The sequence below is a fragment of the Cnephaeus nilssonii genome, assembly GCF_951640355.1.
Source record: "Cnephaeus nilssonii genome assembly, chromosome: 11".
NCBI classification, from domain to species: domain Eukaryota; kingdom Metazoa; phylum Chordata; class Mammalia; order Chiroptera; family Vespertilionidae; genus Cnephaeus; species Cnephaeus nilssonii.
In genome coordinates this window covers 3761430-3887164 of record NC_137082.1, presented here as the reverse complement: position 1 = coordinate 3887164, position 125735 = coordinate 3761430, and the positions used below count along the sequence as shown (strand labels likewise).

The 125735-nt window shown below is 51.3% G+C and overlaps 3 protein-coding genes across 5 annotated transcripts; 2 read left to right on the top strand and 1 right to left on the bottom strand.

Moving 5' to 3' along the window:
• Positions 1 to 4251: 4251 nt before the first annotated feature.
• On the bottom strand, positions 4252 to 8293 carry PPP1R3D (protein phosphatase 1 regulatory subunit 3D). The gene has a single exon (XM_079783800.1). The coding sequence runs from the start codon at positions 7934 to 7936 to the stop codon at positions 7052 to 7054; it is 885 nt and encodes a 294-aa protein (XP_079639926.1). The 5' UTR covers positions 7937 to 8293; the 3' UTR covers positions 4252 to 7051.
• Positions 8294 to 8389: 96 nt separating this feature from the next.
• On the top strand, positions 8390 to 18887 carry FAM217B (family with sequence similarity 217 member B). Of its 3 annotated transcripts, XM_079784115.1 has the most exons (4): positions 8390 to 8536; positions 10454 to 10562; positions 10660 to 10745; positions 13352 to 18887. In XM_079784115.1, the coding sequence occupies exon 4, from the start codon at positions 13356 to 13358 to the stop codon at positions 14502 to 14504; it is 1149 nt and encodes a 382-aa protein (XP_079640241.1). In that variant the 5' UTR covers positions 8390 to 8536; positions 10454 to 10562; positions 10660 to 10745; positions 13352 to 13355; the 3' UTR covers positions 14505 to 18887. The 3 variants fall into 3 exon arrangements, with proteins under 3 accessions (XP_079640241.1, XP_079640239.1, XP_079640240.1); XM_079784113.1 differs by lacking the exon at positions 8390 to 8536 and having other exon boundaries at positions 10519 to 10562; XM_079784114.1 differs by lacking the exon at positions 8390 to 8536 and having other exon boundaries at positions 10534 to 10562; positions 13355 to 18887.
• Positions 18888 to 32285: 13398 nt separating this feature from the next.
• CDH26 (cadherin 26) lies at positions 32286 to 70562 on the top strand. The gene is made up of 16 exons (XM_079784632.1): positions 32286 to 32450; positions 38427 to 38483; positions 39750 to 39845; positions 41423 to 41584; positions 47459 to 47606; positions 51223 to 51389; positions 51574 to 51702; positions 53326 to 53511; positions 54565 to 54836; positions 57501 to 57643; positions 58354 to 58593; positions 59611 to 59835; positions 60362 to 60492; positions 63396 to 63473; positions 67029 to 67103; positions 70320 to 70562. Exons 1-16 carry the CDS (start codon positions 32385 to 32387, stop codon positions 70536 to 70538), a joined length of 2394 nt encoding a protein of 797 aa, XP_079640758.1. The 5' UTR covers positions 32286 to 32384; the 3' UTR covers positions 70539 to 70562.
• Positions 70563 to 125735: the final 55173 nt, after the last annotated feature.

Here is a 125735-nt window from a genome sequence, read left to right as displayed (position 1 = left end):
AATTAACTGCCTAATGTAAAATGTAAAGGTTTAAAAACTAACAGAAGGAAATACAGTATGATATCTCTCAGGCTTTATAATATGGGAATATTTAAGACATAAAAGGCACAAATAATGAAAATAGATATGAAATGTTTGTATATCAATGTCTCCCTCTTACACACACACACGCGCACACACACACACACACACACACACAGTTATTAAGGAGCACACAGGATTCTCTCCTCACTCAGAATAGAATCCAGTACTTAGTACTGGCTCAGCAAGTCCTATAACCATAAACACCTCCAACTGTCAACTTACACTCATCACATCCCAAAGAAACACTTCCCTTGGCCATGCCTCTGAAAGAGGGGGACTGCAGTAAATTGCACTATTCTGTTTATTTGGTATATGATAGAAATCTTCCATAATAAAAACAAGTTTAAAGAATGGGGTGGAGAGGGCCTAAAACAATGCAGAGAAGGATATAGATTGTGCTGATACTGATATTTTAGTCTATACTTCAGAATGATGCTATAACTTGAGCAATCTAAGTGCTCTCAGATAAGAGAAAATATAGTAATTAAACCCAATCCTTCCTCTGGCAGAGCTTACAGTTGATTCTTGCATATGGAAGAACTGATTCTTAATAATGTTGAATGTCCATTTTCTTGCTTCTCTTTGTATTCCAACTTGTGGCTTTAGAAGCACCTAGCAATTTTGTGCACAATATTTGCAACAGTTACACATAGTGACTGAGGAACACTTGTAGTTCTAAGCAATTCAAATTATTCTTTAATTTGTATCTATGTAAATCTAGACATAACTGCATGAACATGATACAAACTCTTTAAAATGGCAGTTAGATGGCAAGCAAACACTAGAACGGTGACTAAGTTTATATAAAAATAATAAAATTTACATATTAAAAATAATTTGTTATTCAAATAATTTTATTAATATTCATTGTATTGTACCTTAATTTTAAAAGAATTTTAGTATTTCAGAGAATTTTAAACAATACTTTTAATACTTATTTTATGTTTTTGATAAAAATATACTCAAATTAGTATATTTTGAATAAATACATAGTTTTAATCCTTAAATCATACTGTCACTAGGACAACAAATAAGTAAAAGTCTTGCTTAGACCATATTCACTGATTTTGATAAAAAATATGGTATACTAATTTATTAATTATATGTTGATATAATTAATATGTAAGTAATAAAATAATAGATGAATTAACTGCCTAATGTAAAATGTAAAAATATCAAATAGCCACTTGTGTGAGAGACAATGATATACAAAACTTCATATCTATTACTTTTCATGATTGTGCTTTTTATGTCTTAAATATTCCCATATTATAAAGCCTGAGAGATATCCTACGTATTTCCTTCTGTAGTTTTTAAACCTTTACATTTTACACTAGGCAGTTAATTCATCATTATTTTATTACTTATCCAAAATTCAACAGTCCATCATCAAATAGCCATAATAAATACATTCAGTTATCTTTGATATTTTTCCAAGTCAGTCATAAAAGTAGCTTTACATATATTTTTCTATTTTGTTGCAAAGGTGGTATATTTGTGAGGTGGAAGACTAGAACATTTTATTTCACAATTTAAAAACTTCATTAAAAAGTTTAAATACTTAAAATGTACAATCGGGGCCCCTCCATTTGTACTCTGCTTAGGTCCAATAACTGTTGGGACAGGCCCTCACCGCGGAAACAATCTGAAGTTAAGAGTAATTTACAAAGTACTCTGAGACAAGGGTATAGCACAGAATTACTTAAGGCCAAGAGGCATGTAAAGCTAACAAGTTGATTGAGTTTCTAATTCTACTTTTGTGCAAGACGTCAGCCGAAGAAAAGGAAAATTAATTAGCATCCACACAGGCAGATTTTTAAAAGTAAGGAAACTGAACAATCCAGGCACTCTTCCCTCCCTCCCTCCTCGGAAGACTGGATTCAATGGAGCCAAAAATGTAGTACTATCCATTCAGCAAGGCAAACAGTCGCAACTGAAAGGGAAGGCGAACTCGAGGAGGAAACAAGTGACGCACTTCCCTTTCCTCCATCATGAGTACACAATTTAAAATATCCTTACCAAATACCACGTCACGTCACGTCACGTCACGGAACCAGGGGCCGCCGCCGGAAGCCCAGATAAAATAACCGCAAGAAGCGCCTGGGGCTTTGCGTCAACCAAGCAGGCTGCGAAGCCCGGTCGGCTACCGGCAAAGACAGCGAGAACAGGGACGCGTGCAAGCAGGCAGAAAATGGGTCAAGCTTTACAAAGACGGCAGGCGCGTGTTGTTCCCCCAAAGCTGGGTGAACGCAAGCAGCAACAGTTTAATACACTGTCCTCTCTACAGGTAACATTTTCCAAATGTGAGACCCTAACCAAGAGGGAGGGGCAACACCATCTTCTATAATGACTGAAATGTGAACACAACTACTCAATAAAACACGTGTAATGCCGCCCCCCGAAATTCAGCACACAGATCCATTCTACTCTGATCATTATCCGGATACAGGAGACCTCAGAACAGAGCCTAAAAGAGGGATCCCGGAGAACCGGAGCAGACGAGAGCAGGCCGTGAAGGCCTGCGGGGCGGGGCGGGGCGGGGCCTGGGGCGGGCACTCAACCCTTCCGAGTGGGCCTCGTGCTAAGTCCCGCCCGCCTCCCGCACCTCGCACCCGCTCCGCCACCCCTTGGAACCACGGTGGCCTCCACCCTGAAACCTAAGATCACACCTGCCCGGCCGGCCCAGACACCCTACGGCACGGAGAGGGCTCCCGTCCGCATCCCCCCCTAACCTCCTGTCTCCTGACCGTTGCCCGCTCAGAGGACAGGCTGAGCCAACAGTGCGTGCACCGCCCCCTCCGACCCCAGGGCGCCTCCCTCCCCCTCCCCCTCCCTCCCCATCGCGGGCTACGCAAGGCCCTCTGGACTCCCTCAGACCTGGCATGGCGTCTGCCTGGCCTTTTCCACAATGGCTCTTCCTTCACCCTTCACCGTCCGGCAGGCCCCCCCGCCCGCCCGTGGGCCCAGCTCAACCTGCCGCTCTTGGAGGCGTCTGTGTGGAGTCTGGACCCAACGGCCGCCGAGCGTCGAGTCTCAGCGCCTGAGGCGGCCAGCGGAAGGCGGGAAGCGCCTGTCCAATCAGCGCTATGTGTGGTCCACACCGTGTCCAATCAGCGCTACCGCCCAGCAAGGTCCCGCCCCTCGTAACCGTTGCGCGTGCTGGCCGCAGGAGGCCGCGGTGGGCGTGGCTCTGGGCCTCAAGTAAGTGGACTGCAGCGTCCCGACCCTGACCCCAACCCCGACCCTTGACCCCTCCCGAGTGCTGTCCTTGCCGGAAGGCTGCCCCTCAGGGGTGCGCAGCTAGAAGAGGCATCAGCTTCTCTTCCGCTTCTCTTCCTTCCTCCCGCGGTGCGGACGCCTCTGAGGGCCCCTGCCATCCCCACAACCACCCGGGAGGGCTATACAGGGCCGAGGAGACTAGGGGCACCAGCCAAACCTGCGAGGATGCGTGGGTTACACGCCCTCTGTAGAGTCCCACGCTGCGGGCCGGCAGAGGGCAGCAGAGCCACACGGGCCAAGTCCCCGCGGACCTCAAGGCCTCACTGCCGCGCCCTAGCCCAGGCTTCCGGCCAACTCGGTCTCCTTCAGTCTGGCTCCCTCTCCGCTGACCACGCCCCCTCCTCCCGGCAGCCCCGCCCCGGCTGGCCCCGCCCCGCCAGGCTGCCAAGCCCCGGTTCTGTGCTGCGGGGAGGGTTTCCTGCCCGGGTTTCCTAGAAGCAGGAGTGGCGGCCTCCTTCATTAGGCAGAACCCAAGTCCCTACGGGAAATCAGGCTTAGCCCCTCTGTGCGCGATACTGAGCAGGAGCATCAGTATATTCCAGGCTTTTTACAATGTTTCCATTTAAAGTATCAGTTTAAAAGATAAAAGCAATCATGCTTGTGTAAAATATACAAGCCATGCAGAAACGGATATAACAGACACTTCAAAAATTATAAGTAGTGATTTCTCAATTTGCCACTTTGTAGCAGCGGAGAAAAGTTAGAGTCCTTTTATTGTTTCATTTGTACAAAAAGCATAGGAATTGTTTAGTAAACAGTATACTACCACAAGGAAGAAAAAAGTCAATCACTCTTTTTAATCTTATTCGAATTGTTGTTAAATAGGTTTTTAGATCATAGTGTTAGATGAAAAACCTTTTCTATCAATCATATCAAAATTGGGTTCTGGGGTAGGTTTGAATACTGACTTTGCTATTTACCAGCTGTGGGACTTTAGGTGCGCTCCACTCTCTTCAACTAAAAAAATGGGGATATCTACCAGATAGTGTAATTTTCAGAATTAAATGAAATCAAATACAGCACCTAGCACTGTGGGCCGGCAAATAAGAGAGGACACAGTGAATGTTAGCTTCCATCCCCTGTGTGCAAGGCACAATCAAAGGGGAATCAGACACACAAACTGTCTCATCCCCTGCAATCCCCTAGCAGTGGTCTGCAAACTGCGGCTCGAGAGAGCCGCGGTTTGCCGCTCTGTTGACCGAGTTTGCTGACCACTGCCCTAGAGCTTTCTTCGTATGTGACCTGGCACAAAATACTGCCTTTCAGTTTCTCAAAGACATGCACAACTGTGCTACGAAAACTGAGGTACTAGCATACAATAAAAAAAACCCCAAAAAACAAAACAACTTTTTTTTTTTTTTGGCAAGGCACTAAGTTTGACTATTTAGGTAAGAATAAGACTTAACCATGAAATTATTTAAACAATAAAGAAGTTTCTAACATGTTTCTGTAATGAGACTACAAGAAAAACACATTCCAGCTAACAATTTGTGCACATACAATTTAATTTTAGGTCTGGGTGAAATAGCTTCAAAGTATAAACATTGAAATATATTTGGGGAGACAACCCAACAATTGCACAACCCACTACAAAATGTTAACATTTAAGCAATATAACTGTTGTAGGGTCTGAAAGTCCTTGTTAAGCTGAACTTTATCAACTAGACAAGTATATTTAATTTTTTTAAAGGCACACCGAGGTTCTTTTAATACTGAAGATATAATATTTATTTTATACTCCATGACTAGAACCTTTTGCCAAGTAATTTTTACATGGATTATAAGATTCTCTACATGCCTTTATACAATATATTTGGCAGCCCTAACCTTCGTAACATGAATACTCTGGATAATTTCTTGCAGTCTGGGTTGGGGCCAAGGACATAGCAGCCAGGGCCCTCACAGGCGTACTGACCTAATTGGACAGTCTGTTAAACAACAGGAAATGCAACCAGGCTTCTCTCTCTCTTGCAAGTCAATGGAGTGAACAATGCTAATAGCCAAAGCTTGTTCAATTTAATCATGATATTTTAAATCAAAATTCAGTGTTCTTAAATCAGAAAGTACTCCCTCTAGATCAGAAAGTGTTTTTCCTCTTGGAATTTTAAAAACACAAAAGTTGTCACTGTAAAAACCAAACTGGTTAAAAGGCAAAACTCACCCTTTACATACTGATTTAACAAATGTTAACAAGCATTTCCAAATTCAGTTAATTAATTGGTGACAGCTGTCACAATTTACCTCAGAGATTTCAACTGTGTCATAATTAAACTCCACAAGTCGGAGGCCTTGTCCATCCTGGCTGGGTTTTCACACTTGAGAGCTAGCACCTGTTATCAGAAAAACCATCACTCAGCACCAAAAGAAATCACCAGCCCCTTGCTGGGAGTTTTAAGTCATTGTGGCACTCTGCAGGGGACAATGGCCTTGACTTCTTGGTTGGAGATATTTTTTAAAAAAGAAAGATATTTTTAAAAAAAGAAAGAAAGCACTTAACATTTTAAAACTGGGAAACAAGTCCCCACAATGTTAGAAACTCTCTGATCTGAAGGCACAAAGAATTAAGTTGGCAGGTAGCTGATAAAACCAGGTACATATAAATACAATTTAAAATAAAACCTGGGCATATATAAGTACAATTTAAAACATTTAAAAAGTATAAATATCTGTGAATTATTTTTCCTCTAGTGCTCTGGCTATTGCTGAACAAACTTGCTAATTCCACTTGGCATCCTGACTTCTGAAAGATGACTGCTGGAATCCTCTGATGCTTAAGAAGACAAAGAGTCATCTTGATCATCAAAAAGGTATTTGAAAGGGCATGTGTCTGAAATTTTTAATAACTTAAGGCAGAGTTTCTTATCCTGTTTAGGTAGTTTCAACCCTAAACAGAATTGCCTGATAACATGCGGATACATAATTATCAAGTAGGTGCGAGAGAAGTGTGAGAGGTGAGAAGAGACACTGGGGTTGTTCTGCTAACATTCTAAGCTTTTTCTCTTTCTCAGCTGTGATGTAGGAGACACAGCTTCCCCAGGGCAGCCTGAGTTCCCAGGAATGGTGGTGATGACTGATGAGGCATACATTGCTTGCCTATTAATAGTTTTCCACGGTGAGAAGTCCACAAACATTGGCAAGCTCAGGTTTTCCTTGTCCCAGGGCAGGAATGCCTCAAGGAACCATGAGGGGGGTCACACTGGGGCACAAATACACAAACTGGTTTCCCTTTTAGCTTATTAAATCCAGAATGCTCCCGGGAAGGCATCCACTAGGGATCAAGCTCCCAGCATCACAATAATAAGTAACACCTACGTTTACAGAGACCCCATCAGGACACATGCAAAAGCAGTCAGGCCTTCCTAGCGGGAGGATGCAGGTCTTTTCCAGAAACCCAGTCAGAACCCTTTCGGAGAGCCCAACACCCCTGCACCTACCCACCCGCACTGTCCCCAGCCTGTCACACACTAGGCCTCTGGCCACCGGAGGCTACATTTTACAACTGACACAGACGTTTCAAGTAGGTGGCAGGATGGCCACTGCCAGGGGTCCCTGCAGCAGGACGTGAGGTCAGATTTAGGTGTGGGGACGGAGTGCAGGGAAGAGCAGCTGCCTCTGCGGTGAGCGCCCAGCTGCGAAGTGACCGCAGGTGTGGCTTGGGAGCAGCAGCGCCAGGTCCCTGGCCCGGGGCTCAGATGAAGTGGATCCAGCTCTCCTCACACTCCCCTCGGGGCATGTGCAGCTCGTGGTTGCGGCACGTGAGGCTGTAGTCGCGACCATCGTTGTTATCCCAGTACTCAGCGCCGGCCACACGGTAGCGCACTGCGAATTGCACGTGGGAGCCTCGCGCCAGCAGGAAGGGTGGCACTGGGAAGCCAAAGGCGAAGACATCCTCAGTGCCCTCGGAACCCGCGGGTCCCCGCCACCTGGCCACAGCCTCGTGTGTGCTGCGCCAGTCGGAAAAGGTGTAGCGCACCGCCACCTGCTTCTCGAAGGCCACGTTGCGCACGCGCACCGTGCCGCTGATGCCCAGGTCCGAGCAGGTGACCCGCTCCAGGCACACGAGCTGCCGCCCCAGGCGCTCACCGAAGTCGGCCTCCTCGATGGGCGGCAGGAAGTCCGGCACCAGACACTGCAGGGTGAACTCCAGGTCCTGGCGGCTGCAGCATAGGTCAGAGTTGATGGCGAGCCGCGACAGCACGTGCAGTGGCACCGAGGGATCGTCGCCCGCGTTGAACACCTTGACCTGCGTCAGCTCGAGGCCCAGGGCGTCAGCAAAGCGCACACGGTGCTGCCGGCACGCAGAGCCAGGGGCGCCTGCTGCCTTCTGGCGGCGCTCAGGAGAGCTGGGCAGCGAGTGCGCCCGCCTCACGATGATGGGTCGCAGGCTGGGGTCGCAGCCTGATGGTGCGGATGGCGGCGGCCGCGCGCGACCCGAGCTCCAGTGGGGCCGGCAAGGCCGCTGCTCCGGGGTCGCGCTGCCGTCCAGGTCAGAGAGGCAGCTAAGGCTCCGCGGGGCGGACTTCCGGGACCCCAAGGCGCGGGGCAGGACCGCGGGGTCCGAGCTTCTGGACATGGCCCAGCAGGCCCCCCGGTGATGGGGGTACGAATCAGAGGGGCAGCCTCCCGACCCCGCCTCCAATACCTCGGCGGCGTCCCCAGCCGTGCTCAGAAGGCCCCAGGGTCCGCTGTAACTGCAACCCGAGGGAACCCTGGCCCCGCTGCGCCTCCCCTCCTCTGCCGCCTCGCCCCTCGAGTCCTCTCCCAGGTCTTCCGTTAGTTGCAGCGAAAACAGCTTTTTTCCCAAGAGACGAATGTTGTCTCCAGAGCAAGCTTTTCGGGGCCACCCGGGGAGCGTACGGCAGGTTCTTAGAGGAAGGCTGCAGTGGTGGAGCGGCCCCTCCCACCTTCCCGGTCCGCGACTTTACTTACATGGCTGCAACTGTCTGGGTGCAACTTCCCCGGGAGCCTCCGCCCCGCCCCGGCCCTCGTGACGCCGCCCTCGCGCGCGCTCCCGCGGTCCAGAGCGCAGCCCGGGAACCGGGCCGAGCTGCGCGCCGCCGCGCCGTCCCGGGCCGCGCCCCCGCGGCCGTGCACAGCTGAACGGCTTCCCCGCTAGGGCGCTGGGAAGGAAGACTGGCGGCCTCGTCACGTGTCCTCGGCGATCGAGAAACAGGTCTGATCAATTTCTGTCTGCGTCTGCCCGGCCCGCGCGTGTATAGATCATAGATCCGTGTCTGCACAAACGGAAGACAAGGAAAATGCATGCTGTGGGTCCCTGCGTTTATGGGTTACTGGTGGCAGGGAGGGAGGGGTTGCAAAAACTGGCCTTTCCAGGAGCTGGCCCCCACGCTCATTTTAAGCCTCTAGGCTGGCCAGCTCTTTGTACATATGCACTGCTGCCTGGACCCCCGGCTGGACCAAGGGAGCCTCGCTGTATAGATAAGAGTCTCATCCACACATCACCCACAATGCTTTGCCGCCCAGGACCGCCAGCCAATTTCTGGGGGGCGGGGCGGTCCTGCTGCTGTTCCTCTCTAGGCGCCAAGCCCCTAGCCTAGAGGAAGACGTGGGAACAAGAGTTAATACCCTGTGATGAATTATGCAGCTATCCTTATTCGGAAGCATTTTTGCAGCCAAAATCTTGGACTTTTAGCTTTGTTCCAAGGCAAGCCTGAACCAACCCCGAGCTTGTTTTCTGCATCCTCAGGGCCCTGTGGGTATGTGTCTCCTTAACTTTGTGCAAAAAACGCAGAAGCCTGGAGCAGTTTGGGGCCAGGAAATCTAGAGGGTTCCTTTTTACTGTCCAGAGCAGAAAGAACACCAAGCTAATGCAAGAGGGTTGGTAAAGAACATCCTGTATATCTAAAATCAATCAAGCCTGTTGATTTTGGCATAACTCATTAATTGTGAGAGCCCAGATGGGATTTTTATTACCATCACATGTAAACTGACCATAAAGGCATACATACTTATTGTGAAAAGTAACACAGCAAAGTTCCAGGAAGAAAATAAAGACCTTCTATATCCCACCTCCTTCCAGGCAGGTGGCTGTTATTAGAGTATTCACTTTCAAATCAGGGCACTTTTGGCCACTCAAAATAAGAGGCAATAGCAGCACTGTGTGATCTGAGTCGACAGAATTTCACAAAGAGATAAGATGATGTGATATTGTATTAATAGATTGATAAACTTTTAATGGGTTGATGTGTTAGTGGGAATTGAAAGGGAGCTTCCCCAATAGAGCTTAAGCTCCATGCGAGTTGGGACATTGCCACAATCCTGTCATTTTCTAGGCACTTCTATAATTATTTGTGAATGAATGAATGATTGGATATGGGAGCTTTGGAGTGACACCTGACCTTAGCCTCACAGATTTCCTCAATATGTTATTTCCAAAGAGACTGTGTGTGTGTGTGTGTGTGTGTGTGTGTGTGTGTGTGAATCCATTTGCAGCATTTATAGCAGTATGCTCTCGTATCCAATATCCACTGTGAAAATAAAATAGAAAAAATTAAACTTTAAACATAAGGCAATCTCTCCCACCAATATTTTAATGCTATACAAAGTTTTAAAAACAAGCTAGTGAAAACCAACCCAACTCTGGATACAGGACCATGTGCAATAAATACTGACTGTGCTGGCTTTGGCAGCATACATGCCCAAGCGGACTGATGCAGAGAGGCTTAGCATAGACCCTGGGCAAGGATCATATGCAAATTTTGAAATTTATGTAGCGTTCCATATTTTTAGAAACAAATTTGTAGATACAGAGAACAAATTGATAGTTGCCAGATGGGAAGGGAGTGAGGGGATGGGTGAAAAGGGGAAGAAATTAAGAAGTACAAACTGCAAGTTATAAAATTGGTTCCAGAGATATAAAGTACAGCATAGGGAATATAGTCAACAATATCCTAATCATGTCTGGTGTCAGATGGGTACTGGACTTACTGGGCTGATCACTTGATTGATAAGTTATATAAATGTCTAAATCACTATGTCATATGCCTGAAATTAATACAATATTGTATGTCCACTATAATTGAAAAATGAATTTAAAAAGTACTTATTGACTGATTTCTGTTGCTTATAGTTCCAGTGGTAAGGAGTCTTTTCAAAATATAAGAGGAATAAAGAAGTCACCTCCCCACCTTTCATCATCTAACAGATTGAGCAAGAATATTTCAAGCACAACAGAGAAGGTGATGTAACCGGTGGAGGATCTTACTTAGACTTATTCTGGTTTTTGCTTGTTTCTTGTGTGTTTGTGGTATTTATTACTGCTTGTCTGGTTTTTAGACAGCGCGTCCAACCCTAGATGATGACCAGCCCTGTGATTTTTTCAAGAAAGGGAGTAGGGTGAGTGAATCTCACCAGAAGAGCAGGTAAACAGTTTTCATATAACTGCTGTATTTTGTAAAATTGTGCTATGTTGGTCCTCCAGACTGACTGTGTGTGGTTGGGGAAGGAAATAGTATGTCTGTGGATAAGAAACATGCACCTATATTTTTATCTAGCAGAAATGAGTGGGCAAGTGGCGTTAAACATGACTAGGTGCATGTCCACCACCCATTTTTTTTTTTTTGCCCCATCTGATGTTGGTGCTGAGAAGTATTATTCTTAGTGAAATGCTATGTCCTTGGTAAGTAAGTTGAAAAGAAAATATTGTCAATGCGAATATGGGATCCTTTTTCAGAATGAATTACCCTGGGAAGAATCAGGTGCTCTTCTAGCCAAGCACTCTGTGTTCAGAAGTTCCCTCTACCCACCACGACCAGACAGTGCTAACCGTTTTTTCATTCTTATTGTATCTTAAGACACCATGCAACTCCATCCTTTTAAATACAGAGTTCCTCTTTCCTGTTCAAAATGCTAATGAGCTTTTGGTTAAAGGTACAGGTTTTATATGCTACACTTCTTCATATTAAGACTAGGGGCCCAGTACACAACTTCGTGCACCTTGAAAGGAACTGTGGGCCTGAGGTTGTGGTAGGCACAAGGGCAGGTCTTGGCCCATCCTCCGTGCCCCCGCCCGGCCCCTCCTGCCATGGCCCCTGGTCCCCTGTCTGCCAACAGCCCCGCTGCCGCTCCCACGCACTGATGGTGCCTGCCCTGCTCGCACCCGCTGAAGGTGCAAAGTGATTGGAGCCGGTGCCAGCAGCGGGTGTGAGCAGGGCCAGAGCCATCAATGGGTGCGAGTGGCAGCTGCTGTCCCGATCGCCCCTCAGGAGCAGAGGGAGGTGGAGAAGGCCTCAGGGCCAACAGCTGCCTCTCGCACCTGCTGACGGCACCAAGCAATCGGGACTGGCGCTGGGCACTGGCAGCAGGTTCAAGTGGTGGCTCTGGCATTGGCAGTGGGTGTGAGCGGGGCCATCACCAGCGGCAGGTGTGAGATGTGGCTGCCAGCCCCGATCTTCCCTCAGGAGCAAGAGGAGGTGGACAAGCCCTGAGGGGTGATTGGGGCCAGCAGCTGCTGCTCGCACCTGCTGATGGCGCCGAGCAATCCGGGCTGGCGCTGGGCGCCGGCAGTGGGTGTGAGTGGTAGCTCCGGCGCCGGCAGTGGGTGCAAGCGGGGCTGGTGCCAGCAGCAGGTGCAAGTGCCAGGCAGGACTGCAGTGTGTGGGAGCAAAGAATTTTCAGTAACCACCAGAGGCTCGCCCCAATGACAGCGACCGGTGCCCCGCCTTGGTTTGGTGCCCCTGCTCACCTGCTCCACCATCCTGCCACAGCCGATGCCTGCCATGTTCTGCACACACCAGCTGGTGGTCAGTGCACACCATAGTGACTGGTTGTTTGGTTGTTCGGTTGTTCCGCTGTTCAGTCTATTTGCATGTTAGCCTTTTATTATATAGGACTAGAGGCCCAGTACACGAAATTCTTGCACTCGGGGGGGGGGGGTCCCTCAGCCCGACCTGCACCCTCTCATAATCTGGGACCCCTCGGGGGATGTCTGACTGCCAGTCGGACAGCCCTCTCACAATACGGGACCACTGGTTCCTAACCGCTGGCCTGCCTGCCTGATCACCCCTAACCACTCACTTGCCTGCCTGATCGCCCCTAACTGCTTGCCTGCCTGATCACCCCTAACCATTCACCTGCCTGCCTCATCCCCCCTAACCACTCTGCCTGCCTGCCTGATCGCCCCTAACCCCTCTGTCTGCCTGCCTGATCACCCCTAACCTCTGCCTGCCTGCCTCATCCCCCCTAACCACTTGCTTGCCTGCCTGATCGCCCCTAACCACTCTGTCTGCCTGCCTGATCACCCCTAACCCCTCTGTCTGCATGCCTGATTGCCCCTAACCACTCATCTGCCTGCCTGATTGCCCCTAACTGCTCACCTGCCTGCCTCATTGCCCCTAACCACTCACATGCCTGCCTGGTCGCCCCTAACTGCCTCTGCTTTGGCCCCTGCTGCTGCGGCTTCGTCTGGAAGGACATCTGGAATGATGCCCGGAAGGTCATTCGGCTGTCTGGTTTAATTAGCATATTATGCTTTTATTATTATAGATTTTAGTTGGCTCAGAATCCCCACCAGCTAGTAAATTCTACAAAACATGCCTTTTACATCTTGTTTACACTTCATTTAAAACAGGCATATAAGAGGAAGCCATGGATTTTCCTCATGAATGTTATTAAACATCACTCATCACTAACAGAACAGGTTGAGAGTTCTCCAACAGATTCTTTCCAAACCAGTGGTTTTCAAAGTACACACAGTGGCCTAGGATAATAACCTGAGCCCTTAAGAAATTCTGGTAAATGATATAAAATAGAATCTGTGCAGGCATGTCTGGCACCTGTGCTGGTTGTATGGTGTTTCCAGAACTGCATGTAGATTGACTAGGCCTGCTTTCGGGGGAGCTGCGAGGCCTGCCTTTGGGCCCTGGCCCTGGTTGGAGGCCGCCGGCCAGGTGGTTCTGTGGGGAGGGGCAGGGGGACAGTGTCTGTCCCGGGTACTGGGTACTGAGAATCGCAGTTTTGTGTCTCACAGCAGCATGGATGCCGGCCGGTCTTGGAATAAAGTGCCACGTTGGAAGAACGCTTCAGGGAAAAGGCAGAGCGAGTCCGGAGGCCTCCCTGCTCCTTCCAGGCCAAAGGGCAGCCTCCCCCGCGTCTCCCCTCTGGCTGGGGAGGAGCTTGGAGGAAGCCTTTCCCCAGAAGGTAAAGCCGAAAGGAGTCCCCCGGGGCCCGGGTGTCGGGGGCCCGCGGGGAACAAGCTGCTGCTGGACTTCCAGTCGCTGAGACTCATGAAAGAGGACTCGGAGGAGGACAGCGCCAGCGACCTCTCGGACTCGGAGCGCGTCCCGGTCCCCCCTTCCCCGCGCTCGCCTCCAGACCTGCACCTGCGAGCGGAGGAAATCGACCCGGTCTGCTTCGACCTTGATCTTCAACCAGGTCAGGGCCACGCCAGACCGGAATACTGCTACCCCGACTTCCTCCCGCCGCCTTGTAACTCCTGGGACTTGCGGGACATGGCTGTGCTGGCGAACACGGAGCCCAGGCCGGCCCCCGGGCCGCGAGCAGGAGGGCTTCTGGGGAAGTACGTGGACCGGCTGGTGCAGCTCGAGTGGCTGCAGATCCTGACTGTCCAGGGCGAGAGAGCAAAGGCGGCCAAAGCCCGGCTGCCGCCCGCGCCCGGGACCGCGCCCGGGCCCACGGGGCCTCTGAAGAGCCCGGGGAGAAGCAAGCCCCCGGGCAGTGCTGGGTCCAGGCCCCACCAGGACGGCGCCCCCAGGCCGGGCTCTTCGCGGAAGAAAGGCGCTCCCCGCGAAGGCCACCCGCCCTCCTGCTGGTCGGAGACACCCGCTAAGCCCCTGGAGGTGCTGGGCACCGGCAGGTTGTGCTCTCAGAAGCACGCCCCGGGCGCGCGGGCCGAGGAGAAGAGGAGCGGCAGGAGCCCGAGGCCGCGCTGGGACCCGGCCGGCAGCGGCAGCAGCCGCAGGATGGAGAGCAGCAGTAACCTCCGCGGCCCGGCGCCCCCCGGGAGCCTGGACGCAGCAGACCCCCCCAAGGCCTCCAGAACGCAAGCACACGCAAATCCGAGGAAAAAGGGAAACGCAGATAACTGTAGTCAGGCCTCCCTGGCCAGTGAGAAAAAACTCAAAACGAATGGAGGAAAGCAGAACCCACGTAAATTCAAATAACATCCGAAATGGTGAACTGCGAAGACCTGCAGAACCCTAAATATGGAGGCCCCCGGAGAGTGACAAGATGTGAATGTCAAGAAACATTATGACTGCCACTTGGGGCCGCCTGGTTCTTCAGTACCCCCACCGGGGTGCTTCCACCAAAGGGATCTTGGGAAGCCCTTCTTCATGTTGAGAGTCTTAAGCAAATGGTAGCCATTGGATAAAATCACCAAGGTCTGTGCCGGGTAAAGGAGCAAAGTGACAGCTCCCCGGGGGAGGGGTAACCGAGCCGGTGGGCGGCCGTGGAGAGCAGAACTAGGATGGTGAGCTGCACTTTCCCTTCATGAGAACAGTGCCCGCAGTTTAACACTGCCCGGCATCAGCGTCCTAGATGGTCAGTGCCAGACGCCTGTGTCCGAGATGGTCAGGGCTCTCTCTTTTGTCCCCATCATGAGCCCTCCAAGCAGAAGCTCTGTCCAATTCAGCCCTAGAAATTCTGGCTCCTCATCAAATTGGGGAGCATGGATTTTGAGCAAAATCATTTATCACAAAGCCACCTGCTATACAGAGACCACAGAATCTAGTGTTTTCATACATTTCCCTGGATGTTGGTTTAAAAAAAGCAACATCTTAAATTTGTGTTCTCTAAGCTGAGGGTGGGAAGTCAGTGGGTGAGCGTGACGTGCTGTCTGGAGGGCCAGCATGGAATACGTGGCACCCCAACCCTGAAGAGGCGCCACGGGGTAGAGTTTGTGGACAAAGGGCCTATGAGCTAGAAACACATGGAACCACTTGGAATGTAACAACTATTACATTACTGATTTGGGGCTCAGATCCTGCTGTCTGAAGTCAGAATAATGATCTTTTTAGTTCGGAAGAGCAGGATTTCAGAATCTTGCTCAGGTGGGGGCAGAGTGGGCAGTGGATGGGGATGAAGGTCCTGCATGTCTTCCTGGCAGCCTTGCTGGCCCCGTGGCTGCTGACTCCTGAGGCTTCTTGCTTCACTGCAGTTCCATCGCATCTACGTGTCCCTGGGGCTGTGCCGTGAGGTTCTGCTGATGTTCATGGGAAAAGCTCTCAAACCTTTGTTTGACTACTTTTTGCTGTACAGTATGTTTTTAAATTTATCTTTATTTTTATTGTTGACACTATTACAGATGTCCCCATTCCCCTCATCCTTTGCCCACTTCCGCCCTGCCCCCTCCCCCTTCCCTCTGGCCAACCACGCTGTTGTCTGTGTCTATGAGTTATGCGTATGTGTTCTTTGGCTAAGCCCTTCACCTTCTTTCATCCAGTCCGCCTTCCTCCTCCCCTCCGACTGCTGTCAGTCTGTTCCATGTATCCATGCCTCTGTTGCTATTTTGTTTGCCAGTTCATCTTGCTCATTAGATTCCATGTATGAGTGAGATCATATGGTATTTGTCTTTCTCTGACTGGCTTATTTCACTTAGTCTAATTCTGTGCAGGTATGTTTAATGACGGTAGCTGATTTTAACCCTTTAAAAGAGTATTCTGTTTGCATGTTTCTATGTTTTCACCTTTGGGGCAGATGAAAAACGTGGCTCTCTCATTTAAAAATATCTAATAGTTTGCAGACGTTTCCCTCAGCAGTCAATGTCATCCAAGGTGTTTTCTAAGTTAACAGCATAAGGACAAGATACACATAATTAAAATAAGAGGCAAATGGTAAATATTAAGATCCTGTTTCAAATCTGATTTCAGTCATACTAAATAACAGATAAAATTTTTATGGTAGTCTTTTTCTTCCCAGACTTTATTTTCACATATTTCCAGATCCTCTCTTACATTCTTTACCTCCCATCCCTCCCATCCCTCCCATCCCCTACCCCCCAGAGAAAGCAAGCTCTTACCCTGAGATCTTACACCTTTTTACACAGACAGGAGCTGGACATCTCGTACGCATTACTTCCCCGGTCGTCACTAGAGTACCCTTCTGTTCCAGTCCAAGTGCTGTGTTTTGAAAACATAGAGACTCTTCTTTTCTTTCTGGGCTTCCTGAGTGCACCCCATGCCTCACTGGCTGCCCTGCTCCTTGTGAGCACCATAGGTGGGTCCTTTAAACACGCTGGCAGGCGCTCATGCTTCCTTCTCTGCCAGGTTTTTACACAGCTCTTTAGGAGTTTCCGGCCAATAAATCTTTGTAAGCCCATTACACACACACACGTGTGCTCCTGATGCTAACACGGAAAGGTTCACGCAGAGTTGCTGCCTAGCCTGGCATGGTGTCCATCCATGTGGGTGCTCTCGGGGCACCTGCAGGGGGAGGCCAACCTGCTTCACTTTGCTGGCCTCCTGTGGTCTGAGCTGAGGTCCATCACACTTAAGAAATTTAGAGGTAACACCGCGGATGTTACATTTGTGCTTTGAATTGAAGGTGGTTACTTAATTTGGGGAGCAGTCATAACGTCACATGACAGGACAGTTTTTAAAGACTGAAAAAGTGGTTTAGCTTGCTTCCCCTTTTGCCTCAGGTTGATGGTTTATTTTAATCATTATTGTTGTGATGGGGTCAGAGCTCCTAATGAATAGTGCAGGTGATTAGCGAACATGAGCACACTTCTGGTTTTATGATTTCTTTTTTTAAAAAAAATATGTATTTATTGATTTTTAGAGAGAGAGGAAGGGAGAAGGATAGAGAGATAGAAATATCGATGAGAGAGAAGCATTGGCCGGCTGCTTTCTGCGTGCCACTCACTGGGGATGGAGCCCACAACCTGGGCATGTTCCCGGACTGGGAATCGAACCAGCACCCTCCTGGCCCATGGGTCAGTGCTCAACCACTGAGCCACACCAGCTGGTTTTATGATTTCTGATCACAGATCTAACACGTCTGAATGCACCAAATGCCACAGATGAATGCCCTGCCGTGGTCTTCAAGCGGGTGACGTGGGAAAGTGGAGGTGTGAGCTCATTCAGTTCAAGTCTAAGCCACTGAGTTTCCTGCTCGTCTAGTGAATAGTCATGTGTTTCTAAGAAGTGCCTCTCATATCTGGGGAGTTGTTTACATACAAGTTGCATTTAAACAAATTAAAACAACCCAAAGGGAAACAAAGTAACCAAAAAGTTGAGAGAGTGTAAGAAGAATGACTTAGGCTTAGAATCAGTCAGTGGGCAAAGTTTTAAAAACATAAAAATGAACTACAAAAATATACCAGTATTATCTACAATTGTTTACATTTAGATGGTTTCTCAAAATTTTACTGACTAAATTGGCTGAAGGTTTAGTCAGTAAAGTTTGGGTGACATTGGGGGCTGAAGACAAAAAGATGGGGGAGAGGCTATTGTGGGCCTTATGATAGCTAACAGCTACAGGAAGATGTTCGGAGTGGTCCCCAGGCCTCTTAGTTTCCAAAAACACGTAAGACTTTCTACCTTCCACGATATAAACATTGCCCATTTATGCTTTCCTTTATGCTCACTTACTTGATCAGCTACATAAAAATATAAACCTCTTGGTGGTACTGTATTTCATGTAACAGAGAAGCAGCATTATTTATTCATGACATGGGCAGAGCACCATTCCAAACAGCCTGAAAACATTCAGCATGTTTGTTATTTGCTGTTAGGATCATTATTGTGTGCTTGCTTTTGTACACAATAAAACAGATACTCTGTGTCTCTGTGAATCTGCATTTTTCCTTCCCCCGAAATCAGTGGACAGTAGAAATATCCTGTCTGGACTTTTCTGAGATGGTTTGCTTTGCTCTCAATGCAGTTTTCCTGCAGGGTCTGCCTCCTCTCTCCTGGGCTACATCAAAGAGGAGCTGAGGAGGAAATGCTGGCCCAGCTCCTTTCTAACACGAAAGAGCATCCACAACAGCAGGGCGGGCTGTGCATTTCAATGATGAGGTAGAAACATCGGTCAGCTGCCTCCTGCACGCCCCATCCTGGGGATCGAGCCCGCAGCCCCGGGCATGTGTCCTGACCAGGAATGAGCCGTGACCTCCTGGTTCGTGGATTGACACTCAAACAGGAAGCCAGGCGGCCGGCAGTTTTGAGCAGCTACCACACCAGTCCTCGTGAGGGGCCCTGTGCTCCTCCTCTCAGCTCGCCTCTGACAAAGAGATGTTTGCTTCTGAGTCTACCAGATAGTGGCTGCTCATAGCTTTGGGGCATTAAACAAAATTCAACTGAGTAATTTTTAAAGACCTTATTGGCTTTATTCAATGATTCATGAATTGGGTAGCATCCCTTCTCGAAGACGGAAGGGAGCTCCGAGGAGCTGTGTGGAAGGAAAGACTTGTAGGCAGGAAGGGCGGGAACAAGGGAGTTACACTGCTCAGCTCCGTGGTTGGTGGTTGCCAGCTCACCCACAGGGGTCTATCAGGCAGATGACATGTCAGTGCTGATCAGGCGACTCCTGACTGGCTGGTTGAAGATGCCATTTCTGGGGGAACTGTAATTAAGTGTCAATTTAATGAAGTCGGGGCTTAGCAAGAGCAACTCCATTTTAGACCTGTTGTTTTTAACCATGCTTTTAAAAAAACCTGTTTTTGGTGGTTTGAAAACTTACCATATTAAAGGTTTTAAATCATTAGTGTGTATAGAAAATGGTAGATTATTATTGGATGTTGCTATTTTATTCTCCACGAGGTGGCGATTAAACCTGTTCAATAGCACTGAATTTGTTCTGTTAATACCTTCTAGTCAAAGGAAAAGTTTTTGATTGTAACCAAAATGCAACGCACGAGAAAAGGACTGTGTGACTTCAGCCCCAAAGCGTGTTCTTCATTTAGTGTCACTCTAAGAATTAAATGGTTGTTCAGTGCCAGCAGGTGCTGAACACCTCATACCACTGTTAAAAGTTAAACTGAGGGATATTAAAAAGTTTGAGTTTACTTGAGCAAAAATTGGTTCAAATCGGGCAGCACCAAACCCAAGTGGTTCGGAGGCCTCCTCAGATAGGAGCTGGGGCTAGGATTTCATAGAGACGGGGCAAGTCCTCGGCTGGGGGCAGCTTCCGTGGCTGCCTTGTTGGGAAAGCCTGTTGGCTGCCTGTGACTGGCTGCCCGCTGCTCCTGCACGCGTCGGTGGGACTTGCCTGGACTGCGTTCGGGGTGCTTACTAGGCTGGCCAGGTATCGGAACCCCGTCAGTCAGCGCTGCCTCCTCTGATTGCTTTAGCATCACAAAACTCTCTATGTGGCACAGAGCAATGCTCAGTGAAGTAACACACAACCTAAATCACCAGCTGCTAAAACTCCCCATAGAGCCCGTGCTTAAGAAATTAACTGTGATCACACTGGGAAGTACACGTGGAATGTTAAAGGTGGGACAGTCATGAACATAACTCTTCCCATTTGAGTGATACCCCAGAGGAAACGGAGGCTGCACAGGTACCTTCAGCCTCTCTTCAGCTCACAGTCCCCTGCTGCGCTGCTCGGACCGTGAGCCCGGCTGCGGCGCGGCTCCGCCAGGGGAGGCAGCTCAGAACATGTGGGCCATGTTCCCCCGCCACGCGGGCCCAGTGGCTGTTTTCAGGGAAAGGCACCTGAAAAGCAGTAAATGCAAGAAACCCCCTACCTTTCTCCTTTTCTGAGGAGCGGATGAAAACTCTATATGAAAGGCTTCCCCTGTACCAGAAAGAAAGTAGCATCCTTATCATCAGGGCTGAGGAGCTGGGACAGGAGACTTCCACACAGATTTTATTTTAAAAGAATTCTTATCTTTCTCTCGCCTCACCACACGGCTTGTTTTTCCACAGCTGCCTCTGTTCCAACGTCATAAAAGCAACAAGTCTCCCCATTTCTCCAGGTGGAGCTTGGGCCACTTCCGGCTCCTCAGTGTTCCGGGTCTCTCCCAGGCGCACAGGATGCACACACGTGATTAATCCTGTTTGCTCTTCTCCTGCTCACCTGCCCTTTATGACAGGGGTGCGGTTCTCAGCCAAGAACCCAGAGGCAGAGGGAAAATCACCTCCTCCCCACAAGGAAAGGGGTTTTCCATCCCTGCAGAATCTAAGTGCAATTTCACAGGGGCCTGGGGCTGAATGTCCAGAAACCTGCTTCTCTGGCACTTCAGCGTCTGCAAGTTTGGGCCCACTGCTTTGACAGCGTGTCACCCTCACCTGGCCCCGAACAGCCCCGCTTATCTGTGCTATTTTCTCCCGCCTGAGGCATCCACTGGCTCGGGCTCCAGAACAGGGCGCTCTGATAAACTGCTGCAGTGAGTGCTATTGAGTGGAGGGCTCTCATGTCCACCATTTTCCTTAACATTCACACTTTTATTTTTAAAGACCAGGTGTGCACTGGCCTGGATGGTGGGTGTCAGGGGCCAGGATGGTGGGTGTCAGGGGTTTGGATGGTGGGTGTCAGGGGCCTGGATGGTGGGTGTCAGGGGCCTGGATGGTAGGTGTCAGGGGCCTGGATGGTAGGTGTCAGGGGCCTGGATGGTGGGTGTCAGGGGCCAGGATGGTGGGTGTCAGGGGCCAGGATGGTGGGTGTCAGGGGTTTGGATGATGGGTGTCAGGGGCCCGGATGGTGGGTGTCAGGGGTTTGGATGGTAGGTGTCAGGGGCCTGGATGGTGGGTGTCAGGGGTTTGGATGGTGGGTGTCAGGAGTTTGGATGGTGGGTGTCAGGGGCCCGGATGGTGGGTGTCAGGGGCCCGGATGGTAGGTGTCAGGGGCCTGGATGGTGAGTGTCAGGGGCCAGGATGGTAGGTGTCAGGGGCCTGGATGGTGGTATCAGGGGCCTGGATGGTGGTGTCAGGGTCCCGGATGGTGGGTGTCAGGGGCACGGATGGTGGGTGCCAGGGGTTTGGATGGTGGTATCAGGGGCCTGGATGGTGGGTGTCAGGGGCCAGGATGGTGGGTGCCAGGGGTTTGGATGGTGGGTGTCAGGGGTTTGGATGGTGGGTGCCAGGGGTTTGGATGGTGGGTGTCAGGGGCCCGGATGGTGGGTGTCATGGGCCCGGATGGTAGGTGTCAGGGGCCCGGATGGTGGGTGTCAGGGGCCCGGATGATGGGTGCCAGGGGTTTAGATGGTGGGTGTCAGGGGTTTAGATGGTGGGTGTCAGGGGCCCGGATGGTGGGTGTCAGGGGCCTAAATGATGGGTGCCAGGGGTTTGGATGGTGGGTGTCAGGGGCCAGGATGGTAGGTGTCAGGGGCCTGGATGTTGGTGTCAGGGGCCCGGATGGTGGTGTCAGGGGGTCTGAACTCATGAGCGTTCTTCTCTGAGTCCTTCCGAGGGTTATCCAAGGGGATTCCTATAGCTCCAGGCATCGCTGCGGCCCTGGAAACTTCAGAGGTGCGCGTCCCTCGGCTAGTTCAGGAAAATGAAGTCTGTTCCTCATGCCTCAGCCATTTGGGCTGAACCAGGCTGCCGGCTCCACCACACGGGCTCTGCCTGCAGCCAGCCTTGCGGCACCGACGCCACCTGCTTTCCCTCTCGCCTCGCCGTCTCACACACAGTGGATAAGTGGTCCCCCCGCTGACCGAGGGGCTTAACCACAGGAGGCGGATGTTCTACCACCACAGGATGGCCTAGGTGTGGGAGGAGACACCGGAACAGCCTCAGATCTCTCTCTTTTTCTCCGTATCTTCCCTCTCCTTCCCTAAATGAGCAGAAAACCATTCAGATACATGAAAGACTGAAGAATGAGGTTGGTAATTCTATTATCAATATTATTAGCCTTACACCACACCTGCAAAAAGTGAACAGCACGCCAATCTGTCATATTTGGCAGCATTTCCCCCCTAATTGCTCACTTATAACAATTAGTTGAATTACTAGGGGCAAGAGATTAAAGTCTTGCCCCGGCTGGTGTGGCTCAATTGGTTGGGTGTTGCCCTTGCACTGAAGGGTTGCCAGTTCTATTCTCAGTCAGCGCTTGCCTGGGATGCGGCTCAGTCCCTGGTGGGGAGCATGCAGAAGGCAGCCGAGCGATGTGAATGTTCTGCTTTCACATCGATGTTTTGATGTTTCTTTCTCTCTCTCCCTCTCCTTTCTTGCTCTAAAAATCAATTAAAAATCTTTAAAAAAACATTAAAATCTCTTATAGAACAACTAGAAGCCCGGTGCACGAAATTCGTGCACGGCGGGGGGTTGTCCCTCAACCCAGCCTGTACCCTCTCCAATCTGGGACTCCTGGAGGGATGTCCGACTGCCCGTTTAGGCCCAACTAAACGGGCAGTCGGACATCCCTCTCACAATCCAGGACTGCTGGCTCCCAACTGCTTGCCTGCCTGCCTTCCTGATTGCCCCTAACCGCTTCTGCCTGCCAGCCTGATCACCCCCTAACCACTCCGCTGCCAGCCTGGTTGATGCTTAACTGCTCCCCTGCCAGCCTGTTTGCCCCCAACTTCCCTCCTCTGCCAGCCTGGTCACCCCTAACTGCCCTCTCCTGCTGGGTTGATCACCTCCAACTGCCCTCCCTTGCAGGCCTGGTCCCTCTCAACTGCCCTCCCTTGCAGGCCGGGTGCCTCCCAACTGCCCTCCCCTGCTGGCCATCTTGTAGTGGCCATCTTGTGTCCACATGGGGGCAGGATCTTTGACCACATGGGGGCAGCTATATTGTGTGTTGCAGTGATGATCAATCTGTATATTACTCTTTTATTAGATAAGATAGAGGCCTGGTGCACGGGTGGGGGCCAGCTGGTTTGCCCTGAAGGGTGTCCCAGATCAGGGCGAGGTTCCCTTGGGGCGTGGGGTGGCCTGAGCGAGAGGCCTGTGGTGGTTTGCAGGCGGGCCACGCCCCCTGGCAACCTAAGTGGAGGCCCTGGTATCTGGGATTTATTTTCCTTCTACAATTGAAACTTTGTAGCCTGGAGCAGAGCCAAGCCTGCTGTTCCCTCCGGGGCGGCAGCCATCTCTGTGGCAGTTAATTCACCTTCTACAGTTGAAACTTTGTTGCCTTAAGCGGGTGGGCCCAGCCAGGGTGTGCTTTAAAGCTTTGCTTCCCCTGTTGCCGCTGGCAACCCTGGCCTGCTCTCTCAAGCTCCATTCTGCCGCCATTTGTTTGAATTTGTTTACCTTCTATAATTGAAACTTTGTAGCTTGAGTGGAGGCTTAGGCCTGCAACGGCTATGGAAAGCTTGGCTTGCTCTGTTACCTGGCAAACCTTGCTCTCTGTGGCTGTAGCCATCTTGGTTTGGGTTAATTTGCATACTCGCCCTGATTGGCGGGAGGGCGTGGCTTGGCTAGTGGGCGTGGCTTATGTAGCGGAGTGATGGTTAATTTGCATATTACCATTTTATTAGAGAAGATTTCTGGCCAACTCTTTTTTTTTTCTTTCCAATTTTTTTTATTAAGGTATTATATGTGTACATATCTTACCATTGCCCCCCCCACCCCACTCCCATATATGCCCTCACCCCCCAGAGTTTTGCGTCCATTGGTTATGCTTATATGCATACATACAAGTCCTTTGATTGATCTCTTATCTCCCCCACCTCTCCCTAACCTTCCCCCTGTAATTTGACAGTCTGTTTGATGCTTTACTGTCTCTGTATCTATCTTTTTGTTCAATTTTATAATGTTCTTTATTATCCATAAATGAGTGAGATCATGTGGTATTTTTCTTTCATTGACTGACTTATTTCACTTAGCATAATGTTCTCCAATTCCATCCAGGTTGCTGCAAATGATGAGAATTCCTTCTTTTTTTATGGCAGCATAGTATTCCATTGTGTTGCTGACTCAAAATACTAAGTCATAAGGAACCACACTATCTGATCAAACAGTGGGCCACTGAAAACATCAGATGAGGCAGAATGTCTGAGTCACTGAAAACTGGCCTGGAGATAAGAGGAATCGTTTTCTTGTCATGTGAGTCAATAGCCTTCAGCTTTGACACGTCAGAGAGCGGGCACCACGGTCAGCAGTGACTTGCATTCTTGCCGCTGGAGTCAGGTCCACTTTTCTCGTTTCCCCAACATTCTATCTAATAAAAAAGAAACATGCAAATTGACCGTATCTCCACTACGCACACAAGCCATGACCACCAGCCAATCAGGAGCGAGTATGCAAGTTAACTCAACCAAGATGGCGGCGGCCACAGAGCTGGAGTGAGCAGGAGGCTCGGGTTGCCCCCAGTGATGGAGGAAGCCAAGCTTCCCGCCCGCCCTGGCTGGCCCTGGCCTCCACTCAAGGCTACAAAGTTTCAATTATAGAAGATAAACAAATCCCAGATACCTCTTCCAGCCAGCCCTGGCCTCTGATCAAGGAGGTGCTGAAAAAAAACAAAGAAAAAAAGGAGGGGCTGGGAGCTTGGGTCGCCAAGGGGCAGTGGCCTGCGTGTAAACCACCACAGGCCCCTTGCCCAGGCTGCCCCACACCCCAAGGAAACCCCCACCCTGATCCGGGACACCCTTCAGGGCAAAGCAGCCAGCCCCCACCCGTGCACCAGGCCTCTATCTATACTAATAAAAGGGGAATATGCTAATTAGACTGGGAGACCTTCTAGGAGACCTTCCGGATGTTCTTCTGGACAAAGCCATGGTGGCGGGGCCGAGGTAGAGGCGGTTAGAGGCCAAGAGAGGAAGGCAGTTGTGGGTGATCAGGTTGGTGGGGGGCGGGGCCATTGGGGGTAAGCAGACCAGCAGGGGGGCCAGTTGGGGGCAAGCAGGCCGTCATTGGGGGTCAGTTGGAGGTGATCAGGACAGCGGGGGGGCAGTTTGGAGTGAGGAGGCCAGCAGGGGGGCAGTTGGGGGCAAGCAGGCCAGTGGGGAGGGAAGGTGGGGGCAAGCAGGCCAGCAGGGGGAGCAGTTGGGGGTGAGCAAGCTGGCAGGGGAGGCAGTTGGGGGCGAGCACACTGAAAGGGGGGGCAGTTGGGGGTGATAAGGCTGGTGGGGGGGGGCATTTGGAGGCAAGCAGGCTAGTGACAGGGGCCAGTTGGGGGTGAGCAGGCTGGCAGGCAGAGTGGTTAGGGGCAATCATGTAGGCAGGCAGGCAGGTGAGCAGTTAGGAGCCAGCAGTCCCAGGTTGCGAGAGGGATGTCCAACTGCTGGTTTAGGTCCGATCCCTGTAAACTGGCAGTAGGACATCCTTTGAGGGGCCCCAGATTGGAGAGGGTGCAGGCCGGGCTGAGGAACATCCCTCCCATGTGCATGAATTTCATGCACTGGGCCACTAGTTTGTTATAAAACATTTCAAACATGCAGAGGAGTTGAAAGAATTGCATGGTGAGTATCCACATGCTGGCTATCTCGGCCTGTCTGTCCGTCTGTCCACCCACCCACCTCTGGTCCCTCAGGGCCTCCCCTGGCGTGGCAGGGCCGCTTGTGGCCCCACCTCCCTCCTCCAGCTGGCACAGCCCCCACCCCCCGTTTCTCTTCCTTTGCTCATTTCTCACAATGACCCCTCACTCTTGTGGCTATGAAGACTGGGGACCTGACTTCAGGGTTACAGACAGTCCTCGGGTTATGTCGGACTTGATGTATGTCGTTTCGTGGTTACGTCGCCATCTCCCATTTAAAGTATTTATTAAAAAAAATTCTGTCATTTTGACATTTGTACATATGTGCTTTATGTTTTTTATTATTTATTTACCACAAGTAAAGGTCAGGCATTGTTATCTTTCTTTTAATTTTTTTTTACTGTCTCACTTCATTACTGCTGTGTGTGTGCTCCATGTGAGTGACGTAGGTGCTTATGTAGGTGGGTTCCGACTTACGGCGAAAATCACGTTAGTCATGCTGTAGGAACGGATCTCCGAGGTGACCCGAGGGCCTGCTGTATTTGGGAGATGAGCTTTCAGTAGCCATACATGAGAGTCTCCACCCAGGGGAGGTCTGACCATGAGCCATTTAATTTTCCTAACTTGGGTTTCCACCAGGCACTCCCACCCTCTGCCCCAAAGGCGGTTCCCAGGCCTTTCCTTCTGCCAGGGAAACCATCCCGTTAAACTGTCCTGTCAGCCCAATTTAAATCACTTCCGCCTTCCTCCCAGGCCGCTGTCCCTGGTCCTAGGTCAGGGTGAGAGGGCTCAGCCGCCCCTGCTGTGCCCTGCACCCCCACAGGGAGGGCGTGGCTGTGCCACCAGGACACCCCTGCTCCCTCCCTGGCTCCCTACCTTGAGGGGCCGCGAGGAAGGAAGGAAAGAAGGAAGGAAGGAAGGAAGGAAGGAAGGAAGGAAGGAAGGAAGGAAGGAAGGAAGGAAGAGAGGGAGGGAGGGAGGGAGGGAGGGAGGGAGGGAGGGAGGGAAGGAAGGAAGGAAGGAAAGAAGGAAAGGAAGAGGGAGGGAAGGAAAGAAGGAAGGAAGGAAGGAAGGAAGGAAGGAAGGAAGGAAGGAAGGAAGGGAGGGAGGGAGGGAGGGAGGGAAGGAGGGAGGGAGGGAGGGAGGGAGGGAGGGAAGGAAGGAAGGAAGGAAAGAAGGAAAGGAAGAGGGAGGGAAGGAAAGAAGGAAGGAAGGAAGGAAGGAAGGAAGGAAGGAAGGAAGGAAGGGAGGGAGGGAGGGAGGGAGGGAAGGAGGGAGGGAGGGAGGGAGGGAGGGAGGGAAGGAAGGAAGGAAGGAAAGAAGGAAAGGAAGAGGGAGGGAAGGAAAGAAGGAAGGAAGGAAGGAAGGAAGGAAGGAAGGAAGGAAGGAAGGAAGGAAGGGAGGGAGGGAGGGAGGGAGGGAAGGAGGGAGGGAGGGAGGGAAGGAGGGAAGGAAGGAAAGAAGGAAAGGAAGAGGGAGGGAAGGAAAGAAGGAAGGAAGGAAGGAAGGAAGGAAGGAAGGAAGGAAGGAAGGAGGGAAGGAAGAGAGGAGGGAAGGAAGGAAGGAAGGAAGGAAGGAAGGAAGGAAGGAAGGAAGGAAGGAAGGAAGGAAGAAGAAAGAAAAGAGAGGGAAGTCCTTGCCCTTGTAACAGGCCACTCTGAGGAGGCCACTGTGGCAATCACATAGGACACAGGCGCCCAAATTTGGTCCTGGACTTTCCGACCCCGCAGGCCCCCCTCAGTCCCGCCCCTCCCAGCACCCGTGCCCTCTGCCATCCCCCGCAGCGCCCCCCGCAGCGCCCCCCGCAGCGCCCTGCGCCCTCCCAGGCAGAGAAGGCGCAAGCCACAACGTTCTTCTGCGATGTTCTTCTTTGACGTGTAGTTCAGACCCCTGAGAATGGTGTCTCCTCGCCAGGCCAGGAGGGCGCGCCGGCCTCCTCCCTGTCATCCTGCCTGGGGTCCCGCCGCCCCCCGCCACCCCCGCCTTCAGCTGGGCGGGGCCCAGGCAGCCAGGCGGCAGGTCCGCAGCCTCGCTGCGCCCCGTTCTTACCAGGGCTTCCCTCGAGGTTCCCGTCCAGGCTCTCCCCCGTGGAAAGGAAGCTGCCACGTGTCCCCGGTGCGGGGGTGGGTGGGGGGGACCAGCCCTTGCTGCCAGGAGGCAGCGCCCCCTGCCCTCCAGGCCCTGCCCCAGGTGGCGGTGGGAGCAGGGCGGCTGGACTCCGGGCTCCATGCAGGTTTGGGGCACAGGATCCTGCTGCCATATTTTGGGGAGTCCTGAGGAGTCTGGTGTGTTTCTTTTTAGGATGTCGTGACTTTAATGCTTCTTCATTCTAAGGCCCCTACCTTCCAGGAAACATGTTCCCTCTGAAAAGATGGCAAATGAACCTGTTCCCGTTGTGTTGACTAACAACCGTGAAAAGTAGTCAGCGAGTCCCTGCTGTTTGGGAGAACCTTGGTTAATTCAGGACAAAACTCACCCTTTCTCAGCCCGACACGTTTACCATCATAAAACACACACAGAGAACTTGCGGTCGGCTGGGCACCCCTCGCCACCCAAGCCGGAATGCGAGTCTGGACGTCTTCCTACCAGCAGCCCGTCTCCACCATCAGCTCACCGAGCCGGGCGCCGCCACCTGGTGGCCGCAGTGCACTACTGCACCTCTGCGGACCGAACAGGAGGCAGCTTCATTGGAATCCCAGGTGCTCAGGATAGAAAGGGAACCTTGACCTCCTCCAGTTCACTCTCACCTGAGACGGGGCGCGGGGGAAGCCCAGAGTCACCAGCGGAGGGGGTCACAGCCTAACCGAGAAGGGATGCTTTTGGGAAACTGCTTCCTGCTCAGTTATTTTTAGCTGTTTGAGGATGTTGAAAATTTGGTGGGGCTTTTGTTTGTTATTTTTGTTGTTAATCCTCACCCGAGGATCTTTTCCATTGATCTTTAGAGAGAGTGGAAGAGAGAGGGAGAGACACAGAGAGAGAAACATCAATGTGAGAGGGACACATTGATTGGCTGCCTCCCGAACACGCCCGACCTGGGCTGAGGATCGAGCCTGCAACCAAGGTAATTGCCCTTGACCAGAATCAAACCCAGGACCCTTCAGTCTGTGGGCCGACGCACTAACCTCTGAGAAAAACAGGTCAGGGCGATTTGGTGTTTTTCTTTTAATTATTTTTAAAATTTTTATTGATTTCAGAGAGGAAGGGAGAGAGAAAGAGAGATAGTAACATCAATGATATGAGAGAATCATTGATTGGCTGCCTCCTGCATGCCCCACACTGGGGATTGAACCTGCAACCCGGGCATGTGCCCTGACTGGGAATTGAACCCTGACCTCCTGGTTCATAGGTCGATTCTCAAGCACTGAGCCACACCGGCCGGTCTTGGTTGTTTTTAATATACCAATTTCCTTCCACTTCTAGCAAATGTAAAGTTGAATCCTTCCCTAGCATTCCCCAGTGCCCCCATCTCTGGAGTTAACACACAGTCTTGCTCAATATTATCATCCTCATCATCGTTCCAATCCGTGTCCGTATCCCCCCCACCCCCCACCGCCCCGCACACATTCAACATGGCTTAGCTTGCCTGATCTATACATTCTGAATCGGTGATTCTCAATTAAATTTTCTAATAAACTACCATGGAATAAAAATATCCACTTTAAAAATAAGCAGAAGGTCATAAATTCAGTAATTATTCATCTGTTTCTCTTTATGCATAGGGAATATTCACAGGCCTTAAAATAGCATTGGTCACTCTTTTCAGTAATAAGCTATTAATTAAGCATAGTGGCTTGGGTCGATTTCTGGGTTCTCTGTTCTGTTCTATTGATCTATATGTCTGTTCTTGTGCCAGTACCAGGCAGTTTTGAGAACAGTGGCTTTGTAATACAGCTTGATATCTGGTATTGTGATCCCTCCAACTTTGTTCTTCTTTCTCAGGATTGCTGCAGCTATTCGGGGTCCTTTTTTATTCCAGATGAATTTTTGGAAAGTTCATTCTAGGTCTGTGAAATATGCTGTTGGTATTTTAATGGGGAGTACATAGAATCTATAGATTGCTTTGGGTAGTATGGACATTTTGATGATGTTGATCCTACCAATCCATGAACACGGTATGTTCTTCCATCTGTTTATGTATTCCTCTATCTCTTTTTTTCAGTGTCCTGTAGTTTTCCGCATATAGGTCTTTTACCTCCTTAGTTAAGTTTATTCCTAGATATCTTAATTTTTTTTTGGTGCGATGGTAAATGGGATTGCTTTTTTAGTCTCTCTTTCTGTAAGTTCATTATTCAATTAATATTCGACAAAGGAGGCATGAACATACAATGGAGTCAAGACAGTCTCTTCAATAAATGGAGTTGGGAAAATTGGACAAATACATGCAAAAAAAATGAAACTAGACCGCCAACTTACACCATACACAAAAATAAACTCAAAATGGATAAAGGACTTAAACATAAGACGGGAAACTATAAAAATACTAGAGGAATCCACAGGCAGCAAAATCTCAGACATATGCTGAAGCAATTTCTTCACCAATACTGCTCCTAGGGCAATGGAAACTAAAGAGAAAATAAACAAATGGCACTACATCAAAATAAAAAGCTTTTTCACAGCAAAAGAAACCATCAACAAAACAACAAGAAAGCCCACTGCCTGGGAGAACATATTTGCCAATGTTATCACCAATAAGGGTTTAATCTCCAACATTTACAGGGAACTTATACAACTTAACAAAAGGAAGATAAACAACCCAATCAAAAAATGGGCAACGGACCTAAATAGATACTTTTTGAAAGAAGACAGAAGGAAGGCCAAGAGACATATGAAAACATGCTCAAAGTTACTAATCATCCTGGAGATGCAAATCAAAATGACAATTCGATACCATCTCACACCTGTCAGAATGGCTATCATCAAAAAATCAACAAACGACAAGTGCTGGAGAGGATGCGGAGAAAAAGGAACCCTGGTGCACTGCTGGTGGGAATGCAGACTGGTGCAGCCACTATGGAGAACAGTATGGAGTTTCCTCAAAAAACTAAAAATGGAACTCCCATTTGACCCAGTGACCCCACTTCTAGGAATATATCCCAAGAAACTAGAAACACCAATTAGAAAGGATATATGCACCCCTATGTTCATAGCAGCACAATTCACCATAGCTAAGATTTGGAAACAGCCTAAGTGCCCATCAACAGATGAGTGGATTAAAAAACTGTGGTACATCTACACAATGGAATACTACGCTGCTATAAAAAAGAAGGAGTTCTTACCATTTGCAACAGCATGGATGGACCTGGAGAGCATTGTGCTAAGTGAAATAAGCCAGTCAGAGGAAGATAAATATCACATGATCTCACTCATTTATGGAATATAATGAACAACATAAATTGATGAAGAAAAACAGATCCAGAGACAGAGAAGCATAGGTCAGACCGTCAAACCTCAGAGGAAAGGTAGGGGAGGATGGGGGTAAGGGGGAGAGATCAACTAAAGGACTTGTATGCATGCATATAAGCCTAACCAATGGACACAGACCCCAGGGGGGTGAGGGCATGAGTGGGGGGGGGTGTAGAAGGGTAATTGGGGGGGGGGGGGAATAAGGACACATATGTAATACCTTAATCAACAAAGAAGTTTAAAAACATAATAAGCTATTGATTTGGACTAAGATAATAACCTATTAAAATTGCAGTGTTTGGTAGCACCTCAGAGGCAAGGATGTATAAGTAGGAGAATTTACCTCCTGCTTCACCTGCTAAAGAACTGTTTGCTATTTTAAATGAGGCAATGTGATAACAGGGTAATATGCTAAGATAATCAGGGTGAATGGATCTCAGATTTTGTTTCAAGCTTGGCCACTGCAAACTTAAATAACAATGCAGTAGAATCCCCAACTCTCCTGTTTCCCAGAATTCCAATGCAAGACGCAAGAGCTCCGGCTGGTACAGAGGCCCTCCCACAGGGAGTCTCTTTCCCATCTCTCCTCCCTCACTCTTTCATCCCAAACTCCGAAAGGCAGATCCCTCTAAGCTTAAAAAAGATTTCGGTAGAAAATGCATGTAAACCCCAGAGCCCTGAGACATGGTTAGGATGAAGCTGCTTAGTGCTTCAGGAAAGAAAAATACTTTCTCTCTCTCTCTCTCTCTCTCTCTCTCTCTCTCTCTCTCTCTCTCTCCTTCTCTTGTCCTTTCTGTTTTTTCTTCTCCTCTGAATAAAGTTATTCTTTCTTGAAGCTCTTTTCTAGTTCTTTTGTTACAAAGGAGATGGGCCATAGGAATTAGTCTTTAAAATATCCTGCTACAGGAAAGAGGTCAATTGTGGGGCATTGGACTTGGAAACTTAACACTAACTAAGAAACAAAGCCCTGCATTCCCCGAGATGCTGGTTTCAGTTTCTCTGACCAAGTCCTCATTCCTGGGCAGGTCCCATCTGTGTTGGCTTGTGGCCTGTGACTATGGCAATTTCATCTCTTCCACACCCTTCCTAAGAAGTCTGCTCGTTGCTTATGAGGTCAAGGCTCAGCCAGCCCCACCCTGATACAACAAGAGTGGCCAGGGACCGGGAGGGCAGGGCTGAGATGACTGAGATGAGAGAGTGGCTGGGACCAAGTGACCCAGTGACTGGGGAGAAGGCTCTGCTGGGAGGACCGGACCTGGCTGGGTGAGACCACAGCCCAGGAGGACTTGCTACCGCCAGCAGGCTCAGGATCAGGCGTCTCGGCATCTCCTGCTGCCATGAGCTCCAGGTCCCCCGCCTCCCTGCTGCTCCTCAAGCTGCTGCTATCGCTGCTGCTGCTACAGGTGAGCTGGCTGGGGCCCCAGGCACCTGCGATGATCTCCGTGCTGGGTCAGGGACCAGCCTGGGTGTGCGCTGGCGAGGCGGGCAGGAGCGGGCTGCAGAGATCTAGCCAGGCTCAGGTCACGATCTGTTTGAAGGATGGTGGGCCAGGCTAAGGGGACTCCATTCAAAACTGGGTTGTACTGTACACACCACTTCATTTACATTTATATCAACACAAACGTTTCCAACAATGCTTCTGTTCACGCTTTACTGGAGACGGAGACAATCTCAACTGTGTAGGTTGTTAAAGAACAAAAGTCAAATGGGCACATTTTGAAGATCTTACTGGCTTCATGGAGCTATTGCTGGACCAGGCAGCACCCATCTTGTAGACAGGAGCTCCAGGGAGCTGAGCGTAAGGAAGGACTGTTACAGGCAGAGGAGCAGCAGGGGACTTACGCTGGCAAAGGGCTGACTGAGGCAAGGCACCTTCCTCTAGGGGCCAGGGTTCCGTCAGGCAGCTGGCCTCAGGGTGCTGACCAGCGTGTAGGGTCCACTCCTGGGAGAGGATTGTCAGTCAGTATTACAGGTATTACGGTATTGAGCCTTCATTTGGTGATGTAGGACTGAGCATAAGTGACTCCATTTTGGGCCTGTTGTCTCTTGTTTGAGTGTAACAATTTGAGAAAACCAAGGGGAGTGGAGGTCAATTCCCCGCCCCCGCCCCCTCCCGCCATTACTACTGCTCAAATGAACATAAATACAAATGGTGGAATACAAATGGTGGAATGAACTAGGCGAGCATGGCTGTTCTGTTTGTACCTAGTGGGTGGGTTAGCACTGCACAGGCCTGCCGAGGGTGACTTGCTCACTCTGCTTTCTGTAGAGGGAGGAAGAGTGACGAGGCTACTGCTGCTGAGTTCTCCCTTAAAACACCGACGGAGGGCGGGCAGCCACGCAGTCACCAGGGGCAAAGATTGTGGGGCTGGACTGGGTTGCTCCCTGTCCTTACCTGGCTTATCCAGGTCTGGCTGCAGAACTGGATTAATTACTTGACCTTGGTCCTCACCTTGGCCTAGATTGGACTCTTCCAGGGAGCTGTAAAACTCCTAATGCCAGCCCCATTATGAGCTGATATGGGGTCTGGCCCAGGCATCAGGGAGGGTTTGAATGTAACCCTGTTCAGCCTCATCTTCTTCCCCTTGAAAAGGAAGATGTTATCAGAATTTGCCTGACCTGAGGTTGTGGGAGGGAACGAGGAAATGCACAGAAGGGCCAGCCCAGTGCTGGCTCGGCCGCCGAGCCTGTATGTCTCCATCTCTGTTTTCCTAGCCACCGGGCACGGCTGGCGACATTGATTCCGTATCCACACTGCAACTGCTTATTGGATACTCGCTTATGGGATGTAACCGTAAACAAAACGGGAAAACCCCCTCTCTGGCACTCACCCTCCAGGGGAACGGGACTTGAAAGGGCTCCCTTGTTTGGCACAAGCTGCGTGGCGTTGGGAGAGTTCTCTTGGTCGCTTTTTGCCACAGCGAGTTGTGAGTGCTCTTGCCGAAACAGCGCTCGGTCACCATTGCTTTCCACTGCCCCCTCTGATCTCCAAATCTGGAACTGGGACCCACTCTGCAGAGAGCTGCCGTGTTCCCTGGAAGCCCCATGTTCCCAGGAAGCCCCACAGCCTGGTCCTGTGGCTCCGGCAGGAAGCGAGGGCCGCAGCGGTGGCTCTCGGTCAGGTCTGCGTCGCACTCAGGACGCTCCTGAGAACAAAACCGAGGGCTTCTGCCTGTGCGGCCACTCACCGGAGAATTGTAAACACACCTCTCAGTTTATTAAAAAAAAAAAAAAAAAAGGTAAACTGATTACAAGTCAATATAAATCACATATTTTATGAAAAATAACCCCATTTTTTAAAATTCCATTTGGTTTGAGGAGTGGCACTGTTTCATATTTTTGCAAAGCTCTTGAATGTCTGGCTTAGGAGCAGATGACGGGGCTCTCCTGATTTTGCGTTTGGCCGCGGGAAATGTGGCCTGGGGAGAGCACGTGAAGAAATCCTGGCTCACTCAGATATGTACCTACAAAGGGAAGAATGTTTAATAGCCTTGAACTTGACAAGTTTTGTGGTTTTTTTCTTTTTTAGTTTTTCTTTTTAATTGATCTTTAGAGAGAGAAAAACAGAGAAAGAGAGAGGGAGAGAAACATTGATGAGAAAGAAACATCAATCAGCTGCCGCCTGCACACCCCTACCTGGAGATCGAGCCCGCAACCCAACCCCGGGCACGTGCCCTGACCGTGATTCAAACTGTGACCTCTAGGTGCACAGGATGATGCCCAACCCACTGAGCCGCACGGGCCGGCGGCAGTGGTTCCTTTACCCTTGCTTGCGATGTGGACATGAACGCACTGACTGTGACAGGGACATCAGTGGCCTCTTCGCTCTGGATGACTGCCCTGGCCGGGTTTTGGAACATGATGTGTCAATCGCTAGGAAACTCTTGGCTACCGAATCAGGCAGATCTTCCAAAGGGGGACATATTACATTCCACAAGGTTAAAAAATCACTCGTTGCCCTGGCCAGGTAGCTCAGTTGCTTAGAGTGTCATCCTGATATGCCAGGTGATGGGTTCAGTCCCTGGTCAGGGCACATACAAGATGCAACCAGTGAATGCATAAATAAGTGGAACAACAAAGCGATGTTTCTCTCTCTCTCCCTGCCTCTCTCTGCCTCAAATCAATTAAAAATCACATTTATTAATGTCTTAATGGATATATCAGAAAAACTGCTAAGTATCGGGCAAGCTGTTAAGTTCATAGTAGCAGACACATGTTTTCCAAAATCCTATTTTTTTCCTTGGAAGCTTACTTTTTATTATTAGCAACATGACACTGCCCGTTGTTATTCTTTCGTGACGGGCTCAGTGTGCTCCCCGCCTACCAGACACCCACCTGAACAGCCACAACCCCTCATTCTGTCAAGTAAGCTGCTGTTCCACAGACACAGTGGCCTCGTCAGCCACACTAACCATCACCCTGCTTCCCCCCAACACAGCCCACGCTCACGGGCAGAGTCCTGCTTTGTGCAAACTTCTCATCTGCCATGGGGTGCTTATAAGACGTCCACTCCAGAGCTGCAATGCAATAAGTTATAATGTCCCAGCTCAATTGTTTCTCTAGGGATTTCAATAATTCTGTGAACGCACCAATGGCTTTATTCTTCGACACTGGAATTCTTTTCTATCGGTCTGTCTCTTTCCTGCCCGGCACGGGGTGAAGAGTTCACGACAGCTAGCAGAGTCTGGGCCTTTGCCTTCCCTGGGGCTGCGGCTCCGCGGTTTCCACAGATGCGCCCTGGTGCCCTCAGTGCCAACATCACGCGGTACAGTACGCAAGTACCCAGTAGCGTCTGAGTGGTTGGCCTGAGGACTCTGAGGAGAGCCCGTGGGTGATCCTTTGGAAACGGCTGCTCCAGAGGATGTGGATGTTTGTTGCCACGGCTGTGTTTTGGTAATAACAACAACTGGAAATAACCTAAATGTCCAGGAGAACAGATAAATGACTCTCCCATGTTCATTAGGGAACTGCTATACAGCAGTGAAAATGGGTGATCTGGAACTATAGGTGTCAGCACACACATGCACAGACATACACATACACACAGGCACACACAGGCACACGCATACAGGCACACACATGATTATACACGCACACACACAATGCACACACCCTCACACATGCACACCTCCCACATGCATACACACACACACACACACACATACATTTAGTGTTGGTTTTGACAGACACAGCAGAGATGTCTTTCATTTTCAATAGTTTTACTGTATACATGTGTTTTTCTTGAGGGGATGGATAATACATAATCCTCAATGTAAATCATTATCCTATCTAATAAATCCTATCTAATAAAGAGGGAATATGCTAATTGACTACCCCACCCTCAAAGATAGCAGGCACCCACAGCCAATAAGGAGGGAATATGCTAATTGACTGCCCTGCCCTCAAAGATGGTGGTGTCCACAGCCACAAGATGGCAGTGCCCAGTCCCCTCAGCCCTGCTGGGGTGGCAGGCACATGGCAAGGCCTGACCCCAGGTGGGCCCGGTGGCTCTGCACACCTGCCTCTGAAGTCCCCCAGTCCCTTCAGTCCCCCAGCCACCCAGGGCCGGCCTGAGGTGCAGGCAAGCCTTGGATGGTGGCTGCCTAGCCGCCCAGGGCTGCCCGAGGCTCAGGTAACCAGGGCCGGCTGAGGTTTGCACTGCCGGCAGTGGCAGCAGCAGAGGTGTGATGGAGCATTGCCTTCCCCTGATTGTCTGGTTGCCTTCCACCCCTGAGGGCTCCTAGACTGTGAGAGGGGGCAGGCCAGGCAGAGGGAAGCCCCCTCCAGTGCATGAATTTTCATGCACTGGGCCTCTAGTGTAAACACAAAGTACCAAGTTCTATTATTTTATTGATTACTAGAGGCCCGATGCATGAAATTCATGCAAGAGCAGGCCTTCTTTCCCCCAAGCTGCCGGCACCAGCTTTCCTCTGGCACCCAGGACCTGGGTTTCCCTTGCAGCCCCGGTTTCATCCTGAAGGTCATCCAGAAGGACGCCCAGTCTAATTAGCATATTACGCTTTTATTATTATAGACTGGAGGCCCGGTGAACAAAATTTGTGCACTTGGGGGAGGTCCCCCAGCCTGGCCTGCACCCTCTCACAGTCCAAGAGCCCTTGGGGGGATGTCCAACTGATGGCTTAGGCCCACTCTTCCTGGGGAGCAGGCCTAAGTCGACAGTTGGACATCCTTAGCACTGTCACAGAGGCGGGAGAGGCTCCCACCACTGCTGCTGCACTGGCCAGCCATGACTCCGGCTTCTGGATGAGCGGTGCTCCCCTGTGGAAGCACACTGACCACCAGGGGACCTCCCCCAAGTGCACAAATTGAGCTCCTGCATTGAGCATCTGCCCCCTGGGGGTTAGTGCGTGTCATATTGACTGGTCATTCCGCTGTTCAGTCGATTTGCATATTAGCCTTTTATAATATAGGACTTGAGGCCCAGTGCACAAAATTCATCCACGGGGGGGGGGGGGGGGGTGTGTCCCTCAGCCCTGCCTGCACCCTCTCCAATCCATCCCTCTTGCAATCCGGGGCCTCTGGCTCCTAACTGCTCTGTTTGCCTGCCTGATCGCCCCTAACCACCTCTGCCTGCCATCCTGATCGCCCCCTAACTGCTTCTCTGCCGGCCTAATCACCCCTAACTGCCCCCCCCCCCCTTGCTGGCCTGATTGTCCCCTAACTGCCCTTCCCATTGGCCTGATTGCCCCCTAATTGCCTCTCCCACTGACCTGATTGCCCCCTAACTGCTCCCCCCTGCTGGCCTGATCTCCCCTAACTGCCCTCCCCCGCCGGCCTGATTGCCCCCTAACTGCTCCCTCGGCAGCCTGATCGCCCCCTAACTGCCCTCCCCTGCAGGCCTGATCATCCCTAACCACCTCTGCCTCAGCCTCTGCCACTGTGGCTTTGTCCAGAAGATGTCTGGTCTAATTAGCATATTACCCTTTTATTAGTATAGATTGTAAGATAAAGTCCAAAAATAAGGGGGAAAAAAGAGAGAAAAACAAACAAACAAACAAAAAAACCAGAAAGAAGCCCCTGGGAATCCCACCACCCATTAACACTTGGTGTATCACATACATGCGCACGCCAGTGCATCTGTGCTTGGCCTCAGCAGACAGTGTGACCCCTTTGTTCATTTCATGGCTTACATGTCCCCAGCATTGGTGACACGAGGGCAGAAGTCTTTGGTCAGTTCTCCTGTAATTACATGAGGAAAGTGGTAATTATAAATTGAGATGTCATGAACAAGAAATTATATTTATCAACTAAAATCAGTTCTCTCCCCCCCCCCCCCAATTCTTCATGATTTGCCTTTCTACCTGACCTGATTCTAGTAAGCATGTCCCCTGCTAATCAATGTCATTTTCATTTCTAAGGTCAGCCTCATCAACAGCCTCCGACAAGAAACGGTGGACCTGGCTAAACAAACGCAGGTGGGCCTGGAAGTCAGCGGCGTTACCGACCCCACCCGGCTCCCCTGGCCTGGGAGGCAGCGTGGTTTGCGCTGCTCATACCCAAGTGCTGTTTGGTTGGCATAAATGAGTTCGTAACTCAGTGTGGGCTTCCAGAATCAGAGGGTCTGCCAAAGGGTCGCAGATGGGGCCTTGATGTCTAATTAGAATACGAGCAAGCGGTGAACATCAGAGGTCAGCACAGGCGATCCACGCCATCTTCTCTGTGGCATTTACACAGAAGGGACTGATATTCCCAGCATGGTGTGGCACACAGGGCTGCAGACGGGCACTCACCCCGGTGCTCAGGCCACCTCAGGGTCATGTCCTTCCTCTTGTTCTTGTGATCACTCACTTTCTAATGAGGTCTTTTCTTTCTTTCTTTCTTTCTTTCTTTCTTTCTTTCTTTCTTTCTTTCTTTCTTTCTTTCTTTTTAAGTACATTTTTCTGGCCCTGGACAATTTTGCACAGTGGTTAGAGTGTTTTGGCCCAGGTTCGATTTCTGGTCAAGGGCATGTACGTACCTCGGTTGCAAGCTGGATCCCTGGCCGGGTAGGGGCACATTGGGAGGCCACCAGTCGATGTGTCTCTCCCACATCAATGTTTCTCTCTCCCCTTCTCACTCCCCCTCCCCTTCCACTCTAAAAGCAATGGAAAAATATCCTTGAGTGAGGATTTTAAAAAAGTACATTTTTCTGCATAAAGATTAACGTGGCGATAAACTAGGTTCACTTGTCAAAAGTAGGCAGTAACTGTAAAATATATAGGTAATACAAACAAGACCGCGATGTTAAATTCTACTTGTATTCTCTTGCCTGACAAGTCTCTGACCCTAATGCTGTGCCTACGTCTTGCTCTCTCTGTCTGGGTTACCAGGGGGATCAGTAGAGAGAGAGGTGGTCAAGACCCATCAGCCCTGGATGCAGGCTTCCGCCTCAGTGATTTCAGACAGAGCGGAGCACCATTCTCGTTCATTCTGTTTGGTCTGCCTCAGGCCAGGGCTAGGCACACGACAGGCAGTGGTCTCCCAGGCTCTGTCTCCGTGGCCCCTAAAATGACCGCATGGACCTTGGGGGCACGGGTGGCCGTGCCTCGCAGTTTAGGAAGGGCCCTGAGGTTGGTAAGAGAAATGGCGCGTTTCATTTCTAAGCCTCAGAGGCTGTTGTGAGGATGAGAAAGGATGCGTGGAGGGACTGCCACCTGCCCGCATCACTGCCTTGCTCCTAAGCACTGTCACTGCGTCTCCAGGGGGAGAGCCACCGGCGAAGCAAGAGGAGATGGGTTGTCACCACCTTGGAGCTGCAGGAGGAAGATCCTGGACCCTTTCCCAAATTAGTTGGAGAGGTAAGGCAGCTGCTCCTCCTTGGGAAAGGCCCCGGGGGCCTGGATGAGGCGGGTCCGGGCGGGCGGATGAAGCTGTGGCAGCCAGGTGGCCATGAGGCCGGGGTGGTGCTCGGAGAGACCTGGGCTGTGCTCCCCATGCCTGCCTCTGCCTGAGTGGTGACTTCTCCACGGAAGGTCGCCAAGAAAGTGGGGGTCACATATGTCAATGGGCTGGTTAATTCCAGCCTGAAGACCTGATTTATTTAACCCATGTGGAGTCTTTTTTTAAAATTCATTATTTAAAAATAAGGAGATTGTGGTTACCAGAAGCTGGGGTGTGGGGGTAAAGGTGAGATTAAAATAAAAAAGGAAAGTAGAACCATGGGTGCCAGGGGTGTGGGAGGGAATCTCGGGAGAGTGTTTAATCAGGACAGTGTCACTTTTGCAAGATGAAAATGTTCTGGAGATGATGGTGCTGACGGCGGCACAGTGACATGAATGCGCTTAACAGCACTGAACTGCGCACTGAAAAACAATTACAATAGTAAGTTTTATGTTGTTATTTTAGCACAATGAAAACAATAGAAAACATAGGGAGACTGTATTAGAAGTTCTGTCTTCCAGAGGCTTTTTAAAGACTGTAAAACCTGACCACGTGGAGCCATTTTCACATAGCAACAATGAGATGGGGCTTGAGGTATCCAGAATGCCACAGTCCCCACCACTCCCTACTGTCTCCCTCACTCTGAAGTTGAGGATCAACTGAGGCACCAAAGAAGACATACAGTGCTGTCAGAATGCCAGAATTCTTACACATGGCCCGGGCGTGTATTCCACCGCCTCCTGGCCATGATGGGCTTCTGAGTTACTCAGAGTGCTTGAGTCCCCTCTGCCTGATTCCTAGAAAAAAATTAAGAGTAACTCATTTTCACAATGTTTATAAAAACAGCATCTGCCTACTATAATAAACCTATAGGAAGTTTTCAAGGCCTACAGGGAGTTTTCAAGGCCCAGTGGTTAAAAGTGTAAACTCCCAGGGGCCGGAGCGCATGTCCCAGACGTACCGCGTGCTCCCTCTATTAGAAACCCTCGTTGTTTCCTCAGCGGTACAACAGGGTCAATGACTTGCCTCCGTTAAGGGCTGTTCTGAGATGAAGCAGGTCAGGACGGGTGAGGCATGCAGTGAGCGGGCTCACTCTGCTCTCTTCTAAATGTCAGCTGTGTGGCTATTACTTGTCTTTCCCTGGTCGGACAGCTGGCATCCACGAACGGGTATGCATGTTTTCAGACACTTCTCTACAGTTTCACCACGGGAATCTGTGTTAGCAGAATGGTCACACTCTGCACGCAGCTTCTGCTTCACCATGGGCCACGCCCATATCTGGGGAGGAGCATGGGCATCCAGGTCACATGATTCTTTCCATGTGGTTGCACATTGATGCTGCTTGTGACTTCTCACTATTAACAGTCACCTTGTTCCTTGTTCTTGCACCTTTGCTGAGTGTGGCTCTTCGCCGATGCCTCTGAGTCTCGGCCTTGGTAAATGACATGCAAAGTGGTTTATGCTCATTGTTTTTCTTAATTTTTCCTCCTTCCAGCTGTTAAATAATATGTCAGACAACATGGCACTGATGTATTTAATTAGTGGACCTGGTGTGGATAAATATCCGGAGATTGGTTTGTTTTCTATAGAAGATCATGCGAATGGAAAAATCTATGTTCACCGCCCTGTTGACCGAGAGACGACACCATCTTTTACGGTACCTAAAATTTGATTCTGTAAATCTCCGGCTGGAATCATGTATGTGTAGCATTATCTGAGCTGTGTGTCAGGTTCCGGGAGTTGGATGTGTTATTATACACCTCGGAGAGCTTTAGAAGTGTGCACGGACCCAGAGGTGAATGTTGTACTCTTTAGTCTGGACGTTGGCTTTGTAACGATTTCTGTGTCTATGTGAACTGCTACCCTCATGCCTTCTACTGACCAGTATCCCAACAGATCAGGATTTCACAGCATTAAATGAGCGAATTTATCCTCTGAGGAGTCACAGTTGAAATCTATGGAGAGAGGCACAGACAGACCCCTGGGTTGCCTAATAACTGATGAGTGAGCAACTGCACACCTGATGACAGTTTCTTAGCGTGAATCCAGGTGTTCTTTATGCTCTCACCACCCCAATGCCACGGTCCACTGTGACCTTGAAATTCAGGTTCTAAACCAGGAAAGGCAATGGGAAAGGGAAATGCCTGAATCACATGGGGGTGGATCACGTTGCTGCTTAACCTTCTAGGAGAATCACAGCAAGATGGCTTTTTTCTGTTTTGCCTTCCGCTAGAAACCGGGCTCGGTCCTCCACCTGCCTGGCTATATATTAACTCCTTCGGGGTGGGAAGGTGTTAACATCAGAGAGAAGCGATATAAGTAGCTTTTCTTCAGTGACCTCAACATATTTATATACATAAGAAAATATATTCCCTTAATTCACTGGCAGGTTCTGCATCTCTAACTTATAAACAGGCAGAAAGTATCCCCAAATTCTGAAAGACATGCAAAGACAACTCCACACAAACCCTGTCCCATCCACAGAACCTGCAGAGTCTGGTAAGAGAAGGAAAACAGGTCACGGTGGACCCTGGGACAGCGAGTCCTCGTGTTTAATGAGTGCAGATCACCCAGCAGGCTGGTTAAATGCAGACGCTGGGCCAGTAGGTGGGGCAGGGCCTGAGACTACATCTCTGACAGGCTCCCTCCAACAGAGGACCTAGAATGTTAAAATCATAGTGACCTGTGCAAGGGCAGAGCACACATTTAGTGCCTGTGGTTTTTCTTTTCTGGGTATTGTTTGCTTTTAACAGCTTTAGTGAAGTCTTAAGGGTTGTTTTCTGAAACTTGAGGTCCAGATGGAAAAGCTTGGCATGTCGCAGATGGGTCCCAGGCACCATTTAGATCAGAAAGGGAAAATGTGGGGACACGAAAGACATCCCCATGGTTCTTCCCATGGAGATTTCCAGGCCCAGTGCTTGCACCTCCCTGGCTTCATCAAACCCATTTACCCACCTGCTCACAGGTGTCCTTTCACAGGGATTTCTGCAACAGTTGGCTAGTCGGTCCTCTTATTTGACTGAAAACCTGCAGGAAGGAAGATACAGTTAGGAACTCTAAGGCGTGCCCCGCTCCCCCTCAGCCCCCATGGCTCTCTGTCCCATTACTCTGGTTTTTCTCTCCAATTCTCTGCATTCCATGAAATGTGTACTTCTGTGTTTGAGTGCCTTTTGAAGGTCAATCTCCATTAGAATGTAGGTCCTAAGAGCGGTGAGACCCTGTCTTATTCATTGCCATGACCCCAGCATCAAGAAGAGAGCCCTACCAAAAGGTTGCAGGTTCGATTCCCAGATGGGGCACATGATCAAGTTGCAGGATCAGTGCCTGGCGGGGGGGTGAGGGCAGGCAGAGCATGCAGGAGGCAGCCGGTTGATGTTTTGCTTTCACTTCAATGTTTCTCTCTCTCTCTCCCTCTCCCTTTCGCTCTCTCTAAAAATCAATTTAAAAATCTTTAAAAAATTAAAAATGAAGAAAAATCAAGGTTTGGAGAACCTTCTGTTTCAACAACAACAACAACAACAACAACAAAAAAAAAAAAAAAGAAAGAAGAGAGCCCTGTACATAGTAGGTCCTCAGTTAATCATGTTGGATGAGTAAATGCACACAGAAAAATGTAGGCTCTGCCTTCCAGGGTGTTGTGGGTTGAACTGTATCTTCCAAAAAGATGGGTTCAGGTCCTGACCCCTGGTACTGTAAATGTGAGCTTACTTGGATATAGAGTCTTCATAGATGTAAACAAATTAAGACAAGGTCATTCTGGGTTACTGTTGTGTGTGGGTCCTAACCCAGTGACTGGCATCCTTATGAGAGGAGGGAGATTTGGACACAGAGAAAGACACGGGGAAAGACCATGTAAAGCTCGGCACAGAGACTGCAGTGGGGCATTTGTAGACCGGGGAATACCAAGGACTGTTGGCAACCACCACAAACCGGAGGCAGATTCTCCCTCAAGGCCTCCAGCAGGAACCAGCCCTGCCCACACCTCAATTTTGGTTCTGTGAAAGATTGAGTTTTTGTTGTAAGCCACACAGTTTGTAGTCCATTGCTCCAGCGGTCATAGGAAATGAACACACAGGGGTTAGAAGATGTGGCGTGGCTGACAAGGAAGATGCCAACCTTCAGAAGTGGGACAGCTGAGAGACTTCCGGTCAAGATGGCAGTGTACATAAACGCAGTACTCACATATTCCCACAACCACATCAAAATTACAACTAAAGCACAGAACAACCATCATTCAGAACCACCTGAAATTTGGCTGAACAGCAATCCTACAACTAGAGAATTAATGCATAATGAGACTGGTAGGAGGGACAGAGGCGTGGAACAGGCTGGTCCAACACCCACCTATGGTGTTTTCTTAATTGGGAGGGATATCTTGTCTGCAAAGGTTTACATGAGGAGCAAGGAGTCCCAGCTCCATACCAGGCCCCTCAGCCCAGGGATCAAGTGCTGGGAAGAGAAGTTCCTGTAAATTCAGGTGGGAATTGTGGCTGAGCGACACAGAGACTACTGGAGTCCCAGTTGTTCCTCTTAAAAGGCCAGCACACAGACTTACTCAGACTCACTCCCTCTGAGCTCTAGCAGCTTGAAAAGAACCAGGGACATATGGGGAGGAACTAAATTGTCTGGCATAAGAGCAAAGAACTAAGAGGAAGCTTTCTCCCAGACAAAAGTGCTGGCAGAGGTCACTGTTTCTATGCTGAGACCTCCCACACCACAGTGCTGACTGGCGGCACCATGTCTGAGTTTCCATCAACCTGGCCCACACTGTGCGCCCCATCCTGGTAACTCCCTGAGGCCCTGCCCCACCCAATTTGAAGTCCCACTCAAGCTGTTTGCAGTGGTCTTTCCATGTGAATAGCCTGTCCTGGATCAGGCTTCAGACTTTTCTAAAATCTCTCAAATAAGCAGCAGCTGGCCTCAGAATGCCCCATACCTCTCAAGAGAAGGCCCCAGGCCCAGCACTAGCAGCAGCCTGCGTTGGTTCACAGCTTGGCCTCTCCTGGGCACTGCCAAGCCCAACGCAAATAGCAGCCATCTGCAGATTACTCTGTAGCTTGTGCTGGGTGGCCCCAGGCAGGGCTCAGGAATTAGCTGACTTTGCAACTTCTAGGAGACCTCAGAGCCAGGGGACCTAGTGATCAGCTTCAGACCATGCCAGATTACAACCCTACCACATCTAGGAGTGACACACTCAAGGGGCAGACTCGGTGAGTACCAAAGCCCCACTGAAGCAAGTCCTGCTCCACAGGGGCATCTCCTGCACAGGTTGTCCACACAGCTGATTGACCTGGGAGTCAATCCTTCCCAGTGATGCAAACAGCAAGTAAGGCTCAACTATAACAGGCCACAAAGGGGAGCACTTAGAGTACCCAGCTCAGGTGACTGGGGAGGCTGAGCCACTGAGCCCTACAGGACACCTACTACATAAAGCCACTCTACCAATTCGAGGAGACATAGCAGCTCTACCTAATACATAAAAACAAACACAGTGAAATGGCCAAAATGCAGAGACAAATAAACTTAACAAATGAAAGAACAGAAGAAATCTGCAGAAAAAAACTAAATGAAATGAAAGCAAGCAAACTACCAATACTGAGTTCAAAACAATGGTTATAAGGATGATCAAGGAACTTAGTGACAACTGCAAGGAACTTAGAGAAATATCAACGACATAAAGAAGAACCAGTCAGAAATGAAGCATACACTAACTGAAATGAAGAATAATTTACAGGGAATCAAGAGTAGAGTAGAGGATGCCGAGAATCATATCAGTGATTTGGAATATGAGGAAGCAAAAAACACTGAATCAGAACAGTAAAAATAAAGAAGAATAAAAAAAAGAAATGAAGACAGTGGGGGACTTCAAGCGTACCAACATCCCCATCACAGAGGTGCTGGAAGGAGAAGAGAGGGAGCAAGAAGCTGAAAACCTATTTGAAAAAATAATGACAGAAAGCTTCCCTTACCTGGTGAAAGAAATAGACATACAAGTTCAGGAAGCTCAGAGAGTCCCAGAGAAGAAGAACCAAAAGAAGTCCATACCAAGACACATCATAATTAAAATGACAAAGGTTAAGACAAATGGAGAATCTTAAAAGCAGCAAGAGAAAAGCAGGTTACCTATAAGGGAGCACCCATATGACTGTCAGTTGATTTCTCAACAGAAACTTTGCAGGTCAGAAGGGAGTGGCAAGAAATATTCAAAGTGATGAGAAAATCAAGGACCTACAACCAAGATTACTCTACCCAGCAAAGCTATCATTTAGAATTGAAGGTCAGATAAAGAGCTTCACAGACAAGAAAAAGCTAACGGAGTTCATCACCACCAACCAGTATTATAAGAAATGTTAAAGGACATTCTTTAAGCAGAAGAAGAAAAAAAGAAAAAGAAAATGGCAATAAATATGTATCAACAATTGAATCTAAACATTAAAATAATGAACAAGGAATCTAATGAACAAAATAAACTGATGAATAAAATAGAACCAGAAGTATGGAAACATGGAACAGACTGAAGAATCTCAGAGGGAAGTGGGGAGAGGCAGTGGGAAAAGATCTACCAAATAACTCATATGCATATAAGTATAACCTATGGACATAGATAATAGGGAGGTGAAAGCCTTGGGTGGGACAGGATCCAGGTGATGGGGGCAATGAGGGGAAGAAAGGGGGGAGGGACATCTATAATACTCTCAACAATAAAGATGTAAAAAAAAAAAAAAAGTGGGACAGCCAAGTGTCACGGGAGCACTATACAAATTGAGCGTTTGGGCTCAACCACCTGCCTCGGTGGAAGAATGCTGATCATTGTCTGTCCACAAAGACAGGTGCTATTAAACATTAAGTAAGCTCAATGCAGCGGCAAAAAGACCTTTCTCGTGGCACTGGACAGTGAAGGAGTCACCAGAACCAGCCTCAACACTTCCAAGTCGTGTTTGGGAGGTGGCAGGATCTGGGTGTGGGATGGGGGGTGCTAACTTCTTGTTAATTCTATGAACCTACGAGAAGCAGTGACACCAGGTTAGAACTGCTGTAAGATTGAAAATAAAGTTGAAAAGGGAAAAGGTCTTTTTTTTTTTTTCTGTGCAGGAATCCTATCTATTCATATCAAAACATGCTCAATTTCATAGGATGCAAAAAACTAAAAAAAAAAATCCATCCTTTTATGTTCCTCAAAATAACTTTTTGTTGATCTTCATCCCAACAGTTATCTTGACCTACTTATAATCTGTGCATCGAAGTGATATTGTATGTGTTTGGCACATAAGATGTTTCTTTTTGCTCATTTGAGTCTAAGAGCATAGACCTTGCATGTGTAATTTTAAATAGCCAGATGCCAATCACCATGTCAATGCACCATGTTTCTCTGAGGATGGCAATCTTCCAGCTACAACACAAGGCTAAAGCCCTTTCCATATGCAGGAATTATCCCTGATGTCTCCTTTCTCCATTGTGATTCTGGTGGTTATTTGATTAGCGTCACCAAGCCAGGGGCTCTTCCACATTAACACAGTTCTCTGCTTCCCAGATTTACTTCGATGTTGTGAGTCGTTTGACAGGAAAGCACGTGGACAACTCCTTGATCTTCATCATCAAGATCAGTGATGTGAACGACCATGCGCCCCAGTTCCCCGAGAATGAATTCAATGTCAGTGTGAGCGAGAGCCACGCAGCAGGTGTGTGTGCTGGGCTGTGGGCTGCCCTTCCTGTCCCCTGAAGGTTCTCCTGCCAATACTTGGGGCACTTGCTCCCAGTTGTCTGCAGGGAGGCAGTTCACTGGCCACATCCGGAGGGCCCAGGCTCTGGATCAGCGTGAATGCTTGAGGTCTGCAGCCTTGTTTTTGTTGGTGATACAATGCTGAGTTCTCTGGAAGAGTCAATATGTAAATACAAATATCCTATACACTGAGTGGCCAGATTATTATGATCTCTGAATGCATAATAATCTGGCCACTCATTGTATATCCTATATCATAAAAGGCTAATATGCAAATTGTCCCCTCGACCAGGAGTTTGACCAGCAGGCAGGCCGGCCAACCACCCATGTCCCCTCCCCCTGGCCAGGCTGGCCGGACCCCACCCATGCATGAATTCATGCACAGGGACTCTAATATGTGTGTCTGTCTATCTATCTATCTATCTATCTATCTATCTATCTATCTATCTATCTATCATCTATCTATCTATCATGTATATATGTATATGTATGTATGTATGTATGTATGTATGTATCTATCTATCTATCTATCTATCCACACTGAGTGGCCAGATTATTATGTGTTCAGAGATCATAATAATCTGGCCACTCAGTGTATAATAAAGATGTAATATGCAAATGGTCGTTACACCTTGAAGCGTAACGACTGACAACATAACAACCGATCACGGATCAGCAGGAGGGTGTGGCAGCGAGCTACAAGTGGGCGGTGGAGAGCTACAGGAGGGAGGCAGGGCAGCAAGCTATGAGGGGGGTGACGGGGGGAGCTACAGGAGGGTGGGGCAGCGGGCGGAGAGCTACTGGAGGGTGGCAGCAAGCTACTGGCACATGGATTGGTGCGCAGGGCTACTAGTCCTATATAATAATCCTATATAATAAAAGCCTAATATGCAAATTGTCCCCTCGGGCGGTCATTCGACCCGGAGACTAGGAGTTTGACTGTTTGCTATGATAAGCATTGACCACCAAGGGGTGGCGCAGAACATGGCAGGTGTTGGCAATGCGGCGCTGGCAGTGGGCAGTAGTGGAGGCACTGCCGGCACTGATTGGCCCCAATGAGAACCAGACCATGGTGGGATGGTGGAGCAGGTGAGCAGACAGTGCCAGCAAAGTGGGTGTGAGCCCAGGAACACAACTTGCTTTATAGCCAGGTTCAAACATTTTACACTGTAATCAAATGTCTGTGAAGTGTTTTCCCATGCCTCAACTCATTTGATCCTCACAAAAGTCCTGGAGTAGGTAGATAGGAGACTTGGTGGAATCCTATTTTCTTTTCATTAGCCAGAAAATGGAGATTTAGAAAGTTTAGAAACTTGACCAGACTGAAAATAAGTAAGAAATGGTGGACCTTAAAAATGACTTCAGATTTTCTCACTGCACAGAATATAGTCAAACACTGCTACAGTTGAATATTTTACCCGTTGTTCTCCCTGGGTGATATCTATATATATAAAAGCCTAGGCAACTGTTATGACCAGACGACTGGCCGGTAGCTATGATGTACACTGACCACCAGGGGGCAGATGGTCAACGAAGGAGCTGCTCCCTGCTGTTCAGTGTGCTCCCACAGCCAACCTCCTGGGGCCGGACAACCTCCTGTGGTCCCTCCCCCCCGGCCAGCTGGCCCCAATCAGGATTGGTCAAGATGGCACCGATCGGACCCAAATGCCAGCCAGGCCAAGGGACCCCACCCATGCACAAATTCATGCACCGGGCCTCTAGTATAATAATAATCTGCTTCGTGTTGATATTTACTGCTGTGTTGCTGACAATTACCTGAAAGAGAAGTTGAGGTGCTTCACTGGGCTGGAAAAAGTTTAGCTAAATCAGAAAGCAGGTCTAATTAAGCAAGTTTATTCTATATCTATAAAAGGCTAAATTGACTCACACATGTGTGATACATATAAAACTCTCATTGGTGCCAATTGTACACGTGTGTTTTGATCTGTCATTGTCGATCGTGAATTTGGTTGACACTTCTATTATAGAGAAAGGGCGAATAGCAATGTTAACATATTTCTTCTAATTAACTTCCTTTCAATGTTCACGAATCTGTGCACCAGGGCACTAGTCTAAAATAAAGCCAAATGAGGGAGAAAGACAGAGCTGGGCAGTGAGTTCCTGCACATCACTGTGATTTCTCACGTGGTGGGAAGTGCACCCACAGTTTGTGTTCCAATTTACTTCTCCACCAGCATCTATGGGGGTGGATGGTTCACCTTAGATGATTAGGTGCTGCATGCTTTGTAAGTTTCTTGGCTGTTTCCATTTCTTCTTCCCCTTGCTTGTTCCTTTCTTTGTCCATTTCCATTAGTATGTTTCTCATTTTTCTTCTAGATTTTAACCTCCTCATTCTGTTTTAAGAATGTCTATGTCACCCAGCTTGCATGGTTCAGTGGTTGAGAATCGATCTATGAACCAGGAGATCAGGGTTCGATTCTTGGTCAGGGCACTTGCCCAGGTTATGGGCTCGGTCCCTAGTGTGGGGCATACAGGAGGCAGCTGATCAATGATTTTCTCTCATCTTTGATGTTTCTTTTTCTCTCTTCCTCTCTGGAATCAATAAAAAATATTTTTTAAAAAGAATGTGTATATCTGCCATGAATATTTTAAATATGTCCTTCTGGTTTATCATTTCCTTTTTAATTTTGTCTGTAGTTTTTGTTAGCCATGCAGTTAAAAGCCTATCTATCAATTCTGTCCTTTAAGTCTTCTGCATTTGCAATCATGGTCATATGATGATGATGTGAATATCCCTTTTTGTTTTGTCTGCTCCACCTACAGTTTGATTTTATATACAAACTAGAGGCCCAGTGCACGAAACTCATGCACGGGGGGGGGGGGGGTTGTCCCTCAGCCCAGCCTGCACCCTCTCCAATCTGGGACCCCTCGAGGTATGTCCGACTGCCCATTTAGGCCCAATCCCACCGGGCAGTCGGACATCCCTCTCACAATCCAGGACTGCTGGCTCCCAACTGCTCGCCTGCCTGCCTGCCTGACTGCCCCTAACTGCTTCAACCTGCCAGCCTGATCACCCCCTAACCACTCCCCGGCCAGCTGATTGATGCCTGCTCCCCTGCTGGCCCAAATGCCCCTAACTGCCCTCCCCTGCTGGGATGGTCACCCCTAACTGCCCTCCCCTGCAGGCCTGGTTGCCCCCAACTGCCCTCCCCTGCATGCCTGGTCCTCCCCCCTAAGTGCCCTGCCCTGCAGGCCTGGGTTCCCCCCGCAACTGCCCTCCCCTGCAGGCCTGGTCACCCTTAACTGCCCTCCCCTGCAGGCCTGATCGCCCCCAACTACCCTTCCTTGCAGGCCTGGTCCCTCTCAATTGCCCTCCCCTGCCGGCCATCTTGTGTCGGCCATCTTGTGTCCACATGGGGGCAGCCACCTTTGACCACATGGGGGCGGCCATCTTGTGTATTGAAGTGATGGTCAATTTGCATATTACCTCTTTATTAGATAGGATATTTCAGCTACTCTGGTGTATGCCCCAATGCTGGTCTGCAAAGTGTCACCTTCCTATGGGTCCGATAGGCTGCCTTTGGCCAATAGTAACAATTTAAAAATTCTTCCAGGTCAGCCTATTCTTCAGATGTTAACGGTTGATTTGGATGAAGAAAACACTCCAAATTCTCAAGTCCTTTACTTCCTCATTTCACAAACACCGTTACTGAAGGAAAGTGGCTTCGAGATCGACCGTGAGAGTGGAGAAATCCGACTCTTGGGATGCTTAGATTATGAGGTTATGTGGATTTTATTTCAAAACAACAAAATGGTTATGTCTCTGACCCTGGGCACAGGATTGATGTGGCGCTGGGAAACCCTCTGGCTGGCTTGCTACTGAAATTCTAAAATGGCATGTTCCTTTATTGACGTCTGTCCCCTTTCCCGCATCAGAGCTTGACTTCCCTTTCCTCCCCATATAGACTGCTCCTCGGTTTACACTACTAATCAGAGCGAGGGACTGCGGGGAACCGCCGCTGTCGGCCACTGCCACGGTTCATGTCAGCGTGCAGGACGGCAACAACCACAGGCCCACGTTCACCCAGGAGAACGTAAGACCCGGCTGCCCCCGGCCCCAGTCCCATCATGACGGCCCAAGTCCTAGGCTCAGTCCCTGAGGGAGTCCCTGTATCGCCCTGCATCCTGTAGTTCTCCAAAGTAACGGAAACTAGAGTCAAGAAGTGACCACGTGGTTAGAGACTCATTTGATTTAGTCAAACGAGCTGGCATGCTTTCCTACTTTGTGCCAGAAACTGTGCTCAGGACTTTTTTGTGCATAATTTCATTCTTAATTGCGGAACTACCTGTGATTTCTGTTCCTCACATGCAGACACCGAGGCCTCCAGGGAGGTCAGAGACGCCACACTCACTGTACCCCAGGGGTTCTCAAGGTCACACTATTGACATTTGGGGGTGGGAAGTTTTCATTGGGGGGAATAGGCTGCCCATAGTATTGTAGGATGTTTAGCAGAAACCCTGCCCTCTACCCACTAGATGCCAGCAGGCGCCCCTCCCACCCCCGCCCACGTCATGGAAACCAAAAGTGTCTGCAGATATTGTCACACGTCCCCTGGAGGGGAGAGCTGCCCCGGTGAGAAGTCTAAACCTGGGCTTTCCCCGTGTTCAGGGCTGGAGGGGAAGACGAGTAGGTGTGCCAAGCCCGGCCTCCGTCACCTGGTTTATCATTGGTGCTCAGGTAGAATGTGACATGCTACACAGTCCCCAGGCTGGACGTGTGGACGCTGCCCCCGGCCCCGGTGGAAATGCCACACCACTGCGGGCACTGCGGGGAGGGAAGTGAGAACTGCCCAGCATTGTTTTCCTTTCGTCCCCATTTTTTACTTTTCCATATGAATTTATAAAGGGAAATACCCACTGTATCTCTATTTTCTTCTGGTCTCTCCCCCAGCCCCCACCTGCACCCCTCAAGAACCCCCCCATCCCCCCGCCAATCATCCATTCCCTGGGGATGGGGTTTTTGTTCATCTTGCTCATGGCACCTAAAACAGAATCTGGTACAGAAAAAAAGCTACAAATAACTTTTTAAAACACGCCACTTAAAACATTTAAAAATTGTATGAAGTAGAACTGACATGTTTTTAATGAAAGCACCTCACCAAATAGTACAGAAAAACTGAAGAGTCATATTGGTCACATGTGAGCCTTGTTTCCAGGCTCTTCTCTGGTTTGGTGCAAGCTGTGCTTTCAAAAGCAAGGCTGCAGAACCCAGCCCTGCCTTGGGATGGGCTCGCCTGCGCAGTGTCTTGCCCCCGGAAGTGTTAAATAGTGACCTACAAACACCAGAGGTCTGCGTTAGAAAGGACTTACGCAACCAAGGAGCTGTTTTAGGAGAGCTAGGATTTGGGGGCAGCATAAACTGGGATGTATTGTCATTTTAAAAATTCTTGGACAAGCGGTGCATGCATTGGGCTGAAGAGCGTGCACTTGCAAAGCCCTCCGCTGCATGGGAAGGAGGACCAGGCACAGGGAGGAGGGCGAGCTGCTTGTCATCCATGCTCTTTGCTGCGTCAGGCAGTTTCAAATCCCTTGAGGTTAAATTCACCAGCAAGAGAAACATCCAGATTGCAGTGTGGGGGCTGACATGTCCTTTCCTCTCTCCTTTTCCATTGCGTTTTTTCACCGCCATGACATGGAAATGGTGACTCCTCTCTCAGTACAAGATTCAGGTTCCCGAAGGCCGAGTCAGCCCGGGCGTGCTGCGTCTCCCGGTCCAAGACCATGACTCGCCATTCACGTCAGCTTGGAGAGCAAAGTTTAACATATCCAATGGCAACGAAGAGGGACATTTTGACATTTCGACTGACCCTGAGACCAACGAAGGGATACTACATGTTATCAAGGTAAAGCAGCACAGAGCACACACAGGCCGGTGGCCGAGCATGCTGAGGCAGGAGCCAGTCTCGGGACCTCGCAGTGTCTGGAGCACTCGAGGCCCCAGCGAGGGGCCCGGCTGGCCCAGGACTTCTGAAGTGGGCCCTTGGCCCTTTGCCTTCCTGGCTCCTCCCACCAAATTAATATCAATATCAAAAATAACAGTTATTTTTTATAAGACTTTAAGTACTTTGACATTTAATATTTTTAAACAAAATTTAATAGACTTACATAGGCCTTAAATGTTTTCTTTCTGATAAAAATATCTGAAACATTTTCTCTCACCCTGAGTTCATCCGTTTCCTTCGAGTCTAAACAAATAAGAACATTTCCACAAGCCCCCAAGAGCATCGAAGGCGCTGCCACTCAGCCTGCTGTGCCTCACAGAGCTGGCCCTGCAGTGACGTGTCATTGTCTCTACTGACAAGGACACCAGAGAGGTTGGGCCATTCTTGGGAAGTCACACAGCGGGAGGAGGGTTCTGCCTGGGGCAGTCTGACTCGCAGGCCTTTAGTCTGAATTGCTCTCAGCTGGACCCCAGCATGACCAGCGCCTCTGGTGCAGGGCAGGTGAGCCCACTGGGGGTCAGGCTGGGTGGGATTGGGGCTGTCAGTGTGACAGGCTCTCAGGTGAGACACCACAGGCCGGCTGAACTGCCTACTGACCCCAGCCTCTCAGTCCTTTAGGTCACTGGCCACCGTGCGCCCTGAATAACTATGGTCGTTAATATGCGTATTTCCTCCAGGCCCTCTGACTGGTTTCGCGCCAGGGCTGTCACATTAATGTTTCATTAGGCTACAGCTTTTGTTGCATTTTTCATTACCCCCTGACGGATGGTGGCTCTTTCCAGCCAGCATGGGGGAGGGGGGGAACTGCATAAGTGATTTGACAGTGGGCTGAGGACTGTCTGTCTTGATCATTATCAAAGACAAGGTAAATAGTAAGTGGAGTGCAGAGCCAGAGGGGCCTCTGGCTGAGCGAGGAGCAGCAGGTGCTAATGAGACCCTCTCTGCGGGCTGCAGGCTTTGGATTATGAAACTCATCCCGCGTGCAGCCTGGTCATTGCCGTGGAAAACGAGGAGCTGCTCATCCCCTGCGAGGGTGGCGAGCTGGGGAAGCCCAGGAGGAGGACTGCAGCCAGCGCCACGGTGCTCGTGCAGGTGACAGATGCCAATGACCCGCCCGTCTTCCACCCCAGGAGCTTGGTTGTCAGTGAGGTCGAAGGCGCCAGGCCCGGGACTCGCTTGGGAAGGTTTAATGCTACAGACCCAGAGGGAAGCGGCAGCCAGATAAGGTGAGAAGAGGCAGGAGAAAGGTGGCTGTTGAAGCAGAACAGCCACGCAGCTGGGAACAGTCCTGTCAGAAAACCAGTTTCTCTGGTGCAGTGCTGGGGTGACTCTGTCTGTAATGAAAATTCCAGAAGCCCCCAGAAGGTCCCTGGCCCAGGTTCCATGCCTACTTCCTTCCACGGCATTCTCTGACCCACCAGGGGACTCACTTGCTCATTCCCTTTGCACCTAGAATATACTCTTTGTTGTTGTTGTTGTTGGTCCTCACCTGAGCATGTTTTTCCATTGATTTAGAGAGTGGGCAGGGGGAAACAGGGGGCAGTGGGAAGGAGGGAGGGAGGAAAACATTGATGTGAGACACAACTGACTGGTTGCCTCCTGCACTTGCCCTGACGGGGGCCTGGGACGAACCTGCAACCCAGGTACGTGCCCTTGGCCAGGACTCGAAACCAGTGCGCAGGCAGACGCTCTACCACTGAGCCATGCTGGCCAGGGCTGGAATAGACTCTTGAAAAGTCCTTTTCTTGTCTTAGAATACTTGCTCCTGTGTTTCCCAATTCCAGTGGGCGTGAATTGGCCAGCCTCTGGCTTCTGGACAACAGAGTGTTGTTTTTTTAAAAACTGTGGTAAAATGTATACGACATAAGGTTTACCATTTCAACTGCTTACCAGCGTGCAGTTCAGTGGCATTGAGCACATTCACAGTGTTGTATGACCATCACCACATCCATCCCAGAATTTCTCTCATCTTGTAAAACTGGAATGCTGCCCCCATCCTATCTAATAAAAGAGTAATATGCAAATTAACCATCACTCCGCTACATCCACAAGCCACACCCACCAGCCAATCAGGAGTGAGTGTGCAAATTAACCCCAACCAAGATGGCTGCGGCCACGGAGAGAGCAGAAGGCTTGGGTTTTCCCGGCAATGGAGGAAGCCAAGGTTTCCGCACACCCTGGCTGGCCCAGGCCTCCACTCAAGGCTACAAAGTTTCAATTATAGAAGATAAATAAATCCCAACAAAAATGGCTGCAGCCATGGAGCTGGAGAGAGCAGGAGGCTTGAGTTGCCCCCAGCGATGGAGGAAGCCAAGCTTTCCACCTGCCTTGGCCTGCCTTGGCCTCTGCTTAAGTCTACGAAGTTTCAATTATAGAAGATAAATACATCCCAGATATCAGGGCCTCCACTTGGGTCACCTGGGGACATGGCCGGCCTGCAAACCACCACAGGCCCCTCACCCAGGCTGCCCCATGCCCCAAGGGAACCCACACCCTGATCCGGGACACCCTTCAGGGCAAACCAGCTGGCCCCTACCCGGGCACCAGGCCTCTATCCTATCTATTAAAAGAGTAATATGCAAATTGACTGTCACTCCAACACACAAGATGGCTTCCCCCATGTGGTCAAAGATGACTGACCCCATGTGGACACAAAATGGCCACCACAAGATGGCCAGCAGGGGAGGGCATTTGGGAGGGACCAGGCCTGCAAGGGAGGGCAGTTGGGAGCAATCAAGCCTGCAGGGGAGGGCAGTTAGGGGTGACCAGGCCAGCAGAGGAGGGAAGTTGGGGTGACTGGGCCTGCAGGGAAAGGCAGTTGGGGGGGACCCAGTCTTGCAGGGAAAGGCAGTTGGGGGGGACCCAGTCTTGCAGGGCAGAGCAGTTGGGGGGGGACCAGGCCTGCAGGGGAGGGCAGTTAGGGGCAAACAGGCTGGCAGGGGAGCAGTTAGGCATCAATCAGGCTGGCAGGGGAGTGGGTAGGGGGTGATCAGGCTGGCAGGCAGAGTGGTTAGGGGCAAGCCCAAATGGGCAGTTGGACATCCCTCGAGGGGTCCCAGATTGGAGAGGGTGCAGGCTGGGCTGAGGGACACATCCCCCCATGCACGAATTTCGTGCACCGGGCCTCTAGTTAAAAATAACCCCCATTCTTCCCCCTCCCCAGCCCCTGGCCCAACCACTCCACTCCGCTTCCATGAATCTGAGGACTCTAGGTGCCCACCGAGCTTGCCCTTTTGGGATTGGCTTATGTGATGGCGCCTGATGCCCTCGAGGTCCACCCATGATGCATCAACCTCCCTTTCTTTTGAAGGTTGAACAAGACAGAGTGGGCAAAAGCAGGCTTACAGTTGTGAGTACACGAAACAGAGTTTATTCTTGCATGATTATTACTTATTAATTATTGTTTCACCTTCCTTACGAGCAACGGTAGACCTGCTTTGCCTCACCCTGTCCTCCACTGCACGGAGAGACGTTTCACTTACCCACTCACCTGGTGGCGATGGACACTTAGGCTGCTTCCACATTTTGTGAATAATTGATAACGACATAAGTGACATAAGCCAGTCACAAAAAGACAAGTACTGTGTGATTCCTCACCACAGTCCATGTCAGAGACAGAAAATCGTAAAGAGAGAGAGCAGATGGCGGCTGCAGGGCTGGGGTGGGAGGAGCGGGGTCCTGCTCAGAGGCAGAGAGTTCTCCCTGAGGTGGACAAGCCACGCTCAGCCCACCGAGGATCCCACACTCAATCCGCAGTGTCAACCCAGCCCCAACGTCGCGGGCCTCCGCATCCCCACGTGGCTTGTGATAGGACTGGTGTCCGCGAGAGGTAAGGGAGTTGACTTCCAACGTAGCTGCAACTTTAAAGACTGCGTGTCTCCTTCTTTGAGGTACGAGCTGGTTCACGATCCTGCAAACTGGGTCACGGTGGACGAGCACTCGGGAGCGGTCGTCGCCAGACAGCGGCTGGACCGGGAGTCCCCTCACGTGAACAATGGCGTATATGTCATCATCGTACACGCTGTTGATGAGGGTAAGTGCTCACCCAAATCGGGGGAAAGTGTGTCCTTGCTCCTGCAGGAAAACAACACGGTCAGGGGCTCTCAGCCCACATGGGAAAGGCAAACCTTTCAGCGCTGTGCACGCACCCAGTCATTACAGAGTTCTTGCACACTGGGGACCGCAGCGGGACGGGGGAGAGCGCTCAGAGGGGAGGTTAAGCCCACGAGGAAGCGAGGGCAGCCCAGCGCCCGCCATCTGCTCCTGAGACCCGGGCCCCCAGACGGGCACTGTGACATGCAGCACAGGCCCCTGCGCCTGGCGTGGCTGTAAGAGCAGCGCTCAGGACAGAGCTGTCAGGAACCAGGGTTGGTTTTGGGAGCGTGTTTCAGCACTTCTCTCCGGGGCCCCCCGGGGCTGAAGTTTTAAACTGCCAGGACAGGAAGCTGAATAAAAAGCAGCTTCCAAGTAACTTCAGGAATTGTATTCAGGGCACCTGTGAGTTCAAACCCCAGTTGCGAGGATGTGCAGCTGTGTATCCTGTTTGGAAACTGGCCAGCAGGTGCTGGCTGGAAAATAGTAAATCTGCTTCCCACCAGTCTTAGCGAGGAGAGGACACGGCTTCGGCAGCCCCGTGGGCGGCTCTTTCCCTCGGAGGCTGAGCTCTCCTTCGCCAGGGGCTGTGGGCACGCAGCCAGCTCTTTAATTGATAAGCAACCCTTCTGGACACCCCCCCCCCCCAAGGCCACCCGCCGCAGACGGGGACCGGGACGCTGACGCTCCTCCTGGCCGACATCAATGACAACGCCCCGCGTCTGCACCCGCGCTCACGGTACCTGGTGGTCTGCGAGTCCTCAGAGCCCGAGCCCCTCCTCATTGAGGCAGAGGACGGCGGCGGGGAGCCCTCCTCGGACCCGTTTACTTTTGAACTGGACACCACGCAGGGACATGCAGGAGACACGTGGAAACTGGGGGAAAATCGGGGTGAGTGCACGGGCCGGGGGTAAAGGGCTGCAGTGACAGAAACCGGACTCAGAATTGGGCCCAAAGGGATTGGGGGGCAGGCCTCCCAATGTAACTGAGGGGCAGGCCTCCTGTGTCCCCGCTGGGCTGTGTCCAGGTACTCCAGCCATCCTGGCGCTGCCCGGCCCTCCCTCGGCACGGCTGCTCTCTGGGTCCCTTCACTTTCAGGAAGCTTCTCCTCTGGGGGCCGAAGGATGGCCGCCAGGAGTCCTGGAGGCTCATCCCAGCACCTGGGAGCGTACTTACATCCCCGCATGGTGTGGGTCACCTGCCTGCCCATCACTGTGGGTGGCAGTGGGGAGGAGACACGCTTACTGGCTGGTACTGAGCCCACCGGGAGCGGGCTGGGATCTGGCCTTCGCCTCTCCTCACTCACATGGGCTGGGAGTTCAGGAATGTGGGCTTCTCCAAAGGAGAACTGAGATGCTCTTGCCAGGAGGAGCCACTGGCATCTGCCAACAGATGAATGGACCTGTGGGGTGCAGCTTGTCTTTTCAGTTGCGTTCCCAGACCCAGTGTGTCTTTCCCCACCAGAGGTCTGGCCTGGCCTTGGCTCCTGGGAATGTCCTGCCCGATGAGAGGGCTTCCCTGGGGGTTTGTGTCAATCAACAGAACAGTGTGTCTTAGGTGGGGCTTTGTGTCACATGGACAGCCAACCAGGTTTATACGACCGAGGCCAATAGAGACTCAGGATGGCAGAGACCCTGGTTGACAACGGTCCATGTGTATGGTCACTCACCGGTGTCCTGGCTCCACGTCTCGGGCTCTGCCCTGCGTGCTTCTGCCCTTGGCTGACCAGCATGGAAGCCCCGACTTTGCAACTGCTGTTGGAGTGAGGGTGGTGTTGGCAGCTGCCCCTCTAACCCTGCATCTGGCTAACGCTCCATAGAGCCCCGGCGCCTGGAGGCCTTTGTGAATGTCTGTGCAGCAGCTGAAAAACGTGTGAGTCCCTGCACTCATGATCCCCCTCCCTTGCAGGTCGGTCGGTTGAACTTTTAATGCTGAGAAGCCTGTCTCGTGGCCATTACTCAGTGCCGCTTTCCATCGGAGGCAGACAGGGGCTCTCCCAGAAGCAGACTGTCCACGTGCGCGTCTGTTCCTGTCCTGGCGGAGCCACGTGTGCGGCGGAGCCGTTAGCTGCAGAACCAGGGTCCTTTGTGGGAGTCCTTGCTCCTCTCGGCCTGGTGTTCCTGGCTGCGGCAGGTCAGCGGGCCAGGCCCCGGGCTGTAAGCCAGGAGAATGGAGCCCTCTGGGGTGGGGAGCAGGTGATGGCCGACAGTGGGGTGCCTTGAGAATGATCTGGAGGCTCATTGAGTCCCAGACTCAGATCAAAGGTGGCCGAGCTGGTCAGACAGGCTGTCTGTCTGGCAAAAGCAGCTTCTATTCAGTGAGCAGCAATCTACAGTAAAGGAGCCACAGCGCGGCCCGAGGTTTGTAAACGAGGCAGCAATACACAGATGTCTGTCTGGGCTCCTGGGCTTGGGGAAGGCAAATAAGGAAACTAGGTTTTCAAAGAAACACCATATTTCCAGTCACATGGCATTAGTCATCAAGTCAACAAGTAGTTACCTAGCACCTGTGCCCAGGCTGTGCAAAGCTCTGCAGTTACTAAGATGATTAAGGCACATCCCACCCTGTCATTCATGACTGAGGTACAAGTTAACAGACAGGGCCCGTTGAAGCCTCTGATACAGTCGAGCTTGTCTCACTCCCCTTTGTCTCATCACAGCTGCTCTGCTTCTCCTGCTGCGATGCGATTGTGTGAATGGAGGCAAGAGGCACAGATGCCCGGCCCTGCACGAAGAGGGCCAGCAGACCCTGATCAGGTACAACGACGAGAGCAGAGCCATCTCAGGCCAGGTAAGGAAACCGCACTTCATGTTTCGTGACGACGTCGATAATAAATCTACCTATTTCCCACTCGCTGTGCCCGCCTCTCCCGTCTTCACTCTTGTCTGAGTAGCAAAAGGGGAAACATTCCCCAATGTTGTCCAACCTAACTGAATTGATTTATTGTTTTAGGTCACTGTTTCTCGATGGGGGGTGGTTTTGCCCCCCAGGGGACATTTGGAGACAATTTTGATGGTCACACTTGGCTGGGGGGAGGGGGGGCGGCGGAGAGAAGCGGAGAGGATGCTTTTGGTACCTAGCAGGTGGATCCCAGGGATACTGCTAAACACCCTCCAGTGCCCAGCATGGCCCCGCAACAGAGGAGTATGTGGCCCAGGTCTGCAGTGCTGAGATTGAGAAAGCTTGTCTAGGAGAAAATGGTTTGACCAGGCAGTTTTCTCAATGGACAGTGTGCTGGGCTTACTCATTAAATGAGGCCACACTGCCTTCTTGGCTGTGGCCTGAAGTAAGGCAGAGCCACTCCCCCCACCCCTTCCTCGAGGGCAGGGGCTGAGCACAGCTTGCTGGCCTGTAAGGGACAAGACCCCGGCTTTGCATCTTATTAGTTTCGCCGTATTGAGCACATCACTTAACCCCACATCCTCCACTGTGAATCACTGTGAATCCACCCCACGGATTTCTTGGGGGATCAAAGAAGACGATGCCCATGGAAGCACCCACAGTCGCCCTGACACCGGCCCTGCCATATCTCAGTTGTTCTCACAGCCACCCTGGGCTGAAGTTGGCCATGAGTTGAAAGCACTGTGAACTCCCCTGTCCGTCTTCATCAAGAACGAAGGTGGCTGACCTAAAAATTAAAAGCCAAATGTCAAAAGGCAACACCTCTCGCTCACAGAGGCCACAGGCGGCCCACCTTCTGTGGTCTTAGACCTCACCCACTGTGTTCTCCTGGGAGGAGACTGGTTGCAACACGACATGCTCTTGGGAAAAGATCTGCTGATTAATGTTGGCTTCATGCTCGAGTAGAGAGGGAGACACTCTGCACAGTGACTGGTGGTTGGAGAAGCTGGTGGTCCGCCAAGACTCCTTGGATTCTTCCCGCTTTCTTCTCTCTACTGGCATGAAGCAAGGGAGAAGCACCAGCCTTGGGTCATGCTGCAGATGTACATGCCTGTACCTCCACACAGGCGCACTGAGCCCTTCCTGGCAGGAGGCATGGTCCAAACTTTTCTCGTAGCTGGGTTCCCCCACCCCAACAATAAGAGCAGCTGTTACTCAGTTTGTGTCATTTGAAGGAGGAAACTGTCTTGACCACCAGCAGTGCTTTGTGTAACAGATAGACCACCCTGTCCCGGGCAGTTCCACTCTGCTCTGAAGCTCAACCCTCCAGGACAACGGAAATGGCTCCCCACAGGGTCTGTGCGTAGTGTCCTGCTCGGTGGGGTGGAGCTGAGGCTGCTGAGCTTGGAGGAGCTGGGGGAACTGGCCTCCCCACGCACTGGATGCTGACACCAGTAAGGTGGGAGGGGTAATGGTTGTGCCATTGGCCAGCAGCCCGTGGTGCTCTCCGGCAAGGAGGAAGCAGCTACAGAAGCAGAGCGTGTGCAAGGGAAGCTTGTCATCGCTGCGCTGAGGGAGGGAGTCTGGTGGCTAATGTCACTGGTCAAGTATCAGCTGTCGGAGGGAGGAGTGCATGCAGGACAAGGGTTCTCTGTCATTGTCTAGTCCCAGGATATCCTTCCCCTGGTCTCTAACTCTCAGCTCAGGTATCCTCTGATTAACGTTGGCTTTATCCCCCGTTTCTGCCAAGGTACCCTTAGGGCTCTGAGAACAGGGGACACAACAAACCTGGGTTTAGATCACAAACTGTGGTTTAGATACATAAGCTAAGTGACCCCCGACTTTCACATATAAAGTGAGATTAATAATGTTCTCTCTGACTTAAATTTATTGGACAATTTAACCAAATAACAAAAGACACAGGTGAAGTTTTTAGTACAGACTAGGGCGTGGCAGACACGCAATCATCAGTGACTGCCAATATTAGAATTACTGACAGCCATTACTAATTATGTCTTTGTAACCACTGGTTAAGTAAGGCCATCTCCATGAGTGCACGCTTCTCCGTTATCACCTCACTGAATGTACCTGCCTGCACCTGTACACACTCACCTGGGCCTTCTGTGCTCCTGGGAGGACTCACCTCATCCAAGATGCCTACCGTTGATTCTACCCACTGTCGACCGCAAACAAAAGTTGGTCACATATTCCATCAGGAAAAAGGAAAAAGAAAGGATTAGGACCCCACAGCGCGGTCCTGGCGAGTCTTGCCTGTGCAGGCCCTGAGACTGAGAAGAAGGAAGAGGAAGTGGAAGCAAAGTTGCGGGCCGTTGTTACCATCGAGTTCCCCCCACAGGTTTTCTACCAACACAGGCCCACCCGATTCCCGCCTGCTTAGGGTCTCCATTGGCCTCTGGACACGGATGAGGAAGGTCTGTAAGATTGCATAGATGCTTCCCATCTAGGGGAAGCGGGTGGGCTCTCAGGAGAGAAATGCAGCCCCATCAGCATCTGAGCCCCTCAGCGAGTAGCTGTTGGATGAGGAATGAAGGAGATGGTGCACGCTGCACAACCAGAGCCATCGTCGCAAGCCTCAGAGGACTACCTTGTTGATGACGAGGCTCTGTTGAAATGAAGGTTTCTACCATTGCTTGACGTGAAACACTGAACCAGAAAACCCACTTCCCTACTGTCAGTTACAGAAGCCCCCTTCCCTAAATAACTTCACTTCATGTGCAGGCCAGCTGTTGGATGTTTTCTGGGATGGTGTAAGTTCATATTTGGGGGAAACGTTATTCCTTGCTTTGTGCTTTTATGCTTGCCGTCATTCATTTCAGCCCTGTATCTCACAGCTTGGGTCAGAGGTCAGGAATCAGATGCCAGCCCTGCCAATCCACACGGCGGAGGAAGGTGCCGAGCTGGGTGCTAAGGTAAGCGTGGCTGCTGGGCTGCTTGGGTTTAAGCAGAGAGGTGGCTTCGCAGATGGTTTCCGTGGCAGGAACTGCCTGGCTGTTCCTCCCACCCCAATGCAGTCGCGCCCCACCGCGAGGACACTCCACACCTGTCCAGGGCCACCTTTGTGACTTTTTGCCACGTGCATCTGCTGCTTGTACTAGTGTACTTCTGAATATTTTTCTTTAAATGGACTGGCATCCAAATAAAGTACATTTCTTGTAGATAGGAACTGGTATGTTTCAATTGTCAATGAAAATCCAGTGTTTTTTGTGGAGTGGAAAATAGATGCAATAGGAATAGCAGCCAATAATCCCAGGTGGAAAATGCTGCCCGCCAAAGGGTCTCTCTCTCTGTGAAAAGGGAGGCATCCAATCCATGCTGGCCCCAAACAGAGACTTCCTCTTGACGTCGCTAGGAGAATGGATGGAGAATTGAAAAGGGAATTATATTCTCACCAGAAGATTCCATGTCACTTTAAACCCTGTCTCCGAACTGGCTACCTCTCCCCTCTCTAAGTGGTAGATGGCCCTGTCCGTGGAACAGCACTTCAGTGCAGGGCTGCCATAAACGATGGGGCAGGTGCTTGCTGGGGGTGAGCAGGGCTGCCCTTCCTCATCCATGCACAGATGTCATAGGGCCTGGTGGTCTTCTCTCTCCTTTCTCTTTAACCACCCGCAAGCATCCCGAGGCCAGCAGCCTGCCCCTGTAGCACAGTACTTGCTCTGTTTGCTGACCATGCCCTAATGTGCACTCTACAAGCTCAAGTCTGCAGAAGTTTTACCAGAACCTGTTGGGGAGGACACCTTGTTTCTTCATTTACAGAGGAGGAGACAAGGCCTGTGGCTTCCATTTCTTGATGTGTCCCTGGGTTCCCTTCATGGTGTCCTGCAAATAGTATGTGCACCTGTGGTGACAGGTTAAATAAACAGCATTCACACACCTTCCTAAGTTACACTGTCTTTATGATTTATTGGGCAACCTGGTACCTTATGACCGGCTGCAAAGCACAAGCTATCTTGGATAACACCATTGCTAGGGTCCATTGCCTGCTTTATTTTCTTTGAAATTTTATTTCATTATTAAAGGGCCTCCATGAAAATAATAGAAATCTCAACAAAAACCTCACATCCCTAAATTGAAACATTTTCACTGTCTGTCACCTTCTAGACCTGATCCACGTGCACATTCAACTTGCGGGTACCTCTATCATCATTGTTAGAAGTTAGAACCTGCACTTTCAAGTCATATTAGGTCACACACTTCCATTTTGCTATAACCTTTTTTTTTCTTGCATCTCTCCACCTTTCCTTTTTTACTCCTGCTTTCTCTCCCCCTTGTCATAATGCTCATTTTTGTTTGCATATGGAGTGTGAGCAAGGGAAGCATGATGAAGGACACACACAGCTGCTTTGTTTCCAATGGGAGGGAAATGCATTGTCTTTTGGGTAAACGGTCATCCCCCCGCCCCCCCATAGGATATAAATGAAGTGCTACCACCTCCAACACATGCATCAGACCAAGCACACTTTGTCCTGGGACTCCAGTGAGTTACAGAAGTTCACTCCCTGCTGTGGTCATCTCACTAATGATTGACTGTTCCCTTATGAGCAGCCTTTCTAGAAGATTCTGTGATACTGGTGGAATGAACACATAGTCAGGGAAGACCTTCTCATCTATCTAACTAGCTATTGTCATCATTGATCGTTGAGTTATTTGGTAGTCCTGATCAAATGTGACACCTTTTAGAACACCCACAAATGAAGACATTTTCTTGTGTCCACCGAAGGGCGCCAGGGATCATCTCCAAAAGTAAGAGCTCATGGCTTTGGGCCTGATCCAAGTCTAGCCCAGTGACTTCACACCTGCTGCCAAAATGAGCCCTGAGTCCCCCAGCTCCATATCCTCACGTAGTCTATGTACCAATTCTAGAACTATTGCTTTTCTTTGTAAAATGATTTTTCTGAAATAATTTTCAGACTCACAAGAACTTATAAACACAGTTCAGAGAGTTCCTGTGCTAACTCCCCTCCCCCCACCAGGGAAGCCTCTTACATAACCATAGTACATTACCAAACCCCTATTGTTGACTTGGGTACCATACTCTTAATGCAGGTCTCAAACACAGATCTCCAACTTCACTAGTGTATCTAGCTATTATTTTAACAAGAAAAAAAGAGTACTTTTTCTTACAAAAACCAGAAGAGGTATTCACAGTTTTTATGATGGAAAGCTTCTAAAAAAAGAATTCAAGACCTCTATTAACGCCGGTGGGCTTGATCTGGCATCTAGAAGGGTTCAGGAATCTGGAGAAGGGGCTGTGTGTAAATTAAATAAGAGTCCAGAGATGAAACATAATTTTGAAAGGCATTTTGGCGGGGGGGGGGGGTGAGGGGGGGCAGAGGAGCCTGGCTAAAGAAACCAAGTTCTCCTTGTCTCAGGACCCCTTGCTTTTTATTAACACAAATTGTCCTAAGGCAAGGTGGAGATATACACTTCAAAGGGTAGGGTTTCCTACAGAAGCATTGTCAGAATGGGGAATTGCCTTTGACTGTTCAGCTGTTTGGCCAACAGAAGGCAATAACATGTAGATTAAGATGCCCTGAGCTGTCTGCAGCTAGCAATCAATTTAATGCATCCTTTTCAGGTTTGGGGAAATGTCTTTAGCCATTCCCAACAGGTGATAACATATGTGACTCAGCTCTTGTTGAGTCCCCAAGTTCCATCAACCTTTCAATGAAACTCTTGCAATTATGACATGCTGGAATTGGCTTCCGGCACTCTATAATTTCATTATCACTTCTCAGCCTGTGTTTGAGCTAAGATAGAAATGTACTGTTCTGTTTTGCACAGAGATGATGCTACTAACCCACCCTTCAAGGGTTGTGCATTGAGAGGTGTGTCCCTCTGGTCCTGGTGGGACCAGTGTTCTGGGCATGGAACCTGGTCAGTAGCACAGGCCCTGAGTTCAGAAGGACCCCGTGCTTGGTTTAATGCTCTACTGTCATTATCTTGAACTTGTTAATATTGGGACATTGGGTTCCACATTCTCATTTTGTACAAGGTCCTGCAAATTATGTAGCTGATCTTGGGCCTAGCGGTGGATGTGCCTCATTCACAAATGTTGAGGCCATGCCCATGGCACACAAGGAGTCTTACTAAGCTTTTGTGGACTCAAAACAGGGCTTGCAAATCACATTCCCATGCTCCATCCCCATAAAGCAACTGTCAAGCTTGCCCATGGATCTTTGCTAAGACTACCTACATGATCTTTATAACTTTTATGTATTTTGTGCAGAAAGAAAAGGCAATGTGATTGTAAGAATTTATAGTTATGTGCTTGCAGGGTCTACTCCTCTCTCTTCTGCCACATGCAGGTGACTTGTGACCAAGCTGCCCTTGATCCTACTCACCCTCAAGGAGAGCTCTGACCACCCTCCACCTGGATGGTGGTCCCCCATCTTCTGGCCATTGATATGGAGTTCAAGGAGGGCTCCTCAGAGGTGTTAAGGCTCTTCCCCTTTGCTTTGCAGGTTTACCTGGGTACCGGGGTGCTCAGACAATCCCTGGACGTGAGAGCGGAAGTGATGGCGGAGATCCTGCATCAGGTAGAGGCTTCCCCGTGTCGGCTTCCCCATCCGGACCCAGCTGGGGATGCTTCCTTCTAAACCACTGTCTCTGTCAGCTGGGGCTGCAGCCACAACAGGCCAAGGCTTAAACACAGGCCTGCTCCTCACAGTTCTGGGCCTGGGGTCTGAGATCAGGGGGCCAGCATGGGCGGGTGCTGTAAGAGTCTTCCTGCTCCACAGATAGTCACTTTCTTGCTGTGTCCTCACACAGCAGAGAGACACCTGTCTTTTCTTAAAGGGGCACTAATCCTATCACAAGGACCCCACCCTCATGACCTCATCTAAACTTAATTGTCTCCCAAAGGCCCCACCTCCAAATACCATCCAGGGTGGGCGGGCTTCAGCGTAGGACTTTGGGAGGCACGATTTGGTCCAAAGCAAGCACTTTCATAAGATCCTCGTTCCAGGGGCTATTTCCACAGAACACAACCCAAGACAAGAGCAAACGTTTCTTTCTGTGGAATCATGAACCACGTGGTTGACAAGGCTTAAGGCTTGTTGGGTAATAACGTTAGTGCTCTCCTGGAAGGCTCCTCAGCACAGGCCTGTATGTTCTTGAGGAGCTGGGCAGTTGGGCAAAGCCATGGGTGATTCCAGCGGAAGGAGCCCGAGTAGAACCGTGACACTGAGGGTGAGCTCTGTGCGCTCCCCACTCGGGGACGGTGGGGAGCACACAGAAGCAGCAGATGCGACTTCTGACTCCCAGGGGCTCCATGTGTTGTTGCAGGAAAGCTGGGGCTCAGCCCCGTGGAAGTGGAAGTGCCATCTGCCAAGACTGACTTAGTTGGCAAGCGCACCTCTAAGGGATTGAAAGATAGTAACTCATTCAGTCTTCGCATCCGCCCGCCTGGGCTGGAGCTATCCTTTTCCTTACTATAAAGGAGGAAACCGGGGATGGAGGAATTAGGTGACATGTCCAAGGTCACAGCCATAGAACGTGGTGGAAATGGGGTCAAATGCAGGGGGCTGGGCTCCAGGGTGTGGGCACTTGGGGAACTTGTTCAAGAGCGTTGCTCCCAGGGCCCAACTCTCCAGACCCTGCATTTGTGGGTCTGGGTGCTCAGCGGAGTGTCTGACCTGAGGTCCTGGGACCCCATTTTGTGAAATCCAAGGACACTTCCCATGGCTGTCAGAGTGGGCGACTGACAGGTGGCAGGTGGTACAGCTTGAGGGAGCGAGATGAGATGGTGGCAGGGTAGAGAGCCCCATGTCACTCCTCCTGGGCCTGTCCCGGTGCTGGGGGGAGGGGGCTCTGTGCCTCAGTGACAACCCTGACGTCGATGTGGACTTGGTCCCTCATCACAAGGACCCCACCCTTGGCACCTGCTCCCGAGTCCTGCAGAGTGGACAGTGCTGAGTGGCTGCTCGAAAAAACCAGTGTCCCCAAGTACAGAGTCAACCCTGAACCCAGAGAGCCCAGGCCCTGTGGACGGGCCCTGCGTCCTGTCGCTGGCGAGGCAGACACAGCCGCACAGAGGGGGGCGTCTGCCCTCTCCTAGAGCAGACTGTCGCCTCCGGGAGGACAGGCCGTGTCATTACTGGTGCCTGACATGTGGCTGAAGACCAAACGAATGAACAAGCTGTGCTCTGGGCAGATGAGGCAGACGAGCAGAGGGGAGGCTCGCAGAGGCTGCTCGAAGTGGTGAGGCCACCAGGACGCAGAGCCAGGCTGCACTCGGGTCAGCCGGCTGCAGACCTGCCTGCCTGATCCCACCGCAGCGTCGGGCAGTCCCTTGTCCCCAGCTTCCCATCTGTAAAGGAGGGTGGGGACAGCCCCCCGCATCAGGGGCGATTCTGTGCACCCGGGTGTGAGGTAGCCGCATAAGCACAGCACAACGTCATTGTCCCATGGCATCTGGCTTGCCCCTCCTCACGCCTGTGCATCCCCGTGCAGCTGAGCCTGGTGGGCCTGGTGGCTCAGGAGCAGGGCCGCCCAGGGAAGGAGAGGCTGCAGCAGGCGGGGCCGGGACTTGCTGGGCCTCAGAGCAGAGCAGAGGCCTGGGTCTCCCCTGGGGAGCTTTCTACTTCGTTGGAAGTTTATGATGAATTATTGATCTTAGGGGGACTCTAAAAATGCTGACTCGGTGCAGAAACCAGCACTGTCATCATCCCAGGATGCTGAGCTGGGATCTGCCAGGCACAGCCGTTGCGGCGTGTGTCTGGCTCTGTACCCCAGCCTCGTCATTAATGATCCACCCCACTGCACCCAAGGATGGGCCGGGATGCATGCACGCATTGGCCAACCGGCCAGAGCTGCCTCTCCTGCCCCACCCCCCTCCGGGTACGTGCCACAGTGGCCTCAGTCCCCAAATGAGTGGACCCAGGCCATGGGCATGGGGAAGGCTCCCATGTTCACCTGTGGGCACTGGTAACCACAGGGCCATGGGGTTTCCAGTTAAACAGAGAGCCTTGGAGTGGCTCCTGCAGCCAGCGGAAGGTGGGGACAGCCAGCAGCCGATTGAGGGGAGGGCACGGCTGAGAGCTCCGTGGGCTCCGGGGCTTCTCGGCTTCCTCTTTCCAGGCCTTGCCCCCACCGCCTGCCTCCTCCAGCTCTGAGATGTTTGATTCTGAGCATCTTCAGGCCCTGGGTGAGCTCACCCCTCAGGGACCATGTTAGCTAGTGATGGTCAGAAGGGTCTTGCTGACCCATTGCCCCTGAGGTGCGGTAACTGGCTCAGATTTGCACCAGCCCCTCCCAGAGGTGTCTGAAGATGTCTAAGGGGATGCCCTTTAACCTCGGTCCATCCATCCAACAAACACTTATGGAGTCACTCAGACCAGAAAAACGCAGAAAAGTCTTCACAGAGAGGTGACGTGGGCCCTGTAGGAGCTGGAGTTTGCTGAGGAGGCTGGCAGGTAGGGGTGGTCATTTGGGGAGGGGACAGCAGGTGTCAGGGCACAGGTGGTGGAGAGATGAGCCCCCAAAATAAATCCGCAAGAGGGCGCGGCACTGCCGAGGGCCGTCATACTTCCTCCCAGGACTTAGCTGGAAAGTGTAAGGTGCTACGTCCCCTCAGTTGGCTGCCACCGCTGAGTCCACTGAGTCCGTAGCACCTTCTGTTACGGCTGGGGACAGAGGGGCGGCCCACCGTATCCTCGTGGCCTGGCGCTGAGGCGTCCCTCATAGAGCTGCAGGAATGAGCCCTGTGGGGAAGAACCTGGCCTTGACCTCCTCTTTCCCTGGCTTTTCTCCAGAAGCTCTTTGGGCTCCACGAGCTGACTGCAGACCCGGGGTCCCTGCCTCACATCTACATGGAGGAGGGGGATCTGGAAGGGGCAGAAAGTCTGAGCTCACTTGCCTTCTCAGAACACACGCCGCTGCCCAGCCTGCTGGACTGGCTGGGGCCCAGCACGGAAGAAACGCATCCCAGCACGTCTCCTGCCAGTGCAAGGCGTTATGGCCCATTGAACTAACCCTCCCTCCCCTCTCTCCCTCCCTCCTCCCTCCTTCTCTTCTCTTCTCTTCTCTTCTCTTCTCTTCTCTTCTCTTCTCTTCTCTTCTCTTCTCTTCTCTTCTCTTCTCTTCTCTTCTCTTCTCTTCTCTTCTTCTCTCTCTCTCTCCCTCTCTTTCCCTTTCTTCCTTCCTTCCCTCCTAGTCGTAGACTCAGGATAAACTCTGAGTTCAGATGAGATGCTTTGATATCCTCAGGCCACACATCTTGAACAAAAATAGCAGGTTATGCTTTTTTAAAAATTTGATTCGTCAGATAGATTTTCCAGAGAAAGTTTTAAATTAAACTTGAATGTAGTTTCTTGCTTCCATTAGCAGCCCAGCTCAGAGGGAAGATGAAATATAATCTATAGGTTAACCAGCAATTTGTTAATAACAGGTAATATTAGGGGTGAAATGAAAATACATTTTAGTCATTATACATATTTCTGTAATTATGATTCTGTTTCAGTTTAAGTGAAAAAATAGGTAAATAGGGAAATGTTTTCTAGAAGATTAGTGCTCAGTATTTTTAGTGATTAAAAAAATAAATAGTAATCCTTTCCAGTTTTTTAGTACACATAAGTAAAATATTATGAAAGAAATGATTATGCTTACAACTTTATAAGCAGTGCATACTTTAAAAATGAACAGACATAATTTAACTTGCATGGATTATGTACGCAAAATAATTTAGTAGCCTTTAATGAAAAAATTCCAATTAGATTGTATCTTTTTAAAAATTGTTTTTTATGTTTCAATTACAGTGGACATACAATACTATGTTTGTTTCAGGTGTACACCCCAGTGACTGGACATTGTGTAACTCACTAAGTGACCATCCCCCCAGCTCTCCTGCCCATCTGACACCATACCTAGGGATCAGAGTATCACTGACTCTATTCCCTGTGCTGTCCTCCACACCCATGGCTACACAATAGCTTCTCATTTGTACTTCTAAATCCCTTCACCTTTCCCACCCATCCCCACCCCTGCCCATCTGGCAACTGTCAAAACGCTCTCTGTATCTAGGAGTCTCTTCCTGTTCTTCTTGTTAATTTATTTTGATTTTTAGATTCAATTGTTGATAGATATGTATTTATTGCCATTTTATTGTTTGTATGTTTTATCTTTTTTTCTTCTTTTTCTTAAAGAAGACATTTCATGTTACTCCAATTACATCGTATCTTTAAACAAAATCACAAGCTTTGATTGATTTTTTTACTTGTACACTTACTGTTAGGATAAGTGTGGGGGAGAGGATGGTTTCTTTTAAAAAGATTAAAAAATGTTAACAGTAGGACGTGTGCTCTATGAAGTCAGTTTCCTGGCCTGAGCAATAGATGAGAGCCTGGCTCAGCAAAGTGCTAAATGCTGTCAGGACACTCGCATGCACATATTGTGGACCTAAAAGGCTACAGGGAATCGGCAAACCTTACATGATGGATGAGCATGGTCTGTGAGTGCCCTCCGGCACCCTGGGATGAACGGGTGAAGTCTATTGAACGTCGTTTTAGCGGACTCGGGGTTAAAAACCTCCTCTTTCTTAGGAAGAAGGGGTGGAAACATTTACTGCAAAGCCTCGGTGTTTGTACACAGTTTCCTCACTCCTCACCTGGGGCTTTGAGCGGTTGCAAGAGAAGAGCCATCTCCAAGGGACAGTAGAGCAGCTGTGCGAATACTGGGGGCTCCCAGGAGAATCAAGGACATTTCTGGGTTATTCATGATAAAAGTGCTTTTTAAAAAAGTGCAGTTTTTGAGTGTGAGGTGTTGGCAGGGATCAGTAGGTGGTCTTAGGCCTTCCTGGATCTGAGGCAAGGGACAGAAAACCATCTGCTGCCCCCCCCCATCTGTTTTGTGAATAAAGTTTTATTGGCACCCAGCCATGCTCGTGTATCATTTATGTGCCACCTATGGCTGCTCTGTGCTGTCACAGCAGGGCTGTGTAGTCACGACAGAGACCCTATGTTCCCACAGAGCCAGACCTGTTTCCTTTCTGGCTCTTCACAGAAACAAAGAGTGCCGACCCTTGTTGAAGGCATGCTCTTTGGAAACCTCACATGGAATCAACAGGTGCAGTGGACCCACAGCCCTGTGTTACAAACAGACCCACGGCCAGACAGATGGGAGGTTAGGAGGAAGTTTGCTTTGGCCGCGGGCAGCTGGTGGGGTGAATCCTGGCCGCTGTGCAGGTTGGTGAATTCCTGCCCTAGGACACTCTCCAACCAACTGTTTTCAAAAGTAAGAAAAGACTCAGGAAAAAGTCATGGATGCCCAAGCTAATTCACAAGGAGCACAAAACGTTACATTTTGTGGACACTGAATTAGGCATCGATTAATTTTTGTTTTGTTGAAGCCTTTGTGTGTTTTGGAGCCAATAAGTAAACATAGTTCAGCCCCTGGCTAATTTCACGGCCTCAGAGGGATGGTCGTGACCAGGGGGTAGCGGGGCCCCGTGGGCATGTTTCTGAAGCTCACCTGGCGTATGAGGCGTCAGGCGTTCCTGTAGATGCCAGTCTGTGTGACATAGCGTCACCTTCCCCAGCTGATATCTGCACTGAACATTCATGGATGTGGCTGCGTCTCCCTACAAGTTCATTCCCACGTCTATCCACACGCTTAAAAGGTTTCCGTGGAAACCGCTGGTGAAAGTCTAAGCCTCCAGTGGGGTTTACCCGTGAACTACACCGAGTCTATTATGCAATATAACCGAAGAGTAAGGATTTTCAAGGAAAATGTGATTGTATTAAGAACAGGAGTCTCCAAATTACTTAGCAGTCCAAGGATAGCTGCAGTCTCCTAAGTTAAGTATTGATTTAGTGTTTCATCAATTGTGGTTTTCCGTTCCCTCTAACAATCTCGTTTGCTGCGTGGAGCTTTTCATCAGCGGTGTCTGCCCTGCTTACTCCTGTGATTTGCTGAACACAGAAGTTGTGAACACAGACAGCACCAAGGGGAACTCGCACCGGAAAACCTCACCGTGTCCCTGCAGAGCAGGTGTAGTCACAGTCCCCTCAGAGACGCGTGGGCCACAGACCTTGTCTGGTCAGCGTCGCCTCCGAAATGTGTGTCAGAGGCCAAACAAATCTGCCATGAGAAGGAGAAGGAGGATAGAGACTTCTGAGGCCACAGCAAAGACACTTCCCTAATTTTCCCAGCACGGACTCTGATCCTGGAACCTGACACGAACGTGAGGCGGCAGTGACTGCGAGTCGTCTCCACATCTGCTACTTCTCCTTCCTCAAAAACAGAGCCCTGTCAGCCATCAAGAACTCGAGTGACACTTCCCATCCTCCCCTGCAGGCAGGTAAGGCCAAGTGACTGAGTGCTGGCCAAAGGAAGGTGCCTTCCAGGAAGTGTCCCTGAAGGGTGGAGCTGTGTCTGTCCACGTCTCCTAGGTCTGCTGCTGGAGTGAAGATGTGATGGCGGCGCTGTGGCAGCCGCTCTGGATGTTGGTGCATCAACAGGACAGAAAGGGTGTAGGTCTCTGACACCAAGGAGTCCCACGGGCTCCTCCCTGGCCCTCCTAACTCTAGTCTCAAAATGAAGAATTAAAAATGTCTGTTGAAGTCACTGCTATTTCAGATTTTCTGTCACTTGTGGCCAAATCTAATCTTAACTGATACAAAATACAGGACCAAGAGAAACAAGCCTCAAGTAGCAGCATTGCAATGTGGCGTGGGCTCAATGCGTGGCGTCACATATCGCGGCCAGCGGACTGGTGGCCCTTATCACGCAGACGAAGCCTTTGTGCTTTCCGAAAGGCAGCTCATGCTCCGAGCCAGGAGGAGGGAAGAACCGCGTAATGGAGAAATGCATTCTGCTGCTCGCTGCTCACAGCCCTGGGAGAGCGGTGGGCTCGGGCCACTGCACACAAACGCATCAGAAGTCTACGTTTTGGGGAAAAAACACTGTTCTTCCAAATGAAACCACCGCCTGGTCTGAGAAAGCCTGTGGTTGCCCAACCCCAGAGCCATCCTGGAACCACCAGCCTGGGAAACGGAGTGAGACCAGCGCGGGCGGCCTGTGGCGCCGCGTCCGCCAGGGGCGGGGAGGGCAGGACGCAGGCAGGGCCTGAGGGCCACCTCGGACTTCTCTGGTCCCCCCGCTTTGCTCACGTGGGCAAGTGCGTACCGTGGTGACGAGTTTATGGGAACAGGAGTGTTTGTAGTGGGCGTGCTGCTCCCACACCTCTACCCTGTGGCGGGTTCCGGGGGCCGGGAACTTGTTGTCCAGTTCACAGGATGTCGGAGCCCAAGCAGGTTAGAGTGTGTCTGAGTGACTGGTCTTGGGGACATCGTTAGGGTCCTGCCTCCCACAGGGAACATACAGTAAACCCGGGGCAGTCAGAAGCTCTGGCAGGCGGTGAGGAGGCAGTTACTCTCTGGGCTCTGTCAGGACGGACCCTCTTTCGGGTCCGGAGAGACTTCCTGCTCCCCACGGCGCGGGGCACTCAGGGCCACTGTGCGGGTTCTCTCTGCTCCGGCCACTTCGATGAGGGAAAGCAACTCCTCTGTAGTCATCCTCATTCTGTTCTCAGCCCTGCACCGGCTCAGCAGTGCTCCAGGCAAAAGGCAGTGTTACCCAGAGTCGGTGGTGGGCAGGCCGGGCACGTGGGAGAGCGGGGCCCTGGCTCCAGAGGCACAGGCTACCCCGCTGCTTGGGACTGCCGCCCTCGCCCAGCTGAGGGCAGGTCTTTAAAACAGAGGCCAGGAGCCTCTTGGCCTCTGAGCAGGTTTCCGAGTGGGTGAGTGGGTCTATGGGGGTCTCCCCTCAGCACTAGGACCCTCTGGGCTGAATCACTCTCTGGTGGAGACCCTCCTGTGCCCTGTGGGTGCCATCCCTGGCCTCCACCCACTCATGCCAGGGGCACCCTCCCCCAGTTGTAACACCCACAAACGTCTCCACACACACATTGCTGGGTGTCCCTGGGGCCAAGTCGCCCTGGTTGAAAGACTGGCAAATGGAGTGAGCCTTTGAAATGCAGCCCCTGCCGGCCCCTGTAGCTCAGTGGTTGAGGGTCGACCTATGAACCAGGAGGTCATGGTTCGATTCCTGGTCAGGGCGCATGCCCTGGTTTCAGGCTTGATCCCCAGTGTGGGGCTGCAGGAGGTAGCCGATCAATGATTCTCTCTCACCATTCTCTCTCATCCTTTGCTCCTTCTCCCTTCTCTCTGAAATCAATAAAAATATATATTTGAAATACAGCCTCCTGGAGTGTCAGCTACCAACTTCAAATTCATGAAACCGCGCTGGTCAGGAAGAGCTCTGGGCACTGGAGAAACGGTCACGAGGAAGCCGTGAAGTTCTGCGTTAGCTGAGGACACGGTGCGACCCGCGGAGGGACATTCTCTGGCGCCGCCGTGACGTCTGTCCCTGCTCAGAGCCTCAGAGCCGCGCCACCTCTGGGCGTGCCCCCTCGGAGAGGCTAACAATGCCTTGGGCGTGGGCCGGGCTTCCATGGAGGAAGCTGCTTTGCAGGGGCCGCCTGGGGATTGCCGACGGGCATGTGGCGCCAGCCCGGCCGCAGGCTGCGAAGGTCAGCCAGCCCGGACCCAGCGGGTCAATGGGGGACTGGACCCGGACCCGGAGAGCTGAGCTACGCCGCAGTGCGCAGGAGCGAGCAAAAGGCTCCTTTCACCTTCTCTGCTTACGAGGTTTGCAGAGCCGCCGAGGCCCTCTGTCCCCTGTCCTAACGCCGCTGACCACAGGCGTAGAGGGCAGGGCTCGGACCCAGGGGCCTCAGTCATGCCCCTCAGTGAGGTCAGGGCCAGCTCCACCCTAAATCTCTGTGCGTCTCAGGAGAACTCATGCTTCGTGTCCCTGCTTCTGAGGAAGGGCAGATGCGAGCAGGAAACCATCACTTCTTTTAAAAAAAATATATGTTTATTGATTTCAGAGAGGAAGGGAGAGGGAGAGAGAGAGAAACATCGATGATGAGAGATTTTCATTGATCAGCTGCCTAAGGGCAGACCTGGTCCAGCAGCCCTTTCTATTGTCGCTACGGCTGTGGCGCTACTCTTCCTGAGCTCGCACCCAGCTGGGCACTGCGCACGGAGTCCGTGCCCTCCTGTTCGATGCCCACGGCAGGAACACGAGGCCTCTGTTCTCCGACCAGGGCCCTGACGCTCGGGGCAGAGGAGCTGCTGAGGCGCACACAGCAGGTCAGGGGAGTGGGGAGTGGACCCGGGACTCTGCTGACCTGCCAGGGTGGAGGCTCCTGGACTGGCAGGAGGCAGCCCTGGGCACTGGGCTAGTGACCTCATGGCACCTGCTCTCTGGGCCACCATTCAAAGGCCAGCTCGTGACCTGGGATTGGTTATTTTCAGGGTAGGATTTGGCCAGGGTCCTGCGGCTGAAATAGGAGCTGCACCTGTGATCCCCGGGGGGCCGCTGCCAGGGCTCCTGGTGCCCTTTGCCCCAGATCAGAAGCTCTGACTCACCACCCGAGCAGTGGCTCTCCCAGCGGGTGCTGTGGTCCGCAGCGTCAGCGCCCCGGGACTGGCTACAGTGCACATTCTCAGGCCCCACCCCGACCTACAGAATCAGAGGCTGTGGGTGGTCCCCAGCAAGCCCTCCTGAGGGTGCTGACACCCAGGAAGGCCGAGAACCACAGCCAGAGAGGTGACAGGTTCCCCTCACTTCCTTTCCCACCGCCCCGAGAACAGCGGCACCGGCAGTCTGCGGTGGGTCCAGGCGAGGGGCTCCGGGGGACGGGGCTTGTCTCAGGTCCCGGTGCACGGTGCACGGTGCACGTGGCTAAGCTCGGCGCTGTGAAGCTGGCCAGCTACTCAGACTGCCAGGCGTGCCGCTGTGAGTGACAGCGACCCTCCATCCCCTGGAGCAGGCTGTCTTTCTGTGACCCCAATACTGCGGACAGGTGGGCTTTCCGGAAGCTCTCCACACCTGCCCCGCCGTCCTGCCTCTTGAGAGAGATGGGCAGGCGGACTCTCCATGGTGAGATTGAGAGCTGCAGACAGCTTCCTTCTACCCCAGCCATCTCTCCGGCCTGGTACTGGTGCCTGAACTGCTGCAGTATTCTTGTCCTTGTGGGAATCATTCATACTTTCGGGGGAAATAGATATTTTTCAAAGTGAATTTCCTAGACCCGTGGTCGGCAAACTGCGGCTCGCGAGCCACATGCGGCTCTTTGGCCCCTTGAATGTGGCTCTTCCACAAAATACCACGGCCTGGGCGAGTCTATTTTGAAGAAGTGGCGTTAGAAGAAGTTTAAATTTTAAAAATTTGGCTCTCAAAAGAAATTTCAATTGTTGTACTGTTGATATCTGGCTCTGTTGACTAATGAGTTTGCTGACCACTGTCCTAGACCAACAATTGTCCTCCAACACTCCATCAACAGTGTTTATTACCAATATTTTAATTTTTGCCAGTCTAAGTAAAAAAAAAAAATTTAAGGGTTTGTAATTGTAGTTTTCACTTCCATGTCGGCCATTAAAAATGAAATTAGTTGAGCACAGGAAAATCTGTTTCTGAGCCTTTTCTTTCCATGTGAACAGCCTGTACTTGTTCTTTGCCCATTTTCTATTTGTTTGTGAGTGCTCTTTATACGTGAGGATGTTATCTCTGTCAGCCATATGTGTTAGAAATATCTTTCCCTGATATCCTTTTCCGTGTGAAATGTAAAATATCATGTAGTCATATATATATATATTAGGCATTTCTTTTATGGTTTTAAGAGGACAGTGATACTCTACTCTGGCCGGTGTTGCTCAGTGGTTAAAGTGCCAGCCCATACACAGAGGGGTCTCTGGTTTGATTCTTGGTCAAGGGCATGGACCTAGGTTGCAGGCTCAAGCCCTACCCCTGGTTGGGACATATGAGGGAGGCAACCAATTGATGTGTCTCTCTCACACTGATCTCTCTCTCACACTGATCTCTCTCTCTCTCTCTCTCTCTCTCCTTCCCTTCCTCCCTTCCACTCTCAGTAAAAATCAATGGAAAATATATCCTCACTTGAGGATTAACAAAAAACAAACAGAAAAAAGAGGACATTGATTTGTGAGTGAGGGGGAAAGGAGGTGCTGACAGGAAAGGGGGATGACCTTATCTGGGGTCGGGGCAGCCCCAGTGAGTGTTGTCGGAGCTGAGTGTGAGTATGATGGTGACCGGGAGGGAGGCAGCACCCAGGCAGGGAGCCCAGCAGGGCAGGAGTGAGCTCGGTGCCTCCCATGGGCCCAGGAGGGCAGGAGCGGGCTGACCACGTCCACAGCAGGCCGCTTCCCCATGACCTTGCCCTTCAGAGCATTGGAGTCTGAACCACGGAAGCAGGAGGGGAAGAAGTAGGGCATGTCAGTCACAAAGCAGCACATTCTGTTCCCTTGGAACCAATACAATTTGCTCTCAAGCAAATGAACTGAGAGGGTGGTAGTGGGCCCCGGGCCAGTGCGTGGCGTTGGCCTGTCCGGTGTTTCAGGAGAGGCCCCTTGTGAAGGCTGCTTCAAGCTTGATTCCTCCTCTTGGGGATCCGGAACGTGGAGGCTGCTCCAAGGTGGCGAGGCCTGCTGCATGGGAGCTCTCCAGGGTGCAGGCGAACCTGCAAATAGGGCCACTCTCCGTGCCCCGGTTTCTGTCTTCTTAACATGGCAAATGCACAGAGATCTGAAATCAAGGCTAAATGTTAGCCTCTGCTTTGGGTTTAGCTTCCACTGTAAAGACAGAGAGTCGAAATGATGTGCCTTTCAGCTTAGGATGAAACTCCCAGCGATTCAGGATCTGCGTTCCTTTGCAGAGTCTGCTGGCCCCATAAATCATTCCTTTGCAGAGATGCCATTCGCTAATAATTCAAGGCCTCTAATCTTCAATCAACCATGATTAAAGAACTTTTGCTGGGGTATGCCACGTTTCCCTGAAAGCCAGCAGTGAAATCTGCTTACCCCATCCATCTTCACTTTGAAAACTGCCCTTAACTAATAATTCCAGATGGAAGGATTTTAAATCAAGCATGGGCTTGGCAGGATCAGGGCAAACTCTCAATAAGTGTAAAGACTATTTTATTGCCAACTGGCTTCAGATGGATATTCATCCAGGTTCTAAAGATTGGGTGATATTCCAGCACTTCCCAGGGCAGCTGGCGCCTTATTCACAGGAGGTGGGCAACTCACACCCATTTCCCAAGAACTCAACGGGGGTACAGCGTTGTGTGTTCTCAGTTGGAAGACCAGGTTCCGGGCATGCCCCTCCAGCCTGTGTCTCCCAGTCATGCTGAGCTTTCCCGGGTTCCCTCTTCCGCCACCTGCAGGTGCAGCTGGGGTGGCCTCGGCCAGCATCCAGGACTAGGTCAGCTTCTCCTCTAAACCCCAGAGCTCCTCCCATGCCCCCTTGCATGGTGCTGGGCAAGTGTACCTCCTCCTGGCCTCTGCCTCCCCTCCAGCTATAGGCGAGGCCTTTGGGGAAGTTTTCTTATCCTTTCCTGTGGCCTCTGTACTTACACGGTACCTGGCACGAGGCAGACGCTTCACCAGTGTGTTAAAGTGACAGACCAGGGAGCACAGCCCTCGCTGGTCCTCAGGAGGCTGGTCCTCCGTCCAGGGGCCACGCCTGGTGGCAGCAGGGCCTGACTTCAGTCCCCTGAGTGAGTGCACACAGAATGGGACTTCGTGGGGAGCGGGGAACATGGCGTGAATTCTGGGCACCTGTGCTCCTCCTGTTCAAGGCGGTCGGCTGGCTGTGTTCAGTCTCACTGTGTCGTTGTCTCGCAGCTTTCTCTTCCTGTGGTGGTGATCTGGTTAACTTCGAGGTTATGCCATGTGTTAAGACAAGGACCACAGCTCGCCCAGACACCCAGCCACATCACTCTGCGTCAAAAGCGTAACACACATAAAAGTTTTTTCTCTACTTCAGGGACAGATTTCCAATTCTTATTTGAATGTCAGGAGAAACAAAAAACAAACAGCCTCACCTGTTGGTTTCTGATGCGACCCAGCACACCCACAGCACACTGGACACCAAAGGGAACATGGCTTTAAAATTCAGCACATCTATAGATATGAAAGCCTAATAAGCAAATTTTCCACTGGGAGTTCCACTGGGAGACTGGGAGTTCGATCGCTTGCTATGACATGCACTGACCACCAGGGGGCGGCATGAAGCAAAGGAAGGCCCCAGCCAGCAGCAGGCAGCCAGGGGAGGCCCTGGCCAGCAGCTGGAAGGCCCCAATCGGCCCCGATCGCCAGCCAGGTCTAGGGGCCCTATCTGTGCATGAATTTCGTGCACCAGGTTTCTACTTTTGAATATCATTCAAGAAGGACAACGTAGGAGATGACGGATTTGTGACTGAAGTCAAGGGGTTTAGCAGCTTCTTGTGCAATCTCCCAGAGAAAGACCAGCCTGAGGTCGCTGAAATGCTCTGACGTGACAGGCCAGAGCGCTGGGCCGCAGGGCTGTGTGGCGGGACCAGAACAGGCCCATGCAGAACTGCAGGGAATGCCTGCTGGTGCCCCAGGGAGTGGAAAGAGAGCTCACTACCCCACAAAACGGCTTTCTGTCTAAGAAAACATTTTGTTGGGCTTATTTGTCACCAGAGGCAAAGTACAGGGCATTGCCTGGAATGCAGATGTTTTGGCAAAGAAAGTCACGTAACTCCAATGTGAAATGGATTTCTCTCTCTGGCATGGAAATGCTCCCCACTGCAGTTCACACTTCCCAGTCGTCTGGGCAGTGGCTCCTGAACATGGTTAAGGGGGAAGGTCCCAGAAATAGAAGTTTTAAGGCAGGGCATGGGGCCCCAGGGAAGCAGGAGTGCTGTCTGACCACCGACCAGCAGCCCAGGTGGGCTCATGAACAGGACTATTCCTGGGTAGGTGGAGGGTGGAGACCTCATGGATCCATCCACAACTGTCCCATCTCAGACCCTGACTTGTCTGCAAAGCTGAGGGCAGCAAAGTTTGACATGGAGTTAATGTCAAAATGAAGATAAAACACCTACTTGGTGGGATTATAAGGATTAAATTGGGGGAAAGTATTTCAAAGCACTTGTTCATTTTGGGAACTTCCCTTCTCTCCTCTCCATGTGTCTGGTGGGACTGTTAATCAGTTGGCCCAACTTGGCCAATCAGAGTACCCCATTGTTCCATGACCCATGATTGGTCCGGGGGTGAGCACATGACCCGAGCGAGCCAATGAGTCTTTTGAGAGGGTTGGTAGGGATGCTGGGTCTCTCTCCTTCCTGGTCCCTGGGCTGTGGGTGACAGGCCCATGGGGTGGGTGGTGCCAGCCCTAGGGTGCCTACTGGAGACACGGAGTGGAGAGATGAGGAGATGCATGCATCCAGCTTCGACTGAAGCCTGTACATCTTTTTCTTTCTCCATTTCATGAGTTGATGTTCCTCTAATTCTTGTTAACCAGTTTAATTTGTTTTTGTCACTTCCAATCAAAAGGGTCCTCTTCTTTCCTGTCTTCTTCCTTCCTTTCTCCCCTGTGCGCTCCCTTCCTTCACCCACTCCAGGGTTTCCTTCTCTCTCGCCTGGAGTACACACTTTTCTCATTCCCAGCCTGGATCCCAGTTTTGTCTTTATTTTTGTCTATATTTCTGTCCATTCACTGCTTCAATGGCATCCTCCTATAACTGAGATACTGAATTCTGGACCATTTAAAAATCATAATGAAAAGACCCTTTCAAGAGTGCCAGCATACAGCCCTCTTGGGCGCAGCTGGAGTAGCAGTGATGGGGTTAAACATCCCTCAGCCCAGACCAAGCACACCTCACCTTGCTGCTTTCGGCTCACTCGTTCTTGTTGCCGCTTAGATAAAGCCATTTTGTTTTCCAGTGTCAGGAGAACCAGCCTTGCTGATCCCCTGCCCAGCTGTGCTTTGAATTCATGTCTAGCTCCTGCCTGTGGCTGAGTTGGCTGAGGGCTGCAGGGCTTGCCTGGCTGGCACTGAGCCCTGGAGATGGGGCGAGCCTGAGCTCAGCCTGCCCCCCCTCAGGCTCTGGCACCCAGGGTTCCACTCAACAATCACAGGCAAAGGATGTCATTTGCCTCCTGGGCTCTCATGAGCAGTGGGTGGTCTCACCTGCCAGGGGGAGTTTGTGGCTGTTGATAGGATTGAAATACTCTCTTCGGGGGAGCTGGATGGATTAGGCCACTAATTCACCTCAGTCTGAATCCCAAGGGGCATCATTTGAGCCACAAGGGGCACTTTTTGTGGCTGGAAGGAAGCCCCACTTGAGGGGTTTGATTACAACCCTCAGCAGGGGTCGTTTGGAAGCTTCTGGAGAGCAGGTGATTAGTCGCCAGGTAGAGCAGCACGGGTCTGAGTAATTATCCCCACTGCGTCAGAGCCACTCTCTTGGTCTCTTTTCCGAAGGGTGCCTGCTGGAGGGCAAGGGTGCCTGCTGGAGGGCAAGGGTGCCTGCTGGAGGTCAAGGGTGCCTGCTGGAGGTCAATTAGCACAAAGGGCCCTGTGCTCGCACTGGGCCGCTAACGGGTTACTGAGAATAATGACAGGGCGGATTTACAGGCACTCACCATGCCTCTCCCTCATGACAACGATTGTCTCTGCTTCCCAACTGTTGTCACTCAAACCACTTTCAAGATCTTTGCCATGTCTGTGGAATGCTGGTCCTCTTAATTACTTCATTAAAACAAACCAATTTATTTATCTTCTTAAAATCAATGTATTTAAAAGTAGACCTCCCAACTCTCTTGTAAATGGAAACCTAGTAACACACACTATGAATGGGCGGAAACCGTAAAGAATATAGCCAGAGACTTGTGGTTGCTGGTCAGGCACGCAAGAAGCTGGGAGATGCCACTCTCTCTTAGACCCACCAGAGAAGTGAGGTCGCCGGGCAAACCATGGCTCCCCAGTTAGAGAGCCCAACACACACGTGCAGAGAATCACAACTTACGAAGCAGCATGTCCATGGGAACCAGCGCCTGTGCAGAGAACCCAACCATGACCCATGCCGGGCTGGAGGCTCAGCGGGGACCAGCCCAAGAAACAAGAGGTCCGGGAGGACCCAGTCACCAACGCCCTGACACTGCTGTGCATTTCACCCCAGGAGCGTGAGCAGGTTTGCCCAGCGAGTATTCTGAACTGCCCAGAGCACTCTGCTCTTCAGGCGTGCCCTCAGCGGACTAGTGAACCGAGCCTGACCTGGGGGTTATCAGATCCTCACTGGGAAGGGAAACACCCAACTCCAGCCTCTCTACCCATCTTGTCCCACCTGAGCAGGAAGGAAAGGACTGAGAAACAGTGGTGACGTCATAGCCTACAGGCACAGGCTCACTGAACCCTCTGTCTGCAGAGATCCTGGACCCACCCAACACCTGTACACCTGTACACCTGTACGCCTGCACACTTGCACGCCTGCATGCCTGCATGCCTACACACCTGCATGCCTGCACACCTGCATGCCTGCACGCCTGCATGCCTGCACACCTGTACACCTGCATGCCTGCACACCTGTACACCTGTACACCTGCATGCCTGCACACCTGCACACCTGCATGCCGGCACACCTGTACACCTGCATGCCTGCACACCTGTACACCTGCACACCTGCATGCCTGCACGCCTGCACACCTGTACACCTGCACACCTGCATGCCTGCACGCCTGCACACCTGTACACCTGCACGCCTGCACATATGCACATCTGCATGTCTGCACACCTGTACACCTGCACACCTGTACTTCTGCACACATGTACACCTGCACGCCTTCATGCCTACACATCTGCATGCCTAATCCCCAGGCCCACTGCAGCCTCAAACTGCCATCCTCCATAGCTCCTTGTCTTCTCAGAGCCTCCACTCACTAGCACCCCCACTTCCAGGAAGGCCAACCCCTGATTCAAGCAATACTGTGACTGTGGCCTTACTCTCCTCATTTCTGGACTTGATGATCTTACTGTATTTTCTCCAATAACAGGTTTCACTAAATTAAAGGCACTTTACCCCTGGAAATATCAGGTGCAATACGTATGGCAGGAAAGTGATGAAATTTCTTCAGAAGTCAGCACGTTGACATTTGAGGACTAACTGATGGTCCAGGCTATGGAGTTAGGCTGTCAGATCTAAATCCAGGCCCTGCCACTGACGGCTCTGCCACTGATGGCCGTGTGACCTTGAACAGCGTGTATCACCTCTCTGGGTCTCAGCTTCCCCGTCTGGGTAAGATGGACAATAACAATTTCAACCTCAAAGGCGTGTCCTGAGGATTAAATCAATTCACATCAGGCTACACCAAGTTAGCTGCAGACGCACCCACACAGACTCAGGGGGCGGGAAGGGGGACATGGCCGGGAAGCTCACTGACACTCCAGAGGACATCAGCCATGTCCCTTGTCTCTAAGGACAAGAGTAAAAAGAGAAAAAAATCATCGGAGGGAAACCAGTCATTTCTTTAAGACTGTGAGCAGGAATAAGGTGCCCTGGCCATCCTCCCCTCTCTTCACTTTGTTTTGTCACCAAATGGAGGTGCTGCCTCCTTTTCACTCTATTTCTTAATGAGTCAACTCTGTGATCCTGAAGGCAAACACACATGGCGACAGCACAAACAAGCCCTTGTTTTGTGCACGTTCTGCTTCTAAAATAACTGGTGAGTGACGGGAACACTGGCTGAGACACGGAAATTGCTTCAGAAGGCAGCTGCAGGGCTAGCCCTGCGAGCCTAGCCCCTTTGCTCCTTCTTTGTCAGACTGTTCATTCATTCATTCATTCATTCATTCATTCATTCATTCATTCACTTAAACACTTGGCTTCCTTATCTCATTGGTGACTTTCCCAGATTTTGGCCCTTGTAAAAGCTCCGTTTTTGGTCCCAGAGCTTCAATGCCCTGAAAAGGAATGGCTCCCCGCAGTGGCCTCCAGGGCCTGGCCTCCTTGACCTTGCCTTCTCCGTGTGCCTTCCTTACAGCTGCCACCTCAGGTGCCGACTCACTTCCCCCCTCTCGACTCTGCTCGCTGTCAGGGAGGCCGGTCACTGAGTTTCTCCATCAGTTTCTGGGGTGTTGACCCAGCAGGAAAGCCTGGTTTCCTGTTCACTTCCTGCGGGGCATCGGCCCAGCCCAGTCACTACGCCCAGGACTTGTGAAATCCCAGTGAACGGCAACACACAGCAACTCTTGCCCAGAAGTTCTCAATGAGCAAACCACCTGTGCTGGGAATGAAACACGGAGAGAGCGTTGCCCAGATGTTGCCATGTCCCAGGGCCTGGAGATCAAGCCTGTTTTGCAACCACTTGGGCTGATGTAAACGTTCACAACACAGCGTGAAGCCATTTAGCACCTTTAAAGAAAATGGAAATGGGATTTTCATGTTGGTGGTGGTGAAAATTGAGAATAATGACGGAATTATTAAAACAGTCTTCCTGGTCTCAGACTTCATTGCCTCTGGTCTGTAGAGCTGACAAATTAGCACTGCAGAATTCAAATGTGATATTTAGTCCCGGGAGCCAGGAGAGCTGCTTTTTGGCCCAGCCAGCGTGGCTCAGTGGTTGAGCATTGACCTATGAACCAGCAGGTCACGGTTCAATTCCTGGTCAGGGCACATGCCTGGGTTGTGGGCTCCATCCCCAGTTGGGGGTGTGCAGGAGGCAGCCAACCAATGATTCTCTCTCATCACTGATGTTTCTATCCCTCTCTGAAATCAATAAAAATGTTTTTGAAAAAAGAGCTGCTTTTTGGGTAGAGAGAGGTTGTGGAAGCAAGAGCAGAGTTGAGAGCTGGGGGCCAGGCCTCTTGGGTTCGCACCCTCACTCTGCCTCGGTCGGCCCTGAGGCTCTTATCCCTCTGAGGAAGCATTTAGACTGAGGGGGCCAGTGGGTTCTGCGACAGCCAGGTTGGAGAAAGAATGAGCTTAAGTTTATTTTTTATTTTATCTTTTTTATTTTAAAATATATATTTTATTGATTTTTTACAGAGAGGAAGGGAGAGGGATGGAGAGTTAGAAACATCGATCAGCTGCCTCCTGCACACCTCCTACTGGGGATGTGCCTGCAACCAAGGTACATGCCCTTGACCAGAATCGAACCTGGGACCTTTCAGTCTGCAGGCCGACGCTCCAAACACTGAGCCAAACTGGCTAGAGCAGAATGAGCTAAAGTTTAGCAGGTTCTTTCCTGCAGGGCTTCTCAGGGCCTTTAGTGTCGTTATAATGACAGCTGACATTTATTAAGCACTTAGTCTAAGCTGCCACAGTGCCAAAAGCTTTGCATTGACCCAGTCTCTCAATATCTCTCTTGGGTGCTTTGGTGGGGCCCCTTGGGGCAGGGGTGTGATACACCCCAAGCAGAGTTGAGGGGGCACCTGGGCGATTTTGCACAGTTGTTGGTAGAACGTGCCCTCAGGTGCCTTCCTGCTGGGTTCAAACTGTGGCTCTACCACCTGTGCTGTGCAACTTTGAACAGCTTACTTAACGTCTCTGTGCCTTAATGTCTTCATCTGTAAATAGTGATGAAAATTATCCCTTACAAGTTTCATATCGAGCATTAATAGAGTTAATTTATATAAAATGCAGGAAACGCATAAGGTAAGGCCAGGTGACTTTCCCTAACCCACTTGGGGTCTAGAGTCCGCCCTACTTAAGGGCTGGGTCAGCCAGGCAGCTCTTGCCAAGAGATCAGTAAAGGCCGCAATGAGTCCTCAGAAGGAAACAAAAGCATGTGCTAGACTGGAAAATAACTCTTCTCCGGTGCATTTTAATGAGTGGCCAGCAGATGGCAGACGTAAGCCAGGAACTGGAGCCTGGACCACACCTGGGTGTGGTGACAGTGCCTTTGTGTTGGTGATTGTATCAGGAGATGAGCAGCTTAAGAGCCAACCTTCATTCCAGGCAGGGCACTCAATAAACTCAGCATTGGCGCTGTGGCTGCACGGCCGCCAGGGCCTCCCACTGGCGCCCAGCGGGCACTGATGCCCACCTGTTCCCACAACTCGGCGGCTTGCAGGGAGGCTGCCGCTTCTCTCTGCTGCAGGGCTGCTCGAGGCCCAGGGATGGACGTGGTGACAGGCGTCCCTGTCACTGAGTAAGGAATTCTTGACAATTCCAGTCCCGGGGGGTGGGAGTACTTAGGGAGCTGCGGCCATCTTCCCGGGCTCTTCCGGACTGAGGTGCAGCACGAATGGCATGCACCATAGCCGCCAGGGAGAGAAGGAGAATGTCTGGGAAGGAGTGAAGTTAGAGGAGGACGGTGCCAGGTGCAGGAGAGAAAACCAGAGAGGGGCGTGGGAAGAGGGTGACATGGGGACTCGAGGGGCACCTCAGGGAAGCCTGGGACCAGCATGAGCAGAAGGAGCAACCTGCGTGGCATGGGGAGGGGCGAGGGCATCATGCAGAGGGAGTAGTGGGCTTCCAGTACCAAAGAACTAAGAAGGAGACCCTGTGGCCGAGCACAATACATGGAAGGGAGGGCGGGTGCCAGGGCCGGGCACTGTGAGCAGGGTCAGGAGTTGGGATTCCATGTGGTAGAGAATGTAAATTACCCCAATGGCCAAGCAGCCATGGCACACGGTTCAACCTGACCGTGGACATGTGTCCCTGAGGACGTGGTTCATGAGCTTCACAGACACCCCGATCCCCTCCCCGCCCCCCAACATCAGGTTGCCCACTGCAGCTGGCAACCTCTTCAAGCCCACTCCTAGCTGCACCACCGACATCATGTCCCCGGCAGGCTCCGCCTCCTGTGCGCGCCCGGCTGCCCGGAGGCCCGCCCAGGTCTGGGGAGGCCGGCGCTGGTTCTGGGGCCTCTCAGACACCGAGGCCGGGCGGCCAGTGCCGGAGGCTTCCACCTCCCATGTCCTGCTTGTCGCAGCTTCTCCCCGGGTGCTTGAGAGCTGACACGTGCTCTTCACATCCGAGAAACAGTTAAACTGACAGTTCCCCGCAGACACAAGTTCAAATCCCTACGAGGCTGTTAAGTGAGGGGATTTCCTTTCCTTCCAGCGGCCTTGTTCCTGCCGCCGAGCGGCTGTGAGGCAGCTCCTGTTCCCAGGCCTGGCCTCCGGGCTTTCTCCTCCTCCCTCCTGTGGGCCCTGATGTGGCACAGGAAGCACGGAAGGTCCTGGCAGCCTCGGAGGAAATGGGAACCCATTTACACATACATACACACACATAGGTATGTAGGTACACACATACACATGTACGCACATAGAGATATAGACAGGCACACAGAGACCTACACATATGCACACACATGTACACATATGCACACACATGTCCACGTGTACACACATATAATTATACACATATACATGTCCATATATAAATGCTTGTAAACATTTTATCCATATTTACTCATCCTACATGATAAAATGGTAATATGTAAATTACCATCACTCCGCTACGCCCACGATTGGGTCAGCAGGAGGCGCAGGGGGCGGGACTCAGGGTGGCTGGGGTAGCTGATTGGGCCAGCAGGACGCTGAGCTCGCGATCAAAAGCCAAAGCGGGGGAGCCACGCCAGAGGCTTTCGGAAGGCCTGGTGCACCGGCGGACAGCCGGCCAGCTCCCCCGCGATCAAAAGCCAAAACGGGGGAGCTGGCCGGCTGTCTGCTCCGGCACAAGGCCTTTCGAAAGCCTCCGCCGCGCCGGAGGCTTTCGGAAGGCCTGGTGCACGGGTGGACAGCCAGCCCGCTGGTGCACCAGGTGCATGATTAAATCATGCACTGGGCCTCTAGTAGAATAAAAATGTATGCACGTCCCAAAGAAGACAGCACAGGCCCCGGGTGGCAGCGAGGCTGGGCGCACGCTGCAGAGACCTGCTGCTCTCCTACCATCAGGGCCATACAGTTCGGGCTGTTCAGGGGCCTCCCTGTCCCCCCTCCCTGCGGGGTCAGCCCTCCTCAGCACCCTGCCCCCCACCAGGTGCCGGCCGCATCCCCGTCTGGATCTAACTTGGCCTGTCTTTAACCCGCCTCTTCATCACATCACATTCTGAGAATGTGCTCTCCAAGCCTTTCCAGGGATGGACAGCATGTGGATACTGGGGTGTCTGCCTACCACGTGACATAACAGCTGGTGGAGGGGTCAGCGTCACGCAGACTGGGAGCAGGGAGAGGCCAGGCTGGCAGGAGTCTGCCTCCCCTTGTCATTAACCAGACAAACGAACGCCCCCAAGAAGCTGCCTGATGAGTGGCTGATGGAACCCTCTCTTAGGGTCCCCCTGACAGCTGTCTGGTGGCAGCCCCATGGCCGAGGCCTCGCCTACCAGCATGTGCTCTGCCTCTTGGGGGCCTGCGGCCGGGTGAGCAGAGCGTGTGACCAGTTAGAGCGGCCACTGCTTGCTGTTCTCAAGACTGGCATTCAAGCTGGGCGCCGGGGGGCCTGGTGGGTCTGTCCTGCCCAAGTGCCGCTGGCTCACCTGGGAGCCGCTGTGGCCGGAATTTCGCTGCAGCCTCTCCCGCAGCAAACGGAACAGCCTCGGCCCTGCCGGTGCTTCGGGGCGTGGACCAGCTTCCGCCAGAATCTGGCCGGCCTGAAAGCTCCGTCAGGCATTTCGTCTGAGGTGTGGGCATGCGCAGGAGGGGCTCCCCCTCCTCGGCCTCCCGGGCCTCCCCGGGCCTCCCCACCACCCGCCAGGGAGAGACTCAGTGATACTGTTAATTAAGCCATGGCACGCGGGGACAGGAAACAGGTCATTTTCCCTCACAGAAATCTTATTCTGGAGGTGCCCATGGGGCCAGCCCGGCCAGGGAAAGCTGTAAGGCTAAATGAACTCAAGTGGGCTTATTTAACCCACTTAGCACGGTGCCTGGAGGCAGAGTGGGAGAGGGGCCTGGCCTTGACCATGGATCAGGCGCCCACCCCGGGGACTGGGACTGGAGAAGCAGGAGACAGCCAGACTTTTCGGAAGAATCGGGAACTGCTGAGCAGCTGCCCTGGGACGTGCTGGGCAGGCATCTGTGTGCAGCCTGTTGGGCCTGCGAACAGCCATCCACAGCCGCAGCTCCTGTCAACCGGAATTCGCTGGGAAGCCGTGGCAGTGACGGGGGAGTGGCGGTTTCCGGAGTCCATTAGTCACACGGAGGATTCCCCGTTTCTGTGTTCCCTGGCCCAAGTCCCTGCCCTGAATGCTGAGGGCTTTTTGGAGCTGGCACCATCGCAGGCCGGCCGAGCTGGCTGCTTCGAGAAGACAAGTTGGAGTGATTTGAAAAGGCCCCGAGTTGGGGGGCTGTGACCCGGGAGCACAGAAAGCAGGTTAGTGGTGCAGCCCGGGCCCTCCGTGGTGGAGGGAGCCTGCTCCAGGGGAGGGAGCCTGCTCCAGGGGAGGGAGCCTGCCCCAGGGGAGGGAGCCTGCTCCAGGGGAGGGAGCCTGCCCCAGGGGAGGGAGCCTGCCCCAGGGGAGGGAGCCTGCCCCAGGGGAGGGAGCCTGCCCCAGGGGAGGGAGCCTGCCCCAGGGGAGGGAGCCTGCCCCAGGGGAGGGAGCCTGCCCCAGGGGAGGGAGCCTGCCCCAGGGGAGGGAGCCTGCCCTAGGGGAGGGAGCCTGCTCCAGGGAGGCAACTCCTCAGGCTTCTGAGCTAATGTGAGGAATTACCCTTCCTACTGGCCTGGGGGAGACGCCTCCAGCAGGAGCTGTTTAGGTCCTCCTTCCTGGTCTTGGTCTACGAAGCACCAAATTTCCTCCTCTCTCCTTCATTTACCCATTTAAAGCCTGAAGCCAGAGGCTGGGGTGGGGTGAGGGCAGTTGCTATGGAAACACCTCCTGGACATGGACACACAGGCTGTGTGTAGATGGCGCTGCCTGAAAGAATCGATGGCCTGGCTCAGGAAGGTTTACGCTGACCACGGGACCCACTCGGTGAGGACGGTGGGCACCGGTGCTGTCCACACTCCAGTTGAAGGGGGTCCTGCTGCCTCGTCACCTCCCGTCTGGACTATGTGGAGGGCCAGGCTTGCCAAAGAGGAGTCAAGAGAAAAATGAGGCACCTGCCTTTTAACAGCCGGAAGCCACACACACCGCGTCTGTTCATGGCCCATTGGCCCCAAACATATGGCTTCGACTTCTGCAGAGGAGTCTGGGGACAGAGGAGGTGGGCGGGATGCTGGCTGAGCACCAGCGGGAGGATGGAGGAGAGAAGGTCAGAGCAGCTGGAAGTCCACGGTGGGGGGCGGTCACGCCCCGAAGCCAGCCTGGCAGCTCCCTTTAGATTCCTCCCCCCTCCCCCCGCGTACTCACTTCTGGGAACTAATGTTCACGGAGCAGCAGGCGAGGACTCAGGACCAATCCCGTTTCCTTCCGCATGAGCGCCGCGGGTGACGGAGTGGCTGTGCCTCCTCCCGCCGGGTGTGCTGTTAGCAGGGCCACAAGGACTCCCGCCACTGGCGCTGGCTGCCTAATGCTCCATGAAGCACCTTGGAGGACAGGTCGCCGAGGGAAATAAACGATCAAGTGGGCCCAGGTGGCCTCTGGCTTGCTTCAGGGCACCCTTGTTCCCCTGAGGCCTCCCTCCCGTGGGCTCCTGAGGAATGGGGGGCGGAACCAGCCCAGGGCCTCACCTCCTGCCTTCCCAGGACCCCCCTGCCAGTCCTGGGCCTCTCATGTCTAGTTAGGAGGCTGTGGATGGCGGGATTTCATTACAGGGCCGAGGCTTGTTACCCAGAGAAAGTCAGTGCACATGAAATTCCACTTTCCTCAAGAAAGAAATTACGTTTTTTTCTGATCTCAAAAAGAACGCCAGCGAAACGTGCAGAACCACACTGGAGGGGTTTTAAAGTAATGAGCCCCGTTAACCAATGACAACCTTTCTGCAGGGAGAAGTCGGGGAGGATCCACTCCTGGCATGTGGCATTTCTCATGAGCCGTGCCCCTCAGTGGGCTGGCGTGGGCCTGGGCGGTGTGCGGTGCGAGGAGGCTGTTTTGGGCAGAGCGACTGGCTCTGGGTGCAAAGCCAAGTGCAGGTCATGGCTGGGTTCTAATTGCAGAGAGCAAGGCGTTTCTTGGTGAGACTTCTTGGCTAAAAGCCCACACGCACATTGCACAGGGCGAGGTGGGGAGCCCAGCACACGGTGGTCTGTGAACACGTGAACCCAGACTCCGGTGAGCAACAGCCCAGCGACCATTCCCGGAGCTTGTCGGCCGCTGCGCCTGCGTGAAGGGCTCTGAGTGCGCATCCCCGGCCAGGTCACCTTCACAGCAGTCCTCTATTTTCTCCTACCATTTCTTGGGCTTCTTTTATTATTTTCTTTTAATGGAAACCCTTTTTCTTTTTAAGAATTCACTTTGTGGTAAGGAATACGTCTGAGGTCCAGTTTTACACTTTCTACGTGGCCATTCAGCTGTTGCAGGTCTACCATCTCACTTCTGGGAAGTGGCCGCTCTGCCAGCACTGGAGCCTCCGCTCCTCCCAGCCCTCCTTTCATTCCATTGTCAGACGACACTGCCCACGCACCTGTCACACTCACTACATCTGTACTACCTGGCAGGACAGCTGCCTCAGTAACACTCTTTCAAAGGATTTTTCTGGTTATTGTAAGATAAATATCTTATCAAACATCTTATAATTCTTCCAGATAAACTTCATAATTCGTGGTGTGTTTTTTTCAAGTTAAAATATATACCACATTGTGATCATATTGAACTTAAAGACTCATTTAGGAAAATTATATCTTTTTTAAAAATATATATATATATTATTGATTTTTTACAGAGAGGAAGGGAGAGGGATAGAGAGCTAGAAACATTGATGAGAGAGAAACATCGATCAGCTGCCTCCTGCACATCTCCTACTGGGGATGTGCCCGCAACCAAGGTACATGCCCTTGACCGGAATCGAACCTGGGACCCTTCAGTCCGCAGACCTAAGCTCTATCCAATGAGCCAAACCAGTTTCGGCAGGAAAATTATATCTTTATCATAATGAGTCTTTTTATCCAATAAAAAACATGAGAAATTCCACATATTAAAAAATTTTTAATGGTTTTCATTAGGATATTTGTGTGTGTGTCGTAGATGTCTTGTTAAATTTATTTCTAAGGTGTTTTAGGGCTTGGGTTCTATTGCAAATGAATTTCTAACTTATAATTTATAGATGAGACTGTAAATTATATTGATTATTCTATATTATAACTGATTGCACTACTGTGTTTTTATTATTTTAATACTTTTCTATTATTTTGGCTTTTTCCAGGAGTACAGCCTTATCATCTATATATTGATTGCTTTGCCCTTTCTCAGCATCGCGACTGCTTTTCTATTCCTATCTCACTGCTCTGTCTGCACCTGCCAGGGTTTCAGTGGAATTCTCCTAGGATTTCTACAATTAATGATGATGGTAATTTTTGGATTGAAATGCATATTGTTAAAAATCTTTATAAGGAGGCATTCACCATTTTCATTTCAAGTATCAGAAGTGGATATTAAATTTTATGACATCCTATCTAATAAAAGAGAAACATGCAAATTGACCGTACCTCTACTACGCCCACAAGCCATGCCCACCAGCCAATCAGGAGTGAGTATGCAAATTAACCCAACAAATATGGAGGCAGCCACAGAGCTGGAGAGAGCAGGAGGCTTGGGTTGCCCCCAGCGATGGAGGAAGCCAAGCTTTCCGCCCGCCCTGGCCTGCCCTAGCCTTTGCTCAAGGCTACAAAGTTTCAATTATAGAAGATAAATAAATCCCAACAAAAATGGCAGCAGCCATGGAGCTGGAGTCACCCGGAGGTTCGGGTTGCCACTGGTGATGGAGGAAGCCAAGCTTTCTATCCGCCCTGGCCTCCGCTCAAGGCTACAAAGTTTTAATTTAAATAAATCCCAGATACCAGGGCCTCTGCTTGCGTCACTGGGGGGGCAGGGGGTGGTGTGGCTGGCCTGCAAACCGCCACAGGGCCCTCCCCCAGGCCACCCCATGCCCCAAGGAAACCCCCCACCCTGATCCAGGACACCCTTCAGGGCAAACCAGCTGGCCACCACCCATGCACCAGGCCTCTATCCTATCTAATAAAAGAGTAATATGCAAATTGACCATCACTCGAACACACAAGATGGCTTCCCCCATGTGGTCAAAGATCTTGCCCCCATGGGGACACAAGATGGCCACCACAAGATGGCCAGCAGGGGAGGGCAGTTGGGAGGGACCAGGCCTGCAAGGGAGGGCAGTTGTGGGCGATCAGGCCTGCAGGGAAGGGCAGTTGGGGGGGACCAGGCCTGCAGGGTAGAGCATTTAGGCATTAATCAGACTGGCAGCAGAGTGGTTAGGGGGTAATCAGGCTGCCAGGCAGAAGCAGTTAGGGGCAATCAGGAAGGCAGGCAGGTGAGCAGTTGGGAACCAGCAGTCCTGGATTGTGAGAGGGATGTCCGACTGCCTGTTTAGGCCCAACCCTACTGGGATCAGGCCTAAATGGGCAGTCGGACATCCCTCAAGGGGTCCCAGATTGGAGAAGGTGCAAGCTGGGCTGAGGGCCTCTAGTATTTTATAAGCAAAAAAGATTATATGTTTCCTTTTTATTGTCCTGTTAATATAATAAAGGCATTTTTAAAAGTTTCCCAAACAGAACAGTTCTTAGATGGAGAGAATGGGTCACTTACTATCGTGGCTTATTTGCTTCTGTTTGCTAATGCTTTAAGCTTTCTGCACACACCTTCTCCAGCTACCTTTACTGTGGGATTCCGCTTCAGGCCCTGGCATCCCAGTTATGCTGGCTTCATAAATGCAGCCTGGGGACTCTGTCTGCTCGGAAGGGCTGGACTTGTTTAAATCGTGCAAGAGTACGCAGTTCCTCAGAGCGGCGAGGAAAGAAGGCTCTGGCAGCAGCAATCCATACCCACTCCTGGGAGTGCGAATTGTTTCAGCCACGCTGGAAAGTAATTTGTTAATATCTAGTTAAGTTGAAAACATTTATGCCCTGTAATCCCACAAGCCCACTCCCATATCTGTACCTGATAGGAGCTCTCTTGTGCACATAAGGAGGTGTGTTCCAGAATTTCCCCTGCAGTTGCTGTTTTGGTTAACAAATTGGAAAAGGACCTAAATGTTCTTAAGGAAGAGACTGGGTAAGGCAATTCACACAATAGACTAATTTGTGGAATGTAAAGTGATCGAATTAGATCTCCCTCTACCGGCCTGGAAAATTCTCAAAACTAAATGTCAGGAGAGGAAGAAGAAAATGAAAAAACAACACTTTGATACAATTTGTATAAAAATAACACAGGAAACAATGCTCTCTATGATTTTTAGATGCACGTATGTCACCAAAAATAGAAAAGGGAGGGAGGGATACTCACCGATTTCCACCGGGGAGGCACGGAGAAACACAGGCATGGTGCTTCAAATGTCTTCGTAGCATTTGGTTCACTAAACCTAAGGTGCCGTACAGACAGGCTGAGCGATGGGACGTGGGCATCGGTGACAGTGACCGCACGTCCTCTGTGGCCTTTCTACCACATCCTTTGTGCCTTGGTTAGTTTTCACCTGGTTTCTGGATGAAGGACAGCTTCCACAGCGCCTGTGTGTCTCCTCGTTTCTCCTGTTTACCCTCGTCTCAGATGTGGAGATGAGGCGGATAGTGGCCACGGCTACTCTTTTTGTACTTGGAGTTGGACAACACAGTGCTTGGCACACAGTAGGTGTTCAATAAATGCTAGATGGTGTCATCAGCATCGGCACTTTGGCTCTGTACCCATCCCCCCAGATTGTCTGCTCCACCTGCCTGGGTAGAAAGCCACAACCTGGGGTGCGCCCCTTGGATTGTGGCAATTCCAGGTTTGGGTGGAAATGGCGCCCCCTGAAGATGTGGGGTGTGCTCCCTGAGGCCTCTGTTCTAAGCCACAAGGAGATGGGGCCGCCCTGCCACCGTCCCCCCTCCCCTGCCGGCTCTCCAGCCCTGCCCAGTGCCATCTTCTCTGCGCTCCTCATCGTTCCCGCAGCAGAGGACGGGACGTTGGTGGGTGTGCCAGCCACGGGCGCCTTGGGTGTTCACAGCCTCTATTTCCCACACGCTCCCGGGGCTGCTGCAGCCGCTGAAACGTTCCTCCTGCTCTGGGCTGCTCAACCCTCGGCTTCCACCTCCGGCTCCCTTTGCCCGCAGCCTCCTGGTGGCTCCAGCCCGGGGCCTCAGCTTCTCTCCTCCGTGACGCTTCCTGCTGCACCTTCCCTCTCGCTCCGCACCGCGTGTAGCCTGGCAGCCAAGGACCGCGTCTTGTCTCCCGCATCCAGCACGCGCCTGGGAGGGATGCGCTCGAAGGGGTGTGCTCAGTGAGTGAGTGAGTGAGAGTCACCCAGTCTTCAAAGCTCAGGCTTTCGTGGCGCTGGACTCGAGACTGCTGGCCCCACTGGTGGCCTTGGCAGCGAGACCCTGCTCCAGCCTCAGCCTCTCTGGGCCTCAGTTCCTCGTCCGCAAAGGGAATGGCAACACTACTTACGTGGCCAGGTTAACTGTGGCTAATGCCAGCGTGGCTGCAGATGGTCACCTGAGTGCCGTCCTGCTGCAGCCGGGCTGTGGCTGGGCTCACCCCACTGCGGGTGCAGGGCTGGGGCCCAGTGGCCACTGCGGGTGCAGGGCTGGGCGTCAGCCGCCACCCGAGAGCCCGGTGTGCTGACCTGGAGCTGGTGTCCTCCACAGTAAGGAGGTTCCGCTTCGGAAAACGCGGAGGACAGAGCAGTTCCATGACCCAGGGGAATGAAAAGGCTCCTAAATGCGAAGGTAAGACGCTCAGAGTTTAGCTGCCCCTCAGGCATGGCCTCACCCTTGCAGGAGCTCCCCCCCCCCCCCGCCCCCTCCCTCCCAGGCGCCCCATGCAGAGCTGCTGGCAGCCAGGCGCTGGGGCTGGGAGCATGGCTGGATTCACAGAGCCTTCCATCGCTCTGTTTTCCTCATCAAATGCTTTTGCAGCCCCTGTGCCCCCGGCCATGCTTCACACCCACGTGGACCCTGGTGACTGGGCTGCCACCAGGAAGCAGGCTTGTTTGCCTGAGGCCTGAGGCGCCAGCCTTCCCCTCCTGGCCTCCTGCGCCGGAGCAAGGCCAGTGGGTGGTATGGGCTGCAGCGCTGGAGGCTTGCTTTCGTCCATGCCCGGGAGCGCTCCGTGCCTGCCTCGATCATACCTCTCCCCTGCCCCATGGGGCTCACATCCATCCACTTTGTTCCATTCCAGATGAATGCACACACACACACACACACACACACACACACACACACACACACAGAGAGAGAGAGAGAGAAAGAGAGAGAGAGAGAGAGAGAGAGAGAGCGCCGTCTCAGCCTGGGGGCTGGAGAGTCTCCGGTCCCAGCCCAGAGCCGTACCCCCGCTGCTGCCCGCGGGACTCCAGGTCCCTGTGGTGGGAGCAGGAAGGCCTGGCCACCTCCCTTCTCTGCTCACGGCTCTGTCCCTTCACAGCTGGTGCCACCGTTCCAGCCACCGGCCCATCACTGCCGGGAGCCCGGGAAGGGGGGCTCCTGGACCCAGGTCAGGACTCCCCAGCCCTCGTGACATTGGGCTGGGCCGTTCTCTGCGGCGGGGCCACCCTGGGCATGGTAGGGTGTTTACGGGCAGCAGCCCTGGCCTCTACCCATCGATGCCAATAGCAACCCCTCTCTCGTGACAACCCAAAATGCCCCAGACTAACCACATGTCCCCGGAAGTCCAAACTGCCCCCCGTTGAGACTGTGCAGACGAGAGCCAGGCCGTTCAGCCACAATCGGAGACTCGGAGAGGTCAGCCCAGGAGAGGCCTAAAGAACTGAGGCAAAGGAAGGGGCCTTTGAAGGCCCTGCTGACCCCACCACAGATGCCCCCTCGGCTGCTGGGGGTCCGGCTGCAGACAGGCCCCCCGGCCGCAGAGTCAGGTCTGAGCACAGCCCTTTCTGAGCACAGTTTTCAGGGGCAGGAGGTCCTGACTGTGAGGACAGTTCACCTGTCATGTCCATCCCTCTTCTGAGAGTGCCAAGGCCCTCAGCTCAGGAGTCAAAGGGCTCAGGGGTCAAAGGGCTCCCTTTGAAGCAGGTGCTGGACCTCGGCAAATGTTGCTCTCCGGTTCGCTGGGAGCTCCAGTGCTACTGTGCTGCCTTTACTGGGGTGAGCTTTAAAGGGACTCATGGAATGAGATCAAAGCTACGTGAGGGTTTAGGTCGCCATCCGCAGAAGGGGCACTTGCTGCTCAGGGAGGGGCTTTTGATGAGGAAGCGATAATGCCCAGACCTTTTTCTGGAAGTATCATGTACAGATCAACTTAACTAATCTGTTTCATCACGCCTTCAGGTTCCTGTCTGCACGTGTAGAATGTCAGCATCTGACTTACAAAATCGAGAACAAGAAAGGCTGACCCTTATGATCTGTGAAGACCCGGCCCAGATGGTCGCCTGTAAATGCGGCCCACTCATCATGAGTTACACGCAGATGTAATGGGCACCTTTGACTGTACACGGCTCGTCCTTTAAATATCGCTTCTGATGTGTTAAAATTAGGCTCTGCCTAAACCACAGAAAGAGACAGGCGCGTCCTCATGAAGCCAACGTGGAGAGAAAGCCCATTTATCTGGCTCAGTGAGAAGTGGTCAAGGGTGGACAGCAGGTGACCTCTCAAGGCGGCGTCTAGACTTAAGATAACAGAATCCCCCCCTTTTGATTGGGAAAAAGAAAAGACTTTCTTGACCCTTTGAGAGACTGTAGCACATGGGAATTGGGGAGGAGGGGGGGGGCGTGGGGGAGACACAGGCGTGTGAATGGCTGCTGGGTCTAAGTTTTGAGCTGGGTGCCAGGAGCGGGAGGGGTGAAAGGTGGGTTATTGCTCACAAGAAAATGCGATTTGCTTTCGTAGCCCCACCCAGGAGGGTATCATGGGTGCTGGCTTCCACTGATGGGCCCCCGTGGCCAGGAGTCTCAGCCCCTCACAAGCTCCCCTGCCTCATCTCCATCCCACGGCAGAGGGACCAGAAGCGTGGGGGCCGCAGCTGCCCACGGTCCCTCGAGGCGCACGGGAAGGAGCAGGGAATTGAACACATGCTTGTCTGACCCCAGGGGTCAAGCTCATTAACCTGTACGGGTACTGAGGTCCTGGGAGAAGCCATCTTTCTTGTTCCTCTTCCCTAATCAAATGAAAGTCTTTGCGAAACTAGAGAACACGTTTGAGGCTGTTAAAATAAATTGAAATGAAGTCCTTGGGGGATGCTCCTGGTCTGAAACTTCACCAGGTGGAGGCAGTGGTGCCCACAGCTCCTGCCCGCAGACACCGGCCCCACCTGCTGACCTGCCATGGTGAGCTGTGACAGAGAGGCAGCGGCAGCCGTGGCTCCAGAGCAGGGCTGGGCCGGTCGGGCAGACAGAGGTGTGGGCCACTGTCCTCTGGGTGCCTGGTGGAAGCAGGGGCTGAGGGTTGCAAAGAGCATGGGTAGAATGAAGAAGGGCTGGTGACGAGATATGATTGATTGGGGTTGAGCATTCTCAGAGTCCCTCCTTGATGGTAGCCATTACAATAGGGTTCGGAGTCCCCCGTCGTGAATATGAAGCAGCTCTGGCCACTCGCTAGATGTTACATTTTGTTATTGCGTCATTCATGTCATTGATGTTTTTGTTTAAGGAATGCACCTAGATATTCACCTGTCGCAGACACTGCTAGGTCCGCATGCAGGGCCTGCTCAGAAGGGTGAGCAGGAATTAGTTAGGAGAACAGCCGGGAGGTGGGGAGCACCCAGTGTAGCAGAGCCCGCGGGGGACCAGAGTTTGGAGGTCTGCTCATTTAGGCTTTCTTCTCCTTTGTGTTATTTCAGGTTCCAGATCTTAAACTGATGTCAATGGCTATCTATCTGCAACAGATTGCAAATAATTCCATTTAATAAGTAAAATTTACCCAAAGGCAACAAGTTGTTTTAAGTTATTAGTCATTTAAACCTAATGTTCCTACCTGTGTCATTGATTTTTAAATTTTTAATATTTTATCTAGAGTCCATGTTGAGATATACCAGAGCCCAGCAATTCTGTGTTGCTCTATTTTTCTAAGGATTAGTTATTTTTCAAATAAACAGTTGATGATGACATGATAATAGATACATGGGCCTGGCCAGCATGGCTCAGTGATTGAGCATTGACTGACCTATGAACCTGGAGGTCACAGTCTGATTTCCGGTCAGGGCACATGCCCAGGTTGCAAGCTCGATCCCCAGTGTGGGGCGTGCAGGAGGCAGCTGATCAATTATTCTCTCTCATCATTGATGTTTCTCTCTCTCTTTCCCTTCTTTGTTGAAATCAATAAAAATATATTTAAAAAAACAGATACATGGAAGAAATAAGTTATTTAACTATCGTCTTATTAAGTTTATTCTTTCAATAATAATACGCTAGGACATCTGGCAGCTAGACTCTTTGAGACTTTCCTGATACCTCACTTTAGAGCAGAGAAAAGTGAGGGGGTACTACATGATCTATCTGTGTCCCCCGCTACCAGGGGTCACGCTGAGATGAGAAGCCTGCTTTCCTGGAGTGAACTCACACGGCACCGCGGCGGAGGACTCTGCGTCCCACAGTCCAGGCCCTTCCTGTCGGAGGGAGGCCTATTCCGACGCTGAGCTGGGAGGGTCTGCCCATCACGCAACCTGCCCGTCCTGCCTGACCTTATTGATGTCGCAACCACCGTGAAATGAAGTTGGGGCGATGGAGCTGGAGGAGAGCACTCGTGATTTTAATAGTCGCCCTCTTCCCGGGGCGGCCGAGGGTAGAAGCCCAGCGCCAAGGCTGCGGGCACCCAAATGGACTGTCAGGATAAGAGGGGAGGAAAGTCTCTCAGGCTCTTTGGGCTCAGCCACGAGGCCTGGGGAACACAGTCAGCTATTCTGCATGTGAGGGCAGACTGGGGACACCTGGGCGCGGTCAGGGGATCCCTGACGTTGGCCCATCTCTGGAACCCGGTGCCTCTGTAGGGCTTGGGACACAGCAGGTGCTGGCATGGTGATGGCCACGCCCTGTTCACCCAGGTGCTGTCCTCCTTCCAGTTCCAAGTCTCCCGATCCAACTACATTCCCATTTCTCCCTCAGGGTTCCATGTGGCCAGGATGGGACAGGTAATGTCCCCTCAGGGACCCTTCTTCTCAGGTGAAGCCAGTGCCCGGCACCACCCTCGCTCCGGCTCCCCAGCAGAGGGCACTTTGCCATTCACCTTTGAGGGGCTCCATGGTGACGAGGGGGCAGGGGCACAGGGAGAGCTGGTCCTTGGCGGGGTCACCCTGTTAGTGACCGTGGTCAGCATGCTTATTCAGTTATGCTGGCCTCCCCCCTGCAGTCCATGGGTCACCCCCAGAGTGGGTGCCTTTTAAAAGGGGATCTACTTGCCCAGGGTGGGAATGGCTCGGGGGATGGGGTGCGTGGGTGTCAATTGGGGAAAAAGGAGACATATGTAAAACTTTAGACAATAAAAAAGAAAAGCCAAAAATAAAATAAAGTTAAAGGGGATCCATCCTCAGGGCCACACGGCCCAGCCTGTCCAGCGAGAGCTGGCGTGCAGGAGGGGTGGCTGGGGTGCACAGGGAGGGAGAGTCAGCCAGCTCTCCCGGGGGTGGCTTCACAGGAGACTCTAACTCGATAATGAATAGCACTGGGCCGAGCAGAGGTGGCCCGAGGAACCTTTCATTAGAACATGCAGCTCATGTATGTGCCTGGGTGCCGGGTGACCTGGGGTAGCGGTACTGCGCGCTCACAATGCCTGTAACCAAATAAAACAAGAAAGGCCTGCTGTGAGTCCTGAGACGGATCGGCTGGGACCGGCCTCGAGGCTGGGCTGGCACTTCTCTGTCCCGAGGCCACTTTTGCACCCGGTGTGCGGAGCGGGGCACGCAGCCAGCGGGTGCTCATGTCTGCCATCGTGCACTTTGGAGATGAGGTTGCCTAACTGCGGGCACAGGTGGCTCTCGGGACCTCCCCGGACAAGTCTGTTCGGATGGATGGCTCTCTGTTGAGGCACCGAGCTACGAGCTTGTAGCCAGCATCTCGTGTGGACCCCAGCGCGGCAGGAAGTCCCCACCAGCTTACAGAGGAACCGGAGGCCCGGCTGTCTCCTAGCTTGCCCCTTACTGGGAGGTGGCAGAGGGTGCTGGGGCCTGGGCCTTCAGGTGCCAGGCCTGTGCTCTGGACTGCGAGGACCCTCGCTCGGGGACTTTCATGATGGCAACTCGGCCCCGTGCCCTGGCTGCAGGGATGAGGGGAGGCCGGGCACGGGCACTCACTGCAGAGAGCCCCGCCGCTGGATGTGGCCGCTTTTCTGACGTGCGTGCGGGGTGAGCCGGAGCTCAGAGGAGCCAGGGGAGGCCGAGCCGCAGGGCCAGGCTCGCTCTGCTGCGCGGGAGGTGGGCGCCACATGCCTGGCTCTGAGAGGCCCTGGGGCGTTGGGTCAGACTCCGAGGCGGGCGGGCGTCGCCACGCTGGCAGCAGAGTGACGTTCATGGGGCACCGTGCCCTTTCTTCAGCAAGACAGATTACAAACCGAAACCCTTTCGGTCATTCTTTCAATCATCTCCCGCAACGAGGCAAGGGGGAGGCGCAGAACCTGATGGGACAAGCCACAGGAGGACGCCCAGGCCAGCTGTGCCTTTGGGTGGAGTTCAGGCCGCTTGGCTCCCAAGTGGCACCTCAGGGTGTGTCCCCGGAAGTGGCTTTGGAGAGGAGTCTCCCGCCCCTGGTGCCGCCGGAGGTCGGGAGCTCGCTGAGCCCTGACTGTCTGGGCACCAGTGGACCTGCTCCGGGACCTCCCCGCCTCCGGCCTCTGTGTGACCAGGAGGCCATGCCCAGGCTTCCTGGCTCTAGACTGGGCCCCAGTTTATTTTGGGGACTCATGCCCCCACGCCCCATTCTGTCGGGCTGCCCACCTGCCCGCTTGCTCTCAGATCCACTTCCCTGCTCTCACCGGCATCCCTAGGGGCTCCATTTCCCAGCCATGTGGCCTCGGCCAAAGGCGCCCGCGAATGGAAGGGAGGAAGGAGGGGGCCGTACCCTCTGCTCGCTCTCTCAGCAGGCGGCCTCGGTGGGGGTGTCCGGGCAATGCCACCCCCTGCGGTTTCCTTAGTCCCAGGGCTATTCCCCAGGATGAAAGAGCAGCGGAGCCAAGAGAATGAGGAGCGACTCAGAGAAACAGCGGAGGCCGCTGCCCCTCGGCAGGGCCTGCCCAGAAGCCAGGTGCAAGGAAGACCTGGCTGTTGCATTTCCCGGAACTGACCCTGACCATCCACAGGCTGAGCCATGACCCAGCCTGTCAGTCAAGAGCCACCCCCCCCTCAGCGACGGTGATTGGCCCAGGGAAGGACACATGACTTAGGAAGCCGCTCAGAAGCAATGAGATCGAATTCTGTCTTTTGTTGAATCACGGGGAGCTGCCTCTCCTCCTCTCCTCGGTGTCCTGACGGGGGGCCAGGGGCTGCCTCCGAGCGTGTCCCGGTTCGTCACCGAGCCCGGCTGGTCCTGATGACAGGTCTCCTGGACTTCGCTGAATGCACACCAGGGGCTTCCCCTTTCAAACTCAAGCCAGTCTAGGTTGGGTTTTATCACTTGCAACAGAAAGCGTCTTAACAGATATGTCTCCCTTACACAGATGGGGTCACCCGGGCAGCGGGATGAGGGGGGCGGACCTCAGCTGGCATCAGTAACGTCAGTCCTGTGCCCACCTCTCCCATTCATTTGTTCGTGGAACTTGAGCAGGCCGCGCCCTGGGCCTCAGCTCTCTCCCTTGCACGAGGGTGGGTGGCTTTCCTTCCAACCCGGGCACCTGCGAGGGAGGGCTGTGGGGAAGGCTGCAGGTGTCACGGGCTCTGCAGGCCACACCGCCCTTCTCAGCCCCCTCAGCGAGACAGCTGCGGCCTGTGGCCTCCGGCTGTGCGCAGCTTACAGCGAAGTAGTTCGCTAGGGCCGCCCTCCTTAGGGACCGGACACCTAGCTGTGTCTCACCAGCCTGCGACGGGAGGAAAGGGGAAAGGTGCCAAAGGGCCACTAGCGTTCACGGTGCCGCGCAAGCGTCCCATTTCCTGTGTTGGACACTCTATGTGCACTTTTTAAAGATCCTCACCCGAGGCTATGTTTTTATTGATTTTTTTTTTTTTTTTGAGAGAGAGAGAGATGAGAAAGAAACATCAATCAGTTGCCTCCCCTATGCACTCTGACCAGGGATCAAACCTGCAGCGTTTTGACCAGGGCCAAAGTGGTGTATGGGACATCACTCAACCCACTGAGCCACCTGGCCAGGGCATTTTATGTCCACTTTTTATCGACTCCTCACAACATCCACCGAGCTGGGTGGGTACCTATCCTCGATTCACAGGTGAGAGCCCAGAGTCTCGCCAGGTGATTTCCTCGGAGCAGAGGGAAAGGTCGGGGCAGCCGTTTGTGGACTGGAACCTGTTCTCACTCCCTGCGCTATTCCCAGACATTTTTGCTGATTTAAAAAAATTCTCTGGCCGAAACCGGTTTGGCTCAGTGCATAGAGCGTCGGCCTGCGGACTGAAAGGTCCCAGGTTTGATTCCGGTCAAGGGCATGTACCTTGGTTGCGAGCACATCCCCGGTAGAGGGTGTGCAGGAGGCAGCTGGTCGATGTTTCTCTCTCATCGATGTTTCTGGCTTTCTATCCCTCTCCCTTCCTCTCTGTAAAAAATCAATTAAAAAAAAATTCTCTGCTTCATGGTTGCAGCATGAGGTGTAGCTGAGTCTGTAAGTATTGGCAAATTCCGCCAACATTTCCTGGTCTGAATAGTGGGTGTCCGTGCGGCCCACCAGTCCCTGCCCCCCCTTGTCCTGCAGCTGCCCCCTGCCTGGAGTCCCCCTTCCCACGTGCATCCCCACCTGCTGTGAGCTTGCTCTGGGCGTGAGTTCCTTGGACGGCATCTGTGGAACCTGAGGGGTGGCCCCGGAGTCCTGGCGGCAGGAGTGGTGGAGAGGACAGGGGCCTTGGCGGTGGCGGCGGGACCCTGGTCCCCTGCTGACAGGGGAGCAATGCGGGCTGATGCCGAGCAGGAAATGGGCTCCTTTCGCGTCTTAAGAAGGGAGTGCAGGTGACTCTCTGACCCCGGCAGGCTCCGCAGGTAGGAACACAGCAGTTTTGAGCATAAGCTTTAGAGTCGGGGAGAGCCAAACTCATCTCCTGGCTCCTGCCTTATCGACGGGACTCACTAGACCTCACCCGGATTCTCCCACTGCAAATAGGTCTCATAGGACCAACGGGGTCATGAACCTGTGGCCCTCAGAACAGAGCCCACGACCCACAAATGTCCCTAAACAGCTGTGTTATTGTGGCTGCAGCTGTTGTTACCGTTGTTATTGCAAGTTTGTTATTCTGAAAATGGTTTCTTTTCTCCCATTCCCTTAGCACAGGCCCTTTGGCCCGCCAGCTGCCCTTCACCAGGGCGTTCAAGGGCCCTCATTCTCCCTGGTTCACTTTCAATTGCCTTTTAATGGGAGAGAGGGTGGAATTACAGCCTTGGGCAGCTGCTTGCTGGGCGGCCAGGGACAGCTCAGCCCTTTGCATCTTATGGTCCCAAGAGCAAAGGGACAGCTTGCAAATCAGATCATTTATTGCTGGTGCTGGCTCAGCGAGAAAATTCCCCGGGAGAGAGACAGAGGCTCTGGCTGTGAGTGCAGCACTCTGGTCCCAGGGCCCCGGGGACCAGATGGCCACGCCAGCGATATTAGCCTCTGAGAGAAGCTAATGAGTGCCAGCAAGCCACGAGTGTGTGTGTGTGTGTTTCTCTCTGTATGTGCATGCTTGTATGTACATGTGCACACATCTACACATGCATGTGCATGTGTGTACATGTGTGCACACACATGTGTATATGTGTGTACACACGTGTGTGTGTGTGCTGTATCTATATATGTTCTGCTCATCAATCAATCTGAAATGTGGTGTAGGAGATGGAAAGGCTCTCTGACCAAGAATCTACAAAACGAAAACACAGTGGGCTACATAAACAAAACGGCTGCTTCCCGCCCTACCTGTGGCCGCCAGGGCTCTGCGAGCTTGCTTTCAGGGGAAGGTGCTCAGGAGAAGGGAGAGGCAAAAGCTGTTCCCCTCCAAAACCCAGGGCTCCCAGTCAGGAAGCACCTGGCTTTATTCCCTCAGGGAGGATCTGGGCAAGCATCAGGGATGGAGCTCTGAGCCTTCACAGACCAGCCTGTGGTTCCTCAGTTTCCCCGTTTCCCAGCATGGGGCTTGGGACAGGGCACAGCGTGCCTGCAGTAGAATGCAGTAGAATACTTTGGTGAGTCATTGCTAAACAGGTGACGTGCTCAGACTTCAGAAGATTGTCTGGGTTTCCTTACCCCTGCCCCTTTGTCAGTTGTTTTATATATTACTAGTGACCCGGTGCATGGATTCGTGCACATTGAAAGGAAATTAATTAGAAGGTGGCCGGAGGGGTGGGACTGGGCCAGATGGGCCGGACATGCCCTGGAGCCAACCTTCCATGGTCTCTCCCCGGCCGCCCGCACCTGGGGTGACGCTGTGGCTAGAGGGTGTCTGCAGAGTGAGCGGGGTCCCTCCAGCAGGTGGGATCCCTTGGCCTGGCCTGTGGGGATCGGGCCAAAACCAGTTCTCAGACATCTCCCGAGGGGTCCCAGAGTGTGACAGGGCACTCTGCAAAGTTGCTGTCATACAGGGTGTGAAACGCAAATGCAAGTGTGCAGTGAACCAGATTCGGGGCCGACAGTGCCCCAGCAACAACATAACCCACAGCTGAAGGTGGAATTGCACTGCCCTGTGAGAAATTGGACTCTCTCCTCTCTAGTTTCGGGGTGCGTCACCCGAGAATCGCCGCTGCCAAGTCACTGCAGCTTGGCAGCTCCTGTGTTGAGCGTCATCCCCCTGGTGGTCAGTGTGCATCATAGCTACCGGTTAGACAGACATTTAGCATATTAGCCATATATATATATGAGCCCCTAGTCTCTCTCTTTCCATATATATATATATATATATATATATATATATATATATATATATATATAGACTAGGGGCCCAGTGCACAAATTCGTGCACCTTGAAAGGAACTGTGGGCTGCGAGGCTGCGGTGGGCACAGGGGTGGGTCTCGGCCCATCCTCCGCGCCCCCACCCAGCCCCTCCTGCTGCGGCCCCCGGCCCCCTGTCTGCTGGCAGCCCTGCTCCCACTGCTGCTGCTCCCACGCGCTGATAGCATTGGCCCCACTCACACCCACTGACAGCACAGAGCGATGGGCCCACTGATGGTGCCAAGTGATCAGGACCAGCACTGGCAGTGGGTGTGAGCGGCGGCTCCAGTGCCAGCAGTGGGTGTGGGTAGGACTGGCACCAGCAGCAGGTGCAAGCACCGGGCGGGACTGAGGCACGTAGGAGCAAAGAATTTTCAGTAACCACCAGAAGCTCGCCCTGATGACAGCGACCAGAGCCCCACCTTGGTCTGGTGCCCTCACTCATCTGCTCCACCATCCCGCTGTGGCCAATGCCCACCATGTTCCTCACACGCCCCCTGGTGGTCAGCGCATATCATAGCGACCGATTGTTCGGTTGTTCTGGTTGTTCCACCGTTCAGTCTATTTGCACATTAGCTTTTTATTATATAGGCTATCTAAATGCACTGGACACACATCAAAAATTGTCGTTGTTATTTCTCAACCTCAAACATTTTTTTTTTTTAATTCAGGAGGAGCCCTGGCAAGTATGCTCAGTGGTTAGAGTGTCAGCCTGTGCACTGAAGGGTTGGGGTTCCATTCCCAGACAAGGGCACATAGCTGGGTTGCAGGTCCAAACTTCAGCTCCAGTCGGGCATGTGCAGGAGGTAACCAATCAATATGTCTCTTTCACATCAATGTTTTTCTCTCTCCCTTCCACTCTCTCTAAAAATCAATGGAAAAAGTATCTGGTGAGGACTAACCAAAAAACAAAAGAAAACAAAACAAAAACTCAGGAGGAGAAGCATCACGTGTTACATTTACTTAGATAGTTACCACTTTTTAAAATTTAAATCTTTATTGTTGAAAGTGTTACATATGTCCCTTTTTCCCCCCCATTGACGCCCTCCAGCCCCCCTTCAGCGCCCCCTCCTCGCCCCAGGCCTGCAGCACCCTATTGTCTGTGCCCATGGGTTATGCATATTTGCACACAAGTTCTTTGGTTGATCACCTTCCACTCACACACCCTCCCTGGTCTTCCCTCTGAGATTCCAGACTCTGTTTTATGCTTCCATGTCTCTGGATCCACTCCGTTCATCAGTTTATTTTGTTACTTAGATTCCACATATGAGTGAGATTATGTGATACTTGTCTTTCTCTGACTGACTTATTTCACTTAGCATGATACTCTCCAGGTCCCTCCATGCTGCCTCAAAGGGTAAGAGAACCTTCTTTTTTTACTGCTGCATAGCATTCCATGGTATAAATGTACCACATCTTTTTTATCCACTCATCTACTGATGGGCACTTGGGTTGTTTCCAGATCTTAGCTATTGTAAATTGTGCTGCTATGAACATAGGGGTGCATACCTACTTTCCAGTTGGTGTTTAAGATATATTCCTAGAAGTGGGGTCACTGGGTCAAATGGCAGATCCATATTTAATTTTTTGAGGAAACTCCATACTGTTTTCAATAATGGTTGCACCAGTCTGCATTCCCACCAGCAGTGTGCTAGTATTCCCTTTTCTCCACATCCTTGCCAGCACTTGTCATTGGTTGATATGCTGATGGTAGGCATTCTGACAGGTGTGAGATGGTACCTCATTGTTGTTTTGATTTGCACCTCTATGATGATCAGTGACCTTGAGCATTTTTTTCACACGTCTCTTGGCCATCTGTATGTCCTCTTTAGAGAAGTATCTATTTAAGTCCTTTGCCCATTTTTAAAATTGGATTGTTTGTCTTCCTTTTGTTAAGTTGTATGAGTTTCTTATATACTTTGGATATTAACCCTTTAACAGATGTATCATCTCCAATACAGTGGGATCCCTTTTCATTTTGTTGATGGTTTCTTTTGCTGTGTAAAAGCTTTTTATTTTGATGTAGTCCCATTTGTTTATTTTCTCCTTAATTTCCTTTGCCCTAGAAGATGTATCTGCAAATATATTGCTACAAGAGATGTCTGAGATTTTGCTGCCTATGGTTTCTTCTAGGATTTTTATGGTTTCATGTCTTACATTTAAGTCTTTTATCCATTTTGATTTTATTCTTGTGTATGGTGTAAGTTGGTGGTTTAGTTTCATTTTTTTTGCATGTATCTGTACAATTTTCCCAACACCATTTATTGAAGATATTGTCTTGACTCTATTGTATGCATTTGCCTCTTTTGTTACATATTCATTGCACATAATGGCTTGAGTCAATTTCTGGGGTCTCTGTTCTATTCCATTGATCTATATGCCTGTTCTTGTACCAATAACAGGCTGTTTTGATTACAGTGGCTTTGTAGATAACTTGATATCTGGTGTTGTGGTTCCTCCCACTTTGTTCATCTTTCTCAAGATAGCTGTGCTTATTCGGGGTCTTTTTTGGTCCCTTACAAATGTTTTGAGTATTTGTTCTAGATCTGTGAAATATGCTGTTGGTATTTTAATGGCCACTGCTTTGAATCTGTAGATGGCTTTGAGTTGTATGGACACTTTAATTATGTTAATTCTACCAATCCATGAAGCAGTATATTCTTCCACTTGTTTATATTGTCCTCTATTTCTTTTTTCAACATCCTGTAGTTTTCCGAGTATAAGTCTTTTACCTCCTTGGTTAAGTTTATTCCTAAGTGTGTCAATTTTTTTGTTGCAATGGTAAGTAGGATTGTTTGTTTAGTTTCTCTTTCTGTGAGTTCATTATTGGTGTATAAAAATGCCATCAATTTCTGGCTGTTAATTTTGTATCCTACTACATTGCCAAATTCATTTATGAAATCTAGTCATTTTTGGTAGAGTCTTTAGGGTTTTCTATGTACAATATCATGTCATCTGTGAATAATGAGTGTTTTACTTCCTCCTTTCAAATTTGGATGCCTTTTATGTTTTCTTCTTGTCTGATCACTATGGCTAGGACTTCCTGTACTATCTTACCTAATAATAGAGAAACATGCAAATTAACCATCACTCTGCTACTCCCACAGCCAATCAGAGTGAATATGCAAATTAACCCAACAAAGATGGAGGTTAATTTGCATATGCAGGCGCCCAGCGAAGCAGAGTGAAACCTGCTATGAGGGGAAGGGGGGCAACGGAGGGAGCTACTATAGTGGTGCTTCAGACAGAAGCAAGGACTTGTCGGCTCCGGGCAGCCCAGGAGCAAGGAGGTGCCGGCCCCCCGGGCAGCCAGGGAGCGGGGATTTGCCAGCTCCTGGGCGGCTGGGAGTGAAGCCAGGGGAAGGAAGGCCTATTTTTGCACGAATATCGTGCAACAGGCCTCTAGTGTTGAATAAGAGTGGTGAAAGCAGAAATCTCGGTCTTGTTCCTGTTCTTAGGGGAAATGGTTTTAGTTTTTGCCCATTGAGTATGATGTTGGCTGTAGGTTTGTCATATATGACCTTAATTATGTTGAGCTATGCTCACTCTATTCCCACTTTGCTGAGAGCTTTTATCAAAAATGGGTGTTGAATTTTGTTGAATGCTTTTTCTGTGTCTATTGGTATGATCATGTGATTTTTGTCTCTCAATTTGTTAATGTGATGTATCACGTTTATTGATTTGCAGATATTGTACCAGCCTTACATCCCTGGAATAAATCTCACTTGGTCATGGTGTATGAGCTTTTTAATATATTGCTCCTATTTGCTAATATTTTGTTGAGGATTTTAACATCCATGCTTATCAGGGATATTGGCCTGTAATTCTCTTTCTTTGTAGTGTCTTTATCCGGTTTTGGAATTAGGATAATCCTGGCATCATAAAAAGAGGTTGGAAGTGTTCCTTCCTCTTAATTTTTGGAACAGTTTGAGGAGGACAGATGTTAGTTCTTGGAATTTTTCTTAAAACTCCCCTGTGAAGCCCTCTGGACTAGGGCTTTTGTTTGCTGAGAGTGTTTTGATTAATGCCTCAATTTCATCAGTTGTTATTGGCCTATTCAGGTTTTCTGATTCTTCTTGATTCAGTTATGGGAGATTGTATTTTTCTAGAAATATACATTTGTCCAGCTTGTTGGCATAGTTGTTCACAGTATTTTCTTACAATCCTTTGTATTTCTGTGGGGTCAGTTGTTACTTCACCACTTTTGTTTCTGATTTTATTTATTTGAGTGCTCTCTATTTCTTGATGAGTCTGGATAAAGGTTCATCAATCTTGTTTAACTTTTCAAGAACCAGCTCTTGGTTTCATTGATTTTTTGTATTTTTTATTTGTTTTTATGTAATTTACTTCTGCTCTAATCTTTATTATTTCCTTCTTTCTACTTACTCTGGGTTTTTCTTATTGTTCTCTTTCTAATTTGTTTTTAAGTTGTAGGGTTAAATAGTTTATTATTACTTTTTTTTTTTTTTAAGCTAGACCTGTAGTGCTATGTACTTCCCTGTCAGGACTGCTTTTGCTGTGTCCCAGAAATTTTGGGTTGTTGTGTGTTCATTTGTTTCCAGGAAGTATTTGATTTCTTTCTTGATCTCATTGGTAACACATTCATTGTTTAACAACATGCTATTTAATTTCCATGTGCTTCAATGTTTTTGAGTATTTCTATTGTAGTTGATTTCTAATTTCATGCCGTTGTGATCTGAGAAGATGCTTGATATGATTTCAGTTTTCTTGAACTTGTAGAGACTTGTTTTGTGTCCTAATATGTAGTCTATCTTTTAGAATGATCCACGTCCACTTGAGAAGAATGCATATTCTGCAGCTTTGAGGCGAAATGTTCTATAAATGTCAATTAAATACATTTGATTCAGTGTGTATTTTAAAGTCACTGTTTCCTTGTTAAGTTTTTGTCTGGAAGATCTATCTGGTGAAGTCAGTGGTGTGTTAAACACTCCTACTATGATTGTATTGCTGTTGATCTCTCCCTTAAACTCCTCTAGAAGTTTTTTAAAAATATATTTAGGTGCTCCTGTATTGGGTGCATATATGTTTACCAGGGCTATATACTCTTGTTGGATCAATACCTTTAATATTATGTAGTGACCCTTGTTGTCTTTTGTGATGGCCTTCATTTTAAAGTCTATTTTCTCAGATATGAGTATTGCTAACCCACCTTTTTTTTTTTTCTTTTCCATTTGCATGGAGATTTTTTTTTCATCCCTTCACTCTCATCCTGTGTGTGTCTTTTGTTCTGAGGTGGGTCTCTTGTAGACAGCATATATTTGGGTCATGTGTTCATATCCATTGAGCTACCCTATGTCTTTTGATTGGAGCATTTAATCTGCTTACATTTAAGGTTATTGTTGATAGGTTCTTATTTATTGTCATTTAAATGTTTATGCCTATGTTTCTCTCTATATATATTTCTTCTCATTACGGCAGTCTCTTTAGCATTTTTTGTAGTGCTGGTTTGGTGGTGATAAACTACTTTAACTTTTTTCTTTTCTTTCTTTTTTTTTTTTTTTTGGTCTGGATAGCTCTTTATTTCACCATCAATTTTGAAAGATAGCCTTCTTGGATATAGTAATCTTGGTTTCAGATCCTTGCTTTCCCTTACCTTGAGTACTTCATGCTATTCCCTTCTGGCCTGTAGAGTTTCTGATGAGAAATCAGGTGTCAGCCTTATGGGAGCTCTTTTGTAGGTAATAGTTAGCTTTTCTCTTGCTGCATTTAAATTCTACCTTGGTCTTTAATTTTTGGCAATTTGTTTATGATGTGTCTGGGCATGGGCCTGTGTGGGCTCTTTATGCTTGGGACTCCCTGTACCTCCTGAACTTGTGTGACTTTTTCCTTCACCAGGTAAGTGAAGTTTTCTGACATTATTTCTTTAAACAGGTTCTCTATCCCTTGCTCACGTTTTTCACCTCTTGGTTCTCCTATGATGTGAATATCGTTAGGTTTCATATTATCCCTCAGTTCCCTTAAGCTGTCCTCCTGTTTTTTAATTGTTTTTCTTTTTGGTTCTATGATTGAGTGACTTTCTCTACCTTATCTTTTAATTCACTGATCTAATCCTCTGCCTCCCCTAGTCTACTGTATATCTCTTCCAATGTGTTCTTTATTATTGCTATGTCATTCTTTATTTCCAACTGTTCTTTTTTCATAGTTGCAATATCTTTTCTCATGCTGTTGATCATCTTGCCATGATTATGCTGAACTCTATATCTGATAAATTTCTCATCTCCATTTCATTTAGCTATTCTTTTGGAGAATCCTCTTTTTATTTCATTTGGGGCTTTTTTTTTTTTTTTTTGTCTCTCCATTTTGGCTTCATGTTTGGGTTTGTGACTATGTATTAGGTAGATCTGCTATGACTCACAATCTCTAGTGCAGGAAAGTCTCACATGCTGTTTGTGACTGGCCTGAGTACTCTGTTTGGAGCTATCAGCAATTCACTGCTTGTGGCTCCCTCTGCTGGGACTGGGTGCCTTTTGGAAAGGACCAAAATGTGCACCATGGTCTGCTTTCACTAGCCCCAGGTTCCCAAATTAGATCAAAGACTCAAAGTCTCCAGAGACCTGCCTCTGCCTGCAATCTGACTGTTATTCAGTCTTGATTAGCTTCAGGCTATCAACAACAGGGTGTGGCCAGGGGTTTTCTAACAGTGTGGGGCAATTGCTTCTGCCTGCAGACTGTTATTATCAGTCTCTTAATGGGCCCCAGAAACTACACAGGGTGAGGAAGAGGCTTTTCAATAGGGTGGGCAATTGCTTCCTCTCTTTCTTCTCCTCATACCCGCTCCCCGCCCCCTGCCCCCGCGGCAAAAAGCTGCCTGGATGGTAAAGGTCTGCTGGAGAGACTGTCCTCTGCAGTATGAGGGAATGACTCAGCACAGGAAACTGGTGGGACTGCCTCCTAAGCTCTAATTCCAGAGCCCCCAACCCTGGACTCTCCTCACACAGCTACAGACCACTCTGCCCTCCCTCAGCTGAAGCACAAGGTAAGTGGCTGCACAGGGAATTTTGTGTGTTGGCCCTTTAATAAGGTGCCTGCATTTCCAGCCTTCTCTCCCTGGCAGGCAGCAACCCTGTTGCTTTTTACAGCCAGATGTTATGTGGGTACCCTTCTCAGTTCTGGTGCACTCTGCTGGGAGGCCCAGGTTGGGGCTTAGACCCCAGAGTTCTCAGTGGCACCCCCCCCCCCCACAGCTGAGATATCTCCCCAGAACTTTAGTTGCTACCTGTGGGAGCCCAGCCAGTCCTTTGCACCTCCGTCCCTCCTACCAGTCTCTAAGTGGTGTCCACTTTCCACCCTTGGTTGTGACGGTTCTCTCCAGCGCGTCTTCAGTTGATTATTCAGGAATTTTTTTTTTTGTATTTTAGTTGTAATTTCAGTTTCGTCCTGAGAGCGTTTCAGTGTAACATGCACTTACTCCGCTGCCATTTTGGAATCCTCACCATCGATAGTTACCTTTATATGGCTTTTCCCTCATTCCTATATTTCCAATTTCTTTCTGTTTGAACAACTTCCTTTAGCATTCCTTTATGATCATCTGCTCACAGTAAAGGCTCTTGGTTTTCCTTCATCTGGAAAAATCTTTATTTTGCCTGCACTCCTGAAGGATATTTTCTCTGTTTTATCTTGGGAGAACACCCCTTTCCCACTTTCAGTCCATTTGGTGCACACAGCTCTGGAAAATTTGCATATTCTAAACTCTTGGGTTCAAGGTTGGGCTTGCTGTCCATGATCACTGAATCAGTATGAATTCAGAGGCCAGCTCCTGGGGGCAGGCAGGGAGCTCCCTGTCAACAGAGGGGTCTTGAGACTGAAGCCACCACCTGAGAACGTGGAGGTGGTGGGACTGGACTTTCCATTTGTATCAGCCAATAAGTCCCTTCTTTCCCATTTTATTCTCTGGTACCTGTTAGAGTTGGGTTTTGTTCCGAGTGAATTGAGGAACTATAACACACCCCTGGAGAACTGAGCTCCGGTTGCTATCAGAGCGAAGTACTAGTCATGACAGGCACTGTACAGTACAGAACAGACAGGCAATGGAGACGGGGCCTGGGCTCACATGTCACCTTAGCCACACGGGCTCCATGCTTCCACAGGTCCTTCCCCGGGCTGATGGGGAGGGAAGCGCAAGCATCCATGCAGAGCTCTCAGTAAAGGGCAGGCAAGGTTCTCAGTCAACATGAGCTGCCGATAATAATGCTGGTGATGAGAACCTAGCGGGAATTGTAGTGTGGCATTTATCATCGCCGATGAGTGCTTCCTGAAGTGTGTCACGTGACTGGGAGGGGTACACTTGGAGTGACAGCCTCCCCCAGCTCCAGGGTGAGCTTTTGCTGACCCCAGGGCTGTGGTGACTGTTCAAGGGTGGAAAGGTGCCCCTGTGGGTCCTGGGAGTGACATGGGCTGTTGGGGAGACAGGAGTTGTGTCTCCCCAAGATGGTGTGCTGTGTCCACAGTGGCACCAGATCCTGCAGCCGCTCCTGTTCCTCTTGGAAGCCAGCCTGTGCACAGCCCGGAGCATCACACAGCAGCCATGTGTCCTGGTCACGCCATGCTGGAGCCTCCCCCACGCTGCCTGATATTTTAGCAGGTCAACTTCTAGAAAGAATTCATCCTTCAACTGTTTTTCTCACTCAAGTGTCCCCTTGCCTGACAGCCTTGCTGTACAGCATTTGTTTAATATTCCGTTTGTAGGACACTCGCCTCCAGATTCACACTCACTGGGCTGCTTCAAGAGTAACTGCAGGTGGATAACCAAGGAAGCAGAGAGCCACTCATCAAGTGCCCTATGCTGTCACCGGCTGGAGAGCCCCTCGGCACTCAGCTCCCCACGTGGCTCCCAGGTGGACTCTCCTCTGCTGCTCTGAAAAAACACCACCGCACATAACCTCTGGCCCTAGGGCTTCCGGGCGCTCTGATCCCTTGCCACGTCTGGGCTTCTGTGCATCTTCAGCCCCAGGACTTACGGTCAGACAGTCTAAGGGGCGGCTGTCTGTGAAAAGCATATGATGTATCTGATTATATGGACTGTTAACTTCTGCTAAAAATAAATTATTTACATGTCACTACTCTGAAACACCATCATAAACCAGTTGTTGACACTGCTTGTGTTCACCTTGGAGAGGGCATGGGGGAGTGTGGACCGTGGCACACTTAATAGACTGCTGTGCATTTACCGTGCTGCTTGTTACCTGGCTCACGAGCCATGTCTGACTGCTACAGGATTGGTAAAAGGCCAGGTCAGCGCTGCAATGCATGGCGGCGACTGGACCGCTGGGGAGAGGAGGAGGGAAAGGACCCAGCAGTTATTGGCTGCTTGAGCTTGCCCAAATGCAGGTGTGAAGGGTGAGCATCGGTGGCTCACAGGCGTGGCACAGAATGACATTGCATCATAAGATGAACAATTTCAGCCTCGTTGACCTGGTAACTTCACCTAAGAGGCCAGGTGCTGGATGTCAACATCAGCACACTCATTAGTCCTCCTCTCTGACACGGGCCCAGGGTGGCAGCTGCTGCAGGTGCCTGGGCCGATGAGCTGACAACAGTGAAGTGTGCTTTATTCATTCTCAAGGTCCTATCTAGTGAAGGAAAGTGGAACTAGATTTCCATATATAGGAATAAATATTCTTCAAATTTACAACTTAATTCCTTTTAACATATGATTTGTTTATTCTGGCTAGGTAAGACAGTCTTCTGGCTTGAGCCAGGTATATGGAAAATTCTGCGCCTCAGTCCTGCCTCCCACCCACACGCATCTCATCGTCCTCTTCCTTCTGTGCAGCCTCACGGGAGTTGATCAATATGACAGGCGGGAGTGCCCACTCTCCCTCACTAGTTTCCCACACGAATGGCAGCGGCCTTCGATAGTCTGCACCCTTTCTGCAGGACAGGACACCCTGGTGATGTCTCTATCTGTGGGTGCCTCGTCCTTTGTTCTGCTGCACGGCACAGCGCTGTTTAATGTGCCATAGTTCATTCGGCCATCTCCTCTGGTGGACAGTTACGTTGTTTCCGGTCTTCTGCTGTCAGACTCTGAGCAATTGGGACTAACTCATCTGTCCATTAACTTATCCACGCACGAGTGTATCTGGGCATGGCACTCCGGGCAAGATGCAAGGGAATGTTAGCATGTAATTTTGTTGGGCATTGCCAAATTGACCTCCCAAAGGGGCTATAGCTTTTTTAAAAAATATTTATTTGGTTTTTAGAGAGACAGGAAGGGGGAGGGGGAGAGAGAGAGAGAGAGAGAGAGAGACAGAAATATTGATGTGAGAGAGAAACATTGATCAGCTGCCTCCTGCACGCCCCCTTCAGGGGATTGAGCTCAAAACCCCAGGCATGTGCCCTGACTGGGAATGAAACCTGCAACCTTTCAGTGCACAGGACAACGCCCAACCTAGTAAGCCACACCCACCAGGGCTAGCTTTTGTCCTTAAAACCGTTTTACGGATCACAGATTTAGTGACAAGAGATGAAGAGGATGGCAGTGCAGGTGCTGTGCTGGCTGAGATGCTGTTGCGAGACTGCTCTGGAATGACCAGCAGAATGATTGCTCAGCTGCGGGCGGCGACGGGGCGTGGGGCACTTTGGGTGCTGTGTCCCGCTCCTCGCTCCTCTCAATGGGGCCCTGGCCTAGCGGGCAGGGTCCCGGTGCCCAAGCAGGGGGTCTCCTGTTTCCTGCCTCACCTGTCGGAGGCTGGCCGGTCATTTTTCTTGGATTCCAGAAGGTCCCTCACCATAGCTCCTCCTCAGGCCAGTTTGAGGGGCTTCTCCTAAACCGATCGCCTGGAGACACCTGGCACTCCGGCCCAGGTGGGAGCACCGTGTCAAGGTGAAGTTAGAAATTCGTGTCTCATCCGTGTCTTCCGGTTGCATTTTAAAAGTTAAAACCGAAGTTTAGCTTTGTTCCCTCTTTGGAAAGAAGCGGCTCTTCATGGGGAATATTAAGAATTCGGTCTTATAGTCAGAAGGCGAAAAGGAATTGCTCATCCAAAACCACAAGACAGATTTATGTCGGAAATAGTGAGACCTGGCGGGTGCCCTGGCAGGGCCTGTGGGAAGCAGAGACTGCGGCCTCTCACTGGGCCAGACGTGGAGGCCGACGCCCTGGCTCGAGGGAAGGGAAGGCCTTTGCTTTCAACACAAGAGTCTTTGTCTTTTTCTTTCTTTTAATAAAGGAAGGATCTAGCTAGTTGACCAGGGATTAGCTAGGATTAAGGGCCGGTTTACTTTGCAATATTTCTACCTGCCTGTGTGCTTAGGCTAGACTTAGCAGAGGTAAGTAATAAAGAGGGCGTTAGCATGTGGGCTGGGCCTCCCCTCGCCTCGCTGGAATTCTATATGGTTCTGAATTTTAATTTTAGATTGTTCCAGGCACACTGCAAATAGCCACGATTTGGGGTAATTTTCTTTAATGGTGAAGTTGATTAGGAATCCAGGTCCTATTTGATTAAGAGGCTTATTTACTGCCAGCCGCACAGTTACGGGCAGAGACACGTTGAAACCACACAAAGGGCACAGAGCGGAGCCGGGACAAGGGTCGCGCCTGGCCATGAAAGCCTCACCTCTTTCCAGCTGCGCGGTTAAATTTAACTCAAAGGCTGACAATTTGATAATTTTGTATCTCGGCGGAAATCGGAGTGCCTTAGAAGATCAAGGCTTCAGAATTCTCCTGGAAGAGACATGGCCGCGAGGCACAGAGAAAGCCGCCCCTCCTGTGTGGGAGGAAGACATAACTGTGCGGCTTCCTCCTCCTCCTCAAAGAAGTTTACAAACATTTGCCAGTTTTCAGAAATAATTAGTCTAAAATGGTTCCATGCGCCGCGGAGGGAAACGGCACGTGCCTGGTTAAGATCAAAGGGTTGCTCTTGCCTTCTTGTGAATCCAAAAGAAATTCGGTTGAAAGTAACTCCCGGAATGAAGGTGGATTCTGTGGAGGCTGATGGCGGGAGGGAGCAGAGGGTTTAGACAGCAGGTCACCAGAGAGGAGGCTGGGAGGCATGAAGCCGCCTCCAGAGAAACCAGGATGGGGCTTGAAAGGCCAGGACGCCCCTCTGGGGGCCCACAGACCCAGGGCCTGTTCCTGAGAGCGAAGGCCCTGCGCTACCTCCTGGTTGCAGCTGGGCCCGTGGTATCCGTGACCTTGACCTTGCAAGGTGGGAGTGAGTGCCTGCACTGAACTTCCACAAATACAGCGAGAGCAGGGCTGGAGAGTGAGCAGGCTGCGTTTCTGTACCTGCATTGCCACCGCACAGATGTAGACCCTGGACAGGCCACTTGGTCCCGTTGAGCCTCCGTCCACTCTGAAACGTGGCGCAGAGCCGTCCTCCCTCCCCCGCCAGAGCCAAGGGAGGCTGCGTAGGGGGTGGGCTTGGTGCCTGGCCCAGCATAAGCTCTGGGCCCTGGCGACTCTATTCTTTACTGATGCTCCTCTTCATTGGTGGTAGTAAAAAGCACTCCTTTCCTGAGGGCTCATCTGTGCCAGGCGCGGGGGAGGCCCTGGGGGGCTCACTCAGAGCTAGGAGGCTGGCTCCTCATACAGGGAGGTCAGAAAGGCCAGCTCACTGCACACCCACTGGGCTGTCCTGTGTGAATGGTGCCCCCTAGAGGTGATCCACAGAGTGGCCTGAGAAACGACTCCGATGAGAGGGCTGGGAGAGGCTCACGGGAGAGGCCCTGGCTGCCTGGGGGTGCAGGGAGGCCGCAGGGGAGCCCTGCTTGTAGGATCAGGAGCCCGAAGAGGGTGAAATGATGAAGACTTGATGGTCAAGAGGAAGCAGAAGATACAGTGGAGCCAAACAATCAGAGTTCTCCCCCAACAAGCATCTGTTTTTGGCATTTATCTGTCCTTTTTGGCAACGGCTGTTGGTTGCTACGTTTAACAGAGGGTTGATGTCTGAAGACCCGAACGCTTCTCCTTGGAGTCACTCTTCCCTTTTGCTCACCATCTCCCTCCCCACCCTCTCAGGATTCTCAGCCGCTGTTCCTGAAGGAGCCACGTGGAGCCTCTGCGACACATCTCTTTCCAGCCTGTCCGCCCGGGCCTGTTCTCTCGTCTCCTTGTGCCGGACACAGGGACACCACCCAGCCCGAGCTATGGCGGCCGCAGGGCACAGAAATGGGAGCCAAGCTCTTCCCTGTGCAGGTGGCGCACGATCGGATCCTGGATGTTGTCTGGTCCCTCTGAGGACCCCCGAAAAGCAGACACAGGAGTTTCTGCTTTAACGTTCTACACACAGTCCTGGAACAGCCTGTGCTATGAGGATCAATTGCTAACAAACAAAGCCAAACAACTCCAAGCAAAATAGGGCTGTGAGTGGGAGCAGGTGGAGCAAACCCTCCAGAACGCTTCACAGGACACTGGCGATAAAACACGAACCGTTCGGTCTGCATCTTGGTCAGAGGACGCTCCAGGTTTACAGCTCCCTGCCCGTGCTTCCTGCTCTGAGATGCAGGTCCCGGGGGCATTCACTTTGAATAGAGATGATGTTATGAAGAAAAACGAAAGCAAAGGTGAGCGTGCCTTTCCACGTCCTCCCATTGCCCTGGAGCAAGAGAGAGGCTACAGCCGGTGGGCCTGGGGATTCTCCAGGGGGGAGAGAGGCTACAGCCTGTGGGCCTGGGGATTCTCCAGGCAGCCTGATGGGCAGACGATAGCTCTTGAAGTTGCTAGAGCAGCTACTCCTGTGTGGAGGGAAGGCATTTCTATGGCTTTTAAGCACTTTAAAATTGATTAGGCTTACTTTCCAAGTGGGAGAAAGCTTGCCCCGACTGCTTGAAACCATTAATTTGCTTGGAGGAACCACACGCATGAACAGCATAGAGGCACGTTACACCCTCTTCGTGCCTAATAATCAGTGTGAGTTCCTTCTCACCTAGTAACGCGTGTGGCTGCAGAACCCATCGCTGGTAACCACGCAGGGCGCCAGGAGCTGCACGTGTGTGATGCGTGAGCGCAGCCGCTGAGGGGCCCCCTGTGAGGAAGCTCGGGTCCTGGACTGAGAGGCTCAGTATTTTTTAAGGAGACCCACTTTTCATTTTGCATGGAGGTGGCAAATCTGTAGCTGGCCCTGCATCCGATCTCCTGCGGCCCCTGGCTGGGGGGTGCGTCTCTGCTCTTGTACCTAGTGTGGTGGAGGGTGCATGGGCCCTGAGGGCTCGCGCAGTCTTCCTGCGTCCAGGAATTGACCATGTGTGAGTGGTGGGGCATTATTCAGAATTGCCCCTCCTGTGCCCGGTTCCCTGCCCGCCCCAACCAGCCCACTGCTGGGCCAGCCTGATTCCCCGCCCGCCCAGGTGAGTGACAGCGGCGCCCTGCTGCCCGGGAACTCCACTCTCAGCCTCCTCACCTTTGCCGGGCGGCTTCTAAGGGTGTCCCGGACCCCCGCGGCCTCTCCCGCGCACTAGCACCTCTGCGCACCAGGTCTCCTTGCCGGTGCAAATATGACCACAAGCCCTTGGCTTAGCTCCGCTCCTAGTGGTCTCGCACCTCCCTTAGGAGAAAGGACAAAATGTCCCACCAGCGTCTCCAGGCTCCGGTGACAAGTTGGGTTCCCCAAGGCTTCTCCTGCCACTGCTCAGGGCCTTCACACAGGCCAGTCCTCCGCCAGGTGCTCACGTGTGCTTGGTGACTCCTGTCCTGTCCCGGCTTCACCGGAAACCGCTCCCCCAGAGGCCTCTGTGGCCCCACAAGCCGCATCAGCCCGCACACGTGGCCTCAGCGCTCAGCGTCTCTCCCAAGGCTCCTGTGGTCTCTCTTCTGTGCTGGGCTCCCGGACCGACACCCTTCGCACGGCTTCGTCTGTCTTTGGGCCACAGCAGCTGCTCAATAAATATCTGCTCCTCCACCGAGAAATGAGGGCGGGAGCGCTCCGTAAGGTAGGGTGTCTCCCTGCCTTATAACGTTCCACTCAATGCTCAGAGTAGAGGCACATTCAAACATGTTTTGGTGATCACACGAAAATGGGCAGGAAAAGTGGTGTCTCAACTCCCAGGGGATCCCAGGCTTAGCAGCAGCAGCAGGTGAATCCATGGTACCTAATGGCCACTGCATGCATTCCGGAACATTCTGGAAACAGTCCTCACGCAGTGGAGAACCTGCATGAAGAAGCTGCTGGTCAGGAGCAGCAGATGTGGGTCTTAAAGTGTTTATTGAATGCCAGTGTCACAGGGACCCTAATGGCCAAATATCTCAAGACAAATGTGCACTTCGGAATTGAAAATGCCTCTTCCGTTTTTCTTCAGCGTGAAGGCAATATATTCTCATTAGATTTCTGCAGCATTTGCATTTTTATGTGTTCTGTAAAAGTCAAAGCCCCTCCATCGAATCCCCCAAATCGCCAGCAACGTTTTCTCCTACAGAGACATGCCAGCGTCTCATTGTTAACTCATTTTGCAAAACTGAGAGCAAACTGAAACCTTCTTGTCCCACTCGCTCTTCTTACTTAACACATTGTGGATACTTTTCTGGGAAACTGAACATCAGCCTCACTCTTTTCTGCGTTTCTCTGCTGTTCGAAACAACGACATGCCATTGCTTCCTTAGCCGGCCCTGTGTCGATGGAGACTGGGTGGTCTCCGGTTTCTCACTGCTATGAACCATGCTGCAAAGACCATTAAAAATGTATATATGTCTTTGCATAATTGGGTGAGGCTTTCCACAGGATGAATTCCTTCCTAGAAATAGAATTCGTGGGACAAATGGCACGAACATTTTAAATATTAATTGGCATCGCCAAATTGTCTCCCTCGGGGAGGTGGTGAAAAATGTATATTCTTAACGATCTGCGGGAACTTACAAGAGAGAGGGTGGGAGTGACAGGAAGCCCAGCGAGAATGGTTTACACGGAAATGTACCACGGAAATTTGCTGCCAGTGCTCCACCGATACTGGCAGAGCGGGTCTCTGCTCGGCTCAGCTCTGCTGGGCGCTGAGTACTTGGCTCGTTGCCAGACAGGTTCTTTCCTCGTGGTCACAGGAAGGCTGCCGGTGGCAACTGGGCTGCCTGGTCCAAGTCCACATCATGGGAGGAGAGCTTCCAGCACCAGCCCCCGGTCACTCCGATGGGGTGCCCACTCTGATTAGGGTCTATGCTCACCCCTGAACCAGTCAGCGTGGCCAGGCCAAGTGATCAGGAGTTGGGTTAGGGCAAGGACGGTCACATGCTGCAGTCTAGGCTGGATGTGGGCTCTGCTCACACCTTGTGGAGGAGAATGGGAGTCAGGACTGGTTTCATGGGGTGCACCCCGGGCCTGCCCCCACGCTCAGAAGAGCCCCCCATTTCCATTTCACACTGGAGACCCATCAGTCATGTGGCCAGTCTCAGATGAAAAGTGGGCTGTTTCTGGGAAAGGGGGAATGGAGCTGAGTCGGCAAAACACACGCGTGCGCCGCAGTGGCCTGCGAGAGCCCATAGGACAGCCTGAGTTCTCCGAGAGCAGCTTTCTCCTTTGCTGTCTGCAACCCTCTGCCTGCGTGGAAGCTTTTAGACGCTGAGTGCTCAGTATTTTAGACGCTGAGTGCTCGGTCTCCAGCCCTGCCTCCCACCTCTGAGTGGCGCTGTCTGCCTCCCTCGGGCTCTGAAAATCAGTCTGCACCCGGTTCCAGGTTATGGACGTGGTGCAAGTAGCCTCATTATGTTGGTATTAAAAAATCACCAAATTAAAGGGAAAAACCCCCAGTTCACAAGAACAAGAAAACTGAATGGATGCCCCCAGCTTCATCCACTTCTTAGCAACCGCCTGTGATGGAAAATCCTCAATCAGAAAATCCTAAGGTTTAGGGCGATGCTTTTCAAAGATTCTTATAAATTGATAACAGCGTGGTGTAGTGGAGGACATATTTTCTTAGGGTGCTTTCTTTTCACAAGGAACCCAATTATTTTCCCCTAATTAAGGAGCAAGGTGGACACTTAAATGACATCTACGTATTTCTGATGTGCTTGCCTCCCCTGCACCATCATAAATGGTCCCATCCATCCATTTCAGTGAAAATTATAATGGCTCATCTTCCAAAAAAGTGATTAATATTTAATTTAGCTATCAATATGTGAATATATTCCCTTGTTAAAAAAAAAAAAGAAACCATCTCAGATGAGGGTGAAGTCCTTTCTGATTAAATCTCTCCTCCCTCCTCCTTCACTCATTCTCAGTCCTGACCTTTCTCAGAAGTAGCCACTGTTATCATTTCGGTCGTCTCCTAGAATGTTCTATGCAACCACATATCTATCATCTATCTGTCTGTCCTCATATAGATACATTGACAGATACCCACAGAAAATACCTTTTTTTGTTTTATTTTGATGTAAGAGGCATCATCGTGCGGGTCTATTTTGACTTTGTTTAACTCCGCCTGGCTGGTGTGTTTGCACGGAACCGCGTGCAGCTGCAGGAGAGGGGGCTGTGGACACGCCACACTGTGCACGCCTCCGCCCTCTAACTGCAGGCGTGGCCATTCTCACAAGCTCACAGCAGGCACCTTTCACGTGCCTGAGGGCAGTGGGCCTGTCCAGCCAGGGTGCCAGGAGTGTTAGGAGGCCGTGGGGTGTGGCAGTTTGGGGGTCCCCATGAAGTGGACTCCGAGATGGCTGATGTGGGCTGTTCTCAGGATCCATACATCTGGGGAAGTCGAGGCGGTGAGGTGGGCTGAGGGGACCTTAGGCTGTGATGAAGAGGCCCTGAGGTTGGGGGATCACTTCAGAGTTGTGGGGAGCAAAGGCCTTCAGTCCATCACTGGGTGTGGGCTGCCCGGCAGGGGCGTGACCTTGCCGTCCTCAGCAGCAATCCGAGGGCTGGGGAAGGCAGGGTGTGGTGGGCTGGGCTGGGGCCCTCGGCCCTGACACTGGGGCAGCCTGAAGACCAGCGGTCGGGCCATCAGGACGGAGTGTGGCTGAGCCCACAGGCTCTCGGGGTGCTACATGTAAAGGCAGGTTGCCTTGAAAGGGCACGGGCTTGCAGGGGTGAAGTTGCGAGAGGATGGGTCACCCCAGACAAAGACAGCAGAACCACGCCTCCCCCCTCAGTGTCCGTGGCTCTCAAGGCGATCGCGCACACCCTGCCCAGGGCCTGTCTCAGACTGGGTGAGGCAGTGCGCAGAAACCGTCACCCCAACACACGCTGCTCTCAGAACGCAAATAGATGGGGGTTTGATAACTTCTTTTTACACTATAAATTTTATTCAACATAAGTGGAAATCATTAGCTGAAACACTTAATTAAAACCATGGCCAAATTAGATAAATGCTAAGGAGAGTGCTCTGAATTTATTGCCCAGTGATCTATAGGCTTGCTCAGTAATACACTCC

Excerpts from the sequence above, each read along its gene's own strand:
- PPP1R3D (XM_079783800.1), bottom strand. The coding sequence starts at position 7,936 with ATGTCCAGAAGCTCGGACCCCGCGGTCCTGCCCCGCGCCTTGGGGTCC.
- CDH26 (XM_079784632.1), top strand. The coding sequence starts at position 32,385 with ATGAGCTCCAGGTCCCCCGCCTCCCTGCTGCTCCTCAAGCTGCTGCTA. Across the intron at positions 47,607-51,222 it reads GAGCGAGAGCCACGCAGCAG|GTCAGCCTATTCTTCAGATG; the intron begins GTGTGTGTGCTG and ends AAATTCTTCCAG. Across the intron at positions 51,390-51,573 it reads TGGGATGCTTAGATTATGAG|ACTGCTCCTCGGTTTACACT; the intron begins GTTATGTGGATT and ends CTCCCCATATAG.
- FAM217B (XM_079784115.1), top strand. The coding sequence starts at position 13,356 with ATGGATGCCGGCCGGTCTTGGAATAAAGTGCCACGTTGGAAGAACGCT.